This window comes from Erinaceus europaeus, chromosome 9, assembly GCF_950295315.1.
Source record: "Erinaceus europaeus chromosome 9, mEriEur2.1, whole genome shotgun sequence".
In the NCBI taxonomy this organism is placed as follows: domain Eukaryota; kingdom Metazoa; phylum Chordata; class Mammalia; order Eulipotyphla; family Erinaceidae; genus Erinaceus; species Erinaceus europaeus.
This window is the reverse complement of record NC_080170.1, coordinates 124,480,570-124,618,742: the sequence shown is the minus strand read 5'-3', so window position 1 is coordinate 124,618,742 and position 138,173 is coordinate 124,480,570. Positions and strand designations below refer to the sequence as shown.

The 138,173-nt window shown below is 54.8% G+C and overlaps 3 protein-coding genes across 7 annotated transcripts; all 3 read left to right on the top strand.

The window, feature by feature from the left end:
* The first annotated feature begins 12,923 nt into the window (after nucleotides 1-12,923).
* Nucleotides 12,924-17,535, top strand: HMGN1 (high mobility group nucleosome binding domain 1). The gene is made up of 6 exons (XM_060198729.1): nucleotides 12,924-13,120; nucleotides 13,425-13,457; nucleotides 13,627-13,656; nucleotides 13,792-13,845; nucleotides 15,900-16,028; nucleotides 16,713-17,535. Exons 1-6 carry the CDS (start codon nucleotides 13,106-13,108, stop codon nucleotides 16,758-16,760), a joined length of 309 nt encoding a protein of 102 aa, XP_060054712.1. The 5' UTR covers nucleotides 12,924-13,105; the 3' UTR covers nucleotides 16,761-17,535.
* Nucleotides 17,536-41,092: 23,557 nt separating this feature from the next.
* On the top strand, nucleotides 41,093-116,919 carry BRWD1 (bromodomain and WD repeat domain containing 1). 4 transcript variants are annotated; one of them, XM_060198709.1, is made up of 41 exons: nucleotides 41,093-41,280; nucleotides 41,359-41,417; nucleotides 42,890-42,919; nucleotides 43,027-43,086; nucleotides 52,905-53,055; nucleotides 54,865-54,963; nucleotides 55,279-55,439; nucleotides 59,432-59,653; nucleotides 60,947-61,047; nucleotides 62,548-62,618; nucleotides 64,876-64,976; nucleotides 66,903-66,943; nucleotides 69,063-69,161; nucleotides 71,408-71,558; nucleotides 72,392-72,526; nucleotides 72,904-73,032; nucleotides 73,177-73,402; nucleotides 76,505-76,672; nucleotides 79,925-80,108; nucleotides 86,732-86,825; nucleotides 88,708-88,839; nucleotides 90,368-90,462; nucleotides 91,227-91,416; nucleotides 92,123-92,245; nucleotides 92,339-92,446; nucleotides 95,103-95,227; nucleotides 95,851-95,933; nucleotides 96,310-96,421; nucleotides 96,934-96,995; nucleotides 98,560-98,715; nucleotides 98,861-98,981; nucleotides 100,470-100,595; nucleotides 101,185-101,257; nucleotides 102,801-102,842; nucleotides 104,479-104,625; nucleotides 105,191-105,343; nucleotides 106,219-106,385; nucleotides 109,705-109,904; nucleotides 110,257-110,421; nucleotides 110,706-111,617; nucleotides 113,195-116,919. In XM_060198709.1, the coding sequence occupies exons 1-41, from the start codon at nucleotides 41,232-41,234 to the stop codon at nucleotides 114,145-114,147; spliced, it is 6,576 nt and encodes a 2,191-aa protein (XP_060054692.1). In that variant the 5' UTR covers nucleotides 41,093-41,231; the 3' UTR covers nucleotides 114,148-116,919. The 4 variants fall into 4 exon arrangements, 3 of the variants coding, with proteins under 3 accessions (XP_060054692.1, XP_060054693.1, XP_060054694.1); XR_009551713.1 differs by lacking the exons at nucleotides 90,368-90,462; nucleotides 91,227-91,416; nucleotides 92,123-92,245; ... (15 more) ...; nucleotides 110,706-111,617; nucleotides 113,195-116,919 and having other exon boundaries at nucleotides 79,925-80,088; nucleotides 88,708-88,838; XM_060198710.1 differs by lacking the exons at nucleotides 86,732-86,825; nucleotides 88,708-88,839; nucleotides 90,368-90,462; ... (17 more) ...; nucleotides 110,706-111,617; nucleotides 113,195-116,919 and adding an exon at nucleotides 81,256-81,994.
* Nucleotides 41,101-132,027, top strand: PSMG1 (proteasome assembly chaperone 1). 2 transcript variants are annotated; one of them, XM_060198724.1, is made up of 7 exons: nucleotides 41,101-41,106; nucleotides 123,757-123,863; nucleotides 124,829-124,980; nucleotides 125,878-125,940; nucleotides 127,405-127,603; nucleotides 128,695-128,831; nucleotides 131,473-132,027. In XM_060198724.1, the coding sequence occupies exons 3-7, from the start codon at nucleotides 124,849-124,851 to the stop codon at nucleotides 131,545-131,547; spliced, it is 606 nt and encodes a 201-aa protein (XP_060054707.1). In that variant the 5' UTR covers nucleotides 41,101-41,106; nucleotides 123,757-123,863; nucleotides 124,829-124,848; the 3' UTR covers nucleotides 131,548-132,027. The 2 variants fall into 2 exon arrangements, with proteins under 2 accessions (XP_060054707.1, XP_060054706.1); XM_060198723.1 differs by lacking the exon at nucleotides 41,101-41,106 and adding an exon at nucleotides 120,346-120,512.
* Nucleotides 132,028-138,173: the final 6,146 nt, after the last annotated feature.

Here is a 138,173-nt window from a genome sequence, read left to right as displayed (position 1 = left end):
AGTCAGTAATAATAACCACCACAAGGATATACACAACAAGGGCATCCAACAACGACGACATCAATAACAACAACAATAATAACTACAACAACAATAAAACAAGGGCAACAAAAGGAAAAATAAATAAAGTTTTGAAAAAATAAAGACTTAAAAAAAAACAAAAAACTAGAGAGTGGTCTGAGACGTGATGCAGTCCATAAGGCTTTGGACTCTCAAGCAGAAGTCCTGAGTTCAATTCTCGGCAGCACATGTACCAGAGTGATGTCTAGTTCTTTCTCTCTCTCCTGTCATTTCTCATGAATAAATACATTTTTTTAAAAAAGAACTAGAGAAAGAAAAAAATCAAGAAAAGAATGGCTGAACAAATTTAAGTATCAATGAAGATGTTAAAAAAAAAAAAAAAGATGGGAGTTGGGCGGTGTCGCAGCGGGTTAAGCGCACGTAGCACAAAGCACAAGGACCGGCTTAAATATCCCGGTTCGAGCCCCGGCTCCCCACCTGCAGGGGAGTCGCTTCACAGGTGGTGAAGCAGGTCTGCAGGTGTCTGTCTTTCTCTCCCCCTCTCTGTCTTCCCCTCCTCTCTCCATTTCTCTCTGTCCTATCCAACAACGACGACAACAATAATAACTACAACAAGGCCATCAAAATGAAATAAATATATATTTTTTTTTAAAAAAAGACATTTTGGAGATGAAAGTACAAGAGAACTTGGGGCTGGGGTAGAGAGCATAATGGTTATGCAAAGAGACTCTCCTGCCTGAGGCTCCAAAGTCTTAGGTTCAATCCCCCACACCACCATAAGCCAGAGAGGGGAGTTCTAAAACAGATTTGAGTATTCAGGAAAATCCAAGACCTTGGATACAGGGCAATGGAAATTAATGATCAAGGCCATGGAACAAAAAGAAAACAGATTTGACAAAAGGTGACCCCAGAGACCTATGGGACACCATCAAGCTGACCAACATTCATATCTGGAGAGTCTCAGGATTAAAAGTAAGAAGTTCAATTCCCCACACCACCATGACCCAGAGCAGAGCAGTGCTCAGGTAGCAAAAAAATAAATAAATATAATAAAATATAAATAAGTATATAAAACAGAACAAAAAAGATACCGACAGAGTTCTCATCTGAAACACTGGTGACCAGAAGGCAGCAAGCAGGCTGAGGGCCTGATGGTGATGGTGGCCCACCAGGAAAGCAGTCGCCTCACATGTGGCGCCAGAGCTGGGGTGAGCACAGGGTGACCGTGAGGCCGGCATCCTAAGCCTGTTTTTAGGTTACTGCCAGGATTTCACCACCCACAACTGACTTTTTTCAGGTAGAAAGAGACACAGGGGCTGGAGAGACCAACGGTCTAATGGTCCTGCAAAAACTTCTCATGACTGAGGTTCTGAGGCCCCAGGTTCAATCCCCAACATGACCATCAGCCAGAGCTGGCAGGGCTCTGTTCTCTCTCTCTATCTCCCTCGCAAATAAAATAAGTAAAGACATAGGGGGGAGGGTGGTAGCACAGCTGGTTAAGCTCAAGTGGCATGAAGCACGAGGACCTGTCAGGCCCCCGGCTCCCCACCTGCAGGGGAGCTTCCCAGGCGGTGAAGCAGGTCTGCAGGTGTCTGTCTTTCTCTCCTCCTCTCTGTCTTCCCTTCCTCTCTCCATTTCTCTCTGTCCTATCCAACAACAATGACAACAACAATAACTACGACAACAACAACAAAATAAAGGGAGTAAATAAATATTTAAAAAATTATATATGGGGGAAAGGGACAAAGCTGGGGAGACAGTATTATAGTTCTGCAGAAGAATTTCTTTATTTTTTTTCCTCCAGGGTTATTATTGGGGCTCAGTGCCTGCACGATGAATCCGCTGCTCCTGATGGCCATTTTTTCCCCTTTCGTTGCCCTTGTTGTGATTATTATTGTTGTTGTTGATGTCCTTGTTGGATCGGACAGAGAGAGATGGAGAGAGGAGGAGAAGACAGAGAGGGGGAGAGAAAGACAGACACCTGCAGAACTGCTTCACCGCCTGGGAAGCGACTCCCCTGCAGGTGGGGAGCCGGGGGCTCGAACCACGATCCCTATGCTGGTCCCTGCGCTGCACATCGCGTGTGCTCAACCCGCTGCGCTACCACCCGACCCCTCTGCAAAAGACTTTCATGCCTGAAACTCTGAGGTCTCGGGATCAATCCCAAGCACCACCATAACGGAGAGCTAAGTAGTACTCTGGTCTCGGTCTCTCAGTCTCTCTCTTTTTCTTTCTCATAAAAGTAAAATTAGTTATTTCAAAAAAAAATTTTAAATGAGAGAGACAGACAGCTGGGTGGTGGTGCACCTAGTTGAGCGCACATGTTATAATGTGAGAGGACATGGGTTCGAGCCCCAGTCCCCACCTGAAGGAGGAAAAGTCTGCAAGTAGTGAAACAGATCTGCAGGTGTCTCTGTGTCTCTCTCCCTTTCTATCTCCCCTACCCCTCTCAATTTCTGGCTGACTCTATCCAATAAATAAATAAATATATATATATATATATTTATATATATTTTTTGCCTCCAGGGTTATTGCTGGGGCTTGGTGCCTGCACTACGAACCCACTGCTCCTGAAGACCATTTTTCCCATTTTGTTGTCCTTGTTGTTGCCTTTGTTGTAGTTGTTATTGTTGTCATAGCTGTTGTTGTTGGATAGGACAGAGAGAAATCGATAGAAGAGGGGAAGACAGAGAGGGGGAGAGAAAGACAGACACCTGCAGACCTGCTTCACCACTTGCAAAGTGACCCCCTGCAGGTGGGGAGCCGGGGGCTCGAACCGGAATCCTTACACCGGTCCTTGCACTTTGCGCCACCTGCGCTTAACCCGCTGCGCTACCGTCCAGCTCCCAATAAAACATTTCTAAAGATAGGCAAGCAGACAAACAAGGAAAGACACCACACTGAAAAGAGTGGTTGTCACTGTTTTAATTATTTGAGAAGTGGAGATTCAGGTTCGGGGAGATACACAGTTATGCAAAAGACATTCTTAGCTGAAGCTCTGAGGGCCCTGACTCAACCTTCAACACACCATGAGCCAGAGCTGAGCTGGACTCTGTTTAAATGAAATTTTTAAATATTTTAAATGTATTATTGGATAGAGACAGAAACTGAAAGGGGAGAAGGGGGGAGAGAAGGAGAGAGAGAGACACCTGCAGCCCTGCTTCACCACTCATGACACTGTCCTCCTACAGGTGCGGATCAGGGGCTTGAACCTATGTCCTTGTGCACTGTAATGTGATCAGTTAACCAGGGTTGCCACTGCCTGGCCCCCCTCAATTAAATTAAAATGCATTTTATGTATTACATAGGAGAGAGAGAGAGCAGCTAGCCACAGCACCACTGAGACACATACAAAGCTAGGAATTGTACCAGGGACCTCACGGAAGCCCCTTATCCAGCTGCAAATAATAATGATAAATAATTGACTTTAAAAAGAAACAAAATTGTGGGAGTCGGGCGGTGGCGCAGCGGGTTAAGCGCAGGTGGCGCTAAGCACAAGGACCAGCAGAAGGATCCGGTTCGAGCCCCCGGCTCCCCACCTGCAGGGGAGTCGCTTCACAGGCGGTGAAGCAGGTCTGCAGGTGTCTGTCTTTCTCTCCCCCTCTCTGTCTTCCCCTCCTCTCTCCATTTCTCTCTGTCCTATCCAACAACAATGACATCAATAATAACTACAACAACAAAACAACAAGGGCAACAAAAGGAATAAATTAATTAATTAATTAATTTTTTAAAAAAAAAGAAACAAAATTGTTACGTTCAAGCCTTGTTCCACCACACTGTGGGAAGCTTCTGTGCTGTAGTGTCTTTCCATTTATCTGGGAAAAAAAAACATTCTGATGACAAGGACGAAGAGAAAAGGAAGAGGGAGATATGCAGGGAAGAAAAAGGAATAATCATTTAAAAAGGAAAGAGAGAAAGAACGAAAGAAAGAAAGAAAGGGCGGTCCAGGAGGCGGTGCAGTGGATAAAGCACTGGATTTTTAACCATGAGGTCCTGAGTTCAATCCCTGGGCAGCACATGTACCAGAATGATGTCTGGTTCTTTCTCTCCTATTTCTCTCATGAATAAATAATTCCAAAAAAAAAAAAAAAAGGGGAAAGAAAGAAAGAAAGAACGCTAAAGCAAAGCACGAGGACCGGCATGAGGATCCTGGTTCGAGCCCCCGGCTCCCCACCTGCAGGGGAGTCGCTGCACAGGCGGTGAAGCAGGTCTGCAGGTGTCTGTCTTTCTCTCCCCCTCTCTGTCTTCCCCTCCTCTCTCCCATTTCTCTCTGTCCTATCCAACAACAACGACATCAGTAACAATAATAACCACAACAAGGCTCCAACAACCAAGGCATCAAAAGGAGAGAAAAAAAAAAAACAGAAAAAGAAAAAGAAAAAAACTAGCCTCCAGGAGCAGTGGATTCACGCTGCAGGCACCGAGCCCCAGCGATAACGCTGGAGGCAAAAAAAAAAATTTCAGTTTGCAGTGCAGACCCATAATGCCACTTACCCCCACCCGCAATTCCTGTCTCTATCCTACACATTGTTGGCTTACTTATGCTAAAGGTTGTATCTGTCTGTTTATCCATTCATAAAGAACGACAGGTGGTGGTCCGGGAGGTGGCACTGGGGGAAAGCTTTGGACTCTCAAGCATGAGGTCCCGAGTTCGATCCCCGGCCGCACCTGTGCCAGAGTGCTGCCTGGTTCTTTCTCTCTCCTCCTAGCTTTCTCATTAATACATAAAAATCTTTTTAAAAAAAGAACTGCAGATGTGCAGGGGCCAGGTGGTGGCGTTACCCGGCCGGGCGCACATGCCACCGCGCACAAGGATGCAGCAGGTTCAAGCCCCCGGTCCCCACCTGCAGGGGGAAATTCACCAGCGGCGAAGCAGGGCAGCAGGTGTCTCTCTGTCTCCCCCCCTGTCTCCCCCTCTGAGAGACACCGACGCCCCGGGTTGGGTCGAGGCCCACGGTCGCCACGTGGAGCCTTGGGAGCCTGGACCCCAAACCCTCCCCGCGAGGCGGTGGGCGGGTCCCTTCCCGACCACGTGGACGCAAGTGGGCGGGTCCCTTCCCGACCACGTGGACGCAAGATGGCGCCCGGACTGCGGGCTGGGGGCGGAGACTGCCCGGTCACGTGACGCGGAGCGCGCCAGCGCCTGTTAGGGACGGATTGGGTGGACATGCGTGACGTAGAGAAAGGTGCAGCTCTGTGATTGGATCTCTGCTACTTCCGCTTCCGTAACGCGCAGTGTATATGAGCCCCGCCCCGCCCGCTGCACAGTAAACGGGGCCGTGTCTCCACACCGGTTTCCCTGTGGCGGCGGCGGGGCGAGGGCCGGGCGACAACCGGGCGACGCAGCCGCTGTGCCTGAACCTGGAGGAGCGGGGTTGGGTAACTCGCGGAGCCAGCGACTCCGGCCGCCGCACTCGTTTGCCTGAGTGTCCGTCCCCCCCCCCCCCCCCCCCCCCCCCGGCAGGGCCCGGGCGCCCCCGGAACCAGGACGGATGCCGGCGGGGGAGAGGAAGCGAGGACCCCAGGGAGGATCCCGGTTCGAGCCCCCGATCCCCACCTGCAGGGGAGTCGCTGCACAGGCGGTGAAGCAGGTCTGCAGGTGTCAGTCTTTCTCTCCCCCTCTCTGTCTTCTCTCTGTCTTCCCCTCCTCTCTCCATTTCTCTCTGTCCTGTCCAACTACAACAGCAATGACAACAATAATAACCACAACAAGGGCAACAAAAGGGAATAAATAAGTATTAAAAAATAATAAATTTAAATTCCAAAGCGCCTGTGGCTATACTAGTTTGTTTTTTTTCTTTTTTCCCCTGTGTTTGAAATTTGATATGCAGGTGGGTCCAGGTTATTGTCTGGGGAGATGATGTCATGGCAGGAAAAAGGACCAGGAAGCTGGATCAGGGAAGAGAGTAGCTCCCTAATATGGGAAAGGGGTATCAATATTGTTGACTATGAACCCCATTGATTTGATGTGATCTGAGGCCCATAATTAGCTTAGGAGCCTATGTGACCTCCCCATTTCTCTCTGTCCTGTCCAACAACAACGACAACAATAATGACTACAATAAAAAACAAGCAACAAAAGGTATAAATTAAAAAAAATTTTTTTTAAGTTCAGTAAATCTAGGAGCTTTTTTTTTTTCTTTTACCAGAGCACTGCTCAGCTCTGGCTTATTGTGATACGGTGATGTGGGACTGAACCTGGGACTTGAGAGCCTCAGGTATGAAAGTCTCTTAATATAACCATTCTGCTATACCCCCACCCTAGGAGCTTTCTTTCATAGCAATATTAAGCACTGTTTTTTAATTTTTTTAAATTTATTTTCCCTTTTTGTTGCCCTTGTTGTTTTCTATTGTTGCTGTAGTTATTGTTGTTGTTGTTATTCTTCTTAAAAAAAAAAAAAAAAAACAGGTCCATGAAGGATGATAAATGACATAGTGGGGGTTGTATTGTTAAATGGGAAACTGGGGAATGTTATGCATGTACAAACTATTGTAGTTACTGTTGAATGTAAAACATTAATTGCCCAATAAAGAAATTAAAACAAAAAATCCCTCCTGGGGGACCCAGATTCTCAGACTAGGGAACTGTGACACCATTTGCACCTTTAGTGACCTTTAACAAAACCCACATCCTGAAAGGATTTTGTAAATGTTGATATTACACAGGTGAACACTGAGAAAAAATCCACCACAGTGGAATGGTATTTGCAGTGCGCCTGCCGGGAGACTCGTGCATCTGTGGTTCCTCTAGAAAGTGGAAATAAGGGGGAGTCCGGCCGCAGTGCAGCGGGTTAAGCGCACGTGGCGCAAAGCGCAGGGACCGGCGTCAGGATCCTGGTTCGAGCCCCCGGCTCCCCACCTGCAGGGGAGTCGCTTCCCAGGCGGTGAAGCAGGTCTGCAGGTATCTGTCTGTCTCTCCCCCTCTCTGTCTTCCCCTCCTCTCTCCATGTCTCTCTGTCCTATCCAACAACAACAGCTATGACAACAATAACAACTACAACAAGGGCAACAATAAGGGAAAACTGGCCTCCAAGAGCAGTGGATTCATAATGCAGGCACCGTGTGCCAGTGGTAACCCTGGAGGCAAAAAAATATATATATTTATTTGTTCATGAGAAATGACAGGAGAGAAAGAGCAGACATCATTCTGGTACATGTGCTGCCGGGGATTGAACTGGACCACCTTCCAGACCACCTAATTTTTAATTTTTAAGCCATTTTTAAGAATTTTTTTTGTGTGTGTTTAATAAAGGTTTACAAGGGTGGGTGGGGAGAGTACAGGTCCAAGAAGGATGACAGTCGGCCTAGTGGGGGTTGTATTGTTATGTGGAAAACTGGGAAATGTGATGCATGTGCAAACTTTTATATTTACTGTTGAATGTAAACATTAATTCCCCAATAAAGAAAATAAAAAAATTTAAAAAGAGCAAAAGAAAAAGATATAAGACTGTAAGAAATGCTCATTTTTTAAAGTATTTATTCCCCTTTGTTGCCCTTTAAAAATTTTTTTTTTCAAATATTTATTTTCCCCGTGTTGCCCTATTTTTGTTGTTGCTGTTACTTGATGTCCTTGTGGTTGGATAGGACAGAGAGAAATGGAGAGAGGAGGGGAAGACAGAGAGGGGGAGAGAAAGACAGACACCTGCAGACCTGCTTCACCGCCTGTGAAGCGACTCCCCTGCGGGTGGGGAGCTGGGGGGCTGGAACCGGGATCCTTACGCCGGTCCTTGCGCTTTGTGCCACGTGCGCTTAATCACTGTGCTACCGCCCGACTCCCAGGCCACTTATTTTTATGTGACAGAACAGAGCTAATTTGAGATGGGAAGGGGAGACAGAGGAGAGAGACAAGGGGTGAGCGGTGGCTTACCTGGTTGAGTGCTCACATTATACGGCACAAGGACCCAATCCATGTCCCTGGTCCCACCTGTGGGTTGGCAGCTTCACGAGAGGTGAAACAGGGCTGTTTCACTGTGGGGTTTTTTTTAGTTAGAAGTTATTTATTTATTTACTTATTTATGAGAAAGCTAGGAGGAGAGAGAAAGAACCAGACATCACTCTGGCACATGTGTGGTTGGGGATTGAACTCGGGACCTCATGCTTGAGAACCCAATGCTTCACCACTGCACTGCCTCCCGGACCACTGCAGATGTGTTTCTGTTTCTCTGCGTATCTTTCTCCCTCTTCCATCTCTTTCTCTCTGTCTCTGTCTCTCTCTTTTTTTTTTCCTGGAGTTATTGCTGGAGCTTGGTTCCAGCACTGTAAATCCACTGCTCCTGGTGGCCATTTGTTTCCATTTTATGGGATAGGAAAGAGAGGAATTAGAAGAGGGAAAGATAGCAAGGGAGAGAGAAATATACCTGGAGACCTGTTTCACAGCTCCTAGTGAACTAGTGAACCCCCTGAAGGTGGGGAGCCAGAGACTCGAACCCAGATCCTTGAGCAGGTCCTTGTGCTCGGTACTATGTGCACTTAACTGGCTGCACCACTGCCTGGCCCCTTGTGTCTCTAATAAGTGAATAAATATTTTTTTAAAGACAGAGCGGAAAAGAGACCTGCAGTACTTGCCTCACCTGTCGTGACGTTTGCCCTCTGCAAATGGGGCCTTGAATGGGGTTCCTTCCGCTTAGCCACGTACATCATTGTGCAACCGTACTCCCTACCCTGTGATAGTTTATTTTATTTTAGTTTATTGCCTCCAGGGTTATGTACCTGCACTAGGAATTCACTGCTCCTGGAGGCTATTTTTTCCCTCTTGTTGCCCTTGTTGTTTATTGTCGTTATTATTGTTGTTATTGCTGTCATCGTTATTGGACAGGACAGAGAAATGGAGAGAGGAGGGGAAGACAGAGGGGGAGAGAAAGACAGACACCTGCAGACCTGCTTCACCGCCTGTGAAGCGATCCTTATGGCAGGCCCAGAGATTCGCGTGTGCTTAACTGCATGCCGCCCCCCCCCCCCCCCCCGCAGCCTTTTATCTAGTGGGAGGAGGAGAGTGGGAGAGCCAGGAGCAGGATTTGGGGCAATCAGGGAGGGGTGTTGAGAAGCTCCTCCAGGTCCCTGGCTGCTCAAACTCCCTACAACAAAGCCCTTTCTTCCCGACGTGCTCAGAGGGTCAGGCCAGCAGGGCTGGGGTCCCCAGGCTGCCTTCTGCTTCCTGACTCAGCTTGAAAAGTTGAACTGGAGAGAGGTTCAGCCCATCTCCCCACTTAGGTGGCCCCTTCCCTGCAAGGTCACACCGACTGCCCTAGGTTGGTGCCCTGGAGTGTGCAAACACCCTGCCCCCTCCTACACCCCTGCTCCATTTCTGCATTTCCGATTAGACCCTGAGGCTGTGGGCACGCCTACTGGGGGTCCCTCCTGGCAGGGCACACACACTTGGGGGCCACTTGTGCCCTACACAGTGGTATTCTCTAACCTTACTCCCATCCCAAATTAATTTTTCTCATGAGATAGAGACAGACAGACAGAGAAGCACATGAGCATATGCACATGGGGGGGGGGGGGCGCAGGGAGTTAACCAGGGACGATCAGTAGGGATTGGGTTCAGCTCTGCCCACTGAGTCATTTCCCCCCTCCACTAGTGTTACTTTTTCTTTGGTTTTGTTGCCAGGGATTCCTGTGTGATTTTTTTAAAAATATTTTATTTATTTATGAGAAAGATAGGAGGAGAAAGAACCAGACATCATTCTGACCCATGTGCTGCCAGGGATTGAACTCAGGACCTCATGCTTGAGAGTCCAAAGCTTTCCCACAGCGCCACCTCCCGGACCACTTTTTTTAAAAGATTGTATTTATTTATGAGAAAGATAGGAGGAGAAAGAACTTTTTTTTTTAAGTATTTTTTTATATTTATTTATTCCCTTGTTACCCTAATTGTTTTATTGTTGTTGTTGTAATTGATGTTGTCTTTAGATAGGACAGAGAGAAATGGAGAGAGGAGGGGAAGACAGAGAGAGGGAGAGAGAAAGACAGACACCTGCAGACCTGCTTCACTACCAGTGAAGCGACTCCCCTGCAGGTGGGGAGCTGGGGGCTCGAACCGGGATCCTTACGCCGGTCCTTGTGCTTTGCGCCACGTGCGCTTAACCCGCTGCGCTACAGCCCGACCCCCCTCTGTGTGATTCTCAGTGCTCACACTGGACTCTCTTTTTTTCCAGCAAGGTGGTGGTGGGGGAGACACCAGAGTACGGCTCCACCGCTCAAGCAGCTTCCTTTTGGTTCTTCTGACCCACGAGTGATATTCAGGAGGAAGGAGGTGGCAAACGAAGACAGCAACGACTTATTGAGAAAAAAAGGAGAGACAGAGAGAGAACCAGATCATCCCTCTAGCATATGCGCTGCTGGAGACTCAAGTCAGGGCTTCACTTTCCTTTAAATGTTTTATTGTCTGCATTTATTTATTCATAGCATAGAGATAGTTAGAAATGGAGAAGGGAGAGGTAGAGAGATAGAGAGACACCTGCAGCCCTGCTTCACCACTTGCAAAACTTTCCACTTGCAGGTGGGGACCAGGGGCTCGAACCTGGGTCCTTGTGCATTGTAGCATGTACGTGCAATCAGGTGCGCCACCACCCGGCCCCAGGGCCTCACTTGAGGGTCCATCCTCCATCAGGTGTTCACCTCCCTGGCCCCTTGTATTAATCATCTAATGCAAAGGGGAGAGGCAAACTGCCAAGACTGGCCAGCAGCAGCAGCACGCAGCACTTGCATGCAAAAGGTCTCAGAACCGAATGGCGCTCTAGTAAATAACAATAACAACACTAGTTTGATTATAAAAAGAGTAGGAGCAAGGGCAGGGTGGCGGTGCGCATGGCTGAGCGCACACATGTGAAAGAACCAGGTTCGGGCTTCCCTGAAGCAAGTGGTGAGACAGGGCTGTGGTCTCTCTCCCTCCCCCTTACTTTCGATTTCTCTTTTTACCCAATAAGTAGTAGCAGGGGAGTCGCTTCCCAGGCGGTGAAGCAGGTCTGCAGGTGTCTGTCTTTCTCTCCCCCTCTCTGTCTTCCCCTCCTCTCTCCATTTCTCTCTGTCCTATCTAACAAAAATGATAGCAATGACAACAACAGTAATAACGACAACGATGAACAAGGGCAACAAAAGGGAAAAAAATAGCCTCCAGGAAAAGTGGATTCGACCACTGAGCCCCAGCAATAACCCTGGAGGCAAAAAAAAAAAAAAAAAAAGAAAAAAAGAAAAAGGAAAAGGGAGCAGCCTGGGAGGTGGCACGGTGGATGGATATAGCACTGAATCTCCAGCGTGAGGTCCTGAATTCCAGCCCCAGTATTGCAATTGCCAGGCTAACGCTCTGGTTCTCTTGCATATTAATCATTAAGATCACACCCACACAAACTAGGGCTGGGGAGACAACATAGAGGTTCTGCAAAAGCCTTTCATGACCGAGGCTCTGAGGTCCCAGGTTCAATCCCCAGCACTACCATCAGCCAGAGCTCAGCAGGGCTCATGGTCTCTGTATCTTTCTTCTTTTGTAAAAGTTGTTTATTAATTTTTAATTTTACTAATTATTAATTTTTAATTAAATTATTAATTTACTTTTTTAGCTGAACCCAGGCCTTTGGAGCCTCGGTCATGAAAGTCTTTTGCAGATTATGCTGTCTCCCCAGCCCTGGTCTTTCTCTTTATATCTCTCTCATTAAAAAAATATATTTTCAATTTTTTATCTGTATTTATTGGAGACATCCACAAATTGAGAGGGAAGGGGGAAATAGGAAGGGAGAGAGACACCGGCAGCCCTGCTTCACCACTTGCAAAGCTTTCTCCCTGCAGGTGGGGACCGGGGGCTTGAACCCGGGTCCTTGAGCACTGAAAATACATACATACATACATATATATATTTTAAAGTAAACATTTTGGGCTGGGGAGATAGCATAATGGCTATGCAAACTGACTTTCAATCCGGAGCCACTGAAGAATCCAGGGTCAATCCCCGAGCACCACCATAAGCCAGAGCTGAGCAGTGCTCCGGCCAAAAATCTAAACATTTTAAAAATAATTGTGTTGGGAAACTGGGGAATGTTATGCATGTACAAACCATTGTATTTACTGTTGAATGTAAAACATTAATTCCCCAATAAAGAAATAAATTTAAAAAAAATAAAAAAAAAAAATAATAATAACTGTGTTGAGAAAAAGTGCTGGGAGGAGAGCTAGACGGGGCGAGCCCGTGCAGCGCAGGGAGGACCGGCAGCTGGAGGGTCCTGCCGAGAAAGAGGGGCCCGTGCAGCCCAGCCAGGACACCCCGCCGCCGCCGCCGCCGCAGGGCCGCCGCTGCCCAGGTCGGGGGACCAGCGCCAGGCCCCGCGCATGCGCACTGGCGCCCGCCGGCCTCCCTTCCCACGCCCGCCCGCCCTCCCGCGCCTGCGCACTACGGCCCGCGTCCCTCAGGCCTGGGAGGTTTGGGGCCTCCCACGAGGCTTGAGGGCTGTGCGAGCGGGGGTCTCGGAACCCGCGGCGTCTCCCTGCCCCCAGAGTGTAAACGTATCACACGCCTCCTTCTGCGGGAGAGCCCCAACGCCAGGCGCCGGGCTGATAACGGAGTTACGGGAGAAGGGGGGGAGGGCTTCGGTGTCGGGGGAGGTGGGCGGGGCCTGAGGAGCCACGTGCCCGACGCCCACCAATCGGCGCGCAGGCCGCACTTTGCGGCTGGGCTTCAAACAAACTACCTAGAGGCGAGAGCGGCCTCTGGGGCCCCGCCCCCTCGCCTGGGCCCCGGGCCCCGCGAGACCCGCGAAGGGGCCGCGCGCGCGCGCGCGCGCGGGGGCGGGGCCAGGCCGCGGAGTGACGGGCCGGCGCTCCTATGGAGGCCGCCGGCCGCGGGCGCGCAGCCAATGGGCGGGGGCGAGGGGCGGGGGGTCGGGCGGCCTGGCCGAGCGGCCGTCGGGGGGTGGGGGGAACGCGCGGGGAAGGCGGAGGAGGGGGCGGGCTCGCAATCCGGTTCCATCCGGTTCTCCCACCGCCCCCGCCGCGGGTCGCAGCTTCTCCGGTGGCGGCTGTAGCCGGACAGCGCAGCTCGGCGGAAGCTCTCGGCGCGCCGCCCGCCCGCCCGCCCGCAATCCCAGGCGCCACGATGCCCAAGAGGAAGGTGAGTGGCGGCGGCGGCGGCTGCAACCCGCGGTCGCCCCCCCCCCCCCGCGTCGCCCGCCGCGGACCGCCGCCCCGCCCCGTCCCGTCCCCGCCGGGCTCCAGAGGCGCCCCGAGCCCCGCGGCGGACGGACGGCCGGCTGTCCCGCTCCAGAGAGCGGCCGGGGGTCCCGGGGTGGGGGGGGCGGAGGATTCGAACGCGGAGCGCGGCGGCGGCGGCGGGAAGGCGTGACGTCACGTGGCGGGCATTGTTCGGGCGGGCGGGCGGGCGGGCGCTGCCACTCGGCGCTGTGCTTCCTCCGCAGGTGAGCTCGGCCGAGGGGGCCGCCAAGGAGGAGGTAAGCGGGGGAGGGGCAGGGAGAGGGGGAGGGGAGACCCCCGGGGAAGGGGCGGGGCCGGGAGGAGGGGCGGGGCCTGGGGAGGGGGCGTGGGGGGTTCCCGACCCCCGGCGGGTGCGGGTCCCGGCTCCGGCCCCGGCCGGGCTCAGGCTTCTCTCCTCTCCCCCAGCCCAAGCGGAGGTCGGCGCGGCTGTCTGCGGTAAGTCGGGGCGCGGAGCCCCGCCTCGGCCTCTGTCCGCCGTCCGTCCGTCCCTCCGTCCCTCCCTCCCCTCCGTCTGTCCCTCCCGTCTGTCCGCCCGGCGCAGGGGCGCTCAGCTCCCCCTTTGCTTTGCAGAAACCCGCGCCGCCCGCCAAGGTGGAAGCGAAGCCCAAGAAGGCGGCCGCCAAGGTGGGTGGGACCTGGGGGTGGGGGTGGGGGGGCGGGGACTCGGCTTCAAGGGTTCGAGCCCCCGCGGTCCCTGATGGTCAAAGGGGGGGAGACCCTCTGGAGGGGTCAGGACTCGGGTTCGAGCCCCGCCACCTCCCACGAGAGCCCGGGGGTCCATAGCAGCGCTGCGTGTCTGTCTGTCCTGTCCGGGGAGGAAAGGGGGCAGCGGGGGTGCCGGCAGCGAGCTGGCCGGGCTGCGTGACACCCCGGGGCAGGACCCGCCGCTGCTCGCTGACGCCCCCCAAATAAATAACGAATAAATAAAGGCTGGCAGCCGCCTGTCTGTGTGAAGCCAGGTAGCACGAGCCCTGCCCACCTCTCGGCTTGAGGGTCTGTCTGATGGCTTCCTCGGCTGGCGGCTTTCCTGCCCTTCGCGAGCAGGGCAGTCGCCGCACCCTCCATCTCATCTCTTCCTTTAATTTAGGTTTTTCTTTTGTTTCTTTTTTCTTACCAGAGCATTGCTCGGCCGCTCTGGCTTATGGGGGATTGAACCTGGGACTTGAGAACCTCAGGCATAAAAGCCTCTTTGCATAACCACTGTGCCCTACCCCCCTCACTAGTTTTAATTTTTTACCTTTGTCGGACGGAGACAGGTGACCTGGAGCGGCGAAGCGCAGCCACTCGGGTGTCTTTTGTTTTTCCTTATTTGCCGGCACAGAGATGAGTAGAGGGGGATGAATGGGACCTGTTAGGCCTGTGAGATTTCTGACTGCAGGTGGGGAGCAAGGCCTGAACCGGGGTCCTTGCCCCTGGTGACGTGTGCCCGGCCGGGTTGGGTCGCCGGCCTAGTCCTGCCCTGGGAGCCCTCGGCCGCAGTCGCTGACCTTGAGCAAGCTGCTCCCTCTCCCCAGAGCAGTGCGGCGCTTTTCTCCAGGAGTGTGTGTGTACACACGTGTGCATGTACGTAGACAGACGTGCTCTTCACTTGGGCGCTTTGCACTAGACGTCCAGTGGTGCCGCACCGGGTGGGGGCACCTTAGGAAAGGGCAGTGTGTTTACTGATTCTTGGCCACCAGGTCAACTCCAGGATCTGCTGCTTTTCAGCTAGAGGGTGACAGACAGGAAGAGACCCCTCACCGCACCCACCTGTGGCCTCCCCCTGCGGACCCTCGCGTGGTGACCGGGCGCAGGGAACCACACTCTGCTTTCCGTTGGGCGGAGGGGTCCAGAACTTCTTATTGATAAGTTGCTTTAGGGTGGCTTACATTTGAAGCCTGCACTTAGGATTTATCTTACCACGGATAAGAGGGTTTCACCTAAGAGGTACATGCAGGGGGCTGGGTGGTAGCGAACAGGTGAAGTGCACGTGGCGGAAAGCACAGGGACCGGCCTAAGGATCCCGGTTCGAGCCCCTGGCTCCCCACCTGCAGGGGAGTCGCTTCACAGGCGGTGAAGCAGGTCTGCAGGTGTCTGTCTTTCCTCTTCCCACCTCTCCATTTCTCTCTGTCCTATTCAACGACAGCAGTGACAATAACTGATAAAAAAGGGCAACAAGATGGAAAAAACAGCCTCCAGGAGCAGTGGGTTCAAGGTGCAGGCACCGAGCCCCAGCGATGACCCTGGAGACAAAAAAAAAAAAGGGAGTCGGACGCAGCGGGTTAAGTGCACGTGGCGTAAAGCACAAGGACCAGCATAAGGATCCCGGTTCGAGCCCCCGGCTCCCCAGCTGCATGGGAGTCGTGAAGCAGGTCTACAGGTGTCTTTCTCTCCCCCTGTCTTCCCCTCCTCTCTCCATTTCTCTCTGTCCTGTCCCACAACAACATCAATAACAACGGCAACAAAAGGGAAAATAAATTTTAAAAATACATACATGCAGTGCCAGGGATCAAACCGGGAGCCTGAGGCAAGTCGGGGGAACCCCACCGGGTGAGCTGCTCTGGCCTCGGTTTTGGCTGGTGGGTCCTCGGGAGGGGCCCCTCGAGTGCCTCAGGCTCGTTGGCTGTCTGGATGGGGCAGGTGGCAGCACTTGTCACTCCGTGGGGAGCTCCTGCCCACAGTGCTCGGTTCTGTCCTAGGACAAAGCTCCGGACAGGAAGGTGCCGGCAAAAGGGAAGCGGGGAGCCAAGGGGAAGGCGGCGGAGGTGGCCAACCAGGAGGCGAAGGAGGACGTCCCTGCGGAGAACGGAGAGGCCAAGAGCCAGGAGGTCAGGGCAGGGCTGGCGGCTGGTGGGCGAAAGTCCCAGGTGTGAGCGATGGCCGCTCCTAGTTGGGTGTCTGTAAGCGGGTGTTGAAGTTGGTGAACAAGTTTTAATACACTCTTGAGTCTTGCGAGCAGTAAGCCAACAGCTACACTGTATACAGGGAGGGAGGGAGCTTTTTTTTTTCCTTTCAGGTGACCTTAAAAACCGAGGTAACGAGTCAGTTGCAATGTTTTGTGGGGGGGGGGGGGTTAGAGAGAGACCAAAGCTGTTGTCAGTGCAGTGGGGGCCAGGCTCAAAGCTGGGGGTGCACACCAGTGCTGTGCTGACCTATCACGTGGTATTAGGATGCCCTTACCGGGCCTGGTGGTGTCACACCTGGTGAGCACGTTACAGTGTGCAGGGACCCAGGGACTCGGCCCCACCTGCAGGGGAGGCTTTGTGTGAATGCTGAAAGTGCTGCGTGAAGACCTTAGCTATGACTAAGGAGAGTACTGATGGTCAGGTCACAAAGGCGATAAGCCAACAAGGACGACAAAAGAAGAGAGAAGTCGGTGTTTTTTTTAATGCACAGAAGATGCCAGTACTCGGTGGCCTGGGAGAGTGGGCCTCGAGCGTGGTCTGGATCCTAAGGATGTCCCCCAGTGGCACAGACCGGCTGTGTGATGGTGGTTTCCTCTTCCCTCACAGAGTCCAGTCTCTGACGCAGCAGGAGAGAAAGAGGCCAAGGCTGACTGAGCGCACCGACCGAGTTTCACCAGGGATCCCCTTTTCCCTTCTTGTACAATCCAGAGGAATATTTTTATCAACTATTTTGTAAATGCAAGTTTTTTAGTAGCTCTAGAAACATTTTTAAGGAGGGAATCCCACCTCATCCCATTTTTTAAGTGTAAATGCTTTTTTTTAAGAGGTGAAATCATTGCTGGTTGTTTATTTTTGGGTACAACCAGAAAATAGTGGGGTATTGTATCTGGGAGGCTCTGATTGTCTGGGCGGCCGCCTGACATTCCATAGATGGGGCTAGTTTTTATATCTTGTTCTGCAAATATTTACTAATTGGCCATGTGGAGTCAAAAGACACACATCTGTTTGTCCCGAGCATTCAGGATCACTTCTTGTCCCGTGTTGTTTTGGGTAGGCTGTTTCCTAAAGAAAACCACTCCTCGGCCTCGCTTTCCATCAGAATTCCATTCCTGCACTTGATGTGACATCTGTGGTCTTGGTAATTCCAGTTGTCCCTGTAACTTTGTCAACGTGCTGTGAGAAGTGCAGGTGGAGTGTGTCGTGTACATGCTACTAATTGTGAACCCGCGGGCCTGGACGCTGTCACAGCTCACCAGCATCTGCAGATGCTGCCACTTGATGCCAGCTGAGGAAGGTTGACCTCCAGGATGGGAGCTGGGCAGTCACTGGATGACTTGAGTGTGTCGCGACGACTAGGCCTGCGTTCGTGCATCGAGAATTGTGTACAAACTGCACTGTTGTTCAGATACCAATAAAATGTTATCAGGAAGTTTCTGGAAGCACATGAATGTCTTTTTTTTTTTAATCCCTTTTGTTGCCCTTGTTTTATTGTTGTTATTATTGATGATGTCCTTGTTGGATAGGACAGAAAATTGGAGAGAGGAGGGGAAGTCGGTGAGGGGGAGAAAAGACAGCTGCAGACCTGCTTCACCGCCTGTGAAGCGACTCCCCTGCAGGTGGGGAGCTGAGGGGTCGAACCCGGATCCTCACACTGGTTCTTGCGCTTTGCACAACTCATGTGCTTAACCCGCTGTGCTACCGCCCGACTCCCACCAGCGCATTCTTTGCATAGCTCTGGTGTGTGTGTAGGGGGGAGGGGGCATGTGTGAACTGCAGAGCCCCGGGCAGTCCCCTGGAGGACCAGAAGGCTCTTCTGCTCTAAGTTGGCTTGGTGATGGGAGAAGTCAGGATGCAGACCTCTCAGGGCTGTGGAAATGGGAGCCATGGTTGGGTCAGTCCTAGCTTGCTCTGGGCGCCTTAGAAGTGCCCTGAGTGACAGGCCTCTGCTGACACAGCAGCTCCTGTAGGCGAGAGCCTGGGTTCAAGTCCTTGGCCACCATGTGGGAGCACCTTCATTTTAATAAACTACTTGGGGCCGGGCTGTGGACCACTTAGTACTAAGAGGACCCAGGTTCGGGCTTCACACGCAGTGAAGCAGCCTGTAGGAGTCTCCCTGTCTCCCTCAATTCCGGTCCTACTAAAATGGGAAAAAATGGCGCAGGGACCGGCCTAAGGATCCCTGGTTCGAGCCCCCGGCTCCTCACCTGCAGGGCAGTCGCTTCACAAGCGGTGAAGCAGGTCTGCAGGTGTCTTGTCTTTCCCCCTTTCTGTCTTCCCCTCCTCTCCATTTCTCTCTGTCCTATCCAATAACAACATCAATAACTACAATAACAATAAAAAACAAGGGCAACAAAAAAATGGGGGATTTGGGTGGTAGCACAACTAGTTAAGCGCGCATGGTGCAAGGCGCAAGGATCTGCGTAACAATCCCAGTTCGAGCTCTGGCTCCTCACCTGCCACCTGCAGGGGAGTCCTTTCACAGGTGGTGAAGCAGGTCTGCAGGTGTCTTTATTTTTCTCTCCCCGTATCCCCCTCTCCATTTCTCTCTGTCCTATCCAAGACAACAATGGGGAAAAAAGGGCCGCCAGCAATAGCTGATTTGTCATGGAGCACCAAGCCCCAGTGATAACCTTGGAGGAATGAAACAGCTCTTTAAATTGGTTCCATCTTTTTGATAGAGACAGTGAAACGGGAGGGAAGTTGCCGGGAGAGGGAGGGACAATGAGAGAGACACCAGCACTGCTTCACTTGGGAAGCTTCCCCCTGCAGGTGGGGACCAGGGACTTGAACTCAGGTCCTTGTGCATGGTAGTATGTGCCATCTCCTGACCCTGGTTTCAGTTTTAAAATAGATTACGTGTAAGGATCCTGATTTGAACCCCCAGCTCCCCCACCTGCAGGGGAGTCGCTTCACAGGCGGTGAAGCAGGTCTGCAGGTGTCTGTCTTTCTCTCCCTGTCTTCCCCTCTCTCCATTTCTTTCTGTCCTATCCAGCAATAATAACTACAACAGTAAAACAAGTGCAACAAAAAGAAAAGATTACCGGGAGTTGGGCGGTAGCACAGTGGGTTAAGCACAGGCGCAAAGCACAAGGATTGGTGTAAGGACCCTGGTTCGAGCCCCTGGTTCAGCACCTGCAGGGGAGTTGGGTCACAAGTGGTGAAGCGGGTCTGCAGGTGTCTGACTTTCCCTCCCCTTCTCTGTCTTCTCCATTTCGCTCTGTCCTGTCCAGTAACATCAATAATAACTACAACAAGACAAGGGCAACAAAAGGAAATAAATAAATATTAAACAAAAGATACCTTACAGATGTCACTTTCATTTTTGTTTTTAATTTTCCAGGGCACTGCCCAGCTCTGGCTTACGGTGGTTGCTGGGGATTGAACCTGGGTACACAGTGTCTCAGGAGGGAGAGGAGTTTTCCATAAACATGCCGTCTCCCCAGCTGAATTCTGTGAGATCCCAGATCCATTCTTCCATGTCATGTGCCAGAAAGATGCTCTGGTTTGTTCCCCCCAAGATGGTACAAGGCAGCTGTGCAGACAGGGTGGTGGTTCTGCTGGTTCTGCCAGACATTCATGCCTGAGGTGCTGAGGTCCCAGCTTCAATCATCAGCCAGAGCTAAGCAGGGGTATGGTCTCGGCTTCTCTATATCTCTGTCTCTCATTACAATATTTTAAAAAGGTGGTCCAGGAGGTGGCACAGTGGTTAAGGCATTGGATTCTCAACCATGAGGTCCTGAGTTCAATTCCAGGCAGCGCATGCACCAGAGTGATAATCTAGTTCTTTCTCTCTTCCCCTATCTTTCTCATGAATAAACAAATTCTTTAAAAAAATAGTTAAAAGAAAAATGTTGAGACAGTGACACCCCATAGGGTCTCGATCCAGAGTTAGTCAATAAAATATATTTTTAGGAGCCGGGCAGTAGCGCAGCATATTAAGCACAGGTGGTGCAAAGCACAAGGACCAGCTTAAGGATCCCAGTTGGAGCCCCCGGCTCCCACCTGAAGGGGGGGGTCACTTCATAGACAGTGAAGCAGGTCTGCAGGTGTCTGTCTTTCTCCCCCTCTCTGTCTTCCCCTCCTCTCTCCATTTCTCTCTGTCCTATCCAACAACGACATCAAAAACAACTACAACAATAAAAGGAAGATAATAAATATATAATATATATTTTTATATATATTATATACATGATGAATATATATATATATATACACACACACACACACACACACACACACACATACATGATGGGCCTAGACCTCGAATAAATCCCTCTCTCCATTGTTATCAGTCATCTCTATCAGGAACAACACAATAGACCCCTTTGTGGGTCCCCATAGGACCTTGCCCTCAACCTGGATCAAGAACAGTTGAGAATGTTCCATCCTCTGAAGGGAGGCTGGACAACATACTCTATGCTCCACCTGAGGAAGATGGGTCCTGATATTGGGGCAGCTTGGGACATTCCTACTCATGACCACAGAATGTGAGCTCAGATCTACAGGGATACAGAGGTCACACAGGCTCCTAAGCTGAATATGGGCCCCAGATCACATCAAATCGATGGGGTTTACAGTCAACAATATTTATAGCCCTTTCACATATTAGGGAGCTACTCTCTTCCCTGATCCAGCTTTCTGGTCATTTATGCAGCTATGACATTATCTCCCCAAACGATAACTTGGATCCGCCTGCATGTCAGGTTTCAGGCTCAGGGGAAAATACAAAACTAATATGACCACAGGTCCTTTGGAATATAACTAAAATATGCCGACTAGCTATCTACAAAACAGTGGACCCCCCCCCAACTCTTCAACTGCACTATTCCAGCCTTCAGGTTCATGATTAGTCAACAATTTGTTTGGCTTTATATGTTAACTCTCTTTTCAGCCACCAGGTTCCAGATGCTACCATGATGCCAAACAGACTTCCCTGGACAGACGACCCTCCCACCTTCTGCATCCCATAATGACCTTGAGTTCATACTTCAGAGGGATAAAGAATAGGAAAGCTATCAGGGGAGGGGATGGGATATGGAGTTCTGGTGGTGGGAATTGTGTGGAATTGTACCCCTTGTCCTATGGTTTAGTCAATGTTTCCTTTTCATAAATAAAAAGAAAAAAAAATTTACCCCTGCATGTGGCGACCAGGGGCTTGAACCCAGGTCCTTGCACATTGTAATGTGCACTCAACCAGGGGCACTACCACCCGGCCTCGAAATAAATCTTTAAAAAAAAAAAAAAAAAAGCACCGAGCTCCCATTCTAGCCGTGAAGGTGGCCCAGCGTGGTCGCCTCCTGTACTCGTGGGCTCTGAGAATCAAGGTGGTGGATGTTCTGAATGCGTCTGTGCTCACAGGAGCCGCGGCAGCTGAGCCAGAGGCTGGGCACGTGGGAGTTACTGTAGTGACCCCGGTGTGGAGGTCTGGAAGTCCACCTGCAGTGTGCTGGGGAGACGGATGCTTCTACAGAAAGACTCCCATGCCTGAGGCTCTGAGGTCTCAGATTTGATCCCCAGAACCACCATCAGCCAGAGCTGAGCAGCGCTGATGAGTCTCCCCCCACCTCCCTCTCTGTCTCTTGCTCTCTCCCTCCCTCTCTCTCAGCTCGAAGATAATTAAATACATCTTTTTAAAATGATTCACCGACTGCCAAAAGCTGGTTTGCTGCTAGACACAGCCTCCTCCAGTAACCATACAAAGATTTTTTTTTTTCTCACCATGGTAACCTAGTCTAGCTTGTCTAAAAGTCAGTGGCGGGGCTGGGAGGTGGAGCCTGCAGTAGAGTCCACGGGGTACAGTTCAAGAGAACCCGAACCCGGGTTCAAGACCCTAGCCCCCACCCAGGGGGAATTTTCACCAACAGTGAAGCAACACTGCAGGTGTCTATCTCTTCCTCTTCCTATCTGCCTCTATCCAGTACATTAAAAAGTTAATGAAGGGGAGTCGGGCTGTAGCGCAGCGGGTTAAGCGCAGGTGGCGCAAAGCACAAGGACCGGCCTAAGGATCCCGGTTCGAGCCCCCGGCTCCCCACCTGCAGGAGAGTCGCTTCACAGGCGGTGAAGCAGGTCTGCAGGTGTCTATCTTTCTCTCCTCCTCTCTGTCTTCCCCTCCTCTCTCCATTTCTCTCTGTCCTATCCAACAACAACAACAATAATAACGACAACAATAAAACAACAAGGGCAACAAAAGGGAATAAATAAATAAAATAAATATTTAAAAAAAAAAAGTTAATGAAGGGGGGTCCGGCGGTAGCGCAGCAGGGTAAATGCACGTGGCGCAAAGCACAAGGACCCTGCGGCAGAAGGATCCCGGTTTGAACCCCCGCTCCCCATCTGCAGGGGAAAAACATCACAAGTGGTGAAGTAGGGCTGCAGGTATCTCTCTGTCTCTTTCCCTCACTATCTCCCCTTCTCAATTTCTCTGTCTCCATGCAATAATAAGTAAAATTCAAAGAAGAATAAAAAGCCAAGGGGGTGGGTGGTAGTTCACCGGTTGAGTAAACATGTCAGAGCTCACAAGGACCCAGGTTCAAGCCCCCAGTCCCCACCTGCAGTGGGAAAGCTTCATAGGTGGTGAAGCTGTGTTTCAGCTGTCTGTCTCTCTCCCTGTCTTCCTCTCAGTTTCTAGCTGTCTCTATTCAATAAATAAATATAATAAAAAATAAATAAGTGGAAGGACAGCGGGAGGGCGAGAGATAGAGGTCCACAGCTTCACCCCTGCAGGTGGGGATGGGGTTTAAACCCATCTATTGTAAATTATTTAGGCTAGAGACAGGAATTGAGAGGGAGGGGGAGAGGAAGGGAGAAAAAGACAAGCGCTGTTCTGCTTCACCGCTCAGAAAGCCCCCCTCCTGCAGGGGCTTGAGCCCGGCTCATTGCACATGATAAGGGGGGTACTTAGACACCTGGCCCCTCACTAGGATCTTCTTTCTTTCCCTCTTTCTTTCCTTCCTTCCTTCCTTTTCTTTTGCCTCCAGGGTTACTGCTGGGATTTGGTGCCTGCACTGCAAATCCACTGCTCCTGGTGGCTATTTTTACCATTTTATTAGGACAGAAAAAAATCGAGAGGAAGGGTAGATAGGGAGAAAGACAGAGAGGCACCTTCAGACCTGCTTCACCGCTGTGAAGCAGCCGTCCCTGCAGGTGGGGAGCCAGGGATCCAAACCCAGATCCTTTCACTTAACTGGGTGCACCACTGCCAGAGCCTCCTCATCAGTGTTTCATTTATAAAAAGGAAACACTGACTAAACCCGTAGGACAAGAGGGGTCCAACTCCACACAGCTCCCACCACCAGAACTCCGTAGCCCCTCCCCTCCCCTGATAGCTTTCCTATTCTCTATCCCTCTGGGAGCATGGACCCAGGGTCATTGTGGGATGCAGAAGGTGGAAGGTCTGGCTTCTGGAATTGCTTCCCCGCTGAACATGGGCGTTGACTGGTCGGTCCATACTCCCAGCCTGCCTCTCTGTTTCCCTAGTGGGGTGGGGTTCTGGGGAAGTGGAGCTCCAGGACACATTGGTGGGGTTGTCTGTCCAGGGAAGCCTGGTCGCATCCTGCTGGCATCTGGAACCTGGTGGCTGAAAGAAGAGAGTTAACATACAAAGCCGAACAGACTGTTGACCAATCATGGACCTAAAGGCTGGAATAGTACAGATGAAGAGTTGGGGGGATCCCCCGTTTTGTAGACAGCTAGCAGGCCTATTTTAGTTATAGTCTAAGGGGTCTGTGACTATACTAGCTTTTTTATTTTTCTTTTTTTCCTCTGAGCCTGAAATCTGAAATGCAGGTGGATCCAAGCTATTGTTTGGGGATCATCAGTATTTTCGAAGGTTTTACTCAGAGCACATATTGTCGTCAGGGAAAAGCTCATCCTAAAACGGAGAGAAGATATGAACAGAATGTTTACCACAGAAAAGGTCCGAAAGATACATGAAGAGCTCGCCAGACTCAACAACAAGACAACAAATAACCCCATCCAAAAATGGGGAGAGGACATGGACAGAAGATTCACCACAGAAGAGATCCGAAAGGCTGAGAAACACATGAAAAAATGCTCCAAGTCTCTGATTGTCAGAGAAATGCAAATCAAGACAACAATGAGATATCACTTCACTCCTGTGAGAATGTCACACATCAGAAAAGGTAACAGCAGCAAATGCTGGAGAGGGTGTGGGGTCAAAGAAACCCTCCTGCACTGCTGGTGGGAATGTCAATGGGTCCAACCTCTGTGGAGAACTCCCAGAAGGCTAGAAATGGACCTACCCTATGACCCTGCAATTCCTCTCCTGGGGATAGATCCTAAGGAACCCAACTATCCATCCAAAAAGATCTGTGTACATATATGTTCTTGGCAGCACAATTTGTAATAGCCAAAACCTGGACGCAACCCAGGTGTCCAACAACAGATGAGTGGCTGAGCAAGTTGTGGTCTAGATACACAATGGAATACTACTCAGCTATTAAAAATGGTGACTTCACTGTTTTCAGCCCATCTTGGATGGACCTTGAAAAAAATCATGTTGAGTGAAATCAGTCAGAAACAGAAGGATGAATATAGGATGATCTCACTCTCAGGCAGAAGTTGAAAAACAAGATCAGAAAAGAAAACACAAGTCGAACCTGAAATGGAATTGGCGTATTGCACCAAAGTAAAAGACTCTGGGGTGGGTGGGTGGGGAGAATACAGGACCAAGAAGGATTCAGAGGACCTAGTGGGGGTTGTATTGTTATATGGGAATCTGGGGAATGTTACGCATGTACAAACTATAGTACTTACTGTTGAATGTAGAACATTAATTCCCCAATAAAAGTAAAAAAAAAAAAAAAAAAAGATCCGAAAAGTGGACAGACATACAAAAAAAAAAAAAAAGGCTCCAAGTCATGGGTCAGAGAGAAAAGCAATACAGAGAAAGGCAATACTTGCTTCATCACTTGTTTGTGAAGCATCCTCCCTAGGTGGGGACCTGGGGCTTGAACCTGGGCCTTCAGGCATGCGAGTCTGCTGTGCTGTGCAGGCCACCAGCCCTGAACATGTAACAGAACCTCCCTTCATGTCCACCATCTAGATTTTAATAGTTCTTTTTCATTGTATCCACTTTTTTTTCCCCATTTTATGAGATAGGACAGAGAAATTGAGAGGAGGGGGAGACAGGGAGAGGGAAAGATAGACACCTCCAGACCTGCTTCACCACTTGTGAAGTGTCCTCCCGGCAGATGGGGAGTGGGGACTCGAACCCAGGAGCTTATGTGGGTCCTTGTGCTTAGTACTTTGTGTGCTTAAAAAAGTGTGCCACCACCCAGCCCCCTGTGCACTTTTCCGTATCATCTTTCTGTCCGTCTGTCCACACATCAGTTGGTGCTGATGTTTTTCATCTATTTCAAAGTGAGTTGCAAGGTCCGGTAACTTCCCCTGACACAACAACACCCACGTTGCTTAATTAGGGCTCAGCATTTGTTTATGGCTCTGTTTATTTCCCCTTCCAGGTGGATTTTGCATCTGTTGACATGACATATAGCAAGTGTACCGGCTGAGTAGTCACACCTGTGTAACCCAGAATTAAAAAAAAAAAATCTGTTTCCTGTATCAATGAGTTTGGGTCCTTTTGACCCCTTGTATCAGTGGGACCCTGCAATATTCATCTTTTAGTGACTGACGTCTTTTACTTGACCTAGTATCTACATGTTTTATATTCAGTGTAGGATTTTCCTTTTTTTAAAAAAAAAAAAAAAAAAGATTTTATTTATTTATTAATGAGAAAGACAGGAGAGAGAGAAAGAACCAGACATCACTCTGGTCCATGTGTTGCCAGGGTGAACGCAGGACCTCCTGCTTGAGAGTCTAGTGCCTTTGCCACTGCGCCACTTTTTTTTTTTTTTTTAATATTTATTTTATTTTATTTATTCCCTTTTGTTGCCCTTGTTGTTTTATTGTTGTTGTCATTGTTAGATAGGACAGAGAAATGGAGAGAGGAGGGGAAGACAGAGAGGAGGAGAGAAAGATAGACACCTGCAGACCTGCTTCACCGCCTGGGAAGCGACTCCCCTGCAGGTGGGGAGCCGGGGTTCGAACCGGGATCCTTATGCTGGTCCTTGTGCTTTGCGCCACCTGCACTTAACCTGCTGCGCTACAGCCCGACTCCCCCGGACCACCTTTTTTTAAAAAAAAGGATTTTATTAATTAATGAGAAAGAGAAAGAACCAGACATCATCTCTCTGGTCCATGTGCTGCCGGGGATTGAACTTGGGACCTCACGCTTGAGAGTCCAATGCTTTATCCACTGCGCCACTTCCCAGGTCACAGGATTTTCCTTTTAAGTCTGATATTTCCTTTTTTTTAATGATTTTTTAAAATATTTATTTATTCCCTTTTGTTGCCCTTGTTTTATTGTTGTGGTTATTATTGTTGTTGATATCGATGGCGACGTTGTTGGATAGGACAGAGAGAAATGGAGAGAGGAGGAGAAGACAGAGAGGGGAAGAGAAAGACAGACACCTGCAGACCTGCTTCACCACTGGTGAAGCGGAGCCGGGGGCTCGAACCGGGATCCTTACACCGGTCCTTGTGCTTTGTGCCACGTGCGCTTAACCCACTGCGCCAACGCCCGACACCGTAGTCTGATATTTTCTTACATGTTAGATCTCCATGTCTGTCTGTACCTCTATCTACATGTCACTTTTTCTTCCTTCAGTGGCAGACACTGCTTTCACCTCTTGACTGTTATATATATATATATATATATTTTTTTTTTAATTAAGATTTTTAAAATATCCCCTTTTGTTGCCCTTGTTTTATTGTTGTAGTTATTATTATTGTATTTATTATTGTTGTCGTCATTGTTGGATAGGACAGAGAGAAATGGAGAGAGAAGGGGAAGACAGAGAGGGGGAGAGAAAGACAGACACCTGCAGACCTGCTTCACCGCCTGTGAAGCGACTCCCCTGCAGGTGGGGAGCCGGGGACTCCAACCGGGATCCTTATGCCGGTCCTTGTGCTTTGCTCCACGTGCACTTAGCCTGCTGCGCTACCGCCCGACCCCCTGTAATTCCCTTTTTATTTGTTTAAGGACTGCCTGCACAGTCTCCCAGGGGGCTGCCCAGTCTGCATTCCCACCAGCAGTGGGGCAGGGTCCCCTTTCTCCACAACCTGGCCAACACCTGTCCATCCTGGTGTGTTGAGTTAGGTCATTCTCACAGCTGTGAGATGGGCTCTCTGTGCAGTTCTCATTTGCATGTCTCCGATGATAAATGAAGGGGGAGCATTTCTTATTATGTCTGGGGGTCATGTGATCTCTTCCTTGGGAAACTATTCAGCTCTTTGGTCCACTTTTTTTCTTTGGTCCACTTTTTTTTCTTTGGTCCACTTTTTATTCTTTTTTTTTGCTGAGCTATACAAGTTCTTTATAGATATTTGATACAAATAACCTGTTGGATGTGTGACGTGCAAATATTCTCAATAACTAAAGAGTGGACACAGCCTAAATGCCATGGACAGAGGACTAAGGAGTTATGGGATGTATAGTCCATGGAATACTACTCTGCAATCAAAAAGATGATTTCATGTCCTTTGGGACAAAGTGGATGGAACTGAAGGTGATGATGGTTTGTGACATAAGAAAAGACATGAGGGAGTCAGGCGGTAGCACAGTGGGTTAAGCGCAGGTGGCGCAAAGCACAAGGACCGGCATAAGGATCCCGGTTCGAACCCCGGCTCCCCACCTGCAGGGGAGTCGCTTCACAGGCGGTGAAGCAGGTCTGTAGGTGTCTATCTTTCTCTCCCCCTCTCTGTCTTCCCCTCCTCTCTCCATTTCTCTCTGTCCTATCCAACAACAACGACATCAATAACAACTACAACAATAAAACAAGGGCAACAAAAGGGAATAAATAAATTAAATTAAAAAAAAAAAAAAAGAAAAGACATGAAAGACAACTACCAGGGAGCCAGGCAGTAGCGCAGCGGGTTAAGCGTAGGTGGTGAAAAGCGCAAGGACCGGCATAAGGATCCCAGTTCGAGCTCCGGCTCCCCACCTGCAGGGGAGTCGCTTCACAGGCGGTGAAGCAGGTCTGCAGGTGTCTGTCTTTCTCTCCCCCTCTCTGTCTTCCCCTCCTCTCTCCATTTCTCTCTGTCCTATCCAACAACGACATCAACAACAACAATAATAACTACAACAATAAAACAAGGGCAACAAAAGGAAATAAATAAACATTAAAAAAAAAAAGAAACTATCAGATGGTTTTAGTCATAAGTGGAACCAGAATGAAACTTATGAAGTCGCAGAACAAAACAAAACAAAAAACTGAGAAGTCAACAATTGGTCTCTAAGACTTTGTGAGAACTCCGGTGATTGGTTGGGAGGTGGGAGGGCACAGAACTTTGGTGATGGGTGCAGTGTGGAAGTATACCCCTTTTGGTGAGGGTAGACAGCATCATGGTTATGCAAAAGGACTCTCATGCTGAGGCTCCAAAGTCCTAGGTTCAATCCCCTGCATCACCACCACCACTACCATAAGCCACAGCTGATCAGTGACCATAAGCCACAGCTGAGCATTGCTCTGAAAGAGAAGAATGGAGTAGGCCAGGGGTAGACAGCATAATGGCTATGCAAACAGTCCCAGGTTCAATCCCCTGCACCACTGTAAACCAGAGGTGATCAGTGCACTGATTTAAAGAAAAAAAAAAAATATATATCCCTGTCATCTTATGAACTTGTAAAGCATTATTACTATTATTATTGTTGTTATTTTACACCCAGGGTTATTGCTGGGGCTCAGTGCCTGTACTATATGAATCCATTGCTCCGTAGGTGGCAGGTGGGCAGGGAACAGCCCCACAGGAGTCCCTGAATCCATTGCTCCTGGAGGGTTTTTTTTTTTTTTTCCCATTTTGTTGCCCTGTTGTCATTATTATTATTGCCATTGATGTTGTTGTTGGGTAGGACAGAGAGAAACCAGGATAGGAGGGAAGACAGAGAGGGGGAGACAAAGACACCTGCAGGCCTGTTTCACCGCCTGTGAAGCGACCCTCCTGCGGGTGGGATCCTCACGCAGGTCCCTGCTCCTTGTGCTTTGGTCCCGTCTGTCTTTCCTCATAGATATTTTTTTCCTTGAATTTTTTTATTATCCTTATTTACTGGATCTGTGTGTGTGTTCATTTATTCTTTTCTGATAAAGATGAAAGGCGGAGAGGACCAACAAGAGGAGGAGTGAGCACACACGGCCTCTCTGATTTTGAAGCACCCGTCCTGGGGGTAAGCCCTCTTCACGGAGGACTCCAAACGCCCCTCTGTTCTGCTCCTCTCTGCGTGGGTGGTATGGACCATCCCTTGGCCTGAGCCTGCCCAGCCCAGCGTAGAGCCAGATCCTCCTCCCTCAGCTGTGGCTTCTGGGGGGGGGGGGGCAGCTGGCGGCGGCAGGGATTGAACCTGGAACCTTTGGCACCTCGGGCTCCAGAGAGTCTTCTTGCTTAACCATGAAGCTATCTCCCCAGACCTCGTCCTTTGCTCTGGGGACCTGCAGGGTGCAGAGACCAGGGTGCCAGCAGCTCAAGCCTCAGACACCAGCTCTGGCCTCAGGACCCTGAGGCCCTCAGTCTGAGCCGGCTGCACAGACAACTCCCTCCCCAGGCCTGCCGCTGAGCTCCCCAGGGGTAGGGCTAAGGTTGAGGGTATATTGTCTTCACAGCCGCCTTCAAAAACCACAGGATCCGCGGCTGGGGAGGTGGCTCAGTGGAGAAGCACACAGAACATTCTCTCCTCTCCTCATCCTTCCCCCCAGGTTTGACTGAGGGAGAGGCTGGAGGTGGGGGAGGAGGGGCTGTGACCAGAGAGATTCCTCCCTCTGGCTCAGAGCTCCAGCAATAATCCTGGTGGCAAAAATAAACACAACATATTGTTTAAAAACAAACAAACAAACAAAAATATGTATTTCGTTAATTGCATTTAAGGGAGAGTCTCATATAAGACACAGAAGAGAGAAGGAACTCAGAGCACATTCTGGTACAAGCAGTGCTGGGGATCGAACTCAGAACTTCAGGCGTGAGAGAGCTCTTTGCTCTACCATTTGAACCATTTCTCTAGGCACCAAATGATTTTTAAAAATATATATATTTTGTGAGTCGGGCTGTAGCGCAGCGGGTTAAGCGCAGGTGGCGCAAAGCACAAGGACCCGCATAAGGATCCCGGTTCGAACCCCGGCTCCCCACCTGCAGGGGAGTCGCTTCACAGGCGGTGAAGCAGGTCTGCAGGTGTCTGTCTTTCTCTCCTCCTCTCTGTCTTCCCCTCCTCTCTCTATTTCTCTGTGTCCTATCCAACAACGACAACAACAATAATAACTACAACAATAAAACAACAAGGGCAACAAAAGGGAATAAATAAATAAAATAAATAAAAAAAATATATATATATACTTTATTTATTTATTAATGAGAAAGATAGGAGGAGAGAGAGAAAGAGCCAGACATCACCCTGGTACATGTGCTGTGGGGGATTGAACTCAGGACCTCATGCTTGCTTAAGAGTCTAGTTCTACAGCCACTGAGCCACCTCCCGGACCACCAAATGATTTTGTTTTGAAAATTAGTTTGGGGGAGTCAGGCGGTAGCACAGCGGGTTAAGCGCAGGTGGCGCAAAGCACAAGGACCCGCAGAAGCATCCCGGTTTGAGTCCCTGGCTCCCCACCTGCAGGGGAGTCACTTCACAGGCAGTGAAGCAGGTCTGCAGGTGTCTGTCTTTCTCTTCCCCTCTGCCTTCCCCTCCTCTCTCCATTTCTCTGTCCTATCCAACAATGACGACATCAATAACAACAATAATAACTACAACAATAAGACGATAAGGACAACCAAAGGGAATAAATAAATATTTTTTTAAAACTAGTTTGGAGGTGGGGAAAGATAGCATAATAGTTATGCAAAGAGACTCTCCTGCCTGAAACTCCAAAGTCCCAGGTTCAATCCCCCGCACCACCATAAACCAAAGCTGAGCAGGGCTCTGGTCTCTCTCTCTCTGTCTCATTAAAATAAATAAAAATTTTAAAGAGAGACACCAGAGCCCTGCTCAGCTCTGGCTGATGGTGGCACTGGGGGTTGAACGTGGGACCTCAGAGCCTCAGGTAGGAGAGTCTTTTACCAACCAGACCATGATGCCCTCTTCTGCCCTGAATTCAGTTTCCTGAGTTCACCCTTTTTTTTTTTTTCCTTGTCATTTCTGGGCTTCTCAGTTCTGAGTCGCTTTTTTCATTCAAGGTAGAGAGGGAAAGAGAGAGAGGCAGCACAACTCCAAAGCTTCTCCCATGTGCCGTGCTGAGGGCTGGAACCCTGGTCCTGTGCATAGCCACCAGACAGCCAGCCCCCTGGGTGAGGGAGCTCCTGGCCCCATAGTTCCCCTCTTCTGCCCGCCCAAGTCTGCTGCTTCCTGTCTCTCCGCTGGTGGCTTCAGGCAGCTAATTTGCACAGCAATAGAATAGCAATCACATACTTGATTTTTTTTTTTTCCTTTTTATATAGCGCTGAGGAATAAACACAAACCCTCCTGTATTTCATTTTCTTTTTTTTTTTTTTTGCCACATTTTTTTTTTTTTTTTAACCAGAGCACTGCTCAGCTCTGGCTTATGGTGGTGCGGGGGATTGAACCTGGGACTTTCGAGCCTCAGGCATGAGAGTCTCTTTGCATAACCATTATGCTATTTACCCTCCACCCTATTTTCCTTTTTTTTTTTCTGCAGATCTGCTTCACCTCCTGTGAAGTGACTCCCCTGCAGGTGGGGAGCCGGGGGCTTGAACCGGGATCCTTACGCCGGTCCTTGTGCTTTGCAACAAAAGGGAAAACAAGTATTTTTTAAAAATTTAAAAAAGTAAAAGAATTTATTAAAAAAATTTTCTCACTTTTTTTTTTTTTTTAACCATTTTTAATTTTTTTCACCAGAGCACTGTTCAGCTCTGGCTTATGGTGGAGCCGGGGACTGAACCTTGGACTTTGGAGCCTCCGGCATGATAGTCTCTTTGTAAAGCATTATACTATCTACCCTCTGGCCTTTTTATTCTTTTTTTTTTTTTTTGCCTCCAGGGTTACTGCAGGGGCTCGGTGCCTGCACCTTGAATCCACCGTTAGTGTGAAGTGAAATAAGTCAGAAACAGAAGGATGAATATGGGCTGACCTCAAGCATTTAATAGGAATGTCATGTCATGAAACAGTTCCTGAGCCCAGTCAGAGGCTTCCGGCTCAGTGGACACAGACTTCCCAGGACACCATGTTCCCAGTGTACCTGGCATAACAATCCTTAAAACAAATAGTGTTTTTAACACTCTCATTGAATTTGCTTTCTCACCACTTCTTGTTTGGGGCTTTATTTACAAGAGGGAGAGTCTATCTCTGTAATTATTTTAATATAAATGTCATTATTTTGTATTTATTTTTAATTTTTATATGTATTTTCCCCTTTTTTATTGTTGTAGTTATTGATGTCTTCCTTGTTAGATAGGACAGAGAGAAATGGAGAGAGGAGGGAAAGACAGAGGGGGGAGAGAAAGACAGACACCTGCAGACCTGCTTCACTGCCTATGAAGCGACTCCCCTGCAGGTGGAGAGCTGGGGGCTGGAACCCAGATCCTTACGCCGGTCCTTGTCCTTCGCGCTGCATGTGCTTAAACCGCTGCGCTACCGCCCGGCTCCCTTTTTTTTTATTTATTTTCATTTTAATAGAGCACTGCTCAGCTCTGGCTTCTGGTGGTGCAGGGGATTGAACCTGGGACTTTAGTGCCTCAGGCATGAGAGTCTCTATGCATAACCATTATGCTATCTACCCCTGCCCTTTGATTTTATTTATTTATTATTATTTTTTAATATTTATTTATTTTATTTATTCCCTTTTGTTGCCCTTGTTGTTACTGTTGTAGTTACTCTTGTTGATGTCGTTGTTGTTGGATACGACAGAGAGAAATGGAGAGAGAAGGGGAAGACACAGAGGGGGAGAGAAAGACAGACACCTGCAGACCTGCTTCACCACCTGGGAAGCGACTCCCCTGCAGGTGAGGAGCCAGAGGCTGGAACCCTGATCCTTACCCGGGTCCTTGTGCTTTGTGCCACCCGCGCTTAACATGCAGCGCTACCACCCGACTCCCTCTATTTAATTTATTTTTTAATAATCATTTTAATTCACACTGTAATGTGAGCGCTTAACCAGATGCGCCACCACCTGACCCCAATAAGTACATTTTAATAAAGAAAACTACAGAGGGCTGAGAGACAGCATCACGGTTCTGCAAGAGACTTTCCTACCTGCAGGGGAGGTATCAGGTGGTAGCGCAGCGGGTTAAGCGCAGGTGGCACAAAGCACAAGGACCGGTGCTCTGGCTTCTGGTGGTGCTGGGGATTGACCTTGGGTGCCCTGATGTTCTGCAGAACCACGATGCTGCCTCCCTGGCACAGCTACTCTTCTGCCCTCATTATGGACCAACTACCTCTGTGAAATGCAGGAAGCAAGCTGGTTTGCTCAAATCACGGTTTCCCAGACATGATTTACACACTTGCCTTTGCCCCTTCTAAGGGAAAGGCCCTGCTGATTCCAATTGTTATTAACAATCCTTATTATTTACATTTTAAAAAAGGGGGGGAGGGGAGTCGGGCTGTAGCGCAGGTGGCGCAAAGCACAAGGACCGGCACAAGGATCCCGGTTCGAACCCCGGCTCCCCACCTGCAGGGGAGTCGCTGCACAGGCGGTGAAGCAGGTCTGCAGGTGTCTGTCTCTCTCTCCCCCTCTCTGTCTTCCCCTCCTCTCTCCATTTTCTCTCTCTCCTATCCAACAATAACGACATTAACAACAACAACAATAACAACTACAACAATGAAAAACAACAAGGGCAACAAAAGGGAAAATAAATTAAAAAAAATTTTTTTAAGGGTGGGGGAAGACAGCATAATGGTTATGCAAAAACCTTTCGTGCCTGAGGCTCTGAGGTTCCCGATTCAATCCCAGCACCACCATGATGCAGAGCTGAGAGAGCATAGTGGTTATGTAGAAAGGCCTCCATGCTTAAGGCACCACAGGTTCCAGGCTCCAGCCCTAGCTTCCACCAGAAGCCGGAGCGTAGCAGTGCTCTGTTAAAAAACAAAACAAGCAGGGAGTCGGGTGGTAGCGCCTCGGGTTAAGCACACATGGCACAAAGCACAAGGGCCCCGGTTCAGCACCCCCCCCCCCCGTCCTATCCAACAATGACAATATCAACAGTAACAACTACAACAATAAAACAACAAAGGCAACAAAAAGGGAATAAATAAATAAAAATAAAAACAAAACAAAAGCAGGGGGCTCGGCAGTATCACAGTAGGTTAAGCACATATAGAGCAGAGGACTGGTGCAAGGATCCATCCCCTTTCCTGCCCCTTCCCTCAGGTGGGGAATCTGGGCTCGAACTGGGATCCTTATGCCGGTCCTTTTGCTTTGCGCCATGTAGCTTAACCCGATGCGTATGCTACCACCCAGCCCCTCTTAATTCTTTTTTTGAAATCAATTTTATTATTTTTAATATTTTTTTATTGTTCACCAGAGCACTGCTCAGCTCTCTGGTTTATGGCGGTGCGGGGGATTAAACCTGGGACTTTGGAGTCTCAGGCATGAAAGTCTCTTTGCATAACCACTATGCTTTCTACTCCCACCCTTGACTCTTTTTTTGGTTTGTTTTGCCTCCGGGGTTATTGCTGGGACTGGGGCCTGCACTAGGAACCCACACTCCTGGAGGCCATTTTCCCCCATTTATTGCCCTTGTTTGTCGTTGTTGTAGTTAACATTGTTGTTATTGTCGTTGTTGGATAGGACAGAGAGAAATGGAGAGAGGAGGGGAAGACAGAGAGGGGGAGAGAAAGACAGACACCTGCAGACCTGCTTCACCGCCTATGAGGCGACTCCCCTGCAGGTGGGGAGCCGGGGCTTGAACCGGGATCCTTCTGCTGGTCCCTGCGCTTTGTGCCACCAGCACTTAACCCGCTGCGCTACCGCCCGACTCCCATTCCACCAACTTTCAGGTCTGAGGCCTGGTGGGCTCCATGGGCTTATTTCCTGGCACCACTTTCTGCCAGCCTAGCAACCCACTGGGCTTTCCCTCTGCTTCCCCCTCCTTCCCTTCTTTCCTCACAATCAATCGATCCATCAATCACACCTCCTAGGTTGGTGAAATAATTCACTTGCATGGTGTGCTGCCTTGCCGTGTTCAAGGCCCAGGTTCCAGCCTGGCCCCCGCTGTATTGAAGATTTTAGTCTTTCACTGTCTCTCTTTAAAAGGGGGGGGGGGCAGGTGGGTGGTAGCTCACCGGGTCAAGCACACACCAGGCAAAGTACAAGGACCGGCATAAGGATCCCGGTTCGAGCCCCTGCTCCCCATCTACAGGGGAGTCGCTTCCCAGGCGGTGAAGCAGGTCTGCAGGTGTCTGTCTTTCTCTCCCCCTCTCTGTCTTCCCCTCCTCTCTCCATTTCTCTCTGTCCTGTCCAACAATGACGACAGCAATAACAAGGGCAACAAAAACGGGGAAAATGGCCTCCAGGAGCAGTGGATCAGTAGTGTGGGCACCGAGCCCCTGCGATAACCCTGGAGGCGGAGAAAGAAAGAGGAAGAGGAGGTGGTGAGCAAAGGGCCAGGTGCTGGTACAGCTGGCTGAGTGCGCTTGTTGCCGAGAGCAGGAACCCAGGTTCAAGCCCTTGGTTCCCACCTTCAGGAGGGGGTGGGGGGAGCTCCAGGAGTGGTGAAGCAGGGCTGCAGGTGTCTCTCCTTTTTCCTTATCTCAGCCTCCCCTCTCAATTAATTTTTTTTTTTTAATTTTATTTACTTATTCCCTTTTGTTGCCCTTGTTAATGATGTTGTAGTTGTTGGATAGGACAGCGAGAAATGGAGAGAGGAGGGGAAGAGAAAGATTGACACCTGCAGACCTGCTTCACCGCTTGTGAAGCGACCCCCCCCCCCCCCGCAAGTGGGGAACCAGGGGCTCGAACTGGAATCTTTATGCTGCCAGTCTCTGTACTTTGCACCACCTGTGCTTAACCCGCTGCACTACCCACCTGCCTCCCTCAATTACTCTTTATCCAATAAGTAAATTAACAAGTATTTAAAAAATAAAGTTAAAATAGGCAAGGGAGATAGCAGAGTTGTTACGCAAATAACTTTCATGCCTGAGTTTTCAAGGCCGCGGGTTCAATCCCCTGCACAGCCATAAGCCAGAGCTGATCAGTGCTCTGGTCTCTGTATTTTATTTTTTTGCAACCAGAGCACTGGCCAGCTCTGGCTTATGGTGGTGCGGGGGGACTGAACCTGGGACTTTGGAGACTCAGGCATGAGAGTTAGTTTGCAGAACCATTATGCTGTCTCCCCTCCATTCTGGTCTTTGTATTTTTCATTAAAATAAATAAATTAAATATTAAAGAAAACAAACCTGACTTGCAGGGGGGGTGCCTCAGGAGCAGTGAAGCGGGGCTGTGAGAGTCTGTCTCTTTCCCTGTCTCCCTGCTCTTCTCAAATTCTCTGTTCTAATCAAATAAAGTGACACACACACACACACACACACACACACACACACACACACACACACCAGCTGAGACACGTCCAGATTATTCCCTCACAAACATCTGCAACACCTGCCCTTTGGTGTAGGTAACTGCAAAAGCCAGCACTTAAGATGACCCCACCAGAGGCCCCAGACCTGATGTGCTAGCTGAAAAGGTGACCCGTGCAGGTCCCGGGAGGACGGTGGGGTGTGTGTGTGGGGGGGCCGGGGCAGGGAGCTTGGGGATTTGCTCCCAGGTCTCCGCTGGGGGGGCACAGGCCCTGGGCTGGCCTGCAGGGCTCAGGCTCACTCTGCTGCCGGCTGTGTTGATGCCCAGTCCGTGGGGCGGGCAGGGTGTTTTTGTCTCTCTGGCTTCCCTGAGTGCAGGACACACGGGGCCAGCTGAGGGAAGGGACCGGGAAGGTCAGAGGCCACTTCAGGACAATGAGGCCTTGGCTTCCACCCCATATCCTGGCTCTTTTTTAATTTTAATTTTTTTACTTTTTTTTATAATTTATTTCTTGGGTACAGACAGCCAGAAATCAAGAAGGAAGGGGGAGACAGAGAGGGAGAGAGACCCCTGCAGCCCTGCTTCACTACTTGCAAAGATTTCCCCCTGCAGGTGGGGACCGGGGGCTTGAACCTGGGTCCTTGTGCACTGTAACGTGTGTGTTCAGCCAGGTTCCACCCAGCCCCTCCTGCCTCTGTCTTAACCCTCAGGCTCTCGTAAATTTCCAGCTGCTCTTGCCTGCAGGGAGGATACAGGATACAAGGTTGGGAGGGCTTCCATCTTTTTCTCAGCAGACTAGAGTCAGGCTCCATCATCCTGCCTGCATGAAGTGTGTGTGTGTTCTGTCCTGCTATATGTGTCTCTCGTTCTCTGTCTTTCTAAAGAAATACTTACTTCCTTAATTAATTTATAAGAGGGATAGGAGAGAAAGAACCAGACGTCACTCATGAGAAACGGCCCAGCTGGTTGTAGCCTTTTCACTGATGTTTATCAATCCAGTCTGACTACAGACCCCTGACCCTTACACGGCTACGTGACCACAACCATGCCTTGCTTTTCTTCAAAATTAGCTTAGACTTCCCGCTCCCCCCACTCTTTCTTTCCCATTATAATAGACCCCCTGGCCCCCTCCTCATATCTGTTCCCTCCCCTTTTCCTGAACAGGGTTAGATTGTGAGCCAATTCCCTCGCACCAAATGGGAAAAGGACAGGTTGTTCCATGTCCTACTAATGTATAAAAAAGGCTCTGAAGATGGCCCTTGGCGTGCTTGCTGGCTCACACCCTTGCGTGTGTGTGTGTGTGTGTGTGTGTGTGTGTGTAGAACTTCTGCCTTGTTCATGACTCTCGGTGTCTTGAGTCCTTGTTTTAAGGCGTAGACAGAGCACACTTGCACTATTGCCCACATCCAGGCGCATGTGCTGCCAGAGATTGAACTCAGGACCTCATGTTTTAGAGTCCAGTGCTTTATCCACTGCACCATCTCCTGACCATTCTCTTTCTTTCTTTTTTTTTTTTTTTTTTCCACCCGGGCTATTGCTGGGGCTACATGCATACACAATTCCACCATTCCCAGCGACCTCATCTCCTCTCCTCTGACAGGACAGAGAGAAAGTGAGAGGGAGGAAGAGACAGGGAGGGAGAGAATCTGCAGCACTGTTTCAATACTCATGAACCTGGGCCCCCACCACAGGTGGGGACCAGGGGGCTTGAACCTGGGTCCTTGTGCATGGTAACGCGTGTGCCTAACTAGGCACACTACTGCCAGGTTTGAAATGTATGCACCTTCTGGGGGAGGGGGGCACAGCAAAATGGTTCTGCAAAGAAGCTCTCCTGCCTGAGGTTCCAAAGTGCCAGGTTCAACGCCCCAGACCTACCACAGGCCAGAGCTGAGCAGGGCTCTGGTTTAAAAAATTAATAAAAGTGTCTCTGGTGTCAGGCGGTAGTGCAGAGGGTTAGGGGTAGGTGGCGCGAAGCACAAGGACCGGCATAAGCATCCAGGTTCGAGCCCCCGGCTCCCCACCTGCAGGGGAGTCGCTTCACAGGCGGTGAAGCAGGTCTGCAGGTGTCTGTCTTTCTCTCCCCCATCTTCCCCTTTTTAAAAAAATTTTTAGTTATCTTTATTTATTAGATACAGTAAAAAATCAAGAGGGTAGAGGGAGATAGAGAGAGAGACAGAGAGACATCTGCAGTTCTGCTTCACCACTTGCAAAGCTTTCCCCCTGCAGGTGGGGACCAGGGGCTTGAACCCCGGTCCTTGTGCGTTGTAATATGTTCGTTCAACCAGGTGCGCCCCCCACCTGGCCTCTGTCTTCCCTTCCTCTCTCCATTTCTCTCTGTCCTATTCAACAACAACGACATCAATAACAATAAAAAGGGCAACAAAAGGGAAAATAAATATAAAAAAAGTATCTCAAAAGGAGTGACCTACTGAGATTTTTTTATTTTTCCCTCCGCAGTGGAGCGAAGCCACCGCCCTGGGGCTGCACGTGGCAGGGCAGGGGGCTCTCCGGAAGAGGGGGCGTTGGGCGGCGGTGACAAGCTCCAGGGACTTCAGGGACCCCTGAGTAGGGGGGGGCTGCAGAGGTGGGTCTGCAGATGACGGGCCCCCGAGTTGGGGAGTTGGGGGGGGGCTGCAGAGGTGGGCCTGCAGATGACGGGCCCCCGAGTTGGGGAGTTGGGGGGGGCTGCAGAGGTGGGCCTGCAGATGACGGACCCCCGAGTTGGGGAGTTGGGGGGGGCTGCAGAGGTGGGCCTGCAGATGACGGACCCCCGAGTTGGGGAGTTGGGGGGGGCTGCAGAGGTGGGCCTGCAGATGACGGACCCCCGAGTTGGGGAGTTGGGGGGGGCTGCAGAGGTGGGTCTGCAGATGACGGGCCCCCGAGTTGGGGAGTTGGGGGGGGGCTGCAGAGGTGGGCCTGCAGATGACGGGCCCCCGAGTTGGGGAGTTGGGGGGGGGCTGCAGAGGTGGGCCTGCAGATGACGGACCCCCGAGTTGGGGAGTTGGGGGGGTTGCAGAGGTGGGCCTGCAGATGACGGGCCCCCGAGTTGGGGAGTTGGGGGGGGGCTGCAGAGGTGGGCCTGCAGATGACGGGCCCCCGAGTTGGGGAGTTGCAGAGGTGGGCCTGCAGATGACGGGCCCCCGAGTTGGGGAGTTGGGGGGGGGCTGCAGAGGTGGGCCTGCAGATGACGGACCCCCGAGTTGGGGAGTTGCAGAGGTGGGCCTGCAGATGACGGGACCCCGAGTTGGGGAGTTGGGGGGGGGCTGCAGAGGTGGGCCTGCAGATGACGGACCCCCGAGTTGGGGAGTTGGGGGGGGGCTGCAGAGGTGGGTCTGCAGATGACGGGCCCCCGAGTTGGGGAGTTGGGGGGGGGCTGCAGAGGTGGGCCTGCAGATGACGGGCCCCCGAGTTGGGGAGTTGGGGGGGGCTGCAGAGGTGGGCCTGCAGATGACGGACCCCCGAGTTGGGGAGTTGGGGGGGGGCTGCAGAGGTGGGCCTGCAGATGACGGGCCCCCGAGTTGGGGAGTTGGGGGGGGGCTGCAGAGGTGGGCCTGCAGATGACGGGCCCCCGAGTTGGGGAGTTGGGGGGGGGCTGCAGAGGTGGGCCTGCAGATGACGGGCCCCCGAGTTGGGGAGTTGGGGGGGGGCTGCAGAGGTGGGCCTGCAGATGACGGGCCCCCGAGTTGGGGAGTTGGGGGGGGGCTGCAGAGGTGGGCCTGCAGATGACGGGCCCCCGAGTTGGGGAGTTGGGGGGGGGCTGCAGAGGTGGGCCTGCAGATGACGGACCCCCAGGAGTCCTGCGGCCCGCGGGGAGGGTCCCCTCCGGCTCGGTGGCCGGCGCGCCCTGGTAGGTGACCTTGCAGGGAGGGACACGAGGGGCAGGGGGACACGGGGAGATGCGGGTCACCGGGGAGGGGACACGGAGACTAGGGGGACGCGGAGCCGCCCCCGTCGACTCACAATGGTCGGCGGCCGCTCACCACGCGCGCGCAAGGAATCGGCCCGCGGTGCCGCCCCGCCCTCCCCGCCCTCCCCAGCACCGCCCCGCCCCTCTCAGAGACCCCGCCCCTCCCCGCCGCCCCGCCCCTCCCCGACACCGCCCCGCCCCGACAACACCGCCCCGCCCCTCTCCGAGACCCCGCCCCTCCCCGACGCCCCGCCCCTCTCCGAGACCCCGCCCCTCCCCGCCGCCCCGCCCCGACAACACCGCCCCGCCCCTCTCCGAGACCCCGCCCCTCTCCGAGACCCCGCCCCTCCCCAACACCGCCCCGCCCCCGACAACACCGCCCCGCCCCTCGCCCGCCGCCCCGCCCCTCGCCCGCCGCCCCGCCCCGTCCCCGCCCCCTCGGTTCCCGGCGTCCCCCGAGCGGCCCCGGGCGCGGCTGACGCGCAGGCGCGGCGGGTCTCCCGGCTGTTGGGCGGCGGCGCGCGCGGGCGCCGGCGAGGGACTATTTAGCGGCGGCGCGGAGGCGGCGTGCGTGCGGCGTGCGTGGGGAGCGCGGCGGCTTGCGTGGCGGCGGCGTGCGTGGCTGCGCGCCCGACCCCAGCGACGCCGGCCCGCAGGCCTCGGCGCGGCCCGCACCCGCCCTCCCGCGCCATGGCCGAGCCCCCGGCCGCCCGGCGCGCCGTGCCGCTGCTCGAGTCGGGTAAGAGCGCGGCCGCCGCCCGCCCGCCCCGCGCCCCGGCCCGGCCCGGCCCCGCGCTGACCGCCCCTCTCCCCGCAGAGCTCTACTTCCTCATCGCCCGCTACCTCTCGGCCGGCCCGTGTCGGAGAGCCGCCCAGGTGAGCGCGGCCGGGGACAGACGGACGGACGGACGGACGGGGGACCGGGACCGACGGGACTGACGGGGGACGGGGACAGACGGGGGGACAGACGGACAGGGAGACCGGGGGACCGGGACAGACGGGACTGATGGGGGCAGGGAGACGGGACAGACGGGGGACAGACGGACAGGCGGACCGGGACAGACGGGATTGATGGGGGCAGGGAGACGGGACAGACGGACAGGCGGACCGGGACAGACGGGATTGATGGGGGCAGGGAGACGGGACAGACGGACAGGCGGACCGGGACAGACGGGATTGATGGGGGCAGGGAGGCGGGACAGACGGACAGGCGGACCGGGACAGACGGGATTGATGGGGGCAGGGAGACGGGACAGACGGGGGGGACAGACGCACAGGCGGATCGGACTGACGGCACTCATGGGGGCAGGGAGACGGGACAGACGGGGGACAGACGGACAGGCGGACCGGGACAGACGGGATTGATGGGGTTAGGGAGACGGGACAGACAGGGGTGACAGACATACAGACCAGGGACGGGGACAGACGGCACTGATGGGGGTAGGGAGACGGGACAGACCAGGGACGGGGACAGCCGGACAGGGAGACGGGGGACCGGGACAGATGGGACTGTTGGGGGCAGACGGGCGACAGGGGAAGGAGGACAGAAGGGGGACGGGGTGGGGGGGCAGACGGACAGACCGGGGTGGAGACAGACGGGGGACACGGGGAGGGGGGCAGGGAGATGGGACAGTCTTGGGGGACAGGAGATGGGGACAGACAGACGTGGGGGGTACAGCGGGATGGAGGCAGGGAGATGGGGGACAGATGGGGGTCCTGGGTACAGACGGGCACAGGACAGGACAGACAGGGGACATAGGGGATGGAGACAGGAGACTGGAGGGGCCACTGGGGAGGGGACGGGCCCAGATGGACTGGGAGACGGGGACAGACAGACAGGGCAGGGGAGACAAGCACAGGGAGACGGAGACAGACAGACAGGGCGGGGGAGACAGGCACAGGGAGATGGGACAGACAGACAGGGCAGGGGAGACGGGCACAGGGAGATGGGACAGACAGACAGGGCAGGGGAGTGGGGACAGACAGACAGGGCAGGGGAGATGGGGACAGACAGACAGGGCAGGGGAGACGAGCACAGGGAGATGGGACAGACAGACAGGGCAGGGGAGATGGGCACTGGGAGATGGGACAGACAGACAGGGCAGGGGAGATGGGCACTGGGAGATGGGACAGACAGACAGGGCAGGGGAGATGGGCACTGGGAGATGGGACAGACAGGGCAGGGGAGATGGGGACAGACAGACAGGGCAGGGGAGATGGGGACAGACAGACAGGGCAGGGGAGACGGGACAGACATAGGACGGGGGGTGGCTGGGGGGCAGGGCGGCGGGGACACTGGGGGCCGGGAGGGGACAGGCGCCCTCCCCTAACGTGCCCGGCGGCCGCAGGTGCTGGTGCAGGAGCTGGAGCAGTACCAGGTGAGCGCCCGCCGCCCTTCGCCCTTCCCCCGGGAGCCCTCGTCCTGGGGGTGGGGGTCAGCTCCCCTGGCCCCTCCCTGCACGGCGCTCACGGGGTGTCTTCACAGCTGCTGCCCAAGAGGCTGGACTGGGAGGGCAACGAGCACAGCAGGAGCTACGAGGAGCTGGTGAGGCGGGTTTGGGGCCTGGGGGGCGCTTCTGGGAGGGGTCCCGGGACTGCCCTGCCTGCCACGTGGTGGGTGGTGGGTGTAGAGGGGCTCCCCTCCCCCTCCCCCTCCCCAAAGTGGCTGCCTTGACCCCCTGGGCACAGCCGGGCCCCTCACTGAGGAGCCCCTGTGCTTCAAACTGGCGTGCGCGCATGTGTGTGTGCGTGTGTGTATGCGTGTGTGTGTGTGTGCGCGCGCGCGTGTGTGCGCGTGTGTGTGTGTGCGCGTGTGTGTGTGCGTGTGTGTGTGTGTGTGTGTGTGCGCTTGCGTGTGTGTGTGTGCGCGCGCGGAAAAGGGAGTCTGCTTGCCGGGCTCGGGCTGCTGGCCTGGAGCCTCTCGCTGCCTTTGCTCCCAAGGAGCTTTTTGTCTGTCTGTCCGTCCCAGTTTCCGTCCATCAGCCAGGGCTGCGCGGGCTCCAGTCGGATCCCATCTGGGCTCCGTGCCCCTGTGGTTTCCTTGTTCCTGGGGCAAAGCCAGCTAGCGGCTGTCCTTCCTCCCGGCGGACGGACGGGGAGAGACAGAGACTGCAGAGCCCTGCCGGCGCTCCTCAACCTCCCGGCGGGCTGCGGGCTGCGGGCTGCCGGGGACGGGACGGGGCTCAGGCCCCAGGGGAGCAGGCACGCCAGGCTGGTTGGTGCTCAGGCCCGAGCGCTGAGCGCGGTGCTCTCGGCAGGTGCAGTGCCGGGTCCCCCTTCATGCAAATTCTACGCTGGCTCTGCTGAGTCTTCTTCCTGTTGCCTTTTTTTCTGGGGAGACTTTTTTTTCTGTTTTTAAATTTTATTTTGGATAGAGACAAATGCAGAGGGGGGAGAGACAGACACCCGTAACACTTTCGCCACGTACGAGGCTTCCCCCTGCAGGTGGGTACCGGGGGCTGCAGTCCTGGCCCTCCAGCGAGCTGTGATGTGTGCGCCGAGCCGGTGCCCCACCACACAGCCCCCCTTCTTTTAATGTGAGGGAGGGAGAACGGCGGCTTCACTCTGGTGAAACTGGGGATTGAACTCGGGGCCTCAGGCTTGTGAGTCCAGCACTTCACCCACGGTGCCACCTCCCAGGCCGCACAGATCTTTGCGTTAAGTGAGACTTCTTTCCACTGGACTCTGCCAGCCTGTTGATTCACTCTCACAGTATATCCGATCTGTCCATTTCTTCTTAGTGGAGTAAAATGTTTTTCAGGAAAAGATTTTTGCCGATTTGTGTATTACGGCAAAAGACTTAGATTTTTTAAAAAAAACATTTATTTATTTACTCCCTTTTGTTGCCCTTGTTTATTGTTGTTGTTATTGCTGTCGTCGTTGTTGGGTAGGACAGAGAGAAATGGAGAGAGGAGGGGAAGACAGAGGGGGAGAGAAAGACAGACACCTGCAGACCTGCTTCACCGCCTGTGAAGCGACTCCCCTGCAGGTGGGGAGCCTGGGGCTCGAACCGGGATCCTTATGCTGGTCCTTGTGCTTTGTACCACGTGTGCTTAACCCGCTGCGCTATCGCCCAACTCCCGAGACTTGATTTTCATTTCTACTTTTTCTGGCATCAGGAAGTGAACCCAGGGCCTTGCACATGAGGTGTATGTGTGTGTGTCCGTCCGTCTGTCCGCCGCCCCCCGCCCACTTCTCACTTGGAGGGGGGGAGCACATGGAACAGGGGCCGTGAGTTCACCTGCTGTTGCCCTTGGCACTCTACACGGTGCTGGGGGTCATAGCCAGCAACCCCCCTCCCCCGCCCCAGGACTTGTCTGCCTGCCAGAGGAGGGGAGCCTTCCTGGAGGAAGCAGCTCCATGAGTGCCCAGCAGGGGTGGTCGCCGGGGGGGTGGGGGGGGGTGGGGGGGTGGGTGGTGGTGGGGTGGGGGGGGCCTGCACTTGCAGTCACCTAGAGAAGGGCTTCTGCTTTCTGTGCTCGCTCGCTCGCTCGCTCATTCCGCCAGAGCATGCCCAGCCCTGGCCTGTGCGGTGCTGACAACCCGGGAGGCAGCAGCCCGCGCCGGCCACCAGGCCCGAGATGCTGTGCGTGACCGTCCCGAGCAGCTCGGCTCTGCCTGTGGGGTCAGCCCCGGGCCTCTGGGTGCCCGCTGCCGCTCGACACCCTTGCCTTGAAAGCGGATGTTGGCCGCGGCCTGCCAGGTGGCACGTGCAGGACCTCAAGCGTAAGGTCCCGAGTTCGGTCCCTGGCATCGGCAGAGTGAGGCTGTGGTCCTGTCGTCTCCTCTCTCAGAAGTAAATCTAAAACATGAACATCGTTAAGAAAGAACTCTGAAAATTGTGTACAGCTGCTTTTCTTGAGTTTGCTGTTTCGACATGCTTTTGGTTTATCGGGTCAAGGACAGGACAGGGACTGCTGTCCATTGTTTCAGGGGCGGCGGCGGCCAGCAGTGGTGAGCGCTGCTGTACCGGCCCTGAGTGGGGGAGAGGAAGGGCAGGGGGGAGAGGGAGGGCGGAGGCTGCCCTGCTGCGGGGTGCGGAGGAGCTGCAGCTGTCCGCGTCGTGGGCTCTGGCCGCCTTTCAGGTGGCAGCTCCCAGCCCGGGGGAGGCCTCCAAGGCCCCTGGTGCCACACAGGGTCGCTACGGCGACCGGGAGGCTGTGGCGGCTCTGCCCGGGCCTCGCGACCTGGTTTGACCTGGTTTGGAGCGGACCTGTCTCGGAATGTGTCGTCTGCGCAGAGCAGATGCTGGGGCTGCGGCCTCTGTCACTGTCCTGCAGGGTCCCGCTGTCGCTTCCCAGGGTGGCGTCAGGCCTGCCGGGCAGGGTCGGGGTCGGTGGGGTGACCCACCTGCGGCTTTTTTCCCCCCATCGCTGGGCTCCTGGGCCGCCCCGGGAGTTGGCGAAGGGGTGTGTGTGGGGGTGGCCGCGGGCGCCCTCTGCTCTGGGGCTGCTTTTGTAGGAAAGGCTGGCAGCCTGGTGGAGGTGCCCTCAGTGTTACCATGAACAAGGACCTGGGTTCGAGCCTCTGCGCCCCACCCATAGGGGAGAAGCTTCAGAAGCAGTGAAGCAGGTCTGCAGGTGTCTCTCCCTCTTTTATCTCTGTCACTCAATTTCTTTGTTTTTTAACCAGAGCACTGCTCAGCTCTGGTTTACGGTGGTGCAAGAGATTGAACCTGGGACTTTGGAGCCTCAGGCATGGGAGTACATTTGCATAACCATTATGCTATCTACCCCTGCCCTCAATTTCTCTGTCTTACCAATTAAAAAAGGGTGGGGGGATGACCCAGGAGCGGTGAGTTGGGGGGGGGGGGGCAGAAGGTCCCCTCTGGGCTCAGCTCTGCCCACGGCCCAGGAGTGAGAGCGGTAGCAGACCCATGGTCTGCGGTGTGCAGCCTCGGCTCCTCGGTCTCAAGATGCTCTTCACACCAGTCTCTCAGCTGACTCGGCTCCTCCTCACTGGGGAGGGGAGGGGAGAGGAGGGCAGCAGTTTCGCGCCATCATCATCATCATCAGCGGCAGCAGTGGGGGCAGACTTGACATGGGGACCGGGCTGGGGAGCCTGCTGTGTGCTGAGGGCCGTGTGGGTATCTCCAGCATCATTCACAGGCCACCTGGAATTAGCAGCTTGGAAATCTGCTCCCAGATGGGGAGGGGGAGATAGCATAGTGGTTATGCAAAGAGACTCTTGTGCCCGAGGCTCCAAAGTCCCAGGTTTAAGTCGCCGTACCACCACCATCAGCCAGGGCTGAGCAGGGCTCTGGTTTAAAAAAAAAAAAAAAGCTTCCAGGTTATTGAACTCTGTTGTGCCTGTGGTTGGTTGCCCGCCCTGGCAGGGCCAGGCGGCTAGAGGTTCCCACCCCCTTCGGGGACAGGAAGACAGCTCACCCTGGCACAGGGGATTGAACCTGCAGCCTGGGAGCCTCAGGCAGGAGAGGCCCCCACCCACCCGGGTTGATTTCCGTGTTGAGTGAGCAGTGCTGGTCACTCAGGCCTCAGCTGCAGGCAGAGCTGCCTCTCCCCGTGCGACTGGCTTAAGTTCTCCCACACGTGGGCTTCATCTGCAGGCCCCTTACTGCTTAGCGCCGGGATGTTGTGAGTTACGCTCCCTTAAGAACAACAGAACAGCGCTGGGGAGATAGCTTCCCAGGTTCAGCACCACCATCAGCTGGGCCGTGCTTGATCTGCTGCCAGACCAGTCTGGTAGAAAGGGATAAAACAAGATCTCAATAATAATTTACCAGCTTGCCTTTTTTTTTTTTTTTTTTTTTTTGCCTCCAGGGTTATTGCTGGGGCTCGCTGCCTACACTACAAATCCACTGCTCCTGGAGGCCACCCCCCCCACTTTGTTGCCCTTGTTGTTGCCATTGCTGTCGTTGGATAGGACAGAGAGAAATGGAGAGAGGAGGGGAAGACAGAGGGGGGGAGAGAAAGATAGATACCTGCAGACCTGCTTCACCGCCTGTGAGGCGACCCCCTTGTAGCTAGGGAGCTAGGGGGCTCGAACCAGGATCCTTATGGCAGTCCTTGCGTGTCACACCATGTGCGCTTAACCCGCCGCGCTACCGTTGGGGCCCCCCAGCTTTTTATGTAGAAACGGAAGTGGCATTTTGAGGGCAAAGCTCCTGTGCTGAGATCACGAAACAGGCTGTGTTATGCCTGTCACGGTCAGGATGGGGGTGAGACTCTGCCTTAGGGCATGTATTCATTCCTTCATTTATTTTACTAGGGTTCTGGCTGATGGTGGTTGGCCGGGAGAGGGGTTTGAACCTGGGACTTCGGAGCCTCGGGCATGAGAGCCTTTTTGCAGACCGCTGTGCCATCTGCTCCCACTCTCGTTCTGGGACCTTAGTGGGTTGGATGTGAGAGGAGCCCGGCTGTGTAGGAAATCTGTCTCGTTGATCGGTTTGCACAGTTTGTTTGACAGACCTTTGGAGCTGGCTCCGCCCGCAGCTGGAGCATCAGACTTGTGCGCTTGGGTCCCCGAGTCTGATCCTTGGCTCCGGGTGTGTTAGGGCCGTGCTCTGGTTTTTGCTGTCTCATTAAGGAAAAGAGAACTCTTGAGCCAAAGAGGGGCCGGGTGGTGGCGCACCTGGCTGAGAACTCGTGTTACAGCGCACAAGGACCCGTGTTTGAGCCCCCAGTCCCCACCTGCAGGGGAAGCTTCATGAGTGGTGAAGCAGGGCTGCAGGTGTCTCTCTGTCTGTCTCTCTCTCTCTGTCTATCTTCCCTTTCCCTCTTAATTTCTGTCTCTCTCCAATAATAAAGATAGAAATAAAAAAAAAGGCCAAAAGAAAGCCCAGAGACTCGCGGAGGCTGTTGTGGGGCCGCGGGAGCCTCTCGAATAGCTGCTGATGGTCCTGCGGTGCAGTTCGGCTGACGGCCGTGGCCCCGGGTTCTGCCGTTCACGCTGCCTCGCTCGGCTCTTCGTCCGGGCGGGTAAGGCCTACACGGTGGCGCCTGGCTGGGAGGTGGCCGAGCTGGTGCGTGTGCCGTGGTGGAGACTGCGCCCGCCAGTGGGGGGGTGTAGAGGGGCGAGCTGGGAGCCCCTCAGAGCAGCTAGTGTCCAGCGCCACCTGTGAGTTTCGCAGACGTGGGATTGCCGGTCACAGGAGTGGGTGGGGGAGCCGGGCGGCCCTGTACCCGGTTGAGTGCGGGATGCCCAGCAAGGATCTGGGTTCAAAGCCCATCCCCGCCCCCAACTGCAGTACGCAGTACTGCAGATGTCTCTCTTTCTCTTCCTACCTGTCTCTCCCACTCCATTTCTGTCTTATCAGATAAAAAGAGAAAAAGAAAAGAGAATAATGACCACCGTGAGCGTGGTGGCTTAGTGTAGGCACTGAGCCCGTGATAAGCCTGGTGGAAATGAAAAAACCGCCTTTTGTTTTCTGTTTGGATTTGCTTCAAAGCTGGCGGAGATGAGTAAGCTTGCTTTCCTTTGTTCTTCACAAGTCGCTGGAGAGACTTCTGGAAGAAGCAGTGCGCTTAGTCTGCACGCCTGCGTTAGTGTCGAAACTCGCTGTCTGCTGAGTTGAAGCGGCGGAAGCTCTTAGCTCGAGCTACTTTACATCTTCAGGCTGTCGTTCACTCTTTAAACTCTTCCTTTGCGCTGTTTGCTGTTTCAGTTCGTCTTGTGAAACGGCACTGCACAGCTCAGCCTCGGGGTGGCGTGGGGGGGTTGACTCTGGGACTTTGGAGCCTCAGCTGCAGAAGTCTTTGCAGAACCACTGTGCTGTCTCCCCACCCAGAGCAATAGCCCCCCCCCCCCCCCCCCCCGTCTTGGGCGCCTAGCTGTCTCTTCACTAAGTCTGACCGTCTCCTTTTTGCGGCATTTCTTTTATGGCCATTTCTTCCCTTTCCTATTTTATTCTACAGGACAGAGACATTGGGGGGGGGGCAGAGAGGGGGAGACACGTGCAGACCTGCTTCACAGCTCGTGAAGCTTCCCCCTGCAGGTAGGGAGCAGGGGCTCGAACCTGGGTCTTTGCTCAAGGTACTGCGTGCGCTTAACCAGGTGCGCCACCACCCGGCCCCTGTGTAACCCTTTCATCCCCCTATACGGTGATTCAAAAAAAGAAAAGCAAATACTAACATAGACACCGAATCTTCAGACGAGACACTTTCTGTCGTGCCTGGGGAGCAAGCACAGTGGAGCCCCTGCAGTGTGGAGCCAGCACCGTGGCGACTGTGCTGCTCCCAGACAGGCCCCGCATGGCTGCCGTGCTTGGTGCCGGCCTCAGACAGTCAGTGGGCCGACAGGGCCTGGGCATCTGGGAGGCCGGGTGGCATCGGGGCGCCGAGAGCGCCGGGGTCCCGATGCCTGACTTCCTGGTGTCCGTCTGCCTGGCAGACACCCGGCAGTGGGACTCTGCCCCCCCCCCCCCCCCCCCCCCCCCCCCCCCCCGCTTCGGGTTCCTCTCCTGGCGGCCCTGGGAGTGCTGTCTGGGCAGGGCTTCCTGCTGCTGTCAGGGACCCGCTCCTCAGAGTCCTTCTCTGTGGCTGAGTCATTTGCCACCTGGGCGAAGAGAGGGGCCACTGGGGTCAGGGCAGAGTGGCCGCCGGACACTGGCCCCCACTTGGGCCCCTCGCCCCCGCGTGCACCAGCACCCCGCGCCCCCACCCCCACCCTCCTCGCCCACATCTGCCCAGCTGCTTGAAGGGAGACGCAGGCCCCGGATGCGGCACAGTGGCTCTGTCAGAGGTTCGCTGCCTAGGGCTGGGCTCCCGGCTGCAGGTTCAGTCCCCGGTATTGCTGTTGCCGCCGCCGCCAGGCAGAAGATGAAGTGTGTGCAGGCTCTTGACTCCAGCGCCGGGACTCGCCTCTGTTGGGGCTCTGGGTGCTGACCGAGCGCTGAGCTGCCCGCCTGGGACTCGATGCCTGCACAGCTCTTCCTCTCCTGGCTTGCCTTTCCCTCCAGGTAGAGGGTGGAAGACGGCAGAGAGTGGGCAGAGGCGGGAGACTCGCTGGCACCCTTCAGGTCTGGCCGGGTCCTTGTGCCCGGCAAAGCGTCTTCTGCCCGGCGAGCCGTGTCCCGTCCCGGAGCCCGGCTCAGCCCCGGCTGGGGTGCCGGGCGGTGCAGGGCATTGAACCGGGGACGTTGGAGCCTCGGGCAGGAGAGTCTGGGTGGGTGAAACCATCATGCTGTCTACCTCCGCCTCTGCGTTTTTTTTTTTTTGTTTTTGTTTTGGGAAGACAGAAACAGGCAGAGTGAGAGGGACCACAGCACCGGCGCTTCCTTCAGTGGAGAGCAGCTCCAGCGGGGGGGGGGTGGGGGTGGTGGTGGTGGGGGTGGTGCCCCCCTGCATTGAGCTACCGATCAGGACCCCAGTCTGCTCCAGGGGGCTGGATGGGCATAGCTACACATGTGGCTTGGGACAGGTGACACCCAGCATCTCTGTGGCCCTGGCAGGGTGTTTGCCTGTCTTCACACCCTCTTTTTTTTTTTTTTGCCCTCCAGGGTCGGCACTGGGGCTCGGTCCCGGCAGTGTGGATCCACTGCTCTCGGCGGCCATTTTTTCCATTTTATTGGACAGGACAGAGAGACATTGAGGTGGGGGGATTGAGAGGGAGGGAGACAGACACCTGAAGACCTGCTTCAACGATTGTGAAGTGACTCCCCTGCAGGTGGGGAGCCGGGGGCTCGAACCCGGATCCTTGTGTGGGTCCTGTGCTTCGCGCCATGTGCCTTACCCTGGTGTGCTACCGCCCGGCTCCCAGATCATTTTTAAGGTCGCGTCCGCTGCTTAGCCTGCGGCGACGGCGCGTTGACTCAGTCACCTGCTGACGCCGCCTGGGCTGTGTCCATGTCCACGTCCACGCAAGACCCTGGAACCACGTGCCCGCCCGCCGGGTGCGCCGGGCTTCTCGAGACGCCGCCTCCGGTGCAGGGCGGACCGGACGCCTGCTCGCCGCTGCCCTGTGGCCTGGGGTCATGCCAGGGGCTGAGCGGCGGGGTGGCCGCCCTGTGTCTCCTCGGCGCCAGCCGTGTGCCGCGTTTGCTGTCGGGCAGCTTCTGTGAGGTGTTCAGATCGTCCAGCTGTTTGAAACGCCACTTGTTTTCGGTCGTCGAGGTCAGAGAGTTGTTCACGGCTGCTGGCTGCTGGCTGTCGAGGCCCGGAGGTTCATTGTGACCACTTAGGTCCTTTGTCACACAGTGGGACTTGCAGGCATTTTCTGACTCCTTCTTCTTCAGATTTGTTATTTGTTTATTTATGAAGACGGGGTGGGGGGAAGAGAACCGGACGGCATCCTAGTGCTGGTGCTGCTGGAGACTGAACTCGGGACCTCATGCTCGAGAGCCCAGGGCACTGAGAGCCCGCTGTGAGCTCTGGTCTCGGACCCGTTCTCCTCTCGGCCGGCACCAGACCGCTGTGATTACTGCGACGCCGTGAAATGTCAGCAAGTTGGGCGTCGCTGTGCTGCAGGGCTGTCCTTTTCCAAGACGTCTAGATCGTTGATGTTTGCAGATTGACTTTAGAGTGAAATGTTGCTCCTCTGGGGCCGGCAGTGGCACCCGGGCTAGGCGTGCACATCACCAAGCGTAAGGCCCTGGGTTCCAGCCCCAGCTCCCCACCTGTGAGGGTCTGGTGGGGGTGCCTCACAGGTGGTGAAGCAGGCCTGCAGGTGTCTCTGTCTCTCCCCTTGCACTCTCAGTTTCTCTCTGTTCTATTAAAAATTAGAAGAAGAGTGGTCCGGAAGGTGGCACGGTGGGTAAAGCTTTGGACTCTTCAAGCATGAAGGTCCCGAGTTCAATCCCTGGCAGCACAAGTACCACAGTGATGCCTGGTTCTTTCTCTCCTATCATTTCTCATGAATCAATAAATAAAATCTCTTAGAAATGTCAAAAAAAAGAAGAGTGAAAAAAGGAAGTGTCCACCAGGAGTGGTGTGTTCATAGCGCTGGCACCGAGCCCCAGCGATAACCCTGACCAAAAAAAAGAAAAGAAAAGAAAGACCCCTCATTTTCTGTGGGGAAGAAACCCTCTTGGAATTTTGATTGGGACGGCTTTGAATTCATAGATCAGTTCACTGTTCATAAGGTTTTTTTTTTTTTTTTTGTATTTATTTATTGGATGGGGCGGCGGAAATCAAGAGGGAAGGGGGAGACAGAGAGAGACCTGCAGCCCTGCTTCCCCACTCAAAGCTTTCCCTCTGCGGGTGATGACCGGGGCCTCGAACCCGGGTCCTCTGTGCACTGTGACACGTGCGCTGAGCCAGGCACGCCGGCGTCTCCAGTCCAGTGTCCAGCCTTTCCCGTCAGCGGTCTGTCCTGTCGTGCCTGTTCCTCGGGCGGCCGGCCGGGGCTGCCCCGGGCCGTTGTCAGAGGTCACCAACAACAGGCCTCCCGCTTGTCCCCTCCATCCAGGTGTCCTCCAGCAAGCACGTGGCCCCCGACCACCTGCTGCAGATCTGCCGGCGCCTCGGCCCCATGCTGGACAAGGAGGTCCCGCCCAGCACCGCCGGAGCGGCTTCCTTGCTGGGCGCGGGGAGGCAGTCTCTGCTACGCACAGCCAAAGGTACCTTAACTTGAGGCCTGTTCTGCTATGTCTGACATGCTTGATGAGTAGATCGTGGCGTGGCGTGAGTGGCGTGTGGAAGCAAGTTGCCATGCATCCCTGAGCCGGGCTGTGGACTGTGCATCTCTCCGCACTCAGTGTAGATGTTGGATGTTCTTACCCGAGTGTCCGACGGGTCCTTAACTAAGAGAAAGAAGTAGATGTTAAGCTGAGAAGCTGCGATTCGTTCTGAGACGGGGCCAAAGCTTTTTTCTGAGCGTGTGTTTCCAGTAGACTTGCACTGCTAGGGGCTTCCCACTCGATACCTAGATTCCGAAAGCCCTTGGGTAGCAGTTTGAAAACAAGCATCAAAAAATGTACAGCCTCACGGTTCCTCTTTTCACCACGTTACTCTATTCTATTCTATTCTATTCTATTCTATTCTATTCTATTCTATTCTATTCTATTCTATTCTATTCTATTCTATTCTATTCTATTCTATTCTATTCTATTCTATTCTACCAAGTGCCGTGGTAGCCAAATGTTTGCAATTGCTGCTCCTCTCCTGCCTGTCAGCGGCTGTGAGTCACGAGGCTCCGCCGTGTCTGATCCGACCTGTGTGCACGACACGCCTGGCCGCTGGCTCTCCTGACCCCCAGCACAGGTCCAGCCCCCCCCCCAGGCTCTTTTTTAAGCTCTGCACTGTCCCTTAGCTGCCCTCGCAGGGCAGGCAGTGTCCAGCTAGGCTGAGGGGGCCCGACTGCTCCTCTCGGCTCCGTGCCGGCCCGGGTCGTTGGCTGCGGTGGTTTCCTGGCGCTCTGCTGCTCCAGCCGGGAAATTCGAGCCACACTCGAATTTCCTGCTCGTAACTCTCCTCCTCTCCTCCTCTGTCCCTGTTCACCTTGTAACGGCTCTATTTCAGGCTCTTCAGTGGTGGTTGCCTGGCTATGCCGATTGCCTCTGTTCTCTTGCTGTGTCAGAGCTCTTGCTGCTTTGCGCTGAGCACTGCTGCAGGATCGGCAGCCCTGGGGACCCTTGCCAGCGCCCCGGGGAGGGGGGGGCCCCACGTCCCTGTTTGGCACTAGGCCCCGTGCCTGCTCTGATCGGCACAGTGCTAACGCATCTGCCCGTGGGAAGCACCACACGCCTGCTGTTCGGGGCTCCCGAGGCTCAGCACGGGCTGCTGGGAAGCCCCCCGACCCCGACCCCCAGTCTGCCCGGCTGCTGCTGTGTCCCCGGGGCAGGAGCAGACAGTCAGTCGCCTCTGCAGCCTTGCCGCGCTTGAGAACCGGTGGCTCCCATGTCAGCCGTGACCCTAAGGCCCCCGGATTTTGTCAGTGTCCTGAGGAGGTCCGAGTGTGGTGAGCCTGGCCCGCAGGGCCGTCACTGGAGCAGCGGCGGGCTCCGGAAAGCCGCTCCCTTGGGCTTTAGATCTTTGCTATCGTTTGGCGTGATTCGGCACTGAGCGGACTCGGGCTAAGCGCTCCGGTCTTAGGGTCTGCTCGGCCGCCGCTTGCGGTGGGTCTCCGGGCCTCGGTCCCCTCACTTGCAGGCGGGCGAAGCCAGCTCCCTCACAGGGTTGTTGTGAGGACCCGTGAGACGCTGTATGTGGAAAGCCCTTTGTGAGTTGCTCGGCTGCCCGGACGCTATAGCTGTCGTTGGTCCGTGTCTGAGCTGTCTGCGTGCTTCGGCCTCTGGGGGTGTCTGTTAAAAGGAAGCTAGTTGGTAAAACTTGAATAAACAGTTGATTGCCACGTACCTAAGTTTTCTGTACAGCCTTTCTTGGGTTAACTTTGAAGCTTTTGTGTGTATCTGAAATTCATTTTAAAGACTGCCGGCACACGGTGTGGAAGGGCTCTGCCTTTGCTGCTCTTCACAGAGGAAGACCCCCGGAAATGCCCGTCAATTACGGTGCCCCGCCGAATCTCGGTGAGTGAGCCGGGCTCACCGCGTGCCTGGCCCCGCCCTCTGGCCCCCGCCCCGTCCTGTGCCCGCTCCGCCGGGTGGGAACAGGCCCTGCCGCTCCGGTAACTGCTCAAGTAACGGAGGTGAACGGAGCCCAGCCTGCCTGTCCCGAGGGAAGCTGGGGCCGTGGGAGACTGGAGCTGGGGAGAAGCGTGTGTCCGGGCCTCCGCGGCGCAGGTGCTTGGCCCCGGGGAGCGGTGGACACGCTCGCTCCCTCCCTCCCGGCTCGGCTGGGCCTCCCACTCGGCCCGTAACCGCGTGTCTGTCCCCCTGTCCTAGTGGAGATCCAGCGCGGAAAGCAGCTCACGGGCTGCTGCACGTTCAGCACGGCGTTCCCGGGAGCCATGTACCAGCACATCAAGATGCACCGCAGGATCCTGGGACACCTGTCTGCCGTGTACTGCGTGGCTTTTGATAGGACGGGACACAGGATCTTCACGGTGAGTCGGGCCTCGCGGCCGGGGGCTGTCGCTCGCACGAGCACCGGACCCCTTCTTGTCCTCGGGGGCGCTGGCGCTGGCGCTGGCGCTGGCTCGGTCGGTCTGGGGCAGGCCCTGTGCATCTGCACTTGGGTTTCTTTTTTTCTTTTTTTATTATTAATGAGAGAGAGGTGGAGAGGAAGGCAAGACGGGACCAGACGCCAACTCTGGCATGTGTGGTTGCTAGGGATGGAACCCAGGACCTCTCAGAGCTTGTGAGTCCATCGTGCTCAGTCTCTGTGTGCGCAGACTTGGGCGCTGTGCACCGTGTGTCCCTGCTGACAGAGCCTCAGTGCTTGGTGCGCCAGGGAGCCAGAGCGTCAACCCCGTCACCTGGGGTTTGCCATGGGTGGGATTCAGAAGCTCGAGCTGCAGAGACTGGTGCCCTGCCTGTCTGTCTGTCTGTCTGTCTACTCTGCTGCCCACAGGGCCCGGCGGGTGTGCACGTCCCTCACTGTGCAGGGCTCTGTGCTGTAGTTACACTGTGGTGTGGGTGCGGGAGACCCTGGCTTAGAGGCGGAGAGCTGGGGCCTGTCGTGTCTTCTTGGGAAAGAGCTCAGCTGACGGAACACAGGACTTCCCGCAGGCATTCCTAGGAAGAGTGTCGGCAGGAGAGCTGCCCTGGAAGGCGCCCTGCCCGCCCGCCCCTCTGCACTGGGAGACGTTTCGGGACTGTGGCTGTCTTCTCCCCAGTGGCCAGATTTCCCTATTATTTTAGCTTTATTACTTTTTTTGGGGGGGATTAGTGGTTTACAGTGTGGTAGTTGGCATATATATGGGCACACCAAGACCCAGCACCCTGCCCCCATCCTCCTGAGCCCTCCCTCCCCTGAGTCTTCTACTTTGCTGCAGCATTATTATTATTATTTTCTGTTTTTTAAAGATTTTATTTACATATTAATGAAAAAGATAGGAGAGAGAGAAAGAACCAGACATCACTCTGGTACATGTGCTGCCGGGGATTGAACTCAGGACCTCATGCCTGAGAGTCCGATGCCTCATCCACTGCGCCACGTCCCAGACCACAGTATTATTATTTTTTAAAGTTTTCTGAAGAGTTCTTTCTTTTTTCCTTAGTTGGTGACTTAATGGTGATTTACCATATGATAAAAATAGAGGTTTTGGGGTTAAACGCAGGTGGTGCAACGCGCAAGGACTGGTGGCATAAGGATCCTGGTTCGAGCCCCTGGCTCCCCACCTGCAGGAGAGTCGCTTCACAGGCGGTGAAGCAGGTCTGCAGGTGTCTATCTTTCTCTCCCCCTGTGTCTTCCCCTCCTCTCTCCATTTCTCTCTGTCCTGTCCAACAACGACGACATCAGTAATAACTACAACAATAAAACAACAAAGGCAACAAACAAAAAGGAACACTACTCCCGTCACCAGAGTTCTGTCTCTCCTCCCCACAGACTCCCAGAGGAATCTACCACAGCTTTCCCAAGATGAAAGTTATGGGTTGACTATATATAGTTTATCTTATTTTATAAAAAATCGTTTTAAATGATCTGTTCGTTGAGTAGAGACAGTTAGAAATTGAGAGAGGTGAGGGAGAGAGGGAGAGAGAGAGACAGAGACCCCCGCAGCCCTGCTTCACTGTTCACAAAGCTTTCCCCCTGCAGCTGGGGACCCGGGGGCTTGAACCTGGGTCCTTGTGCCCTGTCACAGTTGTGATCAACCAGGTACCTTACCACTCGGCCCCATAAAGGTTTTTTTTTTAAATATTTTTTATTTTATTGGATGGAGACAGAAACTGAGAAGGAAAGGGAGAGAGGGAGACAGACAGACAGACACCTGCAGCCGGCCCTGCTCCCCGGCTTTCAGGTGGGGACCGGGGGCTTGACCGGTCTTGTTAAGTCCCACCTGTAGGGAGTCGGGCGGGAGCGCAGCGGGCTAAGCGCAGGTGGCGCAAAGCACAAGGACCGGCGTAAGGATCCCGGTTCGAACCCCCGGCTCCCCACCTGCAGGGGAGTCGCTTCCCAGGCGGTGAAGCAGGTCTGCGGGTGTCTGTCTGTCTCTCCCCCTCTCTGTCTTCCCCTCCTCTCTCCATTTCTCTCTGTCCTATCCAACAACAATGGCATCAATAATAATAACTACAACAATAAAAACAACAAGGGCAACAAAAAGGGAATTAAAAAAAAAAAGTCCCACCTGTAGGTGAGATCACCTGGTATTTGTCCTCTTTGAACTTAAAGTCTCCAAGCTCCATCCAAGATGAAGGAAAGGGAGTGATTTCATCATTTTAACAGCTGAGTCATATTTCGCTGTGTATCTAGACCACAGCTTGCTCAGCCACTCATCTGTTGTTGGGTGGCTTCCAGGTTTTGGCTATTACACATTGTGCTGCTGTGAACATATGTGTACACAGATCTTTCTGGATGGATGTGTTGGGTTCCTTAGGGTCTGTCCCCAGGAGAGGAATTGCAGGGTCACAGGGCAGGTCCACTTCTAGCCTTCTGAGAGTTCTCCAGACTGTTCTCCACAGGGGCTGGACCCAGTGACATTCCCACCAGCAGTGCAGGAGGCTCCTTTGACCCCACACCCTCTCCAGCATTTGCTGCTGTTACCTTTTCTGATGTATGACATTCTCACAGGAGTGAAGTGATATCTCGTTGTTGTCTTGATTTGCATTTCTCTGACAATCAGAGACTTGGAGCATTTTTTCATGCCTGTTGGCATTTTGGTTCTCTCCTTTGGTGAAGATTCTGTCCAAGAGACAAAGAAGAAAAAAAGAGGGAGAGACACAGAAGAGAAACTACAGCAATGCTGCCTATACCTTTTTAAAAATACTCTTTACGGTTCGAGCCCCGGCTCCCCACCTGCAGGGGAGTCGCTTCACAGGCGGTGAAACAGGACTGCAGGTGTCTGTCTTTCTCTCCTCCTCTCTGTCTTCCCCTCCTCTCTCCATTTCTCTCTGTCCTATCCAACAACGACAACAACAACAATAATAACTACAACAATAAAACAACAAGGGTAACAAAAGGGAATAAATAAATAAAATAAATTAAAAAAAATTTAGAAAAAAAATACTTTTTACATTTATTATAGGATAGAGACAGAGAAATTGAGAGGGGAGGGGAAAGACAGAGAGGGTGAGAGACAGAGACACCTGCAGTCCTGCCCCACCACTTGTGAAGCTTCCCTCTGCAGGTGGGGACCAGGGCCTGGAACTTGCATCCCTGAGCACTGTAATGTGAGCGCTTAACCAGATGAGCCACCGCCTGGCCCCAACTTTTTTTCTTGCCTCCAGGGTTACTGCTGGGGCTCGGTGCCTGCACCACAAATCCACTGCTCCTGGAGGCTATTCTTTTCCCTTTTGTTGCCCGGGTTGGTTTTTTATTGTTGTGGTTATTATTATTGTAGTTACTGATGTCGCTGTTGTTGGATAGGACAGAGAGAAATGGAGAGAGGAAGGGAAGACTGGGAGAGAAAGACAGACACCTGCAGACTTGCTTCACTGCCTGTGAAGCGACGCCCCTGCAGGTGGGGAGCCGGGGGCTCGAACCGGGATCCTTAAGCCGGTCATTGCGCTTCGCCCATGTGCACTTAACCCACTGTGCTACTACCGCCCGATCCCCAGCCGACCTTGCTTTTTTAACCAGAGCACTGCTTATGGCGGTGCCGGGGATTGAACCTGGGACTTTTAGTACCTCAAGCATGAAAGTCTTCTTGCCAAACCAGTATGCTGTTTTCCCAGCTCATCTGTACCTCTGGAGATGCTCCCCCCTGCAAGTGTTTTCCTCGTGCTGGCCTGGGACTTGAACCCAGGCCTTTCTGCGTGTTCATTTGTGCAGTCTACTGGGTGACTCACCCCACCTCTGTCACTTTTTCATTGCGAGACACAGGGAGAGACATCATAGCCTCAGAGTTGCCGGCTGCCGGCTCAGACCCGGCCCTCCCCGGGGTGCTGCCCCTCCAGGCCCGGCGCGATGCCCGCTGCTGACTCTGAATCTTCCTAGGGGTCCGATGACTGCTTGGTGAAGATCTGGTCCGCACACAACGGCCGCCTCTTGTCCACACTGAGAGGCCACTCTGCAGAGATCTCCGACATGGCGGTGAGCTATGAGAACACCTTGATCGCCGCAGGGAGCTGTGATAAGATCATCCGCGTGTGGTGCTTGAGGACGTGCGCCCCGGTCGCCGTGCTGCAGGGACACTCGGGCTCTGTCACCTCTCTGCAGGTACGCGGGCAGCGGGCGCGGTTTTCTCGCAGACGAGAAGCAGTGAGGAGGTGGGTGGCTTCACGCCTCGCTGTGCTGCTGGTGATTCCTGTCTGAAGCGGCTCCGGCTTTGACGGGAGACGACGGAGCGGCCTGACTTCGGGTCAGGCTCTGCCCTGTCCTCTTTCTCTTCGCAGTCGTGGTGGTGTCGGTGAACCTCTTGTCCTCCTGTACATGTGGTTTTATTGTTTGAAAGATCCTTTTGGGGACCGGGTGGTGGCCTCCCTCGTTGAGCGTATGTTACCAAGCGCAAGGACCCAGGTTCAAGCCCTTGGTTCCCACCTGCGGGGCTGGGGAGCTTCACTCTTGGTGAAGCAGAACTGCAGGTGGCTTTCTGTCTTTCTCTTCCACTCTATTCCTTTTCCCTCCCAATTTCTCTATCCTATAATATATATATAATTTGGGGGCCAGGTGGTGGCGGGCGAACATGGTTAACTGCACACATTATAGTGCGCAGAGACCCGGGTTCAAGGCCCCGGCCCTACCTGTAGAGGGAAAGCTTCCTGCGTGGTGAAGCAGGGCTGCAGGGGTCTCCTTGTTTCCGTTCCTCCTCATCTCCCTCTTCCTCTCAGTTTCTCTCTGTCCTGTAAAATGAAGTAAAATGAAATAAAGTAAAAAAAATAGTAGTGAGGTAGAAGCCGCGAACCAGAGCATCTCTTTGACACATGGGGTACTGGGAGTTGAGCTGAGGGCCTTGTGCCTGAGAATCCGAGGGTTTAGTCACCGTGCCGCCTTCTGGGGCCTGTGGGGCCTCTAGGCCTCGGGGCAGGCTTTACTCCCTAATAGTAGATTTCTCGCTTTCTCTCTTTTTTTCTTTTCTTTTCTTTCCTTTCTTTCTTTCTTTCTTTCTTTCTTTCTTTCTTTCTTTCTTTCTTTCTTTCTCCTTTTGTTGCCCTTGTTGTCTTCTTGTTGTTCTTGATGTCACTGTTGTTGGATAGGACAGAGATGGAGAGAGGAGGGGCAGATAGAGGGGGGGGAGAGAAAGACAGACACCAGCAGGCAGACCTGCTTCCCCGCTTATGTGGTGACCCCGTGCAGGTGGGGAGCCGGGGGCTCCACCTGGGATCCTTACGCGGGTGCTTATGCTTTGTACTACGTGCACTCAACCCGGTGTGTCACCTCCCGGCCCCCGCTTCGGGTTTTCCACCACCGCAGTCTCACCAGAATTTTTGAGTTCTTGTGTTGGAGAGTACCCGTGAAAAGCTAAGTTGAAAAACTGCTCAGGAGACTGAAGTGTGTGTCACTGCTTTTCAGTTCAGCCCGATGGCCAAGGGCTCCCAGAGGTACATGGTCTCCACCGGTGCTGATGGCACAGTCTGCTTCTGGCAGTGGGACTTGGAGACCCTGCGATTCAGGTGAGCGACTCGCACCCTGTGATCCTTTTCCTTCCTGTGACGACTGAGTCTGGCGAGAGGGAGTCCGATCTCAGAAAGAAAGAAAGAAAGAAAGAAAGAAAGAAAGAAAGAAAGGAAAGAAAGCAAAGTCCTGTCTGGCGGCCGGCCTCCTCATGCCCGTGAACGGGCTGTCCCCGCGGCTGCCCCCAGCACTGGGTGGGCCCGCGAGTGCCCCGTGCAGTGGAGGTAGACGAGGCTGCGGCACGCTTGTGGGGGAGAGAAGGGCGGCGTGCGCGGGGGCCACCTGGCGACGGGTGTGAAGGCTCTGGGGGCTCGGTGGGGCCATCTCGGGTTCGGGCCTGTGCCGCCTGCGGGACGGTGCCATGCCGCTGGCTCCCCGGGCGCTCGGCACTCACGGTGCTTCCTGCGGTTGAGGGCCGGGCTGCAGGCGCACACTTGAGATGGATTGTGCTCCAGATGGTGCAGAACTTTGTTTTCCACTTTTTTAGCATCTTGATTGATTGATTGATTGAGACAGAAGTCGAGAGGGAAGAGGTGGTAGGGAGAGAGACAGAGACACCTGCAGCCCTGCTTCACCACTTCTGTAGCTTCCCTCCTGCAGGTGGGGACTGGGGGCTTGAACCTGCATCCCGGTGCATTGTAACGTGTGCTTAACCAGGTGCACCACCACCCAGCCCCTGAAACTTTATTGTTTGTTTGTTTATTTACCAGAGCTCTGCTCAGCTCTGGTTTGTGGTGCGGAGGATTGAACGTGGGGCTTTGTCGCTTCAGACTTGAGAGTCGTTTTGCATAACCATTATGTTGTCTACCCCTGCCCTCCAAGAAACTTTTTAAAGGATTTATTTATTCATTTACTTATGGAAGAGAGAGAAGCAGAGCACCATCTGGCACAGGCGATGCTGGGGACTGAACTCGTGACCTCGTGTCTGCAAGTCCGGCACTGTAGCCACTGCCCTACCTCCCTGACCACACAGAGCTTTGAGATATTTCAAATATGTTGAATATGGGAACTTGGTGTTTTCAACCCTCCATTTTATGAGATCTGTGTACTTAGCCAGTATTTTTTTTATGAAAGTTCTTAGTCACCATTTTAAGAAAATGTATTTATTATTGGATAGAGACAGAGAAGTTGAGAGGGAAGGGGGAGATAGAGAGGGAGAGAGACACCTACAGCCCTGCTTCACCGCTCATGAAGCTTCCCCCTTGTAGGTGGGGACCAGGGGGCTTGAACCCGGGTCCTTGCACACTGTAGGGTGAGCGCTTAACCGGGTGCACCACCGCCTGGCCCCATATATATATATATATTTTAAGGCCTATATGTTAGGAGATTGGGCTGCAGGTGTCTCTGTCTCTGTCCCTCTATCTCATCTCCCCTCTTAATTTCTCTGTCTCTGTCCAATAATAACAAAAAGGGTATATTCAAGTATACGCGATTAAAATCTGCATGGCAGCTCTTGCTACTGTGTTAGAGTCACGGATTGAAGACTTCTTCTCTTTCAGCCCACGTCCCCTGAAGTTTACTGAAAAGCCCAGACCGGGTGTCCAGATGCTCTGTTCTTCCTTCAGTGTAGGTAAGGTCGCTTGACTGACTCTGCCCGCTCAGCTTCCATTTTTGTGAAAACCGTGACGAGTGACTGACACCTATCCATTAGGTTTACACTGTGACGCGTAATCATTCAGCCCTTAACTTTTTTTTGTCCTTGTTGTCTCCTGGGTTACTGCTGGGGCTTGGTACCTGCACTAGGAATCCACTGCTCCTGGAGGCTATTTTTTCCCTTTTGTTGCCCCTGTTGTTTATCATTTGTGTTGTTGCTGTTGTTGTTGTTGTTGGATAGCATAGAGAAGTGGAGAGAGGATGGGGAGAGAAAGAGTGACACCTGCAGACCTGCTTCACTGCCCGTGAAGCGACCCCCCTGCAAGTGAGGATCCGGGGATTTGAACCCAGATCCTTATGCCGGTCCTTATGCTTCGTGCAACCTGCGTTTAACCTGCTGCGCTACCGCCCCGCCCCCGAGCCCTTGTGTTTTATTCCCCATCCTGTCTTTCTCAGATTTTCTTTTTTAATTGTTTTTATTCATTTATTGGGTAGAGACGACCAGAAATTGAGAGGGGAGGGCGTGTAGAGAGGTAGAGAGACAGAGACACCTGCAGTCCTGCTTCACTTGCAAAGCTTTCCCCCTGCAGGTGGGGAGCGGGGGCTTGAACCTGGGTCCTTGTGCACTGTAACATGTGCGCTCAACCAGGTGCGCCAGCACTCGGCCCTCAGATGTTCCTTTAAAGCCATCTTTTTAATTTCCGAGCGTGAGACGACCAGAGCCTCACTGGCGCCCGCGGGGCCTCGTGTCAGGATCAGAGTCGGTGTTGGTCACAGGCGGCCCCTGCGCCCACCTGCTCCGCCCTGACCCCTGGGCAGCCGGCTTCTCTCTGGCTTCTCAGTGGACCCCTCAGTTTGGAAAGGAGGTTCAGGCTGCAGCCACGGGGCGTCTGTACACGTGCACGCTGCGGGGCCAGACTTGTGACGCGGGTTAGGGTTAGGGTTAGGGTTAGGGTTAGGGTTAGGGTTAGGGTTAGGGCCTGTCGATCTGTTTGGCACCCAGCTTAGTGAAGTGATTCCCCATTGTCTTTTTCTGTTTGATTTTTGGTTTCATTTATTCCTTTACTTTTTAAAAATCTCTTTACTGGGGGATTAATGTTTTACAGTTGACAGTTTAATACAGTAGCTTGTCCGCGCACGACATTTCTCAGTTTCCCCACGAGGTCCTCTGCCATCCTGTTGCTTTGTTTTTAAAAGCCAGAGCACTGCTCCGCTCTGGCTGATGATGGTGCTGGGGGCTTGGCAAGGGGGAGAGGGGTCTGGCGGCGGCACCACCATAACCAGGCTAAGCGTTACACCGAGCACGGAGACCGACCCGCTCAGAGACCCCGGTTCGAGCCCCCGGCTCCCCTCCTGCAGGGGTTCACTTTCCAAGTGGTGAAGCAGGGCTGCAGGTGTCTCTCTCCCTCTCCTCTCAATTTCTCTGTCTTACACAATGAAACGGGAAAAAAGTGGCTGCCAGCAGCACCGGGTTTGTGGTGCCGGCTCCGAGCCCCCACGGCGGCCCTGGAGGAGTCTTGGCTGCCGCCGCCATGCTGCCTGCCGAGCCTGCACCTCCTTTTCTTCCTCTGCACTGAACTTGCTCGGCAGCGCTTCTTTTAAGACAGCGAGGCCCCTTTATTATTCCCATCGTGAGAGAACCCCAAGGGTTTTAGAGTCTGTTAGCAGTGGGGCCGAGGGAGGTGGGCGGTAGCGCAGCGGGTTAAGTGCAGGTGACACCAAGCGCAAGGACCGGCGTCAGGATCCCGGTTCGAGCCCCCGGCTCCCCACCTGCAGAGGTGTCACTTCACAGGCGGCGAAGCAGGTCTGCAGGTGTCTGTCTTTCTCTCCACCTCTCTGTCTACCCCTCCTCTCTCCTTTTCTCTCCTATCCAACAACGACGACATCATCAACAACAATAGTAACTACAGCACCAATGAGAAACAACAAGGACAACGAAAAGGAAAATAAATAAAATATAAAAGAGTATTTTTTTAAAAAGTGGGGCCGGAGGTCAGACAAATCTTTCATACAGAAAGCATTCACAGCAGAAAAGATTCTAGTTAATTTTCAACAGGCCTCGTACCGTTTGGGGGGCTTCCGCGGAAGCGGGCCTGCTGACGTGAGCTCCGTTGGTGCGAGGGGAGCTCGCCGAGCTTGCTGGCGGGGGGCGGGGGGCGGGGGGCGGGGGGCGGGGGGCAGGGGGCGTGGACGGGGGGCGGTGGCCGGACTGTGGACGCACTTTGCCCTTCCAGGTGGGATGTTCCTAGCCACCGGCAGCACCGACCATGTCATCAGGATGTATTTTTTGGGCTTCGAAGCACCAGAAAAAGTTGCCGAACTCGAGAGCCACACCGTAAGTGTCCGCGCAGTGGGTCCCGTGGGCAAACGTCCGGCAAACGTCCGGCAAACGTCCGGCGTTGCTGTCCCGTGAAGCCGCTCGGAGCACCGCGGCTGTTCTGGGCCGAACGCCAGTGCGGCAGACCGGGCGCACGCAGCGCCTCAGACCCTGCTGGTCGCTGGAGCTTTTAGCCCCAAATTCCGTGTTGCTCTTGCTGTCCCCGAGGAGTCTCGGTCCCTGCCCGCCTTTTCAGATAGTAGAGGCAGAGAGGGAAAGCCGCCCCGGCACCGGAACGTCCTCTGTCTCACGTGCTGAGGCTCAGACTCGAGCCTGGCTCCTGCACGGCGGAGCAAGCTCACTGTCTGCCCAGGTCTGCCGGGGCTCCATGGCGGCCACTGCATTGCCGGGGGATGCCGGGCCCGCCCGCCCGCCCGCCTGCCCGCTCTCTCTCCCCCTCCCTCCCTCTCTCCGTCTGTCTGTCTGTCTGTCTGTCTGTCTCAAACACAAATACTTCCACGTGCCTCTTTGGGAGAGCTCGGGGAGTCTGCAGTGCACTGCTCGGCCCTGGATCAGTGGTGCTAGGGATGGGACAGCTCACACAGCGCTCATGTTGGCTATACCGCCGAGCGCGCTCACTGATGTTTGTCTGAAACCTCCCCCCAGCTATATGTGATTTATTAGTGGGTAGAGACAGAAATTGAGAGAGTGGGAGATGGGGCTGGAGGGGCGGAGACACCGGCAGCCCTGCTTCACCGCTCGTGAAGCTTCCCCCCTACAGGTGCGGACCGGGGGCTTGGACCCGGGTCCCTGAGCACTGTGATGCGAGCGCGCAAGCAGGTGCGCCACCACCTTTGTCTAAAATCTTAACTGTGAGGGGTCAGGTGGCGGCGCACCTGGCTGAGCGCACACATCCGTGCGCAGGGACCCGGGTCCAAGCCCCTGGTCCCCACCTGCAGGGGGAGAGCTTCACGAGTGATAAAACAGGACTGCAGGTGTCTCTGTCTCGCTTCCTCTCTACCTCCCCCTCCCTTCTCAGTAATAAGTAAATAAAAATAAATAAATGAAATCTTAATGGTGACAGTTCATCTGTCAAGTGGGAATGTTCCTCTTAACCTAGGTCATGCAAACAGTGCTATTAATTTATACTAAGATAACCAGTACCCCCAGGTACGAGCATCTTTTCTCCTACGTGAGAAATATTCTAATTATCCGAAATAAACTTTTGATGGCATTTAATCAGCAAGGCGCGTATACCCATTTTCAAATTTCTTAAACAGTTTTTTTAAAAAATATTTTCTAACATTTTATTTTATTTTCTCTTTTGTTGCCCTTGTTTAACATTGTTGTGGTTATTGATGTCGTCGTTGTTGGATAGGACAGAGAGAAATAGAGAGAAGAGGGGAAGACAGAGAGAGGGAGAGAAAGACAGACACCTGCAGACCTGCTTCACCGCCTGTGAAGTGACTCCCCTGCAGGTGGGGAGCCGGGGGCTCGAACCAGGATCCTTAAGCCGGTCCTTGCACTTTGCACCACGTGTGCTTAACCTGCTGCGCTACCGCCCGACTCCCTTATTTTTAGAAAGATCTTAAAAAAATATTTACTTATTTCCCTTTCGTTGTCCTTGTTTTATTCTTGTGGTTATTATTATTGCCATTGTTGATGTTGTTCGTTGTTGGCTAGGACAGAGAGAAATGGAGAGAGGAGGGGAAGCCAGAGAGGGGGAGAGACAGACAGACCCCTGCAGACCTGCTTCACTGCCCGTGCAGCGACTCCCCTGCAGGCGGGGAGCTGGGGACTCCAACCGGGCAACAAAAGGGAGTAAATACTAAAAAAGAAAAACACTAAAAAATAAAACCATAAAAAAATAAAGAGGGAAAGCTGTTTTGTTTTGTTTTTGTTTATAAGCCATGTAGCTGATTCTTTATATTTTTTCTCCTTCAGGATAAAGTTGATAGTATCCAGTTTTGTAACAATGGTGATCGGTAAGTTTGTGTGTGTGTGTGTGTGTGTGTGTGTGTGTGTGTGTGTGTGTGTGTGTGTGTGTGTGTCTAGGCAGATAGATTGATGTTATGCAGCCAATAGACCATTTTGTGTTCTGCAGGTTAGTTAGTGAATGAAGAGTGTCTGAGGCTGGGGAAAAGTGAAATCTTAAGTGCTTGGGACTAGTTAGCACTGGTTCCAAGGACGAGCAGTAGTTGTTCTTAGTTCTACACTGGCTGACTAGGTGCTTTCTGGAGACATGTAGCCGGAAGGAGGGTGAGATCTCTGTGTGGGGAACATTGGAAAAAGTCTTTTCTAGTCAACCATTGGGATGTATTCGTATTCGGCAAGAAAGTTGTCACTTAAGTTAGAGCCTTTGTGGTCCCCAGTCTTTCAGATGCTTCTTTTTGTCTTTATAATCAGTTTCTTTTTTTTTTTTTTTATTAGTGATTTAATAATAATAATTAAGAAGATTGTGGGATAACAGAGCACAGTCCCACACAGCTCCTCCCACCAGAGCTCCGTGTCCCATTCCCTTCACTGGGAGCTTCCCTGTTCTTTATCCCTCTGGGAGTCGGGACCAAAGATTTTTCATTTTTTTTTTAAAAAAAAATTTAGTATTTTCCTTTTTGTTGCCCTTGTTTTTTATTATTGATGTCGTCGTTATTGAATAGGACAGAGAGAAATGGAGAGAGGAGGAGAAGACGGGGAGAGAAAGACAGATACCTGCAGACCTGCTTCACCGCCTGTGAAGTGACTCACCTGCAGGTGGGGAGCTGGGGGCTCGAACCGGCATCCTTATGCTGGTACATGTGCTTAGCGTCACCTGCTCCTAACCTGCTGCGCTACCCGCCTGACTCCCTGGACCAAAGATCTTTATGGGATGCAGAACGCTGGAGGTCTGGCTTCTGTCATTGCTTCTCCGCTGGACATGGGCGTTGGCAGGTGGATCCACACCCCCAGCCTGTTTCTATCTATCCCTATTAGAGCAGGGCTCTGGGGAGGGGAGGTTCCAGGACACATTGGTGAGGTTGTTGGTTCAGCTTTTTTTTTTTTTTTTTTAATATCTTTTTTTTTATATTTATTTTATTTATTTATTCCCTTTTGTTGCCCTTGTTGTTTTGTTGTTGTAGTTATTATTGTTGTTGTCGTTGTTGGATAGGACAGAGAGAAATGGAGAGAGGAGGGGAAGACAGAGAGGAGGAGAGAAAGATAGACACCTGCAGACCTGCTTCACCGCCTGGGAAGCGACTCCCCTGCAGGTGGGGATGAGCCGGGGTTCGAACCGGGATCCTTATGCCAGTCCTTGTGCTTTGCGCCACCTGCGCTTAACCTGTTGTGCTACAGCCCGACTTCCTTTTTTTTTTTTTTTTTTAAGATAAATTTATTACGTAGTCTGGGAGTTGGCACAATGGGTAATGCATTGTACTTCCAAGCATGAGGTCCTGAGTTCAGTCCCTGGCAGTGCATGTGACAGAGTGAGGCCCCCTCCCATCTTGTTAAATAAAAAAGTCTTTTAAAAATGTTTGCTACGAAGGAGAAGAGAAAGCCAGGGCATCACTTTGACATCTGCGGTGCTGGGGATTGAACACAAGACGTTACTCTTGAAGGTCCATTGCTTGATCCACTGCCACTTCCCAGGCCACCAGATGCCTTTCTCAGACTAGAGTTTTTTCTTTTGTTCTTGTTGAGGAATTGCTTTCTAGGACTGTTGTCGTCACTGGGCTGTTTCACATTTTCTTAAAACCAGGTGTCAGTTATTTGAAGCTTTTTTAGCAATTCAAATTGTTCAGAGAGTGGCTTTTTACACGGGGAGGGGCGAGCATGACGTGCGTATCTTGAGCCTCAGAGTGAAGACGCACGTACCGAATGGCTCTTGTGACTTCTGCAGCTTCCCGCCAGGGCAGAGCCCAGTTTTTCAGGCAGTCGTGTTTGGAATGCGCTGTCCTCCACAAGGCAACGCACACCTGATTTTCTCCGTGTAGATTTGTCCTGGGGGCTGGGGCTCTAGGTCTCCCGTGTTCAGCTTACCGATTGCCAGGCTAGAATTTGCTTGTGATTCTGACCGTGGCCCTCAGGATCGTCCGTTTGAGTGTAAGATCTGTCTCTGAATATCTCAAGGTTCTTGAGTGGGAGCAGAGATGGAACAGCGCGAATCTGGAGATTTGAACAGTTGGAATGGAGAAGCATTTTGCTGGACATGGCTACCAGAATCTCGGGGTAAGTCGGACTGTCCACACTTAAGCGGATGCCTTGCGGGGACTTGGTCTCTCTGGCCCTGGCTGGCTGGCTGGCTGATATATATGGTACCTGGGCGTCACGCACACACTTGGCCGGTGTTTCCTACCATTTATTATTCATTTATCTACTTAGGAGGAGACAGGTACTAACGGGTCATAGCACTGCTCCACCCTCCTTGGAGGCCCCCCCATACCATCCCTTTGATGCTGAGGCTTGAACCCAGGGCCCCACACATAAGGAGCCGCACATATCACTTGTCCATACTACCTCTACTTTAAAAATTGAGGGCGGGTTGTAAAAATAACGTCGGCGTGTCGAGTTTCACAAATACACTCTTCTGTAGCTAGCGTTCCAATGAAAGGATGTGTTTATTGAACCCAGGATGATGGAGCTAGAGGCGTGAGAGCCTGGCGTAACCACGCCCTTGTCTTTGTGTCTAGGAGACTTGAAAAGGTGCTCTAGGTAAGGCCACAACATCGCTCACTCGGCCAGTGTGCTGCTTTGCCATGCACTTGACTGAGGTGGTTCAAGCCCCGCCTCCCCCACATGGGAGGCAGCTTTGGTGCTGTAATCTGTCAGGCTGAGTTTCACGGGCGGCTGAGCTTCACGGGCGGGAGTCAGATGACCAGAGACTCATGGCTGAGCTGTAGGCAGTATCTCTTTATTCGTGCAGGACGCAGCACAATCTAAGCCGAGCTAAACTAAACTAAAACTAATATACTTGCCAAGTAGGGTGTAAACAGGATGTGACGCAGAGAGGGTGGAGCGAAAAGTGACTGGTGCAAATCAGGGTGTACTACCAGAGGGGGCGGAGCAAAAAGACGTCATGAACCAGTGGGGATTAAACCAATGCCATGCAGGCAGGGCGGTGCTGAGTTATGTAAATAGAATAGTGTTAAGCAGGGGGGATTAAACCAAATGAAACAGAAGGGGTTTTTAGAAGCAGAATTAGAAGCAGACCAACAGTAGTCTGTCCGTCTCTTGTCTGCCTCTCGATCTCTGTATATAAAGAAAAAAATTTGCCTTGAGGTACATTGGTAAGCTAGCTACCTGGGAAGGGGTACCTGTTTTGCCATGTGTATGACCCAAGTTCTTGCCTGGCACTGCTCTAGAGAGAGCTTCAGTGTTACGGTAGGGGTGTGTGTGTGTGAGTGTGTGCGAGTGTATGAGTGTGAGTGTGTGTGTATGTGAGTGTGAGTGTGTGTGTGTGTGTGAGTGATGGGGGGGATGGGGTGCTTGAACTTGGGTCTTGGCACATGGTACTGTGTGTGTTCAGCTACCTTTGTCACCTCCCGGCCCCTTTTACTGTTTTTTTTTTAATTCCCTTTTTCTCTTGTCTTTTTTTTTGTTTGTTCTTTTTGTTGTTATTGATGTCGTTGTTGGCTAGGACAGAGAAATGGAGAGAGGAGGGGGAAGACTCCCCCCATTTTACTGTTTACAGGAAAAAAACTCCACATAATTTTGTTTTAAATTTTAATATTTACTTATTCCCTTTTTGTTGACCTTGTTATTTTATTCTTGTTATTGATGATGTTATTGGATAGGACAGAGAGAAATGGAGAGAGGAGGGGAAGACAGAGAGGGGAAGAGAAAGACAGACACCTGCAGACCTGCTTCACTGCCTGTGAAGCGACTCCCCTGCAGGTGGGGAGCCAGGGGCTCGAACCGGGATCCTTATGTCAGTCCTTGGGCTTTGCGTCACGTGTGCTTAACCCGCTGCACTACCGCCCGCCTCCCCACATAGCATTTTCCTAGAGGCTGCAGAACTTTGTAGTTACGGGATACCAAGACCATTCTTGTCCAGGGTCTCTCAGGAGTCACATGTATGGAATAGGCGCCCCCTCCCTTTCCACTTCAGGCCACACACCGTCTGTCAGGCGCTTTGGGGATATGAAAGGGAATTCCCTTTCTGTCTCCAAAAAGTTCATGTGTTCCGCCCCTGGGAGAGAGAACTGGTGAAAGTATCAGCTGATCAGAGCTTGGGGCGGGAGGAGGAAAGAGCTAATGGGCCGGGGCGAGGGAGTTTGCGTTGGTAGGTGCTGCGGTGGTGCAGGAGGCTTGTTTGGTCAGAACCGTGCGGGATGCACCCGCCCCTGCTGGCTTTGCTGCAGGCTTCTGCCCGCCGCTGGGTTGGCACAGGCGAACCGGACCGTTGGTCACTGTGTTGGTGAGCGAGTGTGAAGACTGCGTAGCCTGCCCCCAGAGTTCACTCTCTCCTCCTTTAGGGACGTCTCTTCGGAAGAGGAGAGGTTCATGAAGCCTAAAGTAACCATGATAGCTTGGAATCAGGACGACAGCATTGTCGTCACCGCTGTGAACGACCATGTCCTCAAGGTGTGGGATTCCTGCACTGGGCAGCTGCTCCATAACTTACTGGTAGGTGGCTGTGGCTCGGAGACTCTGCTGAAGGCACACTGCCTCCCAGCAGTTCGCAGGCTGTCGCAGCTGGTTTTTACCAGAGCCCTGCTCAGCTCTGGCTTATGGTGGTGCGGGGGATTGAACCTGGGACTCTGGAGTCTCGGGCGTGAGAGTCTCTCTGCATGACCATTAGGCTGTTTGCCCTTCCCCTTGTCTTGTGGGTAGTTTTTTTTTTCGTTTTTTTTTTTTCTTTTCCTTTTTGCCTCCAGGGTCATTGCTGGGGCTCGGTGCCTGCACTACCAATCCACTGCTCCTGGAGGCCGTTTATTTGTTTCCCCTCTTGTTGCCCTTGTTTTATTGTTGTTGTGGTTATTATTGTTGCTGTTGATGTCATTGTTACTGGATAGGACAGAGAGAAATGGAGAGAGGAGGGAAAGATGGGCGAGATGGACACCTGCAGACCTGCTTCACCACTTGTGAAGTGATTCCCCCCCCTGCAGGTGGGGAGCCGGGGGCTGGAACCGGGATCCTTGTGCGCGGTCCTTGCGCTTCTGCGCTGTGTGGCTTAACCCGCTGTGCTACCTCCCAACCCCTTTGGTAGTTTTTTAATGCAGTATAACACATCAAAATTTCCTGAATTAGTCGCTACAGTTGTAAATAGTACATATTTATATAGCTCTAAAGCTAGACAGCCTCAGCATATTATCAAGCGAGTAGAAAAGTATGTTTATACAGTAAAAGCCACGTAAACCCGTCATGAGAAGACGGTGTGCACTCTGGTAGTATGGGCTTTAAAGTGTAAGCTTGTCTCTCACAGACCCTCCTTAACTGTGTGACTCTGTTGAATCAAGGGGCATGCTGATGAAGTGTTTGTTGTGGAGACACATCCCTTTGATTCCAGAATTATGTTATCTGCAGGACACGACGGCAGCGTCTTTATATGGGATATTACAAAAGGCGCCAAGCTGAAGCACTACTTCAATATGGTAAGTAAAGGGGTCTGTCTTCACGCACTCGTCTCCCCTCCTTGTCCTGGCACTTGAAAGCCCAATAACGATTCGACAGTCATTCGTACGTGAGCACACCCCCGTCTTTTACTTGAACAAGTGCGGGAGGAAGTTCTCGCTTTGGCCTGGCGTACGGCCGTGTGTCCCCTCACCTTGAAAACGAATTCTAAGAAGGTCTTTCCTTGTCACGCCTGAACGGAATGTTACCTTGTGCAAAGTCTGCCTCCCGTGCTCGGGGCAACATTCGTCTTTAGAAGGGTCTCGGGGGAGTGCGTCGCAGGCTGTCGGCGAGAAGAGGAGCCGCCCCAGACCCGGGCGTCGGTGACGTCTGTGCTTTCTGCCTCTGCTTTCCCTAGATCGAAGGACAGGGCCACGGGGCTGTGTTTGACTGCAAGTTCTCCCCGGACGGACAGCACTTCGCGTGCACAGACTCTCACGGGCACCTTCTGATCTTTGGCTTTGGATGCAGCAAGCCGTACGAAAAGGTCATCTTTATCACTCTCTTACGGCTTGTAAAACGGGTGCTTGAGAGGAAGGAAAGGAGGCCGGCTTCCTTCTCCCTTCCCAGCCTAGTCCCGGGTCTGATGCGCGATGCTCAGAGTGTGAATGTGTCGGCCTCCCTTCTCTAGATTCCCGATCAGATGTTCTTCCACACTGACTACCGGCCCCTGATCAGAGACTCGAATAATTACGTCTTAGACGAGCAGACGCAGCAGGCTCCACACCTCATGCCTCCGCCGTTCCTGGTTGACGTGGATGGGAACCCTCACCCGACCAAGTACCAGCGGCTCGTTCCGGGCCGAGAGAACTCTGCAGAGGAGCACCTGGTCCCGCAGCTGGGCTACGTGGCTACCAGTAAGCGCTGCACCTTCTCACAAAGCGTCTTTCAAACATTCTGGTCTTTCAAACGATGGGTCATTTGCCTAGAGCAGGAGAGCGGCCCAGAGCGGCCCTGTGGCATATTCAGTGATGCTGGGGCTCGCGGCTCGCTCCTCAGGCTCAGGGACCTCAGGCTTTCAGGCCCCTGGGCTGCTCCCGGGCTGCTCAAGTCCCGGGTTTTCTCAGGCTGGTCTCATGAGCGGGAAACAGCCCGGAGCACCTGGCTCAGTCCCCGTGGCTCTTAGATTCCACGGTGATTCTTGCCGGGATCGGTGGCCGTCGTGAGGGCTGTGCGGTGGGTGTTTCCGGTCCTGTTCCTGCACGTGCTTGCGAGAGGCCACCTGCTACCTTCATTTATTTATTTTTAATATTTATTCCCTTCTGCTGTCCTTGTTTCGTTGTTGTAGTTATAGTTGTTGTCATCGTTGGATAGGACAGAGAGAAATGGAGAGAGGAGGGGAAGACAAGAGGGGGAGAGAAAGACAGACTTTGCAGATGACGAGCCAGCCTTCTCCCTTGTCTTTTTTTTTTAACATGTGCTCAACCAGGTGCGCCACCACCCAGCCCCCCTTGTCTTTTTTTTTTTTTATATTTATTTTCCCTTTTGTTGCCCTTGTTTTTTATTGTTGTTGTAGTTATTGTTATTGTTATTGATCTCATCGTTGTTGGATAGGACAGAGAAATGGAGAGAGGAGGTTAAGACAGAGAGGGGGAGAGAAAGACAGACACCTGCAGACCTGTTTCACCACCTGTGAAGCGACTCCCCTGCAGGTGGGGAGCCGGGGGCTCGAACCGGGATCCTTATGCCGGTCCCTGCGCCTTGGAGCCACGTGCGCTTAACCACCTTGTCTTTTTTTTTTTAAGATTTCATTTGCTTATTAGCAAGGTAGGAGGGTAGGGAGAGAGAAGCAGCCATCACTCTGGCACATGTGCTGCCGGGGACAGCTGAGAGTCCAGTGCCCTACCCGCTGCCCACCCCCGACCACTTGTCCCTTGCCGTGATTGCTCGGTGCCTGTCCTTCAGTTTTCTGCGTTTGCAGGGGCCTCGTGTCGGGGAGCCATTGCGGCCCGAGTCGCTGTCTGACGTGCGCTCTGCTGCTTGGGGCCTCCCCGACCCGTCAGCCCTCGCCCTCGCCCTGACCCTCGCCCTGGCGGCAGTTCCGCAGCTGCCCTCGGGCAGGATCCCCAGGGCTTGCTGGCCTCGCGGTTGTACAGTGTGACCTTGAGGTGGCCTGTGACGACGGGGACACGTGGGCCTTCCTCACGGAGCCCAGGCCCTGCACTGTGCCGCTTCTCCTTCGGTCAGGTGGCCTCTTCGCCGCAAGAGCCCCCGTGGTGTTGGCCTGGCACGGGGGCCGCACCAGCTGCGGTGGTGGCTGACGCCTGACCTGGGTCCAGGATCGGTGCCCCTCGCGGCGGCCCTGCTCCAGGCGCTGCGGTCCGGGCACAGTGGCCGGTGGGCCCTGCCGTCTCCTGCCTCGTGGGGGGCCCGAGGGGGCCGGGGATGTTTGATACGTTCCCCACTATCTGCTCCTTTAAAACATCTCTATCAGAGACGGCCGGACATTGACAGGGTCCGGGGAGGTGGAGAGGGAGAGGGAGAGGGAGAGGGACAGAGACAGCTGCGGCCCTGCTTCACCACTCACAAAGCTTCCCCCTGCGTGGGGGGGCCCGGGGGCTCGAACCCAGGTCTTTGCACTGTGATATGTGCGCTCTTCCAGGTGTCGTCCCCCCCCCCCCCCCCGTGTTGTTAAACATCGTTACTGATTCATTTTCAACTTTGATAGGACAGAGGGTTGAGAGGCGGAAGGGGGTGGGGGAGACGCCTGCCGCGCGTGAAGCCCCCTGCCCAAGGAGGGGACGGGGCCGAACCCACACCGCTGCGCGTGGTAACGCGTGTGCTCAGCCAGGCGCACCAGCGCTGCCGGGCCCCGCCCAGGTGAATGGTGGCTTTTGTTTTTGAGGTGACCCTGCTTCCCCGTGCCCAGCCCACCGGTTTGCTCCCTGCAGGCTGCTTTCTGAGAGCGGCGCCTTCACTGGGCTGTGCTGAGCGTTCGGGCTTCTGGTGGCCTCGGTCCCGTCCCCGGCCCCGGCCCCGGCCCCGGCCCCGGCCCCGGCCCCGTCCCCGTCCCGGCCCTGTCCCATCCCGTCCCGGCCCCGTCCCGTCTCCCTCATGAGCCCGAGCGCCTCTTGTAGGTCTGGCTCAGCGGACACGGAGCCCTTCAGCCGTGCCTGTGCCCCTCAGACCGGACCGGGAGCTGCCGCTCACTCGCCCCACCCGCCCGGGCGGGGATGTCTGCCCTGTGGGCCTGGGTCTCCCGCTACCCCTCCCGGCCGGGGCCGCACTGCCTGCCGGGGCAGCCAAGACAGCAAGGGTGCTGCCATCCACGGGCCGGGGGCCGAGTGTCTCCCTCCCCCGGCACGTCCTCGGCTGTGGGCTCTCCTCTCCCCTCCTCTCCCTTCCCCTCCCCTCCTCTCCCTTCCCCTCCCCTCCTCCCCTCCCCTCCCCTCCCCTCCTCTCCCTTCCCTCCCCTCCCCTCCTCCCCTCCTTTCCTCCCCTCCTCCCCTCCCCTCCTCCCCTCCTCCCCCCCTCCCCTCCCCTCCCCTCCCCTCCCCTCCCTTCCCCTCCCCTCCTCTCTGTCCTGGCAGCAAGTCCTCGGCTGCGGCCCCTCCCCCTCCCCTCCCCTCCCCTCCCCTCCCCTCCCCTCCCCTCCCCTCCTCTCTGTCCCGGCAGCACGTCCTCCAGCACGTCCTCGGCTGCGGCCCCTCCCCTCCCTCTCCCCTCCCCTCTCCTCCTCTCCGTTGTGTCTGTCCTCCGGAGGAAAGGCTTTCTGCCTGCAGAGATATGTTAACGCCCTTGTTCAAAAGTGGAGTCCGGCTTTACTGCTTGTGAACCTTTCTCCCTGCTGGTGGGGACCAGGGACTTGAACCCAGGTCCTTGTGCATGGTAATACACACACTTAACCAACTGAACCACCACCCGGCCCCGAAAAGCGGGGGTCCCGGCAGCTGTGAAAGTGTCCGCCGGGCGCGGCTTTGCTGCCTGGAGGTGGTGACCTGGTGTGCTGGGCTTTGCAGGTGACGGAGAGGTGATCGAGCAGATCGTGAGCCTGCAGACCCACGACGCCGGGGAGCGCAGCCCCGAGGCCAGCGTCCTGGACGGGATGATCCGGCAGCTGCAGCGGCAGCAGGACCAGAGGCTGGGCGCCAGCGGGCTCGCCGACGGGGAAGAGACGCCCCGCCGAGGTGAGGGGGCTGAGGCCGAGGGGCCGGGGACTCGCTGATTCGCAAGTGCTGGACGGTCGGTCGCTGCAAACCGTGAACCACTACAGGGCCCTGGGCAGCCGGCGGGTCGGGTCCACACCCTTCGCCTGTGGTGCTGGGGCTTGCACCGGGAAGCCCAAGTGCTGGGGTGTGTGTCTCCTCTCTCTCCTCCTCTCTCCTCTCTCTCCTCTCTCTCCTCTCCTCCTCTCCTCTCCTCTCTCTCCTCCTCTCCTCCTCTCTCCTCCTCTCTCCTCTCTCTCCTCTCTCTCCTCTCCTCTCCTCTCCTCTCCTCTCCTCTCCTCTCCTCTCCTCTCCTCTCCTCTCCTCCTCTCTCCTCTCCTCTCTCTCCTCTCCTCTCCTCTCCTCCTCTCTCTCCTCTCCTCTCCTCTCCTCTCCTCCTCTCTCCTCTCTCTCCTCTCCTCTCCTCTCCTCTTTCTCCTCTCCTCTCCTCTCCTCTCCTCTCCTCCTCTCTCTCCTCTCCTCTCCTCTCCTCTCCCTCCTCTCCTCTCCTCTCCTCTCCTCTCCTCTCCTCTCCTCTCCTCTCTCTCCTCTCCTCTCCTCTCTCTCCTCTCCTCTCCTCTCTCTCCTCTCCTCTCTCTGCTCTCCTCTCCTCTCTCTCCTCTCTCTCCTCTTCTCTCCTCTCTCTCCTCTCCTCTCCTCCTCTCCTCCTCTCTCCTCCTCTCCTCTCTCTCCTCTCCTCTCCTCTCTCCTCCTCTCCTCCTCTCTCCTCTCCTCCTCTCCTCTCCTCTCCTCTCCTCTCCTCTCCTCTCCTCTCCTCTCCTCTCTCCTCCTCTCTCCTCTCCTCTCCTCCTCTCTCCTCTCTCCTCCCTCCTCCCCTCTCCCTCTCTGTGAAGGAAGAAATAAGGTCAGCCTAGGAGCATGTACATGATGGCTTCATCTGAATGGGTTGACAAGGCAGACCAGGGATTCTTTCTTTCTTTCTTTTTTAATTATCTTTATTTATTGGATAAAGGCAGCCAGATATCAAGAGGGTGATAGAGAGAGAGACAGGGAGACACCTGCGGCCCTGCTTCACCGCTCGCAAAGCTTCCTCCTGCAGGTGGGGACCGGGGGTTTGAACCTGGGTCCTTGTGCCCTGTATAATACGTGCGCCCAGCCAGGTGTGCCACCACCTGGCCCCTACTCTTCCTTTCTTCCTTTCTTCCTTTTCCTTCCTTCCTTCCTTCCTCCCTCCCTCCCTCCCTCCCTTCCTTCCTTCCTTTCCTTCTTTCCTCTGAATAAAGAGAGAAACCACGAGAAGCCGGGGGAGGTGCGGAGAGGGACCGTGAAGTGACTTCGCGGCTGCTGTGCTGGGCGGGGCCTCGCGCACCTGTATACCCGATGTGCGCGCTGAGCCCGTGCGCCACCACCTCGCGCCTGTAAGCCTCATCTAAGCAGCAGAGTGGATTCCATTCCTTCGTGTGGCTGCTTGCCCTTGGGCTGCTGAGAGGCTAAAGAGGCTGAAGGCTACATTCAGAGGACTCCCTGGTGAAGCAGCGCTCTCTCTGGGCCAAGGCTGTAAACTCCGAATAAGAAGAGTTATGGCCCTTCCTCCCTGCCTCCCTCCCTCCCTCCCTGCCTCCCTCCCTCCCTCCCTTCCTCCGTCCCTTCCTCCCTTCTTTCCTTCCTGGCCTCCAGGGTTAACGTTGGGGCTCAGTGCCTGCACTGCACTACGAATCCACTGCTCCCGGAGGAGATTTTTTCCCCTTTTGTTGCCCTTGTTTATTGTTGTTATCGCTGTCATTGCTATTGGATGGGACAGAGAGAAATAGAGAGAAGAGGAGAAGACAGGGAAGAGAGAAAGACAGACACCTGCAGACCTGCTTCACCGCCTGTGAAGCGACTCCCCTGCAGGTGGGGAGCCGGGGGCTCGAACTGGGATCCTTCAGGCCGTCCTTGTGCTTTGCGCCACGTGCGCTTAACCTGTTGCGCTACTGCCCGGCCCCCTTTTCTTTTTCTTTTTCTTTTTTTAAATGTAACTTTATTTTGATGAGAGAGAGGAAGACACGGAAAGAGACTGGAGCCCTGTTCAGTTCTGGCTGATTTTGGTGCTGGGGATCGAATCTGGGTTTTCAGGCACGAACGTTTTTGCAGAACCATTATGCTGTCTCCCCAGCCCAGGTTTTTTTTCTTCCTCTTGAGTGTATAACATAGGCTTCATTTCTTTGAATATTTTATTCTTTTTCTCAAATATTTATTTATTTATTCCCTTTTGTTGCCCTTGTTGTTTTATTGTTGAAGTTATTGTTATTGATGTCGTCGTTGTTGGATAGGACAGAGAGAAATGGAGAGAGGAGGGGAAGACAGAGAGGGGGAGAGAAAGACAGACACCTGCAGACCTGCTTCACCGCCTGTGAAGCGACTCCCCTGCAGGTGGGGAGCCGGGGGCTCGAACCGGGATCCTCACGCCGGTCCCTGCGCTAGCGTGTGAGGAGCCGGGTTCAAGCTCCTGGTCTTCCCTTCCCCTCCCCCTGCAGGGAGAAGCTTCACAAAGGGTGCGGCAGTGCCGGGGGTATCTGCTCTCCTTCCTCCCTCTCTCCTCCTCCTCCCCCGTCCCTCCAGATAGACAGACATCCGGAGTAAAATGGAAAAAAGAAGCGAAGGAGGGCCGGCCGCACCAGTCAGCTTCGGCCCGCGTGGCTCTGGGGACTGACCCTGGGTCCTGAGGCGCGGCTGCTCTCCCTGAAGCTCTGCGCCCGGGCCTCCGCCTCCCGGCTTCTGAGTGTGGGCGGAGCTCGGAGCTGTCTTCCCGTCCGTGCGAGTTTCCCCCAAATGTCGTAACGTGCTTCTGAAGACGAGACTCGGAGGGTGCAGCTGGAACCCTGCGGGACACGTCCCTGCTCTTTCTAAAAGTCCTCGGGAGGGGCTGCCGGAGCCTTGGGCTTTGCGGCCGAGTCTCTGGGCCAGGCTGGCCCCGCACCGTGTGTGCGTGTGCGTGAGGAGCTGCGTCTCCTGCCTCTGCAACTGTCCTGTGTTGAGGAGGTCACGGGGGTCCCGAGGTTCTGGAGCCTGCGCTTTAGGCCAGGCGTATGGAGAGGCTCACCACCAAGTCTCTCTTCATGTTTGGGTGTCTGTTGAGAAGTGCGCTCGCATGTGTGTGTGCTGTGTGTGTGTGCTGTGCATGTGTGTGCTGCGCGTGCTGCGTGTGTGTGCTGCGCGTATGTGTGTGTGCTGTGTGCTCGCCGCCCGGCTGGGTTGTGACTTGCCAGTAACCCCTGGACCTTCTCCCCCCAGGTTTCAGAAGGCTGAGCCTAGACATCCAGTCCCCTCCGAACATCGGTCTGCGCAGGAGCGGGCAGGTGGAAGGGGTCCGGCAGATGCACCAGAACGCGCCCCGGAGCCAGATCGCTACCGAGAGGGACCTGCAGGCCTGGAAGCGCAGGGTGGTCGTGCCAGAGGTACCACTAGGCGTATTTAGGTTTGTTCTAGGACACCTATTAATATGCTTCTCCCTGCGGGAATGTCTCTATGTGCTTCTCACACAGCCCGCAAGCCCTTCGTGGTGTAGGTCCCATGAATAGATCTTGGTGGGCTCCAGCTGCTTTGCTTGCGGCAGGGAAATGTCAGCGTTCATTTTTCCCTGTCCTTTTTTCTCTCTTCTTAGATATATATATATCTTTCCTTTTTAAAAATTATTATCTTTATTAGATAGCCAGAAATCAAGAGGGTAAGGGGGAGATACAGAGGGACGGAGACCCCTGTAGCCCCGCTCCACCACTCGTGAGGCCTCCCCCTGCAGGTGGGGACCGGGGGCTTGAACCTGCATCCTTGTGCACGGTAAAGTGTGCGCTTAGCAGGTGCACCACCACCCGGCCCTCTTTTCTTTAGATTTATTTATTTATTTATTTATCTATTCCCTTTTGTTGTCCTTGTTGTTTTATTGTTGTAGTTATTATTGATGTCATTGTTGGCTAGGACAGAGAGAAATGGAGAGAGGAGGGGAAGACAGAGAGGGGGAATGAAAGACAGACACCTGCAGACCTGTTTCACCGCCTGGGAAGCGACTCCCCTGCAGGTGGGGAGCCGGGGGCTCAAACCGGGATCCTTCCTCCGGTCCTTGTGCTTTGCGCCACCTGCGCTTAACCCGCTGCGCCACCGCCTGACTCCCCCCCCCCCCTTTTTTTTTTTAAACCTGAGCACTGCTCAGCTCTGTTATGGTGTTACAGGGACTTCGGAGCCTCAGGCATGAGTCTGTTTGCATACCCTTTATGCTCTCTACCCCTTTCTTCAGATTTCTTTACTTAGAGAAGAGGTGGCCAGAGGCTCACAGCGGCCACATGATGCGGGTGTGAAACTCAGAGCCCCGTCCTTGAGTGTCCAGTGCTTCGTTCGCTGTGCCACCTCCGGGGCTACTGTTTAGACTACAGTCCAATTTCCATAGCTGCTCTCATTTCAGCTGTCCAAAGGCCCATCTTTCTTCCTCATTGTTCCTAGCTTGAAAATTTTTTTTTTTTTTTACTCCTGGGAGAACTAGAGCATCGCTGTGGCATACGTGATGCTGGGGCCTGAACTTGGGACCTCAGGCTTGAGAGGCCGGCACTTGAGCCATTGCCCTGCACCCCCAGGCTGATCCCTCACTGTTAAGAACATCCCAGACCTCGTTCGTTTGTCCGTGAGTCTCCTAACATGTATTTGTAGTCACTGCACATCGTCTCAGCATTTAATCAGGGTGCCGTTACTGCATCTTACGAACAAGTTCCCCAGGAGAGTCGAGCCACTGTCGACATTCATTGTCTCAGATGTCAGAGCTGTTTCTCTGTACCCCGTAAGGCCATCTTACAGACGGCCCGTGACTGTCACCCGGCCCTTGTGTCCTCTGCTGGCTGTGCTGCTTCCTGCCCAGCGCCGTGAGCCCAGTCAGGTTCAGCACATAGCAGCGCGTCAGGTCTTGGGAGTCGCCATTTAGTTCCTTGATTCCTGCACACTCAGTCCCTCCTCGTAAAGGAGATGTCGGAGCGGACAGCATGGTCCTTGCTGCATTAAGCCTGAGATGGCGAAATGTCCGTCCCTTACGACGGGCCAGTCTGCGTGTGTCTGTAACCTTTCCTAACCCCCGACTGCCAGGGCAGAGGGGTGTCTGCAAGCTGGCTTGCGATCCTATTCCACGTCCCGGCCCCTGGGCGTGGCTTGGCGTCCTCTGCCATCCTAGGCCTGGATCCATCTTCCTCTTGTGCAGCCTTTCTTTTACTGGGAGGTTATTTTTTCTTTTCTCTTCTTTTTTAATAAATTGTTATTTGTTTTTTATATTTTCCCTTTTGTTGCCCTTGTTGCTTTTTATTGTTGTAGTTGTTGTTATTGATGTTGTCCTTGATAGGGCAGAGAGAAATGGAGAGAGGAGGGGAAGACAGAGGGGGGAGAGAAAGACAGACACCTGCAGACCTGCTTCACCGACTGAGAAGCGACCCCCTCTGCAGGTGGGGAGCTGGGGGCTCGAACCGGGATCCTCACGCGGGTCCTTGCGCTTTGCACCGTGTGCGCTTAACCCGCTGCGCCGCCGCCCGACTCCCTTGAGGTGAGAGTTTCTAACGGAAGCCCGGGTGGGGGATCCTCATTGCTGCCGAGCCGTGACCGCACCCTGAGGGTCGTCTGGATTTGCTTCAGATACTGTCTTCCCGGTCCCGGCTCCTACCCTCTCCAGTGTGTCTGTAGCACTAGTCCCCTGCACAGGTGATTGTGTCCAAGTGTGTGTCTGCGTCCCCCTGGCCAGAGAGCCGGTGCTTGGTGCGGTGACAGTGGCCTCTGCTCGTGTCTCACCCTGCGGGGCTGAGACTGTTGCCGCTGGTGTGCAGCCGAGTCCCGGAGCCGGCCACGGTCACGCCTTAGGGCGGCGTCTGGGTTGCCTGGTCCTCAGAGCAGCAGGGCAGATACATGTACGCTGTTGGGTTTATTGACTTCGGGCAGAGAGACTGAGAGGGCAGTGGAGGGGAGACAGACAGACAGACAGACAGACAGAGACCTGCAGCCCTGCTTCACCACCCGTGATGCTTCCCCTGCAGACGGGGTCTGGGGCTCACTCCACACTGCGCGCTGCACCGGTGCCCGGTGCGCCACCAGCCGGCCCCGAGGGACGAGAGCGACTCAGCTCTGGCTGTGGCGGTGTGGGGGATTGAACCTGGGACTTTGGAGCCTCAGGGATGAGAGTCTGTTCGCAGAACCATTATGCTGTCTGCTCCCACCTTAATTGTCAGTATTTTAAACCACTCCTGGGCCCAGTTTTCGTTTTAGGTAAAGAGGGAAAAAGACAACACTGTCCCCCTGCTCGTGACGTTTTCCTATGCTGGTTCTCGCGTGTGGTGGCCAGGGACTTTAACTCGGGTCCTCGGGAGCACCAAAGGGTGGGCTCCATCGGTGATCTGGCTCTGCGGTGTGATCCCCACACACGCACACACACGGGGTGAGCGGGAGACGCCACACCGCACCTGTGTAGCCCTGCTGTGTGTGGTGCTCCTGTGCGCTCCTGGAGCTGTGGCCCTGGGTCCTCCCGGCATGTCAGACCACTCACTCCACCAGCAGGCTACCTGCTCATCCTCACAGGCTTTTCCCCTGCCTCCAGGGTTGTCACTGGGGCTCGGTGCCTGCACTATGAATCCACTGCTCCTGGAGGCCATTTTCCCCATTTTGTTGCCCTTGTTGTTACTGTTGTCATTGCTGCTGCTGTTGGGTAGGACAGAGAGAACTGGAGAGAGGAGGGGAAGACAGAGGGGGAGAGAAAAACAGACACCTGCAGACCTGCTTCACCGCCTGTGAAGCGACTCCCCTGCAGGTGGGGAGCCAGCCGGGGGCTCGAACCGGGATCCTTACGCCGGTCCTTGCGCTTTGCGCCTCCTGTGCTTACCCTGCTGTGCTGCCGCCCGGCTCATAGATAGAAGTGTGATTTTTGAGATGTTGGTTGGGGAGGCAGCATAATGGTTCTTTCTCTAAAAGCCTTTCTTGCTGAGGCTTCGAGGTTCCCAGGTTCAAGCCCCAGCACCACCATCAGCCCTAGCTGAGCAGTGCCCTTATCTCTCCCACCCCCTTCGTTAAAACAAAACAAAATCTTAAAAAAGGGAAATGTTATGGGAGCTAAGTGAAGCGCGCTGTTGTCAAGCGCGACCTCTGCGTAGAGCCTGGAGAAGCCTGAGCAGGCGAGCCTGGCGGCCAGGGCCCGCCTCCCATCTCCCCTCTGACGGCGACTTGGGTGACCTGACAGACCAAGACTCCTGTGTGTCGTCTGTGTGGTGACCGCCGCTCGTCTTCACCCGAGATGAGGGTGGGCTGAGACCGCCCAGCAGGTGCAGAGGCAGCAGGCAGCCACGGCCGTGCGGGGCACGGGGACTCGGTGTCAGCGGCCCGCTGGTCGCACAGGACTTTTCTGCTTGATGTGCCGACCGACCGGAGTGCCCCTGGTGCTGCCGTTCAGGAGACGAGCTGACAGCTCCCACTAGGGCTTACCCGCATGCCCTTCCCTTCTGAGGAGGGCCATGGGTCTGGGGAGCGAGCCAGCAGGCCGCGCGGTGCGGCTCTTCTGACCGCCCCAGATGCGCAGACCGCCCCAGATGTGCAGACCGCCCCAGATGCGCAGACCGCCCCAGATGCGCAGACCGCCCCAGATGTGCAGACCGCCCCAGATGCTCAGCCGGCCCGGGGGTGGCGCCGCCGTGACTGCCGTCCTGGGCAGCGGCCCTGACTCTGGGAGCAGTGGGGAGTTTACCGCTGTGACTTGGTTGATGTGACTTTTGTATAACTGACTCGAGAAGTGAAAGTTTGTTTCCCGACCGTGAACGCGGCGTGCGCGCTGTGGAGCACGTCGATGGTGCTCAGGGCGCGGAGCTCAGGGACGCCACTGCCCTGGGACGTGGGAGGTGAGCAGCGCCCGTGAATCCCGGGACAGAGGAGGCGCGGGGGCGCGGCCCAGGCGACAGCCCCGCACAAACTCTGTCCCCTTAATGTTGTTGTGAAATATTATTTCTTTCCTTGTGTTGCCCTTGTTTTAGTGTGGTAGTTGTTGTTGTTATTGATGTCCTTGTTGTTAGACAGGACAGAGAGAACTGGAGAGAGGAGGGGAAGACAGAGAGGGGAAGAGAAAGACAGACACCTGCAGACCTGCTTCACTGCCTGCGAAGCGACTCCCCTGCAGGTGGGGAGCCGGGGCCTCGAACCGGGATCCTTGAGCCGGTCCTTGGGGCTTAACCTGCTGCGCTGCCGCCCGGCTCCCAACTCTGTCCCTTTAAAGGAGCGAAGGACACACACACTGACTTCTTCCTGCTGGTATGACTGAGCCAAGCGGCTCCTTCGCGGTTAGAGGTGATGCTCATAAAGACTGGGGAGTGCTCCTGCCACAACTGCTGACCGAGTAGAGATGCTCTTCGTACACGGCCGGGGTTGGAATTTCCTTCGACCGTGAGTGGCAGCCTCACATCGTTTAAGGTCGCCTGCAGGTGAAGGTTGACACCGGCCACTCTGCCTGTCTCGGCGGGGCTGCAGGTGCAGTGATGGTCCACTGTCCACTGCCCCCGGAGGGTGGGCGGCCGAGGCATGGAGAGAGAGGGCACTCGCCTCAGGGTCCCTTTGGGTCCTCACTCCCCGTGAGTTCTCCCCGGCTCCGTGTCTGCCATGGACTGCAGCGGCAGGCTCGCAGGGCATTCTGGGAGTTTGGTTTTCAGGTGAGCACAGAGCAGAGTCACCTGTGTGCAGCAGTGTGTAAATGCGATAAAGGGTTCTGGCGACCTGGATTCTGGAGGCGTAGCAAAGGAAAGTGACACTCCGGTTTCTCTTCCGATCGCAGCGAAGGAAAATGACCTTAGTATTTTGTCTTGTCTTGTCTTGTCTTGTCTTGTCTTGTCTTGTCTTGTCTTGTCTTGTCTGCCTGCACCAGAGCCCTGCCCAGCTCTGGTTTGTGATAGTGCCAAGAATTGAACCTGGAACCTTGGGGCTTCTGGCAGGAGAGTCCCCAGCGGACTATGTGCTCTGTGCCCCCGCCGCAGTGTCCGTCTGACGGCAGAAGCTCCCTTGCTTTTGTGAGAGAAACAGCCGTGCCGGTTTTCTGCACATGAACAGACTGCTCACATCCAGTTGGGAGGGAACTTTTGGAATACAGTTAGCAACTGAAACTCAGCCTGTTTAAATCAGTTCTAGTAAAAAGAAAAAAAAGTTGTAGAGCTCCAGTGACAACAGAAACCCGTCAACTAAAGTGAACACTAGCGGGTCAGCCCTGTGTAGCAGGAGCATGCTTTATCCAGGTGGTGGTATCTCGAGTTTTCGGACAACACTTTAACCTACCTTCCAAAAAAATAAGTAAATCAGTTCTAACAGGGGCCCGTTGAAATGCAGAGGAGTGCTTCTCTGTCAAGCATGAGAAATGATCTCCCAGCCGCCACTGAGAGTCTCATTTTGTGTTTTCAAATCGGGAGGTTGATCCACGGGCACCATTTCCCATCTTGCCGCCGAGGTTCTGAAAACACTCTCCGCTTCCCATCACCGTGTCCAGGACCCGAGAGCCCCCCACCCCCTGGTCCTCCTTCCCAGACTCCTTTGCGTTGGTGCAAGGCACCCAACCAGTTCGAGTCCTGCTTTGTGTCTCCCCGTCTGTTCTCATTGCTTCACTTTCGTCCATGAGTGGGATCAGCCCATATCCACCCTTCTGTTTCTGGCTGATCTCACTTCACATGATTCCTTCATGCTCCATCCAAGAGCAGGTGTATCCAGCATTCTTCACAGCTGAGTAGTATTCCACTGTGTATCTAGACCACAGCTTGCTCAGCCCCTCATCTGCTGTTGGACACCCACCTGTGTGGCTTCCAGGTTTTGGCTATTACACATTGTGCTGCTATGAACATGGGTGCACACGGATCTTTTTGGGTGGACGTGTTTGGTTCCTTAGGGTCTATCCCCGGGAGAGGAATTGCCTGGTCATTTGTACTAAAGTTTAAAAAGAGTTTTCTGTACAAATTACATAAGCTTATGTAATTTGTTCTTAGAGTCATAGTGATTAGTTTTTCCCTTATATAGCCTTGCTTACTTGTCTGTTCAATAACTGATGTAACTGGGTACTTATACCTATAGGAAATTGGAAGACTTCAGGATAGAGAAGGGTGAAGAGGAAAGAAATCTTTATATCATTGGAAGAAAAAGAAAGAGCCTCCAGCTTTCCCAAAAGGTAACTGAAATTCTATTTTCTCAGGAATGAAGAAGTTAGAAATTCACCCAGTATTTGTAGTTTTCTTTTTCATCACTGAGTCTGTTGGCAGCTTGAAGTGGAATGTTTAAGTCTTTGCCTGGGGATTTGGTACATTGACTCTAAGATGCATATTTCTTTTTCCTCCCTTTCTTCTTCCCCTTTGCTGGGGGGACCGAGGGTTAGTGGCTCACATGACAGTTGGTGCACACAGGGGCACTCTCATCTCTCCACGACAGTGTGCAAAACACCTCATCACGCACCTTTACCAGCACCAGGAGCCAGGCTCCCCCTCCCACCCTCCCACTTTCCTTGCCCAGAATCCCCTTAAAGTGTATATATTTTTTTGCCTCCAGGGTTATTGCTGGAGCTCAGTGCCTGCACGATGAATAATTCACTGCTCCTGGAGGCCATCCCCTCCCCCTTTTGTTGCCCTTGTTGTTGATGTTGTTCGTTGTTAGATAGGACAGAGAGTGGGGAGCCGGGGGCTCGAACTGGGATCCTTATGCTGGTCCTTGCGCTTTGCGCCATGTGTGCTTAACCCGCTGTGCTACCGCCTGACCCCCAAGGTGTATATTTTAAAGTGCTGTCTGGAGTTTTGCTTCTGTTATTCGTGGTGAAATGACTAGCTTTCATTATAACTTGGAAAATGCCGATCTGATATGTCTGGTAAACCATGACTTCTAAATACTTAAAACATTAGAATCCTGAGCTTATTTCAGTTGGTGTATGGCAAAAATAGCCACTCAGGAAAGTTCTTGTCTGGCGGGGGTAGATAGCATAGTGGTTCTGCAGAGAGACTCTCGAGTCTGAGGCTCCAAAGTCCCAGGTTCAATCCTGTGGACCACCACCATCGACCAGAACTTAGCAGTGCTCTTGTTAAAAGAAAAGAAAAAAAAAAAAGAAAAGAGTTCTTGTAGGTGACCGTGCTTAGCGAAGTGAGAGACGGGAGGTTTCCCTCACACACGGAATCTAGAGAATTGAAGCCCTTGCATTTGCAGAACACAACAAAGCGCGGTGACGTGAACTGTATCAGACGGAGCACAGGACTTCGGACATGGGGCTGCACCCCTATTGTCTAGTGACCGACTGTTTATTGTTTTTAATATATTGACTTATTACTGGACACAGACAGAGAAATTGAGAGGAGGGGGGGAGATAGAGAAGGAAAGGAAGACGCAGAGACCCCTGCAGCCCTGCTTCACCACTTGTGAAGCTTTTCCCCTGCAGCTGGGGACCAGGGGCTTGAACCTGAGACCCTGTGCGCTGTAATGTGTGCGCTTAACCAGGTGCACCACCACCTGGCCCCCCTCCTCCTTTCCGCATAGAGACAGAGAAGGCGGAGCAGCAGACAGCCAAAGAGACCACAGCACCGACGCTTCCTTCAGTGCATTGGGGGCCAGGCTAGAGACCGGGCTGCACACATGGCAAAGTAGTGCTCTCTGTCCCAGTCAGCTATTTCACCGGCCCTAACTGTGACTAACCAAACTCACAAACAAACGCACGTTTATTTACTTAGTAGGATAGAGAGAAATTGCAAGGGGAGGCATGAGAGGTAGAGAGAAAGAGATACATGCAGCACTGTTTCACCACTCATGAAGCTTCTTTCTGAAGGTGGAAACTAGGGGATGGAACCTGGGTACTTTGACATTGTCAATCAGAACCTTTTTATTTCTTGCCACCAGGGTTGTTGTGGGGCTTGGCGCCTGCAGTGACCTACTGTGAAGTCACTAATGACAAGGGGAAAAGGTGCTCTTTTTTCCTTTTCTGATACTGCAACTGGATTCTTCTGGCACTTACTAGAGCGGCACTTTGCCGAAGGTGGAACTAAGTGCTTAGTTTGCTCCGCCTGTCTCTGTTTCAGCCTGATTCCGTGCTTTTGACGTCACAGCCGAGGCAGAGGACGTGCAGGCGAAGACTTCCCGTTTATGGCAGAAGGAGCCCCGGACAGGCTGAGTTAGCTTCTGGAAACGAGTCCTCAAGCTCCGTGAGACATGTGAGTGCTGTGGCGTTACCACGCGGGGCTCTCGGGTCGCACTTGACCTTGAGTCTGCTCTGACGGACAGTGTGTGCGACTGTAGGATTCCGTAGAGGAGAATTCACATTTTGACCTTTTGGGAACAAAGCTGTTGAACATCTGTATTGAAATTCTCCAGTGGTTTAAGCCATGTGCCGTCACAACCACTATTGGATTTCAAAATGTTCTTGACACGTATAAGAGAAACCTTCTGCATTTTGGTGGCTGCTCTTCGTGGCTGCAGTAGATATTTCCAAGGGAGCGACAGTCTGCTTTTTAGAAAAGCACTTTCCTGCCGCCCAGGAGGTGATGCTAAAGCATCGGCATTTCACGCCCGGGTTCCTGCGTTCACTTCCTGCCATTATATGTCCCAGAGCGACGGTCTGGTTCTGTTTCTCCTCCTCTTTGACTAATCCGGTCTTTTTCTCATTCTGAACTTACTGACAAGAAGCGAAGGCTACTTCAGTAATGTTCTGGCTTACGTGGGGCTGGGGTCAAACTTTGGACCTCACGCTTGCAAGTCCAGCGCTCTCTCACGGTGCCCGCCCCGCCTCGGTTTACTTCCTGCCTCTGTGGATTGACGCGCTCCGGCCTTTTCACCTGGCCGGTCTCCTGGCAGTATGTTCTGGACACTGACTGACCCAGTGTAGCACAGAGCAGCACCTCGTGCGTGTTCCATTGCTCACATTTCTGTGCGCGTGCGTGTGTTCCTGCCCCACCCCCAGCAGCTGATGGACACACGTTCTTTCAGGCTTTTGGCTGGAATGAGTCCTGTTGCAGGTCCGCATTCTTTGCAGGTCTTTGCTTGGATGCTGATTTTCACATCTTTGACATTAGGAGCTTGCAGGATCATGTGGTGACTCCTTTTGAGGAGTCGTCAAAATGTGTGACTTTGCCAGAGTGGCCGCTCTCCCTTGCTTTCCGGTGAGGAGTGAGCAGGGTTCCTGGCTTCCTCCCCTCAGCACCACTTGTCACACGGCGTCAAAAGCACCCAGGAAGGAAAACGTGGCTAGGGGTGACCTTCCTGTAGTCAGAATTCAAACTGCGCTGGGAAAGACAGCGGCAAGGGAAGGAGAACACACCCGCCCCCTGCCCGGTAGAGGACACACCGACGGGGCTCGCAGATGTTCAGAGCACGGCGCGAATTGGTAGTTGCGGGCTCTTTTTTTTAGATCTGCTTATTCCGCAATTAATGAGAGAGCGACCCAGAGCATTCGTCCGGCATAGTCAGTGTTAGAGATCAAACTCAGAACCTCATGCTACTAATGCTAACGTTTTTATGGGGCGAGGGGAGCCGTGAAGACGCGTCGCCCACCTTTGACAGCCCCCCGAGTCCAGAGCAGCCAGCCACGTGAACTGGTCACCCTTCCAGGGTCATCCCTGACTGGCGCTTTGAGCTTGTCTGAGCATCAGCGTCCACGGCGATTAGGCTGGCTGTGCTCTGTCGTGTGTGGTTTACCCCTGAGAGATCACGACTTGATCTTCACCCTCCTCTCTCCCAAATCAGGAGACGTCCTGTGACCAGAGTGACGGGTCCTGTTCTTCTGAAGAAGAAGAATGGAAGAGTGATAGAAGGAGCGGCAGTGACAGCGAGAGTTCGAGGTATGTGCTTCTGGGCTTGGATTGTCCGAGCTTTTCGGTCACAGCCTCGGACAGAACCTGACGTGAACGGCACCTCAGACCCGAGAGCCTGCGTCCTGTCGGCCCGCTCTCCCTTTCCGGGTCTCTGGGCGCCGCCGTGGACCTCGGCGAGGCAGGCTGTGGCCTACTGGCACTTGAGTGTTGCCGTTTCTCATCTGACTCTCTGTGTCACAAGATTTGTTTGTCTCGGGGGTTTGTTTACTGCCAGGCAGCAGCGCTGTGGGCTCGCTGCACTTAGTGCAGAGCGCAAGGACGTGTGGCAAGGATCTCGGTTCGAGCCCCCCGGCTCCTCACAGTGGGGTCACTTCACAAGCGGGGAAGCATGTTTGCAGGTCTCTCTCTCTCTCCCTCCCTCCCTCCTGTTCTAGCCAATAAAAGAAAAAAAGAAAAGAAAACATGGCCTCCAGGAGCAGTGGATTTGTAGTGCCTGCACTACGCCCCAGTGATGACCCTGGAGGCAAATAAAATAAAATAAATGAAATGAAATGAAATAACTATGTGTGGTCTGGGAGGTGGTGCAGTGGATAAAGTGTTGGACTCTCAAGCATGAGGTCCTGAGTTCAGTCCCCGGCAGCACGTGTGTCAGAGTGATGTCGGGTTCTTTCTCTCTCCTCCTATCCCTCATTAATAAAAAAAAAAGTTAAACAAGTAAATAAATCTTTAAAAAATCAAATGCTCGTCACTTGGGTCTGTGTCCTGCACGGCTTGACCCGGCTCTCCCCTAGTGACTCCTCCTCCCGCTACTCGGACTGGACCGCAGACGCCGGCATCAGTCTGCAGCCCCCCCTGCGCACGTCAGCCCGGCGGCGGGCCGCTCGGTTCTGCAGCAGCTCCGAGGATGAGCTGTCCCCCGAGAACTTATCTCCTCCCCGAAGACGACGGAAAAGGAAAAAGGAAAATAAACCCAAGAAAGAGGTAAGGGAAAGCCACTAAGAATGAATCTGTCCTTCCTTCCTTCCTTCCTTCCTTCCTTCCTTCCTTCCTTCCTTCCTTCCTTCCTTCCTGTCTATCTATATATCTATCTATATCTATCTTCACTTTTGTTGCCCTTGCTGGTTTTCATTGTTGTAGTTGTTATTGATGTCGTTGTTGGCTAGGACAGAAATGGAGAGAGGAGGGGAAGACAGAGAGGGGGAGAGAAAGACGGACACCTGCAGATCTGCTTCACCGCCTGGGAAGCGCCTCCCCTGCAGGTGGGGAGCCGGGGGCTCGAACCGGGATCCCTACGCCGGTCCTTGCGCTTTGCGCCACGTGTGCTTAACCCGCTGCGCTACCGCCCGACTCCCCCACGAATCTGTACTTTCACAGAGGCGTTTCTATGCGTGCTTAGGCACGAGAGCTCTCGGAACCTCGGCGTCCTGGTTGTTTATTGACAGCGTGCGGTACGTGTTTAAACAGCACTGTGCCGGGGTTGCCGCTGGCATTTAATCGGACGGCATGCTTCATTTACTGCTCCTCCATGAACCGGGCCCTCACTCCGGCACATGTGCTGCCGGGGATTGAACTCAAGGCCTCAAGTTTGAGAGTCCAAGGCTTTATGCACCGCGCCGTCCATTCGCGGGGGTGTGTGCCGGGCGGGGGCGCGCAGCCTTTGCTGCGCCCAGCGCCCGTCCTCTTGCAGGGCTCCAGGAGGGCGTCTTCAGCAGAGCTGACCAGCGCGGAGCTTTCTGAGTTCCACCCTCCCGTGTGGATAACCGACACCACGCTGCGCAAGTCTCCCTTCGTGCCTCAGATGGGCGACGAGGTGAGGGCGGCGGCGGCCGCGTTGTCGGGAAGAGCCGGCCCTCCCTCTGCTCGGGCTCTCCCTCTGCTGACTCGCGCGGCTCCCCCTCCGCAGGTGATCTATTTCCGGCAGGGGCACGAAGCGTACGTCGAGGCCGTCCGGAGGAACGACATTTACGACCTGAACCCTCACAAAGAGCCCTGGAGGAAGATGGAGCTCAGGGTGAGCTGCCTTGCTGAGCCGCGACGGCGCCCTCCCCGCTCAGCTCAGGCTGTCCGGGCCCGGCTGGTAGTGCGCGGGGTGAGACGGGGTGAGACGGGCCAGGCGCAGGCCGACTTCCCTCCTGCGAGGCCGGCTCAGCGGCTGCGGAGCAGCAGGGCGAGGACCAGAGCCGGGCGGGTGGCGGCGGCGGCGGCGGCAGCTGGGCCGGTGGTAGACGTGCGCTTGGGCGCTGCTGTGCCATCGGGGCCCCTGGTCCTGCTGGATGGTCCAGTGCAGGGGTCCTGCAGCAGCAGCAGCAGCAGCAGCAGAGGGACGGGACGGGGCGGGGGGCGGGCACAGGAAGATAGCTCAGCGGGCAGAGCGCTGGGCCGGGAAGCTGCGGGTCTCCGTTTGATCCCCGACACCGCGAGTGCCTGGGGGCGCCGGCTCCCTCCCCCACGGGAACTTTCCGGTCTCGTGAAGCGAGAGAGAAAGCCCCGCAGGGCAGGGCGACGAGTTCCTCGGGGGCCCGTCTCTGCACCTGCCGCAGCGCCCATGGCTCCGGCCCGGCCCCGTGGGAGGTGGTCCTTGGCACGGCGGCCTGGCGGTGTCCTCGGCGCGGTCTCAGAAACGCGGGTTTGCTTCGAAGCGGGCAGCTGAGTGGACGCGCGCCCCCGGCTCCCTGCAGTCACAGCGTGGGCGCCGCGGCCACCTGTGGGCACCTTCCCACCCCGCCGACGGGCACGGGGAGCGGCACAGGCCAGAGGCCCGGCGGTCGGGATGGAGGCACGTCCGCAGCTTTGCAAGCGCTGGTTCTGTCCTGGCGCTTGAGCACATGTGTGATGGCAGCGGTTGCCGCCCGCTGACGAGGAGGGAGCCAGCTGCAGAGGGGCGCACGCCCCGCAGACTAGTGGGCACCTCGGCGTGGCTTCCAGCCTGTCTGAGGCGAGGGCTGGGCACGTTGCCCTGAAGGGACACGGGGACGGCGAAATGCTGCTTCGGGCTGCGACGGTAGTAGTTTGTTTTCTATCAGCAAGCACACGCTGTCCAGAGAGCTCTCCTCCAGTCCTTGGCTGTTTTCTTTTTTTTTTCTTTTAATATTTATTTTAAGTATTACTTATTCCCTTTTGTCACCCTTGTTGTCTTGTTGTAGTTATGATTGTTGTTGTCATTAATGTCATCATTGTTGGGGTAGGACAGAGAGAAATGGAGAGAGGAGAGGAAGACAGAGGGGGGGAGAGAAAGACAGACACACCTGCAGACCTGCTTCACCGCCTGTGAAGCGACTCCCCTGCAGGTGGGGAGCCGGGGGCTCGAACCGGGATCCTTATGCCGGTCCTAGTGCTTTGCGCCATGTGCATTTAACCCGCTGTGCTACCGCACGACCCCCAGTTTTCCCCTCCCTCCCTCCCTCCCTCCCTTCCTTCCTTCCGCCTCCAGGGTCATCACTGGTGCTTGGTGCCAGCACTACGAATCCACTGCTCCTGGAGGCTATTTTTTCCGTTTTGTTGCCCTTGTTGTAGTCGTTACTATCGTTGTCATAGCCATTGTCGCTGTTGGATAGGACAGAGAGAAATCAAGAGGGGAGGGGAAGACAGAGAGGAGGAGAGAAAGAGAAATCTGCAGACCTGCTTGGTCGTTTGCAAAGTGATAACACCCTCTGCAGGTGGGGTGCCGGGGGCTTGAACCGGGCTTGATCTGTGCCACCATACATGCAGGAGTGCTACTCTGAGCCTGCCATAAGTAAATACACCTTCAACAAGTCACGTTACAGTTGTGTATCGAGCAGGTGATTGCAGTTTGGGGACCCGAGTCTTGTAGGGACCAAGCCCTGTGTCCCTGTGGAGCAGTGATTCGGTGTTGAGCCTGGCTGGCAGGTGGCGGGGGTCAGCAGTGCTTGGCACAGGGGCCGTCGGAACAGCATGTTTCTGTAGCGGGTGCCGGGTGACTAGGGCACCCGCAGATGTGCGTCCGCTTCCAGCCCCGCCGCCTGGCACAGGTCAGGACAGCTGGGTCCCAGCGGGTGTATTCGCTGGAGTGCACTAGGTGAGAAGTTCAGCAGCTACATTTTGAAGACGGCCAGGTCTGTTTTGGGTACTGTTACGGATAAGCTGAGTGTAACTTACGTGTTTTGATCCACACAGTAGACGATTTTGAGTGAAAAAAAAAAGTTTCTCCAGGAATGTCGGCCAGTTGAGATTGCCCGCAGTGCTGGTCTGTGTCTACCGCCCCTGTATGTTGCTTCTCAGATTGATAAATCCCTTAGCTTGGAAAGAGCGCAGAGACCCGGGTTCTGACACACTAGCCAAGCTACAGACTCCCATGCCTGAGCCTCAGGCTCCAGGTTCAGTCCTGGCACTGCCACAAGCCAGCACGGAGCTGGGCTCTGGTTTAAAAAACAAAACAAAACAAAAAAAACAAAACAAACAAACAAAACAACAACAACAAAAAAAAACAAAACAGAGCTCACATTTCAGAACCAGTGTTAAAAGTTTAGCTTCAAAAAGTTGTGACAGTCACCTCAGGAAAATGATCGTATCTATGATAAGTGCCTGCTGGCTTGGGGGCTCCGACTCTGAGTCCACTTACTTTGGCGACGTGAAGATTGATAGTCTTCAGGACCTGGCTTTGTTTTGACTATTTTCAACATTTAACCTTCAAAACAACTCTGTCAAAGGATCAAGAACTGGTGAAGATAGTCGGAATCCGGTACGAGGTCGGGCCCCCGACTCTCTGCTGCCTGAAACTGGCGTTCATCGACCCCGCCACCGGGAAGCTGACGGACAAGTCCTTCTCTATCAGGTGTGTGGCGGCCCGTTGGGTGGGCTGTGCCTGCTCCTTCTGGGGGTTGGTGAGCGTTGTGGTGAGCGTTGGCAGCCTGTGGCCCACTGGCCGTAACCAGAGAGGCCGTGCCATGACTACCCGCCGGGCAGGTCTGATTTTCAGGGAGATTGCTCTCTCGGTCCCCATCAGGACTCCCCCTGGGGCTCGGTGCCGACCCCGCTTCTAGAAGCCAGTTTCTGTCTTTTTGACGAAGGATGAGCTAGGGAGAGGACAGAAGGAAGGCCACTTGGGGTACAGCTCCACAGCTCGTGAGGCTCCCCCTGCAGCTGGTGGCTGCGGGCTTGAACCTGGGTGCTTGTGCATGGAAGTGTTTGTGCTCTGCTGGGCCAGAGTAAGGAGTCGGCCGGAGGCAAGCTGCCGGCCATGGCACCGTTAGCTCTCAGTCCAGTGTGGCTTCTCTGTCGTGTGAAATGGGACTGAGTCAGGCCTGGCCGGATCCTGTGAAGCCTTGACAGGTTTCTTGTGCTCCAGCGTGGCGAGGCTGACCCAGTACACATCGTAGCTGTCACCGCTAGCCTGTCCTCTGCCCCGTCCTGCCGTGCACATTGACTGTAGGGCAACGACCTTCTGTTTCCGACCAGGTATCACGACATGCCGGATGTCATCGACTTCCTTGTGCTGCGTCAGTTCTATGACGAAGCAAGACAGAGAGGCTGGCAGCCATGTGAGTCTGTTCTTGAGAGTTTCATATGCTCTCAATAACTCATCTTTCATTTTTGTTAGTTTTTAAAAGGGACTGTTTCTTAAAAAATCACTCATGTTGGATAGAAACAGAAATCGAGAGGGAAGGGGGAGCTACAGAGGGAGACCCCTGCGGCACTGCTTCACCACTTGTGAAGCTTTCCCCCCCTGAGGCTTGAACCTGAGCCCTTGCTCATGACCGTGCGCTCAGCTTGGTGTGCCACTGCCCAGCTGCGGTGGCTGATTGCAAGATTAAAATACGCCATCGGTGTGTTTTTAAACTTGTGTGGTGGTGTTTCGTGGTCGAAAGTGTCCTACATGTGGTGACGCCTGACGGCCCAGCCGCACCTCTCTCCTAGGTGACCGGTTCCGCTCCATCATCGACGACGCCTGGTGGTTTGGGACAGTGCTCAGCCAGGAGCCCTACCAGCCTCAGTACCCTGACAGCCACTTCCAGTGTTACATCGTCCGGTGAGTGGGCGGTGGGCCACCCGCACAGCACAGCCCTGCGGGGACAGCGTGTCGCGGGAAAGACCGGTGCGTCGGAGGGCTGAGAGCTGAGAGCGCCGTCCTCGACCGCAGCGTCCTGAAGTCACGTTGGCTTCGACCCTGCAGTCTCTCCTCGGGGCCCCGTCCTCCTCGGCCTCGGCGCTCCGTCTGCGCTCCCTGGGCCCTGCTGCTGACTCCCAGCAGTGTCGCCTCCGCTCAGAACCCCCGCCTGTCCCGCGGCTCTCTGCAGCGCGGCACCCACCCCGCCGCCGCCGGGCTGCTTTCCCTTTACCGAGCGCAGGCCGCACGGGGCCTCCCTTGTGTACCTGCTTCTTGCAGTGTCTCTCTCTAGAAACGTCGGCTGCTGCTAGGCTTTAGGCTTTAGGCTTTAGGCTTTAGGCATTCCGCTAGCAGGAGTTCAGCGTGGGTGTCCTGAGACTGCTGTGGTCGCAGCTGCCCGGTTAACCCGACTCTGTGCCCCTGGGTTTTCACAGGTGGGACAACACTGAAATCGAAAAGCTCAGCCCGTGGGACATGGAGCCGATTCCCGACAATGGTATGTCACCGACAAGTGCTGTTGAGTTCCCGCATTGGCTTTGCTAAACCCAGTGCAGATGGGACATACTTATTTCTCTGAGACATTCGTTTCAAACTCTTGTGGTCACTTGGCTTTGAGTAACAAGGTCAGCAGTTCCCCAGCATGGGGCCGGCCCCGTCCTTTCTCTGAGGTGACAGGACACTGACGCGCTCCGCTCCTCAGCCTCCCTTCCCCAGGTAGCTAGCTGCTTCTGTTTGCTGTCACCCCACTCCGTGGCCGCCGGTCTTCCTCCAGACACGAGCTCTCTGCCGGTCTCCTGCTCTGCGCTGTCCCCAGACGGCTAACCCAGGCTAGCCCTTTGCTCTCAAGGGGGGGCAGGTGTCTGACTGAGGGCCCGACGGTCACCTTGGGCTGGCCTTCCAGCAGCTCGAATCTTCTCCTTGTCTGCACCCTAGTTTGACTTCGTTTCTGTGCCGCAAGACTCTCTCACTGTTGCTCGACTGAGCACTTCAGCAACTGAGTTTGTCTTGCTACACTTGAGAAGAGGTGCTCCGTCCTCACCTCTGTGTCCAATGCCAGTCTCTCTCTCAGTGTCCCACCAAGAAAGGGAGAAACGGTTGGACTTCCACCCTCCCCATGTTTTGAAGTGTTTCTGATAATGAAATTGACTTCAGCACTGTCCCAGGGCTGCCACTGGACCTGGGTGCCAGGAGCTGGCGCTAGGAATCCACTGCTTCAGTGGCTACTTAATTTAATTTAGTTTTTCGATTTGGGGCTCGAACTGGGATCCGGGTGCAGGTCCTTAGGCTTCATACTGTGTACGCCTGGCACTCAGCCAGGCGCGCCACTGCCCGGACCCAGCACCCAGACGTCGTCATCAGTAAAAGCTGACTGACTTCGGAGGCCTTCCGTCGGGCATGGTTGTGCTGCCACCTTCTTCGTCCCCTGTACTCGGGCATCTGTGAACCTTCCCATGACCTCCTGGCGTCACGGGCGTATTCAGAGAGCCCCAGGGTGGTGGTTTCTTTGCGATCAGATCAGGGGCCGGCAGTTGGGCGAGAGCGTCAGGGGAGCGACGTCTGTCTCAGGGCGTCCCACCGGGGTGTACTTGAGAGCCACCCGTCTGGTCACTGGTGACACTTTTATTCACCCACCGCGTCGAAGGCGGTATCGGCTAACCCTTCACTACGAAGTTACTAGTTTGTTCGGTTTGTAATTACCGTCTTGTTAGTGAGCACTGTTCATGAGTCAGCTTTTCAACAACTGACTATTACTTCAGTTGTGGCAGAGAGAAATGAGGACACGAGGGGGGAGAGAGGGAGGGAGAGAGAGAGAAGGGGAGAGGGAGAGGGAGAGGGAGAGGGAGACATCTGCAGCCCGATGACAGCTCCTGAAGCTCCCCCCACAGGTGTGGGCTGGGCTGGGCTGGCTGGGGGCTTGAACCCGAGTCCTGTGTGCGGTAACGTGTCCCTGAGCGGCTGCGCCACCAGCGGCCCCTGTGAGTGGAACTGAAGCCCTGCCCCGCCGGCCCTGTGGCCTGACCGCCGGGCTCTTCTGTCCTTCTCGTCGATGCCGCGTGTAGTCGACCCTCCCGCAGAGCTGGGGGCCAGCATTTCCGTCACTGCTGACGAGCTGGAGAAGCTGCTGTACCGGCCGCAGCCTGGCGAGTGGGGCCACAGGTCGCGGGACGAGGAGTGCGAGCGCATCATCGGCGGCATAGACCAGCTCCTGAACCTCGGTAAGCACCGCCCGGGCGGGCGGGCGGGCGGGTCGCGGCGGGGGTCGCGGCGGGGGTCGCGGCGGGGGTCGCGGCGGGGGTCGCGGCTGCCGGGCCGCTCGAGGCCGCCCCCTGACTGCGCCTCCTGGCCGCCCGCCGCCCGCAGACATGGCGGCAGCTTTCGCCGGCCCCGTCGACCTGCGCGCATACCCCGAGTACTGCACCGCGGTGGCTTACCCGACCGACCTCTACACCATTCGGATGAGGCTCGCCAGTCGGTTTTACAGGTCAGTAGGAACCTGCCTTAGGGGGCCGGGCCGGGGGTGGCGCGCCTGGGTGAGCGCTCACATGGATCACAGTGCGCAGGGACCCAGGTTCGAGCCCCCGGCCCCCACCCGCACGGGGGCGGGGGGGGGAAGCTTCGCAAGCGGTGAACCGGGGCTGTAGGTGTCTGTCTCTGTCTCTCTTCCCTAACCTTCCTCTTCCTTGACATTTCTCTGTCTGTATCCGATAATAAATACAAAAATTTAAAAAAAAAAAAAAAAAGGAACCTGCCTTCAAAGCAGTTGAAGTCATTTGGCCAGAGTTAGGGTTAGTCATGGTAGGCGGTGAACACGATGGAGCGGGGGCTGATCATTGTGGGGTCTGCAGGTGTCTGTCTTTCTCTCCCCCTCTCTGTCTTCCCCTCCTCTCTCCATTTCTCTCTGTCCTGTCCAACAACAGCGACATCCATAACAGAAATAATAACTATAACAACAATAAAACAACAAGGGCACAAAAGGGAAAATAAATATTCAAAAACAAATTAAAAAATTTTCAATTCTCACCAGTGATATTTTTAAATTAAAATTAATTAGTCAGGTAATTTTTTCGGCTAGGACCAAAGGGAACTTGAGGGAGAGGGAAGGAGAAAGACAGACGCCTGTGGAACTACTTCCTACCTGTAAAGTGTCTCCCCCGCAGGTGGGGAGCTGGGGGCTTGAACCTGGATCCTTGTGTGGGTCCCTGCACTTAGTACTATGTGCACGCACTTAACTGGGTGTGCCACTAGCCCGCCTTCCCTCCAGTAATTGAGTTCTGGAAAGCATAAGGAACTGGCTGAAGTCCACGGTGCGGGTGTGACCTGGGCGCAGCCTAGCCGCTGGCAGTGAGCGCGACTAGGCCTCACAGTACCTCGCGCTGCCTCCTGATTGAGTCCCCGACGCTTCCCAGGCACGCGCAGGCAGTGGGAAGGGCGGGGGACTGCTCTGCTGGTCCTTGTCCCTGATGCCGTCACCTGTCGCGGTGTTTGGCCCTGGAATATTTTCTTCTTCTTTTTTTTTTAATATATTTTTTTAAATATTTTTATTTTATTTATTTATTCCCTTTTGTTGCCCTTGTTTTATTGTTGTAGTTATTATTGTTGTTGTTATTGATGTCATCGTTGTTGGATAGGACAGAGAGAAATGGAGAGAGGAGGGGAAGACAGAGAGGGGGAGAGAAAGACACCTGCAGACCTGCTTCACCGCTTGTGAAGTGACTTCCCTGCAGATGGGGAGACAGGGGCTCGAACCGGGATCCTTATGCCGGTCTTTGTGCTTCGCACCACCTGCGCTTAACCCGCTGCACTACAGCCCGACTCCCCCTGGAATATTTTCTCTGTAGCTCTGTGTCCGCTGACAGCGCCAGGCGGTTTCCACTGCGCCTTGCCCTTGTGACTGAACAGACCCCACGGGCTTCCGCGTGCTGGGTTTCTCATGTATCTTTTCACTGTCTGATTCCCCCCCCCCCCCCAGGAGGCTGTCTGCGTTAGTCTGGGAGGTCAGGCACATAGAGCACAACGCCAGAACATTCAATGAGCCAGGGAGTGTCATCGCACGGGCAGCTAAGAAGATAACTGACCAGCTTCTAAAATTCATCAGGTAAGTGGATTCATGTTCCAGGTGCTCCGAAAAGGGGTTTCCTAGTCCGCTGGTGGAGGCCGGCGTGTTGAGGGCTGCGCTCAGCCGTGCCCGTTTCAGTTTCTGCTTCCCGGTCTGCCTGTTTCACTTCTCTGCGTGTTTTTTGTCATGATAATTTCAAAGGATTAAGCTGCTGGAACAGCTCTCAACTTTTTCAAAGTTTGAATTGTTGGAGAGTTTGATTTACGTACGCCTCTCATCTCATTTCCCCTGAAGTTGGTTGGTTTTTGATAGGACAGAGAAGTTGAGAGGGTTTGGTGGCGGCGGCGGTGGTGGGGGGTGACGCCCGCCTAGGAAGAGCTCGCCCACGGGCCCATCCGGGTGAGGCCACGCGCGCACGTCTGGGTCTGGGTCGCAGACTTCGTTTCTGCTCATCCTTCGCTGGGGGGAGGCGGCTCTCAGAAATGTGCGGTGGTCAGTGTTTGTGCAGGGGGTGGAGTGCAAAGCTGGGGCTCCGCGGCTGGTACCTGAACTGTCTGGTGGAAATTTCACTACTGGGACTAAATCTGCATGTTGTGGAAAATGGAAATTTTTTGTTTTTTTTTTAAAGGAACCAAGATTGTACAAATATCTCAGAATTTTATAACTCCTCTGAAAATGATGAGCAAAATGCCGAGGATTTGGTATGAATTTTGTCTTTTAAAAAATATTCTGGGTAGGGGGGCGGGTGGTGGCATAGCCGGTTAAGTACACGTAGCGCAAAGCGCAAGGCCCGGCTCAAGGATCCCGGTTTGCGCCCCCGGCTCCCCACAGGCGGTGAAGCAGGTCTGCAGGTGTCTGTCTTTTTCTGCCCCTCTCTGCCTTCCTTCCCCTCCTCTCTCCATTTTTCTCTGTCCTCTCCAGCAACATCTACAGCAATAACAAAAACCGTGAACAAAAGGGAAAGTAGCTGCCGGGAGCAGGGGATTCAGGTGCAGGCACCGAGCCCCGGCGATAACCCTGGAGGCAGAAACACCAACAGCATATATTTAGGGGGCCAGGTGATAGCACAGCGGGTTAAGTGCACGTGGTGCAAAGTTCAAGGACCGGCTTAAGGATCCCGGCTCCCCACCTGCAGGGGGGTCGCCTCACAGGCGGTGGAGCAGGTCTGCGGGTGTCTGTCTGTCTCTCCCACTCTGTAGCTTTTGCTACCTACACGGCCACATGTAATTTTCCTTCTGGACAAATTCCTGAGTGGCTCATGTCTCCTTAGAATTTGCTATCACGGGAGTCGGGCGGTGGCGCAGCGGGTTAAGCGCAGGTGGCGCGAAGCACAAGGACCGCCGTAAGGATCCCAGTTCGAGCCCCCGACTCCCCACCTGCAGGGGAGTCGCTTCCCAGGCGGTGAAGCAGGTCTGCAGGTGTCTGTCTTTCTCTCCCCCTCTCTTGTCTTCTCTCTATTTCTGTCTGTCCCATCTAACAATGACGACATCAATGATAATAACTACAACAATAAAATCTGCCTCCTCTCTGTCTCTGTCTGTCCCATCTAACAATGACGACATCAATGATAATAACTACAACAATAAAAAAAAGAGCAACGAAAGGGAAAGTAAATTAAAAAAACAACAATTTGCTGTCACAGGAGTTGGGCGGTAGCGCAGCAGGTTAAGCACGTACATGGTGCGAAGCTTAAGGACGGGCTCAAGGATCCCAGTTTGAGCCCCTTGCTCCCCATGTGCAGGGCGTCGCTTCACAAGTGGTGAAGCAGGTCTGCAGGTGTCTTACCTTTCTCCTCCGTTTTACCGTCCTCTCTCGATTTCTCTCTGTCCTATCTAAAAAGCAAGGACAGTAGTCACAACAATAATAACCACAACGATGATAAACAAACAACAAGGGCAACAAAAGGGAGTAAAATGGCCTCTAGGAGCAGTGGATTTGTAGTGCAGGCACCAAGCCCCAGCAGTAACCCTGGAGGCAAAAAAGGAAAGAATTTGCTATCACAGCTGCATCAAGTTCTTAATCCCCTGGCTCAGCGAGCACACCGGGGAGCTGCTGGAGCGTCCTCGGCAGTCAGGAGGCTGGGAGCTGCATGTGGACATGACTGCCAGGGCCTCTTCGAGACCAGCTGCTCGGTGCAGAGGGAGGTGCGAAGGACGGCATGGCCAGCCTTCTGAAAGTCTGTCTGTGATAGGCGTCTTTCTTCAGGTCAATGACACTTAACGGTGCCTTAATTTTTATTCCTAGGATGATAGTGATCTTCCTAAAACATCTTCTGGGAGAAGGAGAGTAAGTTAATCTGTCTGCTTCATCACTTTACTTAGTAGTTTCATGTTTTCAAATCAGCCTAAGCCGTACCGGTGGGAAAGTCAGGCAGGACAAGAGGTTTGTGGGGGCCCTGGCCTGAGGGGGGGGTATGCATGCTGTGTTGTTCTGTTAGGGGGGAGATTATGAGGATAAGGAAAGCCAGGGACTTCATTTAAAAGTTACTTGTTTGGTGGCCCAGGAGGTGGCACAGTGGGTAAAACAATGGACTCTCAAGTGGGAGATCCTGAGTTCAGTCCCCAGCAGCACATATACCTGAGTGAGGTCTGCTTCTCTTTCTCTCTCTACCTTCCTATCTTATAATAAAGAATAATGAAAAATAAATAATAATAAAAAAATTACTTGTTTGTTTTTGACCAGAGCGCTGCTCAGCTCTGGCTGATGGTGGTGCTGGGGATCAAACCTGGGACCTCAGAGCTACAGGCAGGCGAGTCTTTGCAGAACCTCTGTGCTGTCTCCCCTGCCCGAGTTGAAACCTTTTACAAGGGGAAATTACCTAGGGATTGATGACTGGCCTTGTTGATCTGTGAATTCTGCCTGACTTCAGTGTCATGATGGGGGAGATGCTGGCTTACAGGCTTGCCGTCAGAGGGCCCATTTCCCCAAGGTCTGTGTCCGTACAGTGCGCTCCCTGTCCCCTGGCGCTTTTTCACTGGGCCTTTGGCCTGGCTGGATTTCACCGCTTCTGGGAAGTTCTTTTGGCAAGTACATAATTCCACCGCTCCTGGGCTGCCTTTCCACGCAGAGAGAGAGAACAGAAGAAACACTAGGCTCCGGAGCTGTCCCCAGTGCCATGGCACCCCCGGTGGCTCCAGGCCTCAGACCTGGCCGCCTACCTCCCGCTCTTCCCCTAGACCCTGGGCCAGACCTCTGCTGTGGGCCTAGGAGGTGTTTCGTGAGGTCCCGAGTCCCATCCCGGGCATCCCCGTGTGCCTGAACAGTGCTCTGCTCCTTTCTCATGAACGACGAGTATTTTTAAAAAATACAGGAGGAAGAACTTGGGCCTGTGTCTCACCAGCACCCCAGAGGTCCTCTGGTCCTTCCTGGAAGCTGTAGGAGAGAGTGTCCCTTGCTAGTTTCAGCTTCTGTGCCTGCTGGACACCGCCCCCACCACCATACACACCCCCACACACACACACACCCCCACCCCCACACCCACACCTCCTGGCCAGGCCGTCGCTGTCTCCTTAGGAGAACCCTCGGTCACACTGGCCCTGTGCAGAGCCACGTCAGCAGAGTTCTTATCCGTCACGGGAGGTGTTGGGAGTCACGGGGTCTCCTGAGGGCGTCCTTAGAGCCGCCTTTCTGCCTCTGTGCTACACGGTCTGGTGTCTCTGACCTGGGGAGAAAAGTGACGGACGGCAAGCAGGAAGTGTCTTTGGAGAAGCAGTTGTGACATCTGGGGGATTTTACAGAAAGGTGGTCTTTTTCTAGCCACATTCTGTCGGCTGTTTGTGGTTTAGTTTCGGTTGTGAGGGGTGCAGCCAAAGCCGCCGGCAGGGTCTGACGCTGCCACCAGGCGGCCGTCCTGGGCTCAGGAGCGTCTAGTTTTACAACTGTAGTCTGGTGGAAACACTCACTACTGCACATGCGCTTTTAGGTCCATGGTTGGAATAAAAGCGACATCAGAGCCACGGGCTACGTTGAAAACAACTGGAGGAAACAGTGCAAGGAGCTAGTGAGCTTGATTTTCCAGTGTGAAGATTCCGAGCCGTTTAGACAGCCTGTTGATCTGGTGGAGTACCCGGTAAGTCGCCGTCTGTCTTGTCGGGACTGTTGGGGACTGTTCTTCTTGTGTGGCGAGGAGCAGTGGGGCAGGGGGTGTTTGAGCTAGACTTCAGAGAGAGGGATGTCTTGGCTTCCTGCAGCCTTTTTCTCTCACCACTGAGCCTGACAGAGTCCCCTAAACGTGTGGGTGCCCTTGTAAGTCATTGGCAGTGAAGACTGAATTAACATGGAGAGAATAGTGGAAACTGACAGTTCCCCTTGAACCATAAATGGGCTCAAAGTGTTTTCACCTTCTAGTCCGGGAAGACGAGCTTTTTGTAAAAGCCGAATCGTGAAGTGCAGACTCGGCACAGGGCTTAGCTCTCACTGAATGGAAAGAGGGAGGTGAGGGCGGTCAGTCTGTCCGGCCGGGTGCCGTGATACTGCGCGCCTCTCGTGTGGCGTGTTTGTAAATAAGTGCTGATTCTCGAGCGCCTTCGGCCCCTCCGCGCGTCCTTCCTTTCCAGCATCTGGGAGTTGTGATCATCAGCGTTCCTGGAGGCAGGCGCTGCAGGGCTGGGCTGACTGTTGTCTGTGTGACACAGGACTACCGAGACATCATAGACACGCCCATGGATCTGGGCACAGTGAGGGAGACGCTGGAAGCGGGGAACTACGACAGCCCTTTGGAGTTCTGCAAAGACATTCGGTTGATATTCAGCAACGCAAAAGCTTACACACCGAACAAGCGATCGAAGGTAATTGAAAAAGCGCTCTGCGTAGAAGCTGCACGCCATTCAGGTGGCCGAGATGCTGCTGTTTGCTGGGAGCTACTGGAGGCTCTGAGTCAAGAATTAGTTAGTAGGGGAACAGCCTTTGGCAACGCCCCCCCCCAGCTACCGGCTGACTCAGCATAGTTAGAATAACCAACCCTTCCTCTTTCCTTCCTTCCGCCAAGGCTGTTGCTGCGGCTCGGCGCCTGTACCACAAATCCACTGCTCCTGGAGGCTGTTTTTCCCATTTTGTTGCCCTTGTTATTACTGTCACTGTGTTCCCGTGCACGCCTGCAGGGAAAGGCTCATAAGCAGTGAGCAGTGCTCCAGGCGGTCTCTCTCTGGCTCTCTCACTCTTTCATGTCATCACATCAGAAAGACTCATTTCTTATTAATTCCGTGTGAGAGAGTCTCATCTGGTTAGAGAGGAGAGAGACTAGTCACAGCACCGCCCTGGAACGCGTGGTGTCGGGCTGGCCTGGGAGCTTGAGCCTCCCGGCCTGGTGGGTGTCCACCAGCCTAGCCGGCCCCCCAGTTGCTCGACGCTGGACACGGTCTTTGGCTGAGGGGGCAGCAGGCACCTTGGTCCTGCTGAATTCAAGGACTGCTTTCAACACACACACACACACACACACACTTTGCAGATGCCCTTGTAGACAAGGCGTGGGGACAGGAATGGTCAACACGGCCACAGTTTTCACGGTGGCAGCGTCAGTTCTACGTAGTCAGCAGCGACTGTCTGGGGGGAGGCAGAGAGGACGCCACAGTACCGGAGATTCCTCTGCCGCAGCGGGGCTGGGCTGGAAATGTGGTGGACGTCTTCTGAAAGCTCTGTTACCGTTGTTTCCCGATCCTTGCAGATTTACAGCATGACCTTGAGACTGTCTGCCTTATTTGAAGAGAAAATGAAGAAAATCTCTTCGGATTTTAAAATCCGCCAGAAATTCAATGAAAAACTTCGAAGGAGCCAGAGGTTCAAGAGACGGCAGAATTGTAACCGTGCTGGCCAGGCGAGCAGGGCTGTCAGGTGGGTGCCCCTGCCGTTGAATTTCCAGGCTGCTCCCCCCCCCCCATCCAGTTCGGAATCTCTTTTTTTTTTTTTTTTTTTTGCCTCCAGGGTTATTGCTGGGGCTCGGTGCACCACAAATCCACTGCTCCTGGAGGCTGTTTTTTCCCTTTTGTTGCCCTTGTTGTTTTATCGTTGTGGTTGTTGTTGCTATTGCTGTCGTCGTTGCAGGTGGGGACCCGGGGGCTCAAACCGGGATCCTTATGCCAGTCCTTGCTCTTTGTGCCACCTGTGCTTAACCTGCTGCGCGCCCGCCCTTTTTTTTTAAGGAATGAAATCGTTTTGGGACTGTAGAGTCAGTGCATTGATGTAGTTATGCGAATAAACATTTAATGAAAACTGTTCAACTTTAAAACTCACTGAAGGGATGGTGGGTGGGGGTGGGTGCAGCAGCGAGGAGGCCAGTGACCTTGGAGGAGGCCTGAGGTCCACCCTTAGCATCTCACAGGCCAGAGCAAGGCTCTGGTTAAACCCTGATGTGTGTGTGTGTCTCACTCGTGAGTACATAAAAACACGTCAAACACCTAATGAAGGATCCTTTCAGCAGCGGGAGTAGCCGCTCGCGGACACACACACTTCCCCAGGTTCTGGGCTCCAGGCCCTGGCGCCGCACATGCTGGAGGGGCGCCCACTTTGGGTCCGCGCCCTCCCTGCCTCTCACCTTCTGTGTTTCTGTCTGTGATTGAAAGGGGAGCAAAGGCCACTGAGGGCAGTGGGATGTGAAAGCATGAGCCCTGGCACCAGAAGAGAAGTAAACAAAAGGACTATTTAAATGATCGATTCAGAAACGTAACCAAGTCATCTCTTCCACATGCAGTTATTTCTCCCTGCTGGGGAGGTAGCTTAATGGTTATGCAAAAAGACTTTTCATGCCATGGAAGGTTCTGGGTTCAGTCCCCATCACCACCGCTGTAAGCTGGAGCTGAGCAGGCCTTGGTGGTGGGCAGGGGAAGGAGGGGGGAACTTTTTATTTTTCTTCTTAGGCGGTTTCACTTTGTTTTTTTTAAATATATTTATTTATTTACTTCCTTTTTGTTGCCCTTGTTTTTATTGTTGTAGTTATAGTTGTTGATGTCGTTGTTGTTGGATAGGACAGAGAAATGGAGAGAGGAGGGGAATACGGACGGGGAGAGAAAGACAGACACCTGCAGACCTGCTACACCACCTGTGAAGCGACCCCCCTGCAGGTGGGGAGCTGGGGGCTCGAACTGGGAACCTTCTGCCAGGCCTTGTGCTTTGCGCCAAGTGCACTTAACCCGCTGCGCTACCGCCCCCAAGTCCCTCTTTTTTTTTTTTTTTTTTTGTTGCCTCCAGGGTTATCGCTGGCGCTCAGTGCCTGTACTGTGAATCCACTGCTTCTGGAGACCACTTTTGTTGCCCTTGTTATTGTTATTGTTACTGCTGTTGTTGGATAGGACGGAAAGAAATCGAGAAAGATGGGGAAGACAGAGAAGGGAAGAAAAGATAAGACACCTGCCGACCTGCCTCACCACCTGTGAAGTGACACCCCCCCCCCCCCCCCGCAGGTGGGGAGCTGGAGGCTCGAACTGGGATCTCTAGCTAGCATCCTTGGGGCTGCCCCTCTGCTTCCCACCAACTGGCTCCCAGAATTTTCTTCTAGTTTAGCTTCCTTCCCTGTACTCTTTCTACTCTAACTGTCCTAGTTTCCAGTTAGGTTAGGCTTTACATAGTTTTATTATTTTTTTAAAGATTTTTTTTAAAAAGTATTTATTCCTTTTTGTTGCCCTTGTAGTTGTTGTTGTTGATGTCGTTGTTGTTGGATAGGAGACAGAGAAATGGAGAGAGGAGGGGGAAGACTGGGAGAGAAAGAGAGACACCTGCAGACCTGCCTCACCGCCTATGAAACAACACCCCTGGGGAGTCGGGCTGTAGCGCAGCGGGTTAAGCGCAGGTGGCGCAAAGCACAAGGACCGGCATAAGGATCCCGGTTCGAGCCCCCGGCTCCCCACCTGCAGGGGAGTCGCTTCACAGGCGGTGAAGCAGGTCTGCAGGTGTCTATCTTTCTCTCCTCCTCTCTGTCTTCCCCTCCTCTCTCCATTTCTCTCTGTCCTATCCAACAACGACAACAATAATAATAACTACAACAATAAAAAAAAAAAAGAAAAAAAAAAAAGAAACAACACCCCTGCAGGTGGGGAGCCGGGGGCTCGAACCGGGATCCTTAACGCTGGTCCCTGCGTTTTGTGCCACCTGCGCTTAACCTGCTGCGCTGTCACCTGACTCCCATATAGTTGTATTTTTAAATGAGTGATTTCATAGTGGTTTACGAGATCATGAACTACAGGTAGGCAAGGACTTCTTAACACACCCACCACCCACCAAAACAAAACGCAGCGGTAACCACGATCAGGTGTTGGTCTGCTTCTAAGACCCCTTCTGTTGCATTGCTTGACTGACACTGTGGTCTGTTTACACAGTCACTGTTTTCGTTGCTTGAATCCCCACTGGTTTGCGCTTTTTCCTTCTCCCCACCCCCTGTCCCTCGCCCTTCCTCTTCCTGACACTTCCGCCTCGGGAGACATAGAGGACAGGGTTTTCTGATGAATAGAGATTAGATTGTTGCACTGCACCCCCGCTCGTCAATCAAGATTGAACTGCGTCCCAGCTCAGCCGTGAGTCCCTGGTCGCGAAGCCAGCCCGGCACTCAGGGATGAGTAGGGTCATCTGCTCCGGGTCACAGTCACCTGTGCAGTCCCCAGTCCAGGTGCCCTGGCGTCCTTTCAGCCCGAGCCCCTTGACTCCTGTAGTCCATCTTTGGGAGTGGGAGGCGGGTGTGTCAGGAGGCTCCAGAAACGTGAAGCCCGCCCACGGCGGCAGTCTGGGATCTGGGGTGCGGGGTGCCGGGGTTCGGGATGCAACGGCGGACTTCATCCAGATGCCCGGTCGACCCGCGAGTTGCTCCGCCGGAGGCTTAAGTCCCAAGGGAGTCCTGGGCGACCCGCCGGCTCCACCGCGGCAGCAGTCTGGGATATGGGGGGCCGGGGGCCGGCGCCCGCCTGCGTTCAGGCCAGGGAGCCTGAGGATCGCCTCAGTGGTTTTCTGTCTGTCTGTCTGTCTGTCTGTCTGTCTGTCTGTCGTGCTGCTGCTTCAGCCTTCCGTGCGCTGGCTCACTTGGCAGGAGAAGCGGCTCGTAGTAGTGCGTGTTTTCACGGTCAAGTCGTTCTCGTGTTGAAAGATAATCTGCGTCACTTTGGGTTCTCTTCTGTGGACGGGTCCTTCCTCTCTCTTCTCGAACACCGTTTCCTTTGTCTTTGCCCAGAAATGCCAGGCCGAGGCGACCGACGTCTCAGAAGGCGGCCAGTCCGGAGTCGGCGGGCTCTCCTTCCCGGGCCGCCTCCAGCAGGATGGCGAGTGCCGCCGGCCACGGGACCAAGGCCACCGACTCTTCGGACTCGCCGGGCTCCCCCGAGAGAGCGGGGAGAGACAGGCCTGTGCCTCTAGCCAACGGCTCTCTCTCCGGTGAGCGGCGCTGCCAGCTAGCGGAGGCGCGGGGAGGGAAGCAGGGCGGTGGGTCAGCTGGTGCGGGGTCGGGGTTGTCCCCCTGCGCCTGGCGTGGCGCGCCTCCCGGCCGAGTGGGACGCCTTCGCAGACGGCGCCAGGCAGAGGGGTCGGGATGATCGGGGCCGGACAGTCTCAGTGCCGAGCGTTCAGGCCCCACCACCGTGCCACCTCCCCCACTCCCCAGCTCGCCACCTCCCCACCTCCCCACCTCCCCACCTCCCGGGCTCTGCCTAGAGAATCCTCAGAACCCGCGCACAGAGGTGGGGACGGGGGCGTGACGCACTGTCGCTCGCTGCTTCACTTCCCTTAGAAAGTGAGATGGACGATTCCGGAGGCTCCTCTTCGTCGTCCTCTTCCAGCAGCTGGGAGGAAAGCAGGGCCGGCGCGGGGGCCGGTGACCCTTCCTCACGGAGCAGCTCGGCCAGGCCCGGCCCCCTCCGGCTGACCAGAACCCGGGCCGCCCAGAGGAAGGCCGGTAAGAGTCTGCCCGGGGCGCCGAGAACTGCTCGCGATGGTCTGGCCTCTGGCTTTCTGGGTATAGAGAGCACCCAGCACCCTTTCCCACCCGAGATCAGAGTGCGCTCAGCGCGTGTTGCCTGTCGCATGGGCTCGCACCCAGGCCCCTGGTGGGTGTGCCATGACCCGGGGACTCTGCCTGGAGAGAGAGAGAGAGAGAGCGAGCACAAAGCCGCAGGAGAGGGGGCCGGGGGCGGGCGGACCACGGGAAGCCTTGCCAGCCTCGGTGCCGCTCATTTCTAGGTGTCACGGCTCTGGAGAACGGATGTGGCAGGAAAGCCACCCGGAAGAGAGTCTACCCGAGTGACTCCGAGTGCGACTCGCCCGGGCCGGGGCCGCAGGGCCGTGCGGGGAGCAGCCGCAAGGTGCTGCGGAGGTGCGCCGCGCTGGCCGCCAGCAAGATCAAGCTCATGAGCGACGCGGAGGGCGACTCGAGCTCTGAGAGCAGCTGCTCGGGCCGCAGGCTGCCCCCCCGGAACGCCGCGGCCGTGGCCAGGAGGAAGCTTCAGCTCAACTCCGAGGACGAGCGGAGCCCACGCTCCGAGCCGGAGCCCCACGAGCAGCCGCCGGCCCCCGCGCCCAGCCCCCGCGCCGCCGGCTCTGAGAACGGGGACTCCGAGTCGGAGAGCGACTTGCGGGTGGCCCGGAAGCACTGGCAGGCCGACGGCTGCAAGGCCCGCGCTCCGGCCGCCTGCAGAGCCAAGCTGCTCCAGATCGAGTCGTCCGAGGAGGACTCTGCGGAGAGCCAGGCATCTGGGCCCGGGCCCCGCACGACTGCCGGCCCCTCCACGTCTGGGCCGACACTGGGGACACAGAGCGCGGAGGAGGAGGAGGAGGAAGCACACTCCGGGCCAGGAAGATGTACTGGCAGGAAGTCCAACCCGGAGCATAAAAATGCCACTTGCCTGAAGAAAGCAAAGGTCTTCAGTGACTCGGAGGCCTCCGCGTCTGATCAGCCTGCCGGGGGGGACGGCCGGGGGCTGGGCCCGGAAGCGAAGCCGAGTCCGGGGACGGTGACGGTGACGGCGACGGCGACGGCGACGGCGACCCGGCAGCCTGCCGACGGGCCCCACTGCTTCTCCGATCACGTGTCCGAGACGGAGCTGGAGTCGGATGACGGGGGAGCGCGGGAACAGCCCAGCGGGGCTCTGAAAGGTAACATGGACCCGTCCCGGGAGCACCGGCTCCTCTCGGCCCCGGCGCCTCCCTCCCTCCCCGCCAGGCTGCCCCCCGCCCCGTGCCCGCTCCGCCTCTCTCCATATGTCAGTGCCAGGGTGACAAACAGCCCAGCACCCGTCTTTGCTGTTCTGTTCTGCCCTCACTGGGACCCGGCCACTGCATTGACTTTCAGAGAGGGAGAGAGAGAGAGAGAGAGAGATATGGACGGACAGGGCAGGGCAGGAGAAAGCTCCGCACCAGACCCGCCTCCATTGGTTCCACTCGGCCAGGCCTGGCTGCGGGAAGGTGGTTCAGGTGACAGTGGCGACCGTGACAGTCTGGTTGGCCGCGGTGTCGCTCTGTCGTCCGCCTCCCTGAATGAACTCGGGGGCCAGCGGCGGGCTTGAGAGCTCGAGGTCCTGGGGCCGGTCCTTGGTGCCACATGGCAGGCAGGCAGTCGGTGAGGTGAGGGTGAGGGCGTCCTTCCCTTCATCGACGCCCAGGTCGCGCGTCTTGGGGACAGTGCCGGCAGCTTATTCCGAGCCAGCCGGTGGCGGTGGTGCTGAGTGTGGAGCTGAGTGTGGTGCTGAGTGTGGAAGTAGACGGCTCCTGCCTGCCGGGGGTCAGGGGCGAGGGGCGGGGCGGGGACCCCCGGGCACCTGCCCGGCCCGTGTCCTTGCGGGAGGGGGGGGGAGCGACCCCGACCCCCTGGAGAGTCGAGCCCGGCTGCTGCCTGTGTCTGCGCGAGGGCTCCGGGGGCTCCCTGGAAGGAAGGTGTGCAGGTGTCCCCCCCGTCTCACCCCCAGCCCCCCCTCCCCCCACTGGGCTAGAGGTCAGTTGGTGTCACACATGGAGAAGGCCTGGGCTTGTCAACCCTGGCTCTGCATTCAGAAAACACATACACACACACACACACACACACACACACACCTGTCTGTCTCCATCCGTGCTTCTGTCCATCTCCAGGAGGTGCAGTGAACAAAGTGTGTGGTCTAGAGCTGGATCTCTGGCGTTGGCTATGGAGAGGTGGTGCTGTGGTGCTACTGTGTGTGTCTCTCTCTCTCTCTCTCTCATAAACAAATCACATGGCTTCTAGCATTTTGTTTTTTTGTCTGCAGGATTATGTCTGGGGCTTGGTGCCTGCACTACAGATCCACTGCTCCTGAAGGCTATTTTTTTTTCCCTTTTGTTGCCCTCGTTTATCTTTGTTATTATTATTATTGTTTTGTTGTTGGGTAGGACAGAGGGAAATGGAGAGAGGAGGTGAAGACAGGGGGGGGAGAGAAAGACAGACACCTGCAGACCTGCTTCACTGCCTGTGAGGCGACTCCCCTGCTGTTGGGGAGCCGGGGGCTCGAACCGGGATCCTTACGTTGGTCCTTGGGCTTTGCGCCACGTGCGCTTAATCCGCTGCGCTACCGCACGATACCTCGTAGCATTTTCTTGATGGAATTGCCACTCCGGTGAATGGTGCTGGGGCTGGAATCGAGGGTCCCTGCCCCACCTGTCACCCGAGGGTGGGGATGCCCCTAGACTCCTTCCCGAACGACTCAAGGGCTGCCTTTCATTTGCAGATTCTCTGTCACAAGACCAGGGGCCCAGCCGGAAAGGCCCCAGGAAAAGGGGGTGTCCCAGCGACTCCGACAGCAGCTCGCAGGCGGCCAAGAAGCCGGCGGCAGCCCCTCGGGGCTCCCCCAGGGCCCTGGCCTGTAGGAGGCAGCCGCTGAGCAGGGCCCTGGGGCGCCCGCGGGCCCGCCGGGGCAGAGAGAAGCTCCTGCGCTGCACCCACCGCAGCGGCGGCGGCGCTGGGAAGGAGGCGGCCGGCGCGGCCAAGGCACCCGAGGGTTCGGCTCACGGGGCAGCGCCCGGTGCCGGGGGCAGGGCCTGGGCCTCGGGCGACACGGGCTCGGACTCGGAAGGCACCCCAGCAGAGGCGGCTGCCCCAGAGAGGAAGACGTCAGAGGGAGGCCCCGGGAGCCTCGTTCCCCGGGGGCTGGCCGAGCCCCCCTCCGAGGACGATGAGGAGGAGCAGCCCCCCTGCGGGCGGCGCAGGTGGAACGGCCGGCGGCCAAGGACCTGCGGGAAGGGCCCCCCGGGCCGGGGCCGGGGTCGGGGCCGGGGCCGGGGGGCGCGCGGGAGGCCGCCCTCGGAGCCCCCCGGGCCTCGGCTCCACACCAGTCCCCCGGCCGACTCCGAGTCGGGGTCCGGGACCGAGTCTGACACGACCTGTGCGGGTGACGCCAAAGCCAAGAATCGGGCGGCCAGAGGCGGCCAGCCGGCCCGAGGGAGAGCAGCCGCGGTTGGTGGGGTCCAGCCGGCCGGGAGGCGGCCGCGGCAGAGATGGCGGCAGCGACAGAGCAAGCGGCCGCCCGCCGAGGACGGCGACTGGGAGGACCTGGACCTCGCCCGCGCCAAGCGGGGCCCGCGCCGCTCCAAGATCCGAACCAGGAACCAGGGCCGCAGGACCGTGCGCTACCACGACGGTGACGGCCCGGACCCCGCTGCCGAGTCCGACTCCAGCCCGTGACCCCGGGCCCGGGCGCCGTGGAGATTGAGCGTTTTGTCCTTCGATTCAGGGAATATATTTATATTTTTCTATGAAAAGTTGTGAATGTGACGAATCATGACTGTTGCTCTCATTTGCACTTGCCTTTGTAGCAGCACTCAGCACAGCTGCCAAAAGTCCCTTCCCGACACACAGTATTGAGCTCGGCGGGGCGGGCGGGCGGGCGGGCGTTCAACACTAAGTGGCCTGCGGCTGGCACCAGTGAGCATTACACCCGGGCGGGCACAGGGGTCACACGGCATAGTCTGCTCGACCCCTGCCCTGCCCCGCCCCGCCCCGCCCTGCCGCACCTCGGGCCGTCTGGCCTGAGTTCATAGAGCCTGCAGCCGGCAAGGCCCTGCATCCTGGCACGGGGAGGTGCCCGCCCCTGGTCGTGCCGGCCCCGGCCACTCGAGTAGGGTGCATTACACGGGACCCCGTCATTCCCAGTATCCTTTGCGACTTCCTTTCCATACACTGTTCATTTCCCCCCCCCCCCCCGCCCTCTTCGTTCCTTCCTTCCCTTCCTCTCCCCTTCCTCTCCCCTTCCTCTTTATGTTCAAGGGAGAAAAATCATCAGTTTTCTTTTATAAACTTGATTTTGTAAAGTGCTGGTAAATTATTATTATTGTTTTCTTTTTTTTAGGTTTTGATTATATTTTTTTCAACCTTTGAGGCCAGACCGCAATCCTCCTGCTTTCTGTACACTAACAACCCGTGATACGATCGGTCTTCCCAGGATCTTCTAAGTGAGGGATCGAACCAAAATCTTGGTCTTCCATAGTCTCACTCTGTGAAGTCAGAGGAGTTTGTGTGCCTTAGATAGAGGGGAAAGTGTGTTCTTTATAATAGAGTGTACAGGGCCCAAAAAAAAAAAAAAAGTATTTAAATTCTATCTAGGTCTCTCCCCCCCCCCCCAGCTGTTTGAAATTCTAGAGAGCAGAGTTTGAGTGCAATCGCAGTCTCGTCTGTTGAAGCGGGTGGCGCCCACACCCACCGCCTCTGTCCTTGGCTGCCTGTCGCCATGTGCCGTCCCCGGCGCTCTTGGCCTTGGCCGGGGTAGCTGTGCTTCTTCTTAGGAGCCACCCGACTTAAATCTGAGAGAGATGCTACGTTTTGTGAGACATGATTTTTCGAGTCCGTCTAAAGTGAAGCTGTGATCACGTCACACACCTTCGGACAGATTTTTCTTTTTCTTTTTTTCTTGAGCCAAATATTTTTACTTGACAGGTCGTGCCCCTCCGGTGGTGTAGCTGGCCCTTCCTAGCTCGTTTGTGCCTGAAAGAGAGACAGACTCAACTGGTTTACACGTTTTGTAGCTTGGGGGCATGTGACAGTCCTCCCACCTTTGTCCGTCAGCCCAGCCTTTGGTTCCCAGACAGACACCGACGGACGCTTCTCTCCGTGGACCCTTGTGCGGGCCGACGGGGCAGACACGTCAGGCCCGTCCTCGGTGTTGGAGAACGCTCCCCGAAGTGTTCCTTCTCCCGAGCTGTCCCTCTGCCGCGGCCACGGACCTGACCGGCTGGGGTGGGCGGGGCCCGACCTCCCCTTTGGAAGTTGAGGAAGCCATCACCGGTTCAACCCTGACGTGCTGCTTCTGCAAGCTGGCCGGAAGTGTGCGGGAGAAAGGTGGATGGAGGGTCGTCGTCCTTGGCTGCTGGACTGGAGGAAAAAAGGAAAAAACAAAAACAGTGCCCTTCACTTCCCTGATTTACAAATGGTGATAGCTGTCACACCCATTAATTCATTCAAGCTCGTCTTAAACTTGTGTTTCCTATCTATTCTCAGGGTTACAACTCCGTGTTTACCATCAGCAGCAAAAGGTACACCAGCCGGTCTGTGAATGCGGCAGGCCACAAGTACAGAGCTGCTCTCGGTAAAGCGGCGCTTTGACCGCTGGGGCTTCTCCGGTAGAACCATTGTTCTTTTGGACTTGACTGGGTGGCTCGGCCAATGACTTCAAGTTTTCATTCTGAGCAAAATGATGAGACCCTTGTGTATAGAAGCGGTATTTTGGCTTTAGCTTGGGCAACGAGAAGAGAAAAGAAAGATTAGCCTGGTGGTTGGTTCTGAAAACATGGTTAGCAACGGTAGCTTCTCAAGTTCGGACATAAAACCGAGGGATAACAGCCCTTTTGTTGGTGGTTTTGCTTTTTTTTTTTTTTTTTTTTTTTTGGTTTGTTTTGTTTGGTTTTTGGTCATGGTGCTATTACTGAGGTTCACTTTGAATATGACACACATACACACACACACTCCTGAGTACCTTAAAGTTAATAATTAATCGTTGCAAATGTTTACATTGAGCACTAGAGCATGCTTGACTTTTGTCTATTCTCCTTTTGTGAGGGGCACAGGGATTACGACGACGCACAGGTGTACTTTATGGGGATCAGTGTGGGCTGGCGTTTGTGTGAGGAAAGGAGACGGAAGGTTGCAGGTGGAGTGTGAACTGGCCCAGTTGCTCTGGCTTCCCACTGCACTCGGAGTGACTTGATGGTACATATAAAGACAAGACTACTGTGACTGCGGATGTCCAAAGTCCTATGACTTTCTCCATTTATGGCTTTAAAAAAAAAAAAAAAGTTTGGAGTATTTAGATTTGACGGCTGATTCTTCTGAAAGATTTTACCAAGCTTATTCAGAAAAGATTTCAGACAAAGAATAGGTGAGGTTTATAAAGTATCTTTTTCATATCCTACTTACTGTATTGACATTGTGTAGTCACTTCTAAATAAAAAAAAATTTATCCCATTTTCAGTTAATTCCTAGGTTGGTCATTCTCCCCCTGCCCACCTCCCCCCCCCCTTTTAATCTCAGGGAAAAGCGGGTGGTTAATTAATTCCCTTTCTGGTTCACTGTCCTTGGGGAAAGAAGGATAAAGCAGTTCCAGCGCCTAACTCACATGAAGTGTCATCTGAGTGTCGAGAGATGCGCCGAAAGAGAGGACACTGGGTCTGTGTCAGAGAGAGGGGGCAGGCACCTGAGAGCCTGTGGGTGAGTGTGGAAAGGGGGGAGGTCAACAGCGGTAGCCCCAAGTCGGCGCGAAGACCCCGCTCGTGGGCCGAGCTCCTGCAGTGACACGACACCCCGTCCCACAGCACGTTGCAGCCGCTTCAGCAGTTCACGGCCGTGCACCTTGAACTCGTGCTGCTGGAGAGAGGATTGCCGGGATTTCTTAAACAACCCAAACCAAAAGGGCTGTGTTGCGCTTGCACACACTGTATCTGAGACGTGGGGTGCAGAACCGGAGCGTCCGCCACATCCACTGCCGGAGGGAGACTGAGCCCAGGGCCGCCTGCTAGGCCACGTTAGGGACTGTTCCCAGCCTCACACCACTTGCCACGTGGCTGGCTGCCTTGAGAGATCGCGGGGTTGGTTTTTCTTCTTTTTGGAGTGTGTCCTTCCACCCCACCCAGGATGATCGCTAAGACTCATTGCCTGCACAGTGCCACCGTTTGTGGGGGACACGTTTTTAGTCCACTGGAAGGGGAGCGACGAGGGAGACACCTGCAGAATTCACTGCCTGTGAAGCGTCCCCACTGCAGGTGAAGATGGAGGTCTTGAACCCAGGGCCTCCTGCACGGTGTGTGCTCCAACAGCCGCACCAGCCCACGGGTCCCGACAGACAGACTGTGATCCAGAAGCAGCCCGAGTGACCGAGGTGTTTCTCTGCGGCTCAGACACCGCCGTCCTGGGCCCGGCCCCTCCTGTGGGTCGGCTCCATCCACACAGCCAGGCCCAGGAGCTTTCCGTGCAGTGTGTCAAGTGGACTGGAAGGGAAGCTCACAGAACACGGTCCATGGGAGTTGGGGGCTGCCAGAGACACGGGTGCGTCCCCACCGATGATCTCACGGCCCTGAGGACACTGCCAGGCGTCTCAGCAGTGCCGTCAAGGGGCTGAGCCTGCCCACACTCCATGGCTTCCCGCGGGCCCTCTGCTGTGTGAGTGTGTGTGTGTGCGTGTGCGCACCTGTCCGTCGGGCCACCCCTGGCAGGCAGGTCCGGTCCCTCTGCACCCCGAGCAGCATGTCCAGGGCGCCTTCCAGGTCTGCCGCTCCCGGCCTTGTCTGGGCCTGAGCAGCAGGCACGCTCATCAACGCAGTGTGGGCACCCTGGCGACGGGCAGAAGGCTTTGCCCCTTGCTGCAAAGCACTCGGGGTCTCCGGGCAGGACCCCTTCGTCACCGGGCTCCTGCGCTCTGCAAGCAGCCTCAGCCTGGGGGGAGTGACGGGTGGCCTGGGGGCGGGGGAAGGGGCGTCGAGTATGACCCTGCTGCTTCTCATCAGGAATGGGATAAAAAAACATGGCGGGGGGAGGGGGGGGGGAGTCAGCCTGAGGATCCTGGTTCGAGCCCCCAGCTCCCCACCTGCAGGGGAGTCGCTTCACAGGCGGTGAAGCAGGTCTGCAGGTGTCTGTCTTTCTCTCCCCCTCTCTCCATTTCTCTCTGTCCTATCCAACAAGGACGACATCAATGACAACAAGGCTACAACAACAAGGGCAGCAAAGCGGGGGAGGGAGGCCTCCAGGAGCAGTGGATTCATGGTACGGGCACTAAGCCCCAGCAATAACTCTGGAGATAAAAAAAGAGAAAAAGATGACCCCTTAGGGACAACATTGCCCCCTGCATAGGGTGGCGAAAACCATTCAGCAGGGCCAATTCCTTCACTGGGGTTCAAAGTTATTAATTAATTACTTTATGCCAGAGTCCTGCTTAGTTGCGGCTGGTGGTAGTGGTGGAGTTTCGGCCTAGGACCTCAGAGCCTCAGGTGGCAAGAGTCTTGAAGAACTCTGTGCTGTCTCCCCAACATCATCATCATCATCATCATTATATCACCACCATCATCATTTTTACTTGCCTTTTAATTTTTTTATTTATCAAAAGGAAACATTGACAAAACCATAGGATAAGAGGGGTACAACTCCACACAATTCCCACCATCGATCTCCATATCCTATCACCTCCCCTGATAGCTTTCCTATTTTTTAAAAAAAGATTTTAATTTATTAATGAGAAAGATAGGAGGAGAGAGAAAGAACCAGACATCAGTCTGGCACTTGTGCTGCCAGAGATCGAACTCAGGACCTCCTGCTTGAGAGTCCGAAGCTTTATCTTGCGCCACCTCCCGGACCACAGCTTTCCTATTCTTTATCCCTCTGGGAGCATGGACCCAGCCTTTCTTTTTAATATTTATTCCTTTTTAAAAATTTTCTTTATTGGAGAATTCATGTTTTACACTCCACAGTGAATACAATAGTGTGTACAGGCATCACATTTCCCAGTTTCCCATATAACAAACAGTACAACCCCCACTAGGTCCTCTGTCATCCTTCTTGGACCTGTGTTCTCCCCACCCCCCCACCCACCCCAGAGTCTTTGACTTTGGTGCAATACGCCAATTCCAGTTCAGGTTCTGCTTGTGTTTTCTCTTCTGATCTTGTTTTTCAACTTCTTCATCCTTCTGTTTCTGACTTATTTCACTTCACATGAGTTGTTCAAGGTCCCTCCAAGATGGGCTGAAAACGGTGAAGTCACCATTTTTGACAGCTGAGTAGTATTCCACTGTGTATCTGGACCGCACCTTGCTCAGCCACTCACCTGCTGCTGGACACCTGGGTGGCTTCCAGGTTCTGGCTGTGACACATCGTGCTGCCATACTGATTCCCTTTTGCTGCGCTTGTTGTGTTATTGTTGTAGCTATTATCGTTGTTACTGGTCTGGCCGTAGGTGGATAGGACACCTTTCGCAGAGCTATTATGCTGTCGCTCCTTCCAAAAGCTGTTTCTGCATCCTGTGAGCCTCTGCCACCTGCCCCTTCTGGGCTCTGGGTTCGAGCGCCCGCTGCAGAATGAATTTCTCCTTTCCACGACCCTTGGCTGCCCCGTTTCTTTCTCTCCACCCCTGCAGAGCCTCTTACCTGCTCCAGGGCCCTCACCTGCCAACAGGTGGCCACGCCCCCTCAGGCTCCGCCCCCGCCCCCGCCCGCCTCGGCCCCTCTAGCCCGCAGGTCCTCCCGTCTCGGTCTCCCGGGATCGGGTAGCGTTGGATGGCTTCAGCGGTAAGGCACAGGGGGCGCATGCGCAGAATGCTTTTTTGGGGGGGGGCGCGCGCCCCGGCACAGGGGCGCATGCGCGAGTCTGGCCGCAGGTGCGTGACGCGACACGGCGATACGTCATCAGGGCACGCCGCGGCCGTGAGGAGAGCCTATGGCGGCCACGTTCTTCGGGGAGGTGGTGTGGTCAAGATGCCGCGCGGGGACGGAGGACGACGACGACGACGACGACGACGAGGGCGAGAGGGACTCGCCCGAGGACAGGGAGGTCCGGCGGCAGCTGGCGCGCAGGCGGTGAGGCGGCGGGCCCCGGGGACCCGGCTGCTGTGGGCACCCGTGGCGGGGCGTCCTGGGAGGCCCGCGGGTTCTGGCGGGGACCCTGGGGCGCTTTCCGGGGTCCCGGGGACCGTGCGGGGTGCTGCTGCTGCTGCTGCTGGGCGCGCTTCTCTCTCCGACTCGGGCGGAAGCCTGTTTCTGCAGGGAAGCGGGGCCGCGGGGAGACGGAGAGACTCTGCCCGCCCCTGCCCCTGGGGAGCTTCGCCCCTGCAGCTGGGGGCCGGGGGCTCGACCCTGCGATCCGGGGCCCTTGCGCACCGCCACACGCGCGCCACCGCTGCACCCCTTAGTCGGTGTCATTATTTATTTATTTATTGGTTTTTAAGATTTATTTTATTTTATTTATTCCCTTTTGTTGCCCTTGTTGTGTTTTTTATTGTTGTTGTAGTTATTATTGTTGTTCTTGATGTCGTCGTTGTTGGACAGGACAGAGAGACATGGAGAGAGGAGGGGAAGACAGAGAGGGGGAGAGACAGACAGACCCCTGCAGACCTGCTTCACCGCCTGGGAAGCGACGCCCCTGCAGGTGGGGAGCCGGGGGCTCGAACCGGGATCCTGACGCCGGTCCTGGTGCTTGGCGCCACCTGCGCTTAGCCCGCTGCGCTACCGCCGACTCCCTAGTTGTTATTATTTTTTAATTTCTTTTCTTTTCTTTTCTTTTTTTTTTTTTGCCTCCAGGGTTATTGCTGGGTGGGGCTCAGTGCCGGGACCAGGAATCCACCGCTCCCGGAGGCCTTTTTCTCCCCCTTTTTGTTGCCCTTTGTTGCCCTTGTTGTTTTATTGTTGTAGTTATTATTGTTGTTGTCATCGTTGTTGGATAGGACAGAGAGACATGGAGAGAGGAGGGGCAGACAGAGAGGGGGAGAGACAGACAGATACCTGCAGACCTGCTTCACCGCCTGGGAAGCGACTCCCCTGCAGGTGGGGAGCCGGGGGCTCGAACCAGGATCCTGACGCCGGTCCCTGCGCTTTGTGCCACGTGCGCTTACCCCGCTGCACTGCGGCCGGACTCCCCCTTATTTCCACTTTCTAGAGGAACCACAGATGCACGAGTCTCCCGGCAGGCGCACTGCAAATACCATTCCACTGTGGTGGATTTTTTCTCAGTGTTCACCTGTGTAATATCAACATTTACAAAATCCTTTCAGGATGTGGGTTTTGTTAAAGGTCACTAAAGGTGCAAATGGTGTCACAGTTCCCTAGTCTGAGAATCTGGGTCCCCCAGGAGGGATTTTTTTTGTTTGTTTTAATTTCTTTATTGGGCAATTAATGTTTTACATTCAACAGTAACTACAATAGTTTGTACATGCATAACATTCCCCAGTTTCCCATTTAACAATACAACCCCCACTATGTCATTTATCATCCTTCATGGACCTGTTTTTTTTTTTTTTTTTTTAAGAAGAATAACAACAACAACAATAACTACAGCAACAATAGAAAACAACAAGGGCAACAAAAAGGGAAAATAAATTAAAAAAAAAAAAAAACAGTGCTTAATATTGCTATGAAAGAAAGCTCCTAGGGTGGGGGTATAGCAGAATGGTTATATTAAGAGACTTTCATACCTGAGGCTCTCAAGTCCCAGGTTCAGTCCCACATCACCGTATCACAATAAGCCAGAGCTGAGCAGTGCTCTGGTAAAAGAAAAAAAAAAAGCTCCTAGATTTACTGAACTTTAAAAAAATTTTTTTTAATTTATACCTTTTGTTGCTTGTTTTTTATTGTAGTCATTATTGTTGTCGTTGTTGTTGGACAGGACAGAGAGAAATGGGGAGGTCACATAGGCTCCTAAGCTAATTATGGGCCCCAGATCACATCAAATCAGTGGGGTTCATAGTCAACAATATTGATACCCCTTTCCCATATTAGGGAGCTACTCTCTTCCCTGATCCAGCTTTCTGGTCCTTTTTCCTGCCATGACATCATCTCCCCAGACAATAACCTGGACCCACCTGCATATCAAATTTCAAACACAGGGGAAAAAAGAAAAAGGGAGAAAAAAAACAAACTAGTATAGCCACAGGCGCTTTGGAATTTAAATTTATTATTTTTTAATATTTATTTAATCCCTTTTGTTGCCCTTGTTGTCTTATTGTTGTAGTTATTATTGTTGTTGTCATTGTTGGATAGGACAGAGAGAAATGGAGAGAGGAGGAGAAGACAGAGAGGGGGGAGAGAAAGACAGACACCTGCAGACCTGCTTCACCGCCTGGGAAGCGACTCCCCTGCAGGTGGGGAGCCGGGGGCTCGAACCGGGATCCTTACGCTGGTCCCTGCGCTTGGTGCCATGTGCGCTCAACCTGCTGCGCCACCGCCCAGCTCCCTTCTTTGCTCTTTTATCTAATGAGAAAGAGGACATTCCCGAGAGCCAGCCTGGCCAGTGTGACGGTGGGGATTGAACTTGGGGCCTCACCCGACGAGTCCTGCGGGTGTGGAGTCGGGCGACACCCCCACAGCTGCTGCTCACCTGCCCTGCGGCGTCACTTAGTCCTTAGTCCCCCTGCGGCGCCCTTAGTCCCCCTGCGGCGTCGGGGACTAAGGGCGGCTGGGCGGTGGGTCGGGCGGACTCGGGTCTCTGAGCTGGGGTGCTCAGGAACTCTGTGTGGTGTCGGGCCTGAACCCACGTTCCCGAGGGCTGGTGGTTGTGTTCTTACAGAACGGAAGTCTGCCTGCGCCCCTTCTGGAACCAGGCCCTTCTGGGGGCCCGTTTCATCCCCACCCGGGACTAAGTGCGTTGAAATCACTTTCTTTTTTTTTAATGTAAATTTTTATTTATTTTATTTTTTATTTTATTTTTTTTCAAGCTATATTCTTTTAAAAATTTTTTTTATTTAAGAACGGAGACATTAACAACAAAACCATAGAATAAGATGGGTGCAGTTCCGCACAATTCCATAACCCGATCTCCATATCCCATCCCCTCCCCTGATAGCCTTCCCATTCTCTCTCTCTCTGGCAGTATGGATCCAGGGTCGTTGTGGGTCGCATGTTTATAAATATTGTTTTTATCATTGGATAGAGAGAAATTGAGAGGGGAGGGGCAGTAGAGGAGAAGAGGGACAGACAGACACACACACCCGCAGCCCTTTTCATCAGCCGCGAAGCTTTTCCCCTGGGTCCTTTGAGCACTGTGGTGCGAGCGCCTAACCAGGTGCGCCACCGCCTGGGCCCCGCTTTCACTTGTTGTTTCTCCTGTTAGGGAGGTGCGGCTCTTACGCAGGCAGACTAAAGCCTCTCTGGAAGCCCCTCTGCTCGAGCAGCATCCTTGCTCCGCGTTCATCGTCGCCATAGGCGCCAACGCAGTTGGTGAGCGGGGAGCTTCTCGTGGAAGCGGGCGGGGGGCGGCTCACACGGCTCGGCTCCAAGGCCCCTGCTGCGCTCTGTCCCCCCACTCGCGCCAGACCCTCCCTGTACGGCCCAGTGCTGTGCCGTCTCCCTCGCGCTCCGTCTCTGTCCGGAAATGTGGGCCTGGAGCCGTGGAGTCCTGGGGGGGCCTGGCGCCGCTCTCGGGTCGAGTGCGCACGATCCCATACGTGGGGACCCTGCTTCCAGCCTCTGGGCTGCACCTGCAGGAGGGAGGCTTCGTGAGTGGCGCAGTGCTGCAGGTCTGTCTCTCTCTCTCTCTCTCTCTCTCCCCCTCCCTCCCCCGTCCTCTCTCCTTTCCTCCCTCTCTGTACTCTTTCTCGACTCCCCCCCCCCCCTTTACCCTGTATAAAAATAGACCGGCAGGAGCCCTGGGTTCGTGCTGACACCGGGCCCCCGGCGACAGCCCTGCCGGACACTCGCTCGGACTGTGCCGCTCTGCCAGGGACAGCGAGCACCTGGTTCCAGCCCGGCCCCCGCCGCTGCTTTGATCGGGTCGCTAACTAAAATAAAGAGACAGAGATCTTAGAAAGGCCCGATTTCAGAGCCCGGTACTTCTCAGGACAGAGAGCAGAGTAGCTTGCTGAGTGCCTCCCGCTCCAGGGCAGCGAGCTTCGGAGGGTCCCTGTGCCACTTTATCCTTGTCGGGAGCGGCTGGGGTCTGGGTTTTGGTAACTGTTGTCAGCTAGTCACCCTGTAGGCCGGCTTCGCCTCCGCCTCAGAACTTGCTCCAGCACCACAGCACCTCCCGTGTGGTGCCGGGGCTCAACCCGGGCCGCCCGGGTGACAGGGCAGTGCCCCTCCCGGTGGGTTGGGTGGGCTGTCTCTCCGGCCCTTGAGCTGTTTGCCAGTAGAAGGCGCAGCTCGCCAGACCGAAGCTGCCTCCCGTCTGCGCGTTGTCTCCGCAGCCTTTGCGTCGTCCTTCGTCATGAACTCGGGCGTCTGGGAGGAAGTCGGCCGCGCGGGACTGTGGAACGAGTGGTGCGGAGCCAAGGCCGCTGCAGACCTGGCCCCCGCCGAGGCGTCCTGCATCTTCTACCGGCTGAGGTCGGGCCCCTCGGTATGCACCTGCTCGGACCCGCCCCTTCCCGCCCCTTCCTTCCCGCCCCTTCCTTCCCGCTCCTTCCTTCCCGATGGAGGTGGGGCTTAGCTCTGGTGGAAGCACCCCGTTGGCGAGCCCGGGAGGAGACGGCTCCATGCTCCCGGCCGGCCGTGCCCACGGGGCCAGACGCGCAGCCCTGAGCCGCAGACACGGTGAACGCACACTTCGCCCTCGAGAGGGGTCACCGCTGGCAGCTGCACTGCAGAGTGGGCGTCCGGGCCGGGGGGTGGCTCAGCCGGGAGCCTCATGCTGGGGGGGGGGGTGTGTGCTGTGGCTCTCTCCTCCGTGTCCGTCTCCGTGTCTCTGTCTCTGAAGGGAGCATCCACTGCGAGGGGTGGGGGTCGAGCAGGTTCGAGGCCCTTGCGGAGTCCCCGGGACTGAAAGGCAGCCGCAGCGGCTTTGCCTGGAGAAATCGGGCGCCCAAGCGCCGCCCTCTGCCCAGTCTGTCTTTCTGTCTGTCTCCGGCGCGATGAGGTGTCGGTGTTTCCGGCAGTCTCTCCTTTGTCCCTCCCTCCAGAGCACCGCTCAGCTTTGGCAGAATTTGGCGGTGCTGGGGAGTGAGCCTGGGACCCCGGAGCCTCAGACACGAAAGTCTCTTGCAGAACCACCGCGCTGTCTCTGCTCCCCCCCACCCGACAACGAGGTGCCGGAGAACCGGCCCGAGTCAGGCTGCCTCCCCGGTTCCGCCTCCATCTCTGCTCTGGAGGCTTCTTTCTCCTCCAGCGAGAGAGACGCAGAGAGAACACAGCTGGGACTTGAGCCCCGGCCCCCGGGCCCTCCTGTGAAAACCCCCAGACGAGCGTGGAGGCCGCAGGGTGCCCGGGGCGCGCGGTGATGGCGGCCCTGCCGTCGTAGGTCCTGCTGTGCCAGTGCAGCTGCTATGTCGCCGAGGACCAGCAGTTCCCGTGGCTGGAGAAGGTGAGGAGGGCGCCCGGGGCGGGAGACCCGTGTCTCGCTTGGCTGAGGAGACTGAGCCGGGGGCCACCCGCCGCCACCTGACCCCGCAGACCCCAGCCCGGGGTTGAGACTCGGCCTCGCTCGCTTAGGGCTCCTCTGCTCCCAGGCTGACTGAGCTGGTTGGTTTCATTAGGGACTTAATGTTGGTGAAAGCGAAAAACCGCCAGCTCGGAGGGTCTGATTCCCAACAGCAGCAGTTCTGCCAGGGTCGCTGACGGGCGGATTCGGGAACCGCGGGCGTGCTGTTTGCGGGCGCGCTGTTTGCGGGTGTGCTGTTTGCGGGCGTGCTGTTTTTTCATTTTCTTCAGCCGTCCTGCCTTCGCATCCTTTCCAGGCCCTGGGGTATTTGTCAGACAGGAAGGGTGGGAAACAGTTGACTTTTTTGGTTAACAGGCTACCAATTTAAGCTCTGCAGTGGTGACTTCAACCTCAGCTATTTTTTTTGTTTGTTTGTTTTTTTCTTAATTTTTTATTTATAAAAAGAAAACATTGACTAAACTATAGGATAAGAGGGGTACTTATTCACATAATACCCACCACCAGAACTCCGTATCCCCTCCCTTCCTCTGGTAGCTTTCCTTGGGATGATTTCAGTGCTCTTGAATAGGCTGATGCTCAGCTATTTTTTTTTTAAATCTCATTTTTTAATTTATTCCCTTTTGTTGTCCTTGTTGTTTTCAACTATTTTTTTACGCACCAGAGCCCTGCTCAGCTCTAGCTTATGGTGGTGCGGGGGGCTGAACCTGGGCCTTTGGACCTCCTTGTGCTTGTTCACAGGGCTGTGATTCAGGCTCGCTGCTCCCCTAGGAATTGGCCTGGGAGCCTTCGCTTCTGTCGCGACTTATTTGGAACAGCTGTTGTCCTCTCCCTGGCAGCAGGGGGCAGTGGCCTGAGCTTACTCTGATCTCCCCTTTCTGCTTTTTATTTATTTCTTTATTGCCACCGGGAGTTTCACTGGTGCTTGCTGGCTGCTCGGTGAACCCACCACTTCTGGAGGCCGCTCCCCCCTTTTTTCCTTTATTGGAGAGGACAGAAATTGAGAGGAGGGGCAATTAAGAGGGACAGACACCTGCAGCCCTGCCTCACCCCTGGGGAAGCTCCTGCCCATCCCCCCACAGGTGGGACCAGGGGCCGGAACCGGCCCTCCGTGTAGTGACGTGCGCCAGCCAGGTGCACCCCACCCGGCCCCAGCTCTGTCCTTTCAGAAGTCGCTGCTTTATCCCGAGCATCACTGAGCTGACGAGCTGGAAGGGGCCTAGGAAGCCCGCAGATGCCGACTCACAGAGGTGTCAGGGCCTGAGGCAACCCTGCCGGCCTCCCGCGGGCGTCCCCGGGCACTGGGCGCGGTACCAGCACCAGCACTGGCCAAGGGTGGCCGCGACGTGCCCGCTTCCAGCCTCTGATCTGAAGTCGCTTTCCCGCCAGGTCTTCGGCTCTCGTCCGAGGAGGGACGTGCAGGTGACGGTGCTCACGTGCCGACACGTCACCGACTACAAGTCCCCCGAGTCCCCGGGCAGCCTGCCGACCCCTTTCCTGAGAGCCCTGAAGACCCGCGCAGAGACAGAGCCTCCCGGCTGCCCGCCGCTGGAGCAGCCCAACATCGCACACGACCTCCCGGCCGCAGGTGCCTGCGACGTCGCCTTGGGGGGCCAGGCCGGGCTGGGCTGGGGCTGGGGCCCTGAGCAGCCCAGGGCTTCCTCGGCCGGCGGGCTTGCGGGGTTGCTCGCGATGGCCTGCCCAGGCTGTGGGAGGTGGGGAGGCCCCACCCGAGCGGCTGTCCCGCCCCCTCTGCCCACCCAACTCGCCTGGGGCCAGGGCCCTGCGCTGGCCATAGATCCTCCCTCTGTCTGAGCCTGGGACTAGTTATCAGACTAGTTAACTGTCTCCGCTCAGCAGTCACCACGCTAGAACGTGTGGTTACTGTTACCTTTCAGGTAGTAAATAAAAAAGTACTGGTTAGAGACAGAAGTTGAGAGGGGCGGGGAGATAGGGAGGGAGAGAGAGACCCCCGAAGCCCTGCTGCACCGCTCGTGCAGCCTCCCCCCACAGGTTGGTGTGGGGGCTCGAACCTGGGTCCTTGCGCCCTGCGATGTGCGTGCCCAGCCAGGTGCGTCGCCGCCCGCCGGCCCTCGGATAGTGTGTTGGCCGGGGCGGGAAGGGCCAGGCTGCAGCCTCTTGGTGACGCTTCGGTGATTCGTGTTTGACGGAGGCTTTCTTGACTGCGGTGCTTCACTCGAGGCCGCCGGGAACGCAAAGCTGCAAGAGCCGGTGCGGGTGCAGGTGCGGGTGCGGGCTGCCCCGAGGAGAGTCTGCTTCCTGCCCCAGTGACCGCGAGGCTCAGCTTGAAAGAGGCCGCAGACGTGGCTGACTGGCTCGCTTTCTCTCTCCGTCTCTCTCTCTCTGTCTCTCTCCGTCTGTCTCTCTCCGTCTCTCCTGTATCTCCCTCCTTTTTCTTCCAGGGTTATCTCTGTGGCTTGGTGCAGGCACTGCGAATCAATCCACTGCTCCTGGCAGCCCTATCTTCCATTTTACTTGACAGGACAGAGAGAAGTTGAGAGAGGACAGAGAGAGAGGGAGAGAGAGAGAGGGAGAGAGAGAGACACCTGCAGACCTGCTTCCCCGCTTGTGGAGCTTCCCCCAGCAGGTGGGGAGGGGGTTTGCGCCCGGCCGGGCGGCTGAGTGGAGGCCGCCCCTCTCATGGCGCCCGTGTCGCAGTCCTGAGCTTCTGCCAGGTGTGGAAGGTCCCCGCCGTGCTGTACTTGTGCTACACCGACGTCATGAAGCTCGACCTGCTCACGGCGGAAGCTTTCCGGCCCGCGCTGTCTTCCCAGAGCCTCCGCGGCCTGGCTCAGGTAAGGCTTTGCCTCACCGCCTTGGGGAGGCCTTCCTGCGGGGCCGAGGGAGGGGGGTCCCACGTGCAGCGTGAGTTCGAGCCCCCCTTCCAGCCTTTTGCTTTCATTGCCTCCGGGGCTCAGGGCTGGGACTACGGGTCCACCGCTCCTGGCGGCCACTTCCCTCCCTCTCTTTTTCTTTGCTACTTTTTTTAAAAAAAATTTATTATTCTGAGTGATAGGAGGATGGGAGAGAGAGCGCCAGACATCACTGGTACAGGTGCTGCCAGACATCGAACCCAAGTCCACTGCTTTATCTATCCACTGTCACCCTGACGATCCCTTCTTTTTTTTTTTTGCCCCCTTCTGTTTTATTTTGTTAGGACAGAGAGAAATTGAGAGGAGAAGGGGGAAGTAGAGAGGGGGAGAGAAAGACACTTGCAGACCTGCTTCACTACCTGTGAAGCGACCCCCCTGCAGGTGGGGACTAGAGGTTCGAACCCAGGCCCTTCTGCGTGGTAAAGGCTGTGCCCAACCAGGTGGGTGCCCCCCGGCCCCAGCCTCCTGTCTTGTTGGGCCGTGTGGTGTGTGGCAGGCGCTCTCGCGCCGCGAAAGTCTCTCCGATTCTGCTCTGAGACGGCCGGGCTGTTTGTTCTGGGAGGCTGGTTTTTGGTGGCGAAGGAGCTTGGTCGCGAACCCGTCTCCTGCTCTTGGTCGGCGTGAACCTCAGACTTGCCGAGAGAAGCGCCCAGCAGGACACGTCCCCGAGTCTTGCCCGTAAGCTTTGTCGTTAGGAACGCGCTTCCTCTCCTAAGAGCTGGTCTCAGAGTCCCCGGACTCTCAGTGCAAGAGCTTTGGGGTGGGGGGTGGGTGGCAGTGAGACACCAGGTAGAGCGCATGCCACCACGTGCAAAGCCCTGACTCCAAGTCCCCGTCCTCTCCTGAGGGAGCAGGGTCTGCAGGCATCTCTTTCTCCTTCGTCTCTGTCTCGCCCTTCCCTGTCTTTCCATTTCTTCCTGTCTCTGTCGAACGACTGAAGAAATAAAAGATGGAGGAGTTGCTGCTTTATCCCAGAATGGCCACGGCTGTCGACAAGGCTTCTCTGTCAAATTTGCTCATTTCCTGTGTCACCCCGAGTGGCGGGGTCGGGCCCTGTCACCCCTGGGGCTCCCCTTCCTCATGTCCTGTGACAGTTTGAGGAAGGCCCTCACGCCCTTGTAGACTCAGCAGCCCAGAGAGGCTCTGAATGAGGGCAACCCAGGCGTCCTTCCTGGAGTAGCTGGGGTCTCGGGGCTGCTACTGACTTGCTGAGCCCTTGCTCGCCGGCTGGCTGCGGGAGCTGACTGGGGCTGCTGCTTCCCAGGGCGGGGGCAGGGCTGGGCCGTGAGGCAGGACAGCAGGTGAGCGGCCGACACGGAGCCCAGCTGAGGTTGTCCGAGGCGTCAGGCCACGTCCAGCTCTTGATAGTGTCCTCTGGGGACTGGGGGCCGTGCTCGCCTCAGCATGTGTGTGGCCGTGGGTTCAAGCCACAACACCACAAGTATTGTGGGTGTCACTGTGGGTGCTCCATGGAGGGTGGGGCAGGGCTGTGGGGTGTCTCCTCTCTCAGCACCCTGCACAGCACCCAGGGAGCCCATGGAGGGTGGGCAGGGCTGTGGGGTCTCTCCTCTCTCAGCACCCTGCACAGCACCCAGGGAGCCCATGGAGGGTGGGCAGGGCTGTGGGGTGTCTCCTCTCTCAGCACCAGGCACAGCACCAAGGGAGCCCATGGAGGGTGGGCAGGGCTGTGGGGTCTCTCCTCTCTCAGCACCCTGCACAGCACCCAGGGATCCCATGGAGGGTGGGCAGGGCTGTGGGGTCTCTCCTCTCTCAGCACCCTGCACAGCACCCAGGGAGCCCATGGAGGGTGGGCAGGGCTGTGGGGTGTCTCCTCTCTCAGCACCCTGCACAGCACCCAGGGAGCCCATGGAGGGTGGGCAGGGCTGTGGGGTCTCTCTCCTCTCTCAGCACCCTGCACAGCACCCAGGGAGCCCATGGAGGGTGGGCAGGGCTGTGGGGTGTCTCCTCTCTCAGCACCAGGCACAGCACCCAGGGAGCCCATGGAGGGTGGGCAGGGCTGTGGGGTCTCCTCTTCCTCTAAACTGCAGAATGAAATCTGGACCAGGGGCCGTTGAGCAGTGGCGTCACCCACTGGGGTTCACTCCTGAACACTAATCAAGAACATAAATGACAGCCTTGAAGGAAGAACTGAAGTCCCGGCTTTTTTTTGCCATTCGGGCTACTCTGGGGCTGTGTCCACACGTCTGGCTGACCCACAGCTCCTGGTGGCTGTTGTCTGCCTTTCTCTTTTCCCTTCCTTTCTCGATACAGAGATTGAGATGGAGGGGGACAGGAGAAAGACCCCAGCAGCCCCCTTCACCGCTTGTGAAGCTCCCCCTGACGGTGGGGGCCTGGGGCTTGAGTCCAGGTTCTTGTGCAGGGTCCCGTGCACCCCACCGCCGGCCCCTAAAGACCATGTCATCTCTCGACGACCGGGGACGGGGAGGCGGCTCTAGGAGTGGCCGAGCACGTTGGGGGTGCAGATGGGCGCGGGGCGTTTCCCTGGCCGCTCGCCTGCAGATTCTGCCCCTTTCTCACCACGCCGCCGGCCCTGTCCTTCCAGGACGTCCCGCAGAGCAGAGAGTGTCTGAAGAGACTCGCAGCCACGGACGAGGTCCAGAGCAACATCTACACGTGACCCCGCGTGTCTGTCTCCGCGCCGCACGAGCTCCTGGATTCCCTGTGTGGAGGCTGTGCCGTTTTCCGACGTTGCCACGTTGTTGTTGCTGTTTTTTTTTTTTTTTTTGCTTCCAGGGTTATCACTGGGGTTTGGTGCCTGCACTGAATCCTCTACTCCTAGAGACCGTTTTCCCATTTTGTTGTAGTTGTTACTGTCATAGCTGTCGTTGGATAGGACAGACAGAAATGGAGAGAGGAGGGAAAGAGAGGGGGAGAGAAAGACAGACACCTGCAGACCTGCTTCACCGCCTGTGAAGCGACTCCCCTGCAGGTGGGGAGCCGGGGCCTCGAACCAGGATCCTTTTGCCGGTCCTTGCGCTTTGCGCCACGTCCGCTTAACCCGCCGCGCTACAGCCCAACTCCCTTGTTGTTTTCTAAGGTGGGGGGGGCCTGATGTATTTTGAAGTTGCTCAAAGCAGAATAAATTTATTTTACATTTTCTACTGTCATGTCCCTTTCTTGGGCGGTGGTTATTGTGGGGGCATTTCTGGTCCAACTATTGTCAGAAAATCAGAGACATCGGGACGGACAGAGGGACAGGCACCACAGCCCTGGTGTTAGGGCCGGGCTTGAGCCAGGCAGTGTGTGTGGCTGACTGCATCCTCCCCAACTGTCTAGCCGACCCGCTGACCCACCTGACCTGATTGGGCCAAGCCCACCTGGCTCCGTGCCTGCTAGAGGGAGCTTTGAGCTCACCTTTGTTGAGGTCCGAGGGCAGAGGCCGGAGGGTCTTAGTGTGTGGAGGGTAGGTGGTCCTATGTCCAGAGACCCTCCTGGAGGATGGGAGGGCAGTGGCTGGGGGCATCCAAGAAAAAAAATGCAATTCCTCTCCTGGGGATGGATCCTAAGGAACCCAACACACCCATCCAGAAAGATCTGTGTCACCTGTGTTCACAGCAGCACAATGTGTAATAGCCACAACCTGGAAGCCACCCAGGTGTCCAACAACAGATGAGTGGCTGAGCAAGCTGTGGTCTAGATACACAATGGAATACGACTCAACTGTAAAAAATGGCGAAGTCATCTTCACCTCATTTTGAATGGAGCTTGAAGGAATCCTGTGAAGTGACATCAGCCAGAAAGACAAGGATGAAGATGGGATGATCTCACTCATGGGTAGAACTTAAGAAACAAGAACAGCAGTGTGTCCTGGAGCCCCCCCTCCCCAGAGCCCTGCCCCACTAGGGAAAGACAGAAACAGGCTGGGGGTGGGATCCACCTGTCAACGCACATGTTCAGTGGAGAAGCAGTGACAGATAAGCCAGAACTCCCACCTTCCGCTCCCCTAATGATCCTGGGTCCATACTCCCAGAGGGATAAAGAATAGGAAAGCTTTGTGGTCCGGGAGGTGGTGCAATGGATAAAGTGTTGGATTCTCAAGCATGAGGTCCTAAGTTCAATCCCCGGCAGCACATGGACCAGAGTGATGTCTGGTTCTTTCTCCTGTCCCTCTTAATAGACAAATAAAAAATATTTAAACAAAAATAGGGAAGCTTCCAATGGAGGGGACGGGACAGGAAACTCCGGTGGTGGGAATGGTGTGTAATTGTCCCGTGATCTTACAATCCTGTTTATCATTATTCAATCACTAATAAAAAACGTGCTTCGGGAGTTGGGCGGTAGCGCAACGGGTTAAGCGCAGGTGGTACAAAGCGCAAGGACCGGCATGAGGATCCCGGTTCGAGCCCCCGGCTCCCCACCTGCAGGGGAGTCGCTTCACAGGCGGTGAAGCAGGTCTGCAGGTGTCTGTCTTTCTCTCCCACCTCTGTCTTCCCCTCCTCTCTCCATTTCTCTCTGTCCTATCTAACAACTGACAGCAATAACAACAATAAATAAGGGCAACAAAAGAAGAAAAAAAACCGGTTCAAGATAAAAAAAAAAAGAACAGAAACTCAAAGCAGAACTTGGGCTGGAGTTGGAGAATTGCACCAAAGTAAAGGACTCGGGTGCGTGTGTGTGTGTGTGGGGGTGGGGGGGGGTGGGGGTGGGGGGGGTGGGGCTCTCAGGTCCTGCTGCAGGATGGGGAGGAGGACCTGGGGGGGAAGAGAGTGCTTTGCAAGAAACAGGAATTTTATTTTAAATTTTATTACTGGATAGAGACAGAAATTGAGCGGGGTGGGGGAGATAGGGAGGGAGAGAGACAGAGAGACATCGCAGCCCTGCTTCACCACCTGGGAAGCGACTCCCCTGCAGGTGGGGAGCCGGGGGCTCGAACCGGGATCCTTACACCAGTCACGCCATATGCGCTTAACCCGCTGTGCTACCACTGGACTCGCAGATTTTATCTTTTAAATGAGGTGAGAAAGGGGCCAGATGGTGGCGCACCTGGTTGAGCGCACATGTTGCAATGCGCAAGGACCTGGGTTTGAGCCCCTGGTCCCCACCTGCAGGGGGAAAGCTTCACGAGTGGTGAAGCAGGGCTGCAGGTGTCTCTCTGTCTCTCTCTCACTCTATCTTCTCCTGTCCTCTCTAACCAATAAATAAAGACTGGGAGTCGGGCGGTAGCGCAGCGGGTTAAGCGCACGTGGCGCAAAGCACGAGGACCGGCATGAGGATCCCAGTTTGAGCCCCCGGCTCCCCACCTGCAGGGGAGTCGCTTCACGGGCGGTGAAGCAGGTCTGCAGGTGTCTGTCTGTCTCTCCTCCTCTCTGTCTGCCCCTCCTCTCTCCATTTTTCTCTGTCCTATCCAATGACGACGACATCAGTAACAACAACAATAATAACCACAACAATAAAACGGGCAACAAAAGGGAATCAATAAAGATAATGAAAACATGAAGGGAGGGAAAGAGATTGTCCATCCCACCGAGGAGAGTGCACAGCTTACAGGGCTTGGGGACCTGGGTTCGAGACTGGCTACAGCATGGGCCGTGCGAAAAGAGCTTCACAAGTTTTGTAGCAATGCTGCTCTCTCCCTCTCTCTCTCTCTTCTCTCTCTCTCTCTCTCCCCTTGTTTTCCTTGACAGCAAGGTTACCACTGGCACTCTCAGGACCTGCACAATGCATCCACCACTCCCGGTGGCCATTTCTCCCCTTTTCCTTTATCTGATAGGACAGAGAGCAGTCGAGAGAGGAGGGGAGATAGCAAAGGGAGAGAGACAGAGAGACACCTGCTCCACGGTGTGCTCCACCGCTCATGAAGCTTCCCCCCTGCAGGCGGGGAGGAGCGGGGGCACACACACGGTTCCTTAACCATGGTGATGTGTGCGCTTAGCCAGGGGCATCGGCGCCCAGCCCCACTCCGGTGTCTGCCTTTCTTTTTTAAGGTTTTATTTATTTATGAATGAGAAAGATAGGAGAGAGAGAAAGAACCAGACATCACTCTGGTACATGTGCTGCTGGGGATCAAACTCAGGACCTCAATGCCTTATTCACTGCACCACCTCCCAGACCACTCCGGTGTCTTTCTTACCCCTCTGTCTGAAAAGGCAGAAAACAAACACAACAACAACTATGGGCGAACAGGAATTCTACAGACATGGAGAAGCTTTTGGTGGCAAAAACAAACACACACACACACACACACACACACCAAAAACTAATCAGTTGACAATACTTTAAGCTTGTTGGAGTTTCCTTTCTTACACCCCAGTCTCTCACTGTACATAGACCCCTTTCTGGTTCATGACGTTGCCGGGGACTGAACCTGGCACCTCAGAACCTCAGGCATGAGAGGCTGTTGTATAAACCACTGTGCTCTCTCCCCGGATCTGGCTGTGCTCCTAGGTTCGATGCATCCAGTCTTGCCAGGGCCTTGTAGCCACAAGCTTGTGGGGGCTTCTTCTTCTTCTTCTAGCGTTTGCCCTTCTTCCGTAGCCAGTCAACAGCGTCAGGTTGAGCCTGATGTCAAGTTTCGAGACCCCCTTTGAATCTGGAGAGGTGGCAGTCGTTGACTGTGTGGGTCATAGTCTGTCTGGAGCCGCAGGGGCAGTTCGGGTCGTCTCTGGCTCCCCAGCGATGGAACATAGCGGCGCACCGGCCATGGCCTGTTCGATAGCGATTGAGGAGGGCCCAATCATAACGTGCTAGGTCAAAGCCGGGTTGGCACTCGCAGGGGTCTGTGATGAGGTGTTTGTTCTTGACCTCAGCTGACTGCCAACTCTGTTTCCAAGAGACTGGAACAGAGAAGTTCAGTGTAGGTGTAGGGGACCAGATTGGGTGATGAGACGTCAAGCGTTGGACAGGGTGGGCGAAGATATCCGCGTATATTGGCAGGTCCGGTCGAGCGTAGACGTGGGAAATGAACTTAGATGATGCCGCATCCTGACGAATATCTGGCGGGGCGATGTTGCTAAGAACTGGCAGCCATGGAACCGGGGTGGAACGGATGGTTCCAGAAATGATCCTCATGGAGGAATATAATTTGGAATCGACCAAGTGGACATGGGGGCTACGGAACCATCCTGGGGCACAGTATTCTGCAGTGGAATAGCAGAATGCCAGAGAGGATGATCGTAGTGTGGAAGCGCTCGCGCCCCATGAGGAGCTGGCCAGTCTCGCAATGATGTTATTCCTCGCGCCCACCTTTGCTGCAGTTTTTATGAGACGTTCGTGAAATGACAGGGTGCGATCGAGAGTAACGCCAAGATAGACTGGCTGGGCTTCATGCCGGATTCTCGTATCGCCAAGCTGCACATTAAGCTCACGCAAGGCCGAGGCATGGTGTAGATGGAAAACAGATGATACCGTTTTTGCAGTGCTAGGGATTAGTCGCCATTTTTTACAGTAATCAGATATCAGAGACATCACCCCAGAACTCATTCTTAACCTGGGTCCCGCGGCAAAGAAGTGGCTCGCTTTATTCCTGTCCCACATCTTGGAATCTGAGTCTATGCCCTAAGTTTGGCGTCGTGCGAAGATTATAGCGGTTTTGAAACCAAAGAAACACCCAACACTGGCCGCCAGCTATACACCAATTTCTCTCTCCGTGTGTTACAAACTCCTTGAGAGGCTGCTTCTGTCACGTATTTATCCTCTTACAGAGAAATTCCTATCACCCGCCCAAGCTGGTTTCCGCCCAGGAAGATCTACCTGCGAACAAGTCCTGGCCCTCTCAACTTACACTGAAAATGGATTCCAGAAGAATTTAAAGATGGGTGCTGTCCTTGTTGATCTCACAGCAGCCTATGACATGGTCTGGCACCGTGGTCTCCTAGTCAAGATCTCAAGATGCCTGCCTCCATGGGTGGCCAACACTTTATCGTTTCTTCTCCAAAACAGAAGATTCCGGGTACATCTGGGTGACAAGTCTAGCTGATGGAGACTTGTCTCAAGTGGCCTCCCCCAGGGCTCTGTTCTGGCTCCTACACTATTTAATATTTACATCAATGACCTCCCAGAAACTTCTTCAAGGAAGTTCATCTACGCCGATGACATCTGCTGTGCAACTCAGGCATCCAAGTTCGACATCCTCGAGGAAACACTCACGAAAGACATGTCTCTGATATCTGATTACTGTAAAAAATGGCGGGGGCTTCTAAGGCAGAGAAGCAGCATTACCAGGCCGCTGTCTACAAGCTGACTGAAATAGCGGCCACTGGCCACCAGGAGGCAGGATTGCACCACATTTCCCTTTACATCTGGTGCTAGTCCCTTCCTTCCTTCCTTCCTTCCTTCCTTCCTTCCTTCCTTCCTTCCTTCCTTCCTTCCTTCCTTCCTTCCTTCCTTCCTTCCTCCTTCTTTGTTGGATAGAGACAGCCAGAAATTGAGAGGGAAGGGGGAGACAGAGAGGGAGAGAGACAGAGAGAGACACCTGCAGACCTGCTTTACCACTTGTGAAGCTTCCCCCCTGCAGCTGGGGAGCGGGGGCTGGAACCTGGGTCCTTGCGCACTGTAACATGTGCGCTCAACCAGGTGCGCCACCACCTGGCCCCTTACTGGCTCTTTTTAAATCTTGACTAAGTACTCATCTTTTTTTTTTTTTTTCTCTCTCGCTCTTCTCCCTCTCCCTCTCCCTCTTTGATTCTCAGCTCTGGCTATGGTGCAGGGGAATTGAACCTGGGACTTTGGAGACTGAGGTATGAGAGTCTCATTGCATAACCATTATGGTATCTCCCCCCTTCGTGTTATTTCTGTGAGAAGCCCTGAGCAATTAAAAATGCACCAAAGAAATTCTGTACGCCATTGACTTTTTGAAATGTCCTCTGCATGGTTAAAAAGTCATTTTATTGGCGCAGCAGGTTAAGCGCAGGTGGCGCAAAGCACAAGGACAGGCATAAGGATCCCGGTTCGAGCCCCCGGCTCCCCACCTGCAGGGGAGTCGCTTCCCAGGCGGTGAAGCAGGTCTGCAGGTGTCTGTCTTTCTCTCCCCCCTCTGTCTTCCCCTCCTCTCTCCATTTCTCTCTGTCCTATACAACAACAACAACAGCAATAACTACAACAATAAAACATCAAGGGCAACAAGGGGGAATAAATGAATATTAAAACAACAACAACAACAAAAACAAAGTCATTTTACGGGGCAAGTGAGGTGGCTCAGTGGGCAGGCATCTGCTTTGCAGCCCCTGAGACCCGGGTTTGAGGCCCTGGCCCCCGAAACTTGGGGGGGGGGCAGGATCTGGTGCTATTGTTTTATGCGTCTGGCTT

What these genes read in the sequence shown, in the direction of transcription:
- HMGN1 (XM_060198729.1), top strand. An exon ending in AGGGGGCCGCCAAGGAGGAG is followed by an intron (nt 13,458 to 13,626) that starts GTAAGCGGGGGA and finishes CCTCTCCCCCAG; the next exon opens with CCCAAGCGGAGGTCGGCGCG. An exon ending in GGTCGGCGCGGCTGTCTGCG is followed by an intron (nt 13,657 to 13,791) that starts GTAAGTCGGGGC and finishes TTTGCTTTGCAG; the next exon opens with AAACCCGCGCCGCCCGCCAA.
- BRWD1 (XM_060198709.1), top strand. Translation starts at nt 41,232, where the DNA reads ATGGCCGAGCCCCCGGCCGCCCGGCGCGCCGTGCCGCTGCTCGAGTCG. An exon ending in CTGTTCTTCCTTCAGTGTAG is followed by an intron (nt 62,619 to 64,875) that starts GTAAGGTCGCTT and finishes TTGCCCTTCCAG; the next exon opens with GTGGGATGTTCCTAGCCACC. An exon ending in CTCGCCAGTCGGTTTTACAG is followed by an intron (nt 98,982 to 100,469) that starts GTCAGTAGGAAC and finishes CCCCCCCCCCAG; the next exon opens with GAGGCTGTCTGCGTTAGTCT.
- PSMG1 (XM_060198723.1), top strand. Translation starts at nt 120,373, where the DNA reads ATGGCGGCCACGTTCTTCGGGGAGGTGGTGTGGTCAAGATGCCGCGCG. An exon ending in CGGCAGCTGGCGCGCAGGCG is followed by an intron (nt 120,513 to 123,756) that starts GTGAGGCGGCGG and finishes TTCTCCTGTTAG; the next exon opens with GGAGGTGCGGCTCTTACGCA. An exon ending in AGTTCCCGTGGCTGGAGAAG is followed by an intron (nt 125,941 to 127,404) that starts GTGAGGAGGGCG and finishes CTTTCCCGCCAG; the next exon opens with GTCTTCGGCTCTCGTCCGAG.